Source organism: Mobula hypostoma, chromosome X1, assembly GCF_963921235.1.
Source record: "Mobula hypostoma chromosome X1, sMobHyp1.1, whole genome shotgun sequence".
Taxonomy (NCBI): Eukaryota; Metazoa; Chordata; class Chondrichthyes; order Myliobatiformes; family Myliobatidae; genus Mobula; species Mobula hypostoma.
In genome coordinates, this window is record NC_086128.1 from 53,964,839 (window position 1) to 54,109,017 (window position 144,179).

At 43.5% G+C, this 144,179-nt stretch overlaps 2 protein-coding genes and 1 non-coding gene across 3 annotated transcripts; 1 reads left to right on the top strand and 2 right to left on the bottom strand.

The window, feature by feature from the left end:
* Positions 1-24,675: 24,675 nt before the first annotated feature.
* On the bottom strand, positions 24,676-94,661 carry LOC134340202 (alpha-2,8-sialyltransferase 8F-like). The gene is made up of 8 exons (XM_063037178.1): positions 94,141-94,661; positions 89,550-89,681; positions 74,258-74,347; positions 49,399-49,485; positions 42,100-42,244; positions 27,985-28,097; positions 26,645-26,737; positions 24,676-25,155 (listed from the first exon to the last, which is right to left on the bottom strand). The coding sequence occupies exons 1-8, from the start codon at positions 94,236-94,238 to the stop codon at positions 24,684-24,686; spliced, it is 1,230 nt and encodes a 409-aa protein (XP_062893248.1). The 5' UTR covers positions 94,239-94,661; the 3' UTR covers positions 24,676-24,683.
* Positions 74,371-74,442, top strand: trnac-gca (transfer RNA cysteine (anticodon GCA)). The gene has a single exon. It is a non-coding gene; the product is annotated as a tRNA-Cys (tRNA).
* A 31,454-nt stretch (positions 94,662-126,115) lies between the features above and the next one.
* Positions 126,116-133,584, bottom strand: rpl19 (ribosomal protein L19). The gene is made up of 6 exons (XM_063037262.1): positions 133,535-133,584; positions 131,229-131,335; positions 128,557-128,679; positions 127,953-128,073; positions 127,462-127,572; positions 126,116-126,283 (listed from the first exon to the last, which is right to left on the bottom strand). Exons 1-6 carry the CDS (start codon positions 133,537-133,539, stop codon positions 126,160-126,162), a joined length of 591 nt encoding a protein of 196 aa, XP_062893332.1. The 5' UTR covers positions 133,540-133,584; the 3' UTR covers positions 126,116-126,159.
* Positions 133,585-144,179: the final 10,595 nt, after the last annotated feature.

Here is a 144,179-nt window from a genome sequence, read left to right on the forward strand (position 1 = left end):
TGATGGCCACAGGCAGGAATGAATTCCTATGACGCTCTGTGCTACATCTCGGAGGAATGAGTCTCCGGCTGAATGTACTCCTGTGCCCACCCAGTACATTATGTAGTGGATGGGAGACATTGACCAAGATGGCATGCAACTTAGACAGCATCCTCTTTGCAGACACCACCATCAGAGAGTCCAGTTCCATCCCCACAACATCACTGGCCTTAATGAATGAGTTTGTTGATTCTGTTGGTGTCTGCTACCTTCAGCCTGCTGCCCCAGCACACAACAGCAAACATGATAGCACTGGCCACCACAGACTCGTAGAACATCCTCAGCATCGTCCGGCAGATGTTAAAGGACCTCAGTCTCCTCAGGAAATAGAGATGGCTCTGACCCTTCTTGTAGACAGCCTCAGTGTTCTTAGACCAGTCCAGTTTATTGTCAATTCGTATCCCCAGGTATTTGTAATCCTCCACCATGTCCACACTGACCCCCTGGATGAAAACAGGGGTCACCGGTACCTTAGCTCTCCTCAGGTCTACCACCAGCTCCTTAGTCTTTTTCACATTAAGCTGCAGATAATTCTGCTCACACCATGTGACAAAGTTTCCTACCGTAGACCTGTACTCAACCTCATCTCCCTTGCTGATGCATCCAACTATGGCAGAGTCATCCGAAAACTTCTGAAGATGACAAGACTCTGTGCAGTAGTTGAAGTCCGAGGTGTAAATGGTGAAGAGAAAGGGAGACAAGACAGTCCCCTGTGGAGCCCCAGTGCTGCTGATCACTCTGTTGAACACACAGTGTTGCAAGCACATGTACTGTGGTCTGCCAGTCAGGTAATCAAGACTCCATGATACCAGGGAAGCATCCACCTGCATCAAAATCAAATCCTTAGAAAGAGGTGACATAGGATCAGAAGATGGAGAATCCTTGTAGGTAGAGTTAAGGAACTACAAGGCTAAAAAGTCCTTGATGCAAGTCATATACAGGTCTCCAAACAGTTGTCAGGATGTGGGCTACATGTTACAATGGGAGATATAAAAGGAAAGTAAAAAGGGCAATGCTATGATAGTCCAGGTAGACTTGGAGTCCCTGAATTCTGTTAAAAGAATCACCCCTTGTAATAACGATCAGTGAGGTACAGAGAATCTGTATTTACTGAAAAGTAACTTTTATTGTTTCAACTAAAAAAAGCATGTGGGTTCACAAACCATCTGCCTCTGCGCACCCTTCTAGAATCCCTGACCCTCCACCAACAGTCAATGAAAGGAAAAGGTATTACCTGGGAAAGGAGTCTACGCTGGCCGGGCGTTCCTCGTGATCCTGATCTCCATGTGTCTGTGGGGTCATCCTCATCCACGACTGCTGGAGAGTTATCGCCCCTGCATATTTGGAGCTGCTGAGTCTTATACTGTTCCTCATCAATTGAACCACTGGATCTTCATCCCATTGGCTAAATGTCACCTGACCTACCCGGGTCACCTTCTTGCTGGTCATTGTACAGGGCTACAGCCAACGTTGTTTTACGGTTCTGCACACCCCAGTCTTGTGTATTTGTGTCTTTACACTCTGGTCCAAACCAATTAAGTGAGGCAACCCAGAGTCTAATGAGATTGCCGAGTGTAGGTCTGGCATTTTACATAACAAGTAGCTACTCCTCTCAGAATGCAGATTTATTGCTCTGATTAGATTGTTCCAGAGCAAGAATCAGCTCAGAGTCCATGCCTTTACATAACAAATGGCTACTTGTTTGAGAATGGTCTCAGGTTTAGCAGATCATTACCTGAAGTTTCCTGTTCCACATTCAGTTGCTCTGATTAGATTATCCAAGAATTAGTTCAGAGTTCACAAAATGAGGGTGGGGGCAGAGGGGGAAGAAAGACAGCTGTGTCTCTGCTTCCCCTGTCCTTGATCAGACTAGTTTCTTCTGACCAACGGAACCCTTAGGAGAGGTGATTATAATACAATCGAATTGAAAGTTCAAAGATAATTTTCACAATACAACAGGGACTGACCCGAAACATTGACTGATCGTTTCCATGGATGCTGCCCGACCTGCTGAGTTCCTCCAGCGTGTTGTGAGTGTTGCTTTGACCCCGGCATCTTTGTGTTCAAAGTTAATTTTGTTAAGAGTACATACATGTCACCACATTCAACCCCGAGATTCTTTCTGAATTCACCCTGCAATTTGAGAGGGAGAAGCAAAAGTCAGATGTATCAGTATTACAGTGGAGTAAATGGAATTACAGAGGCATGAGAGAGGAGCTGGGCAAAATTGATTGGAAGAGAACACTACCAGGGATGACTGCAGAGCAGCGATGGCAGGAGTTTCTGGAAGCAATTCAGAAGATACAGTGCCTATAAAAAGTATTAACCACACCCCCCCCCCGCCCCACCAAGTCAGTAGATGCACCTTTGGCAGCAATTGCAGACTCGGGTCTGTGTGGATAGGTCTCTCAGCTTTGCACATCTGGACACTGCAATTTTTCCCAACTCTTCTTTACAAAACTCCTCAATCTCTGTCAGATTGCATGTGACAGTAAGCAAACAGACCTTTTCAAGTGCAGCCACAAATTCTCAATTGGGTTGAGGTTTGGACTCTGACTTGGCCACTCCAGGACATTAACTTTGTCGTTTTTAAGCCGGTCCTGTGCAGCATTTAGATTTACGCTTAGGGTCATGTCTTGCTGGAAAACAAATCTTCTCCCAAGTCACAGTTCTGTACAGACAGCATCAGGTTTTCCTCCAGGATTTCCCTGTATCTTGCTGCATTCATTTTACCCTCTACCTTCACAAGCCTTCCAGGGCCCACTGCAGTGAAGATCCTCACAGCATGATGTAGCCACCACCATGCTTCACAGTAGGGATGGAGTGTTTGTGATTATGCGCAGTATTAGCCTTACACCAAACATAGTGTTTAGTCTGACGGCCAAAAAGCTCAATTTTGGTTTCATCAGACCATAGAACTTTCAAGCTGACTTCAGAGTGTCCCACATGCCTTCTGGCAAACTCTAGCTGAGAGTTCATGTGAGTTTTTTCCAACAGTGACTTTCTCTTTGCCACTCTCAAGTAAAGCTGTGAATGGTGAAGCATCTGGGCAACAGTTGTTGTATGCACAGTCTCTCCCATCTCAGTCACTGAAGTTGTAACTCCTCCAAAGTTATAATAGGTCTCTTGGTGGCCTCCCTCACGAGTCCCCTTCTTGCATGGTCACTCAGTTTTTGACGATGGCCTCCTCTAGGCAAATTTACAGCTGTGCCATATTATTTCTGCCTCCACCACCGCTGCCAGCAGCCCATTCCACGCACTCACCACTCTTTGCGTAAAAAACGTACCCCTGATATCTCCTCTGTACCTACTTCCAAGCACCTTAAACCTGTGCCCTCTTGTGCTAGCCATTTCAGCCCTGGGGAAAAGCCTCTGACTATCCACATGATCAATGCCTCTCATTATCTTGTACACCTCTATCAGGTCACCTCTCATCCTCTGTCGCTCCAAGGAGAAAAGGCCGAGTTCACTCAACCTATTTTCATAAAGCATACTCTCTAGTCCAGGCAACACCCTTGTAAATCTCCTCTGAACCCTTTCTATGGTTTCCATGTCCTTCCTGTAGTGAGGCGACCAGAATTGAGCAAATGGGGTCTGACCAGGGTCCTATATAGCTGCAACATTACCTCTCGGCTCTTAAACTTAATCCCACAATTGATGAAGGCCAATGCACCGTATGCCTTCTTAACCACAGAGTCAACCTGCATAGCAGCTTTGAATGTCCTATGGACTCGGACCCCAAGATCCCTCTGCTCCTCCATTAATCTTACCATTAATACTATATTCTGCCATCATATTTGACCTACCAAAATGAACCAGCTCACCCTTATTTGGGTTGAACTACATCTGCCACTTCTCAGTCCAGTTTTTCATCCTTATCAATGTCCCGCTGTAACCTCTGATAACCTTCCACACTATCCACAACACCTCCAACCTTTGTGTCATCAGCAAATTTACTAACCCATCCCTCCACTTCCTCATCCAGGTCATATATAAAAATCATGGACAGTCGGGGTCCCAGAACAGATCCCTGAGGCACACCACTGGTCACTGGCCTCCATACAGTATATGACCCATCAACAACAGTGGTCCCCAACCTCTGGGCTGTGGACCGATACCGGGCCGCGAAGCATGCAGGGGTGCAGTGGTAGCCGGGACGCACCCAGCATATCTTTAAGAAAAAAGCCGAAATAAACAAGCTAAATTAGCTTGTTTATTTCGGCTTTTTTCTTAAAGATGTGCTGGGTGCATTCTGGCCACCGCTGCATGCTTCACGGCAATGTATTGGTCCGTGGCCCGGAGGTTGGGGACCACTGATCTACAACCACTCTTTGCCTCCTGTGGGCAAGCCAGTTCTGGATCCACAAAGTGATGTCCCCCTGGATCCCATGCCTCCTTTCTCAATAAGCCTTGCATGGGGTATGTTATCAAATGCCTTGCTGAAATCCATATACACTTCATCTACTGCTCTACCTGTGCATACAGAAATAATAGGGTCTTTTAAGAGACTCTTGGATGGCTACGTGGAGCTTAGAAAAATAGAGGGCTATGGGTAAAGACTAGGTAGTTCTAAGGTAGGAACATGTTCGGCACAGCTTTGTGGGCCGAAGGGCCTGTATTGTCCTGTAGGTTTTCTATGTTTCTATGTTTCCATACTGACTCACCAGCAGTTGGACCTTCCAGATACAGTTGTATTTTTAATACAATCAATTGAAACATTTTGACTGCACACAGTTCTCCAAAAATTAGAGGGCATGAACTATAATTGAACGGTTGGACAAACTTGGTTTGTTTTCTCTGGAGCGGCAAAGACTGAGGGGAGATCTGGTAGAGGTTTATAAAATTATGAGAGGCATAGATAGAGTAGAGAAACAGTATCTTTTTCCCAGAGATGTCTAATACCAGAAGGCATGAATTTCAGGTGTAAGAGGATATTTTCAAAGGAGATGAGAGGAGCAATTTTTTTTACACTGGTGTGGGGGTTGCCTGTAATTCGCTACCTGAGCTGGTGATAGAGGCAGTGAATTGAGACGTTTTCAAAAGTCAATAGATTCTGGCATGGTTCCGGAAGACTGGAAGATTGCAAATGTCACTCCGCTAATTTAGAAGGGGGCAAGGAAGCAAAAAGGAAATTATAGACCTGTTAGCTTGACATCAGTGGTTGGGAAGTTGTTGGAGTCGATTGTCAAGGATGAGGTTACAGAGTACCTGAAGGCATATGACAAGATAGGCAGAACTCAGCATGGATTCCTTAAAGGAAAATCCTGCCTGACAAAGCTATTACAATTTTTTGAGGAAATTACCAGTAGGCTAGACAAGGGAGATGCAGTGGATGGTGCATATTTGGATTTTCAGAAGGCCTTTGACAAGGTGCCACACATGAGGCTACTTAACAAGATAAGAGCCCATGGAATTACGGGAAAGTTACATACGTGGATAGAGTGTTGACTGATTGGCAGGAAACAGAGAGTGGGAATAAAGGGATTCTATTCTGGTTGGCTGCCGGTTACCAGTGGTGTTCCACAGGGGTCCGTGTTGGGGCTGCTTCTTTTTACATTGTACATCAACGATTTAGATTATGGAATAGATGGCTTTGTGGCTAAGTTTGCTGATGATACGAAGAGAGGTGGAGGGGCTGGTAGTGCTGAGGAAACAGAGAGTCTGCAGAGAGACTTGGATAGATTGGAAGAATGGGCAGAGAAGTGGCAAATGAAATACAATGTTGGAAAGTGTATGGTTATGCACTTTGGCAGAAATAATAAACGGGCAGACTATTATTTAAATGGGGAAAGAATTCAAAGTTCTGAGATGCAATGGGACTTGGGAGTCCTCGTACAGGATTCCCTTAAAGTTAACCTCCAGGTTGAATCAGTAGTGAAGAAGGCGAATGCAATGTTGGCATTCATTTCTAGAGGAATAGAGTATAGGAGCAGGGATGTGATGTTGAGGCTCTATAAGGCGCTGGTGAGACCTCACTTGGAGTACTGTGGGCAGTTTTGGTCTCCTTATTTAAGAAAGGAGGTGCTGATGTTGGAGAGGGTACAGAGAAGATTCACTAGAATGATTCCGGGAATGAGAGGGTTAACATATGAGGAATGTTTGTCCGCTCTTGGACTGTATTCCTTGGAGTTTAGAAGAATGAGGGGAGACCTCATAGAAACATTTCGAATGTTGAAAGGCATGGACAGAGTGGATGTGGCAAAGTTGTTTCCCATGATGGGGGAGTCTAATATGAGAGGGCATGATTGAAGGGCGCCCTTTCAGAACAGAGGTGCGAAGAAATTTTTTTAGTCAGAGGGTGGTGAATCTATGGAATTTGTTGCCACGGGCAGCAATGGAGGCCAAGTCATTGGGTGTATTTAAGGCAGAGATTGATAGGTATCTGAGTAGCCAGGGCATCAAAGGTTATGGTGAGAAGGCGGGGGAATGGGACTAAATGGGAGAATGGATCAGCTCATGATAAAATGGCGGAGCAGACTCGATGGGCCGAATGGCCGACTTCTGCTCCTTTGTCTTATGGTCTTAAAAGATTAGTTAGCTATTTGATTACTAATTTAATTTAGTGGTCCCCAACTACCGGGCAGCAAAGCATGTGAGGAAACGATATGAGTCAGCTGCACCTTTCCTCATTCCCTGTCACGCACTGTTGAACTTGAACATAGGGTTGCCAACTGTCCCGTATTTGCCGGGACATCCCGTATATTGGGCTAAATTGGTTTGTCCCATATTTCCCCCGCTAAGGTAGAGCGTTCCTATGAAATGGCATGAAGCAAAGAAGCAATTACCATTAATTTATATGGGAAAAATTTTTGAGCATTTCCAGACCCAAAAAATAACCTACCAAATAACACATAAAACCTAAAATAACACTAACATGTAGTAAAAGCAGGAATAGTATGATAAATACACAGCCTATATAAAGTAGAAATAATGTATCTGTAGTATAGTCGGGAAGATTAAGGCAGAACTGATTTGAGGAAAAACAATCAGCACGTACGCGCATGCGTACATCACATGCGCACGTCACGCATGCGCACACAGGTGCCCGCGCAAGGCTTCATGGTCATGGTAGTCTTTCTCGGGGTAAACACAAGTGTCCCGGGATTTGACTGCTACTTTTGTCCCTTATTTGGGAGTGAGAAAGTTGGCAACACGAACTGTAAAAGACATGTTGAAGTGAGTTTAACCCTACTTGAACACACCCTCCCCCCCCTCCCATTGTCAACATTAAACCGGTCCGCGGTGCCAAAAAGGTTGGGGACCCCTGACTTAATTGGTCTGGCACAACATTGTGGGCTGAAGGGCCTGTTCCTTTGCTTTACTGTTCTATGTTCCAGAATGAGGATGAACTGTGATCTGTGACTGACCCTGGAATGATTGTTGGTTTCAGACAGAGTGATTTGAGTATCTCAGAAACTGCTGATGTCCTGAGATTTTCACACTCAGCAGTCTCCATCCAGTGAGTGGCAGTTCTGTGGCGAAAATGCCTTGTTAATGAGAGAGGTCAGAGGAGAATGGCCAGAGTGGTTCAGGCTGACAGGAAGGTGTTGGTAACTCAAATACAATGCGAGGTACAGGAGGTACCTAATGAGGTGGCCACTGAGTTTATTTACTGTTGAAGAAATGAGCTTCCAGGATAACCAAATTTGGGAACTAAAAGGTGTCTGACTGAAATAAAAGGGAAGTGGGTGAAATCATTCAGGATGAGATCATGAAAATTGCTGGTATTATTACTGAGCAGAAGACCTGGAAATGAATAGGAATACTAAGTCAATATGGATTTATGAAAGAAAATTACATTTGACTGTTGAAGTTTGTTGAGGATGTGATGAGAATTGAGAACAGAAACAGTGGAGGAGATGCATTGCATTTTCAAAAGGCTTTTGATAAAGTTCTTTAGAGGAGGCTGGTCAAAAGTATTGCAGCAAAGAGTTTGGGCTAATATATCGGCATGCATTGAGGACTGGATAACTGACATGAGAGTAAACAAATCTTTGTCAAGTTGGCAGGGTGTGACTTATAGGGACCCTGGGAACACACACAAAATGCTGGAGGAACTCAGCAGGCCAGGCAACGTCGATGGAAAAGAGTACAGTTGACGTTTCAGGCCGAAACCCTTCAGAAGGACTAGAGAAAAAAAGCTGAGGAGTAGATTTGAAAGGTGGGGGGAGGAGAGAGAAACACAAGGTGATAAGTGAAACCTGGAGGGGGAGGGATGAAGCAAAGTGGTGGGAAGATAATTGGTGAAAGAGACAGAAGACCATGCAAGAAAGTAAAAAGGGGCAAGGAGCATCAGAGGGAGGTGATGGGCAGGTAAGGTGAGAGAGGGAAAAGGGAATGGGAAATGGTGAAGGAGAAGGGTGTGGGGGGCATTACTGGAAGTATGAGAAATCAACATTCATACCATCAGGCTGCAGGCTTCCCAAATGGAATATAAGATGTTGTTCCTCCAACCTGAGTGTGGCCTCATCACGACAGTGGAGGAGGCTATGGATGGACATATCGGAATGGGAATGGGAATGGGAAGTGCAATTAAAATGGGTGGGAATCAGGAGATCCTGCTTTTTCTGGTGCACGGTGAAGCGGTCTCCCAATCTACGTTGGGACTCACCAATACAAAGGAGACCACACCGGGAGCACCGGACACAGTATATGACCCCACCAGACTCACAGGTGGAGTGTTGCCTCACCTGGAAGGACTGTTTGGGGCACTGAATGGGAGGATGTTCAGGAGCAGGTATAGCACTTGTTCCACTTGTAAAGGTAAGTACCAGGAGGGAGATAAGTGGGGAGGAACGAATGGATAAGGGAGTCACATAGGGAGCAATTCCTGCCAAAAGCAGAAAGTTGGGGGGGGGGGGTGGGTGGAGATGTGCTTGGTGGTGGGATCCCGTTGGAGATGGTGGATGTTTCAGAGAATTGTGTGCTGGATGTAGAGGATTGCAGGGGCCCTGGCAGAAATATTTAAAATGTCGGTGTCTACAGGTGAGGTGCCGGAGGATTGGAGAGTGGTTCATGTTGTTCCATTATTTAAAAAAGGATCAAAAAGTAATCTGGGAAATTATAGGCCGGTAAATTTAATGCTGGTAGTAGGTAAGTTATTGGAGGGAGCACTAAGAGACAGGATCTACAAGCATTTGGATAGACAGGGACTTATGAGGGAGAGTCAACATGGCTTTGTGCGTGGTAGGTCATGTTTGACCAATCTATTGGAGTTTTTCGAGGAGGTTACCAGGAAAGTGGATGAAGGGAAGGCAGTGGATATTGTCTACATGGACTTCAGTAAGGCCTTTGACAAAGTCCCGCATGGGAGGTTAGTTAGGAAAATTCAGTCGCTAGGTATACATGGAGAGGTGGTAAATTGGATTAGACATTGGCTCAATGGAAGAAGCCAAACAGTGGTAGTAGAGAATTGCATCTCCGAGTGGAGGCCTGTGACTAGTGGTGTGCCACAGGGATCAGTGCTGGGTCCATTGTTATCTGTCATCTATATCAATGATCTGGATGATAATGTGGTAAATTAGATAAGCAAATTTGCTGATGATATGAAGATTGGAGGTGTAATAGACAGTGAGGAAGGTTTTCAGAGCCTGCAGAGGGACTTGGACCAGCTGGAAAAATGGGCTGAAAAATGGCAGATGGAGTTTAATACAGGCAAGTGTGAGGTATTGCATGTTGGAAGGACAAACCAAGGTAGAACATGCAGGGTTAATGGTAAGGCACTGAGGAGTGCAGTAGAACAGAGGGATCTGGGAATACAGATACAAAATTCCCTAAAAGTGGCATCACAGGTAGATAGGGTCGTAAAGAGAGCTTTTGGTACATTGGCCTTTATTAATCAAAGTATTGAGTATAAGAGCTGGAATGTTATGATGAGGTTGTATAAGGCATTGGTGAGGCCGAATCTGGAGTATTGTAGGAAGAGGTGCAGTCAACGTTTCAGGCCGAGACCCTTCGTCAGGACTAACTGAAGGAAGAGTGAGTAAGGGATTTGAAAGTTGGAGGGGGAGGGGGAGATCCAAAATGATAGGAGAAGACAGGAGGGGGAGGGATAGAGCCCAGAGCTGGACAGGTGATAGGCAAAAGGGGATACGAGAGGATCATGGGACAGGAGGTCCGGGAAGAAAGACAAGGAGGTGGGGGGGGACCCAGAGGATGGGCAAGAGGTATATTCAGAGGGACAGAGGGAGAAAAAGGAGAGTGAGAGAAAGAATGTGTGCATAAAAATAAGTAACAGATGGGGTACAAGGGGGAGGTGGGGCCTAGCGGAAGTTAGAGAAGTCGATGTTCATGCCATCAGGTTGGAGGCTACCCAGACGGAATATAAGGTGTTGTTCCTCCAACCTGAGTGTGGCTTCATCTTTACAGTAGAGGAGGCCGTGGATAGACATGTCAGAATGGGAATGGGATGTGGAATTAAAATGTGTGGCCACTGGGAGATCCTGCTTTCTCTGGCGGACAGAGTGTAGATGTTCAGCAAACCGCTTTGCTGAACATCTACGCTCTGTCCGCCAGAGAAAGCAGGATCTCCCAGTGGCCACACATTTTAATTACCGCTTTGCTGAACATCTACGCTCTGTCTGCCAGAGAAAGCAGGATCTCCCAGTAGCCACACATTTTAATTACCGCTTTGCTGAACATCTACGCTCTGTCCGCCAGAGAAAGCAGGATCTCCCAGTGGCCACACATTTTAATTACCGCTTTGCTGAACATCTACGCTCTGTCCGCCAGAGAAAGCAGGATCTCCCAGTGGCCACACATTTTAATTACCGCTTTGCTGAACATCTACGCTCTGTCCGCAGAGAAAGCAGGATCTCCCAGTGGCCACACATTTTAATTCCACATCCCATTCCCATTCTGACATGTCTATCCACGGCCTCCTCTACTGTAAAGATGAAGCCACACTCAGGTTGGAGGAACAACACCTTATATTCCGTCTGGGTAGCCTCCAACCTGATGGCATGAACATCGACTTCTCTAACTTCCGCTAGGCCCCACCTCCCCCTCATACCCCATCTGTTACTTATTTTTATGCACACATTCTTTCACTCTCCTTTTTCTCCCTCTGTTCCTCTGAATATACCTCTTGCCCATCCTCTGGGCCCCCCCCCCCGTCTTTCATGGGACCTCCTGTCCCATGATCCTCTCGTATCCCCTTTTGCCTATCACCTGTCCAGCTCTTGGCTCTATCCCTCCCCCTCCTGTCTTCTCCTATCATTTTGGATCTCCCCCTCCCCCTCCAACTTTCAAATCCCTTACTCACTCTTCCTTCAGTTAGTCCTGACGAGGGGTCTCGGCCTGAAACGTCGACTGCACCTCTTCCCACAGATGCTGCTTGGCCTGCTGCATTTACCAGCAAATTTGATGTGTGTTGCTTGAATTTCCAGCATCTGCAGAATTCCTGTTGTCTGGAGTATTGTGTTCAGTTTTGGTCACCAAATTACAGGAAGGATATAAATAAGGTTGAAAGAGTGCAGAGAAGGTTTACAAGGATGTTGCCAGGACTTGAGAAACTCACTTACAGAGAAAGGTTGAATAGGTTAGGACTTTATTCCCTGGAACGTAGAAGAGTGAGGGGAGATTTGATAGAGGTATATAAAATTATGATGGGTATAGATAGAGTGAATGCAAGCAGGCTTTTTCCACTGAGGCAAGGGGAGAAAAAAACCAGAGGACATGGGTTAAGGGTGAGGGGGGAAAAGTTTAAAGGGAACATTGGGGGGGCTTCTTCATACAGAGAGTGGTGGGAGTATGGAATGAGCTGCCAGACGAGGTGGTAAATGCGGGTTCTTTTTTAACATTTAAGAATAAATTGGACAGATACATGGATGGGAGGTGTATGGAGGGATATAGTCCGTGTGCAGGTCAGTGGGACTAGGCAGAAAATGGTTCGGCACAGCCAAGAAGGGCCAAAGGGCCTATTTCTGTGCTGTAGTTTTTCTATGGTTTCTATGATGGTGGGGTGATAGGTGAGGACAAGAACATTTGAATACAGACATGAAGATGTTTTACTGCAATTATGTAGGTCCCTGATGAGTCCACACCTGATCTTCTGTGTACAGTTGTTTACTAACCTAAAATCAGATATATTTGTCACAGAAGTGTACATGTAGTATTCATCACGTCAGTTCGAGGAATGGCGGGCTTGCTGTAGAGCAGAATTTGTATTCTCCAGAGTTAGAAGAAGAGATCTCAATAAAATTTGCAAAGATGGTTCAACAGATTAGATTTGGGAAAGATGTTTCCCCTGGCTGAGGACCCTAGAACATAGAAACATAGAAAATAGGTGCAGGAGTAGGCCATTCGGCCCTTCCAGCCTGCACTGCCATTCAGTATGATCATGGCTGATCATCCAACTCAGAACCCTGTACCTGCCTTCTCTCCATACCCACTGATCCCTTTAGCCACAAGGGCCATATCTAACTCCCACTTCAATATAGCCAATGAATTGGCCTCAACTGTTTCCTGTGGCAGAGAATTCCACAGATTCACCACTCTCTGTGTGAAGAAGTTTTTCCTCATCTCGGTCCTAAAAGGCTTCCCCTTTATCCTCAAACTGTGACCCCTCGTTCTGGACTTCCCCAACATCGGGAACAATTTTCCTACATCTAGCCTGTCCAATCCCTTTAGAATTTTATACGTTTCAATAAGATCCCTCCTCAATCTTCTAAATTCCAGAGAGTATAAGCCTAGTCGATCCAGTCTTTCATCATCTGAAAGTCCTGCCATCCCAGGAATCAATCTGGTGAACCTTCTTTGTACTCCCTCTATGGCAAGGATGTCTTTCCTCAGATTAGGGGACCAAAACTGCACACAATACTCCAGGTGTGGTCTCACCAAGGCCTTGTACAACTGCAGTAGTACCTCCCTGCTCCTGTACTCAAATCCTCTTGCTATGAATGCCAGCATACCATTCACCTTTTTCACAGCCTACTTTACCTGCATGCCAACTTTCAATGACTGGTGTACAATGACACCCAGGTCTCGTTGCACCTCCCCTTTTCCTAATCGGCCACCATTCAGATAATAATCTGTTTTCCTGTTTTTGCCATCAAAGTGGATAACCTCACATTTATCCACATTAAATTGCATCTGCCATGAATTTGCCCACTCACCTAACCTATCCAAGTCACCCTGTATCCTCTTAGCATTCTCCTCACAGCTAACACTGTCGCCCAGCTTTGTGTCATCTGCAGACTTGGAGATGCTGCATTTAATTCCCTTGTCTAAGTCATTAATATATATTGTAAACAACTGGGGTCCCAGCACTGAGCCTTGTGGTACCCCACTAGTCACTGCCTGCCAACATAAAGAAGAAGGGATAGGCTATCTAGGAATGAGATGAGGAGAAGGTTCTTTGCTCAGATGGTGGCAAAGCTCTGTCCTGAAAGGATGCGGAGGCAAAGTCCCTGAGTTAATTCATAACAGAGGTCAATATGTTTTGGGATATTGAGGAAAGCAAGGGGGAAAGTGCAGGAAAATGGAAAATATAACATCAGCCAAGATCTTGATGAATGGTGGAGATGCCTCAAAGGGCTGGGTGGTCCACTCCTGCTCCCATTTCTTACATAACGTTCCAACTACAACATATTTTCTCTGGGAACTTGTCTCCTCATTTTTGCCTGTATCATAGAGTGAAGGCACCTCTGAGATCTGGAATATCAGAAACACAATATGTTGGGCAGAGATTCTGCAAATGTTGGAAATATTGAGGAACACACACAAAATGCTGGAGGAACTCATGAGATCATCTGCATCTATGGACAGGGTCAACATTTCAGGTCAAGACCCTTCATCAGGACAAGAAAAGAAGGGGTCAGAAGCAAGAATAAGAAAGTTGGGGGGAGTGGGGTTGATCGGTGATAGGTGAAGCCAGGTGACAGGGCAAGTGGGTGGGTAGAAGGGGGGTGATAAAGTAAGAAGCTAGAAGGAGATAGATGTAAGAGTGAAAGGGCTGAAGAAGAGGAATTTGATAAGAGAGGACAATGGGAGAAAGAGAAGGAACAGAAGCACCAGAGAAAGGTGATGGGCAGGTGAGAAGAGAAGGGGTGATGGGGAGCCAGAATGAGGAATGGAAAAAGAGAAGGGGAGTTGGGAGACTAAGGATAGCTTTCTAGGCATTTCATTCTGGGTTCAGAATTTGCAGCTGACCCTCTTGTCGAAAAGACACTTCCCACCCTTTTTTGTGAGATTGACTCTGATGTCACCACTAAGCAACTGAACTCTAACAATAATAGCCCCTATTCTTTATCCTACATCCCCTCAATGATACTTACTTACTTCCTGTTATGCTGTTAGTGTTTAGGGCAGCAATGAAGGTGCTCCATCTCCGGCAGCGTTCAGAACTTCCTTCATCATGTCAGTCATGAAGGTCCCAGGTGGAGACTCAGATGTAGAAGGATTCTTCATTGGTGTTTCCATAACAATTTTGTTTTACCAGTCAGGGTTGTAAGCCCTGAGCTGAGCTTCCAAACCTGGAGGACCAGTGGACCACTCTTTGTCTGTCCTCTACCCTTTGACCAGTTTGGCATGGGACCTGTCTACCAAGTGCCAAAGCATAAAGTCCTGACTCCAGCCAACATAGCTCTCTGGGTCATTGAGTCACACAAACCTCCAAACCACAACAAGGTTCTGGTCCTCTTGGAGGCCACTCAATGATAGGTTGGAGATTAAGCAGTGAGGCTCCAGAAGGATGTGGATAGGTTTGGTGATCAGGAAAAGATCTGGCAAATGGAGCATTACATGTCAAACTGTCTCTTTCTGCAGGAAAAATAAGAAAATGAAACACCTTATCTAAATGCTTAGAAATTGCAGTGCTCTGAGGTACAGAGGTATCTGATAATGCACACAAAGTGATGGAGGAACTCAGCAGGGCAGTTAGCATCTGTGGAGGAAAATGAACAGTCAACATTTTGAGCCAAGTCTTGATGAACGGTCTCAGCCCTATAGCATTGGTTGAACTTGGTTTGAAAATTTGACCAACAATAATTCTCAATGTAATATTATCCAACACTGAGGAAGTACTGTTTCAAAATAACCATATTTAATCTTTCTAATTATGGAAAACTGAGCAATCAATGGTAGTAATTGAATAGGTACAAAAATATACATATTTGTCAATCATGTTTAAACTGATGTGCGTGCAGGGTATCAAATTTGTTGTTTGTATATGTAAACGCATAGAACTACAGGTGCTGGAAGGGGAAATAAAACCAGACATGCTGGCTAAACTCAGCCAGTCAGGCAGCATCTGTGGAAAGAGAAACCATTCTGGCTTATGATCTTATGGCTTCTTCCCGCTTCCTTTCCAGTTCTGATGAAGGGTTTCAGCCTAAAACATCAGCTGTTTATACCCCACCATATATGCTGCCTGACCTGCTGAGTTCCTCCAGCACTTTGTGTGTGTTACTCAAGATTTCAAGAATCTGCAGAATTTCATCAGTTTGGGATGTTATATATTAGTGCATAATTCACAACGAAGAGGAATGTAGGTACAACTAAGTAGGAATGCCAACAGTAAGTTCAACGTCGGTACTAGGTAAGTTATTGTAGGGAGTACTAAGAGACAGAATCTACAAGCATTTGGATAGACAGGGACTTATTAGGGAGAGTCAACATGGCTTTGTGAGTGGTAGGTCATGTTTGACCAATCTGTTGGAGTTTTTCGAGGAGGTTACCAGGAAAGTGGATGAAGGGAAGGCAGTGGATATTGTCTACATGGACTTCAGTAAGGCCTTGTGACTAGTGGTGTGCCACAGGGATCAGTGCTGGGTCCATTGTTATTTGTCACCTATATCAATGATCTAGATGATAATGTTGTAAATTGGATCAGCAAGTTTGCTGATGATACAAAGATTGGAGGTGTAGTAGACAGTGAGGAAGGTTTTCATAGCCTGCAGAGGGACTTGGACCAGCTGGAAAAATGGGCTGAAAAATGGCAGATGGCGTTTAATACTGACAAGTGTGAGGTATTGCACGTTGGAAGGACAAACCAACGTAGAACATACAGGGTTTTGAACATACAGAACATACAGGTAAGGCACTGAGGAGTGCAGTGGAACAGAGGGATCTGGGAATACAGATACAAAATTCCCTAAAAGTGGCATCACAGGTAGATAGAGTCGTAAAGAGAGCTTTTGGTACATTGGCCTTTATTAATCAAAGTATTGAGTATAAGAGCTGGAATGTTATGATGAGGTTGTATAAGGCATTGGTGAGGCCGAATCTGGAGTATTGTGTCCAGTTTTGGTCACCAAATTACAGGAAGGATATAAATAAGGTTGAAAGAGTGCAGAGAAGGTTTACAAGGATGTTGCCAAGACTTGAGAAACTCACTTACAGAGAAAGGTTGAATAGGTTAGGACTTTATTCCCCGAAGCGTAGAAGAATGAGGGGAGATTTGATAGATGTATATAAAATTATGATGGGTACAGATAGAGTGAATGCAAGCAGGCTTTTTCCACTGAGGCAAGGGGAGAAAAAAACCAGAGGACATGGGTTAAGGGTGAGGGGGGAAAAGTTTAAAGGGAACATTAAGGGGGGCTTCTTCACACAGAGAGTGGTGGGAGTATGGAATGAGCTGCCAGACGAGGTGGTAAATGTGGGTTCTTTTTTAACATTTAAGAATAAATTGGACAGATACATGGATGGGAGGTGTATGGAGGGATATGGTCCGTGTGCAAGTCAGTGCAACTAGGCAGAAAATGGTTCAGCACAGCCAAGAAGGGCCAAAAGGCCTGTTTCTGTGCTGTAGTTTCTATGGTTCTATGGTTCTATATTACAGTTTATTGCTAGGAAAATTGAATACACAGTAGGGGTGTTATACTTCGTTACATTGCTGAAGCCACATCTTGTGTGCTGAGTAGTTTTAGTCTTTTTATTTAAAGATATTAATTAATTAGAAGCAGCTTAGAGAAGCTTTACTGATACCTAGGATGGGTGGATTGTCCTTTGAGGAAAGGTTGGACAGGCTTGGCTTGTATCTACTGGAGTTCCGAAGAGTGAGAGATGATGACAGAAACTTTCAAGGTCCTGAGGAGTTGCAACAGAGTGGATACAGAGAGAATTTCTCTTTCCCAAAAGGCTACAGTAGCAGGGACAATGAATATTTTAATCCAAGATTGATAGACATTTAATAAGCAAGGTGATGAAAGGTTATCTTGTGTTGAGGCTATAATCAGATTTGTGGCACACTTAAAAAATAGAGTAGTAAGGCAAAAGGGGCCAAGTGGCCTATTCTTGCTCCTAAATCATAACCCCTTTCATAATTAAATCATTTTAGCCCAGGTTTCATTGACATGAATTTTCCACTCAGACCATTGCATTTTTATTTTTGTTTATTCTGTTAACTTTGTTCAGGTTGTTACTGTCTGCATCTGTGTGAAGATACTTTAACAACACCATGGATCTTGCTGTCTAGACAGAAAAGCTGTCTCAACCGTCCAGTCAGAGAAGCAGTGGACAATATTTTCCATAGACAGCTCATTGGTTACAAGTTCAGAAGGTTGTGAGTTACATATCGACCATAAGACCATAAGACAAAGGAGCAGAAGTTGGCCATTCGGCCCATGGAGTCTGCTCCGCCATTTTATCATGAGCTGATCCATTCTCCCATTTAGTCCCACTCCCCTGCCCTCTCACCATAACCTTTGATGCCCTGGCTACTCAGATACCTATCAATCTCTGCCTTAAATACACACAATGACTTGGCTTCCACTGCCACCCATGGCAACGAATTCCATAGATTCACTACCTTCTGACTAAAAAAATTTCTTCGCATCTCTGTTCTGAATGGGCGCCCTTCAATCCTTAAGTCACGCCCTCTCGTACTGGACTCCCCCACCATGGGAAATAACTTTGTCACATCCACTCTGCCCATGCCTTTCAACATTCAAAATGCTTCTATGAGGTCTCCCCTCATTCTTCCAAACTCCAAGAAATACAGTCCAAGAGCAGACAAACGTTCCTCATATGTTAACCCTCTCATTCCCGGAATCATTCTAGTGAATCTTCTCTGTACCCTCTCCAATGTCAGCACATCCATTCTTAAATAAGCAGACCAAAACTGCCCACAGTACTCCAAGTGGAGTAATTGAGTATAGGAGTTAGAATGTAATGTTGAAATTGTATAAAGCATTGGGTAAGGCCAAATTTGGAGTATTGTGTACAGTTCTGGTCACTGAATTATAGGAAGGATGTCAATAAAATTGAGAGAGTACAGAGGAGGTTTATTAAAATGTTGCCTGGGTTTCATCTCCTAAGTTACAGAGAAAGGTTGAACAGATTAGGTCTTTATTCTTTGGAGCGTAGAAGGTTGAGAGGGGACTTGATAGAGGTGTTTAAAATTATGAGGGGGATTGATAGAGTTGACGTGGATAGGCCTTTTCCATTGAGAGTAGGGGAGATTCAAACAAGAGGACATGAGTTGAGAGTTAAGGGGCAAAAGTTTAGGGGTAACGTGGGAGAACTTCTTTACTCAAAGAGTGGTAGCTGTGTGGAACGAGCTTCCAGCAGAAGTGGTTGAGGGAGGTTCGATGTTGTCGTTTAAAGTTAAATTGGATAGGTATATGGACAGGAAAGGAATGGAGCGTTATGGGCTGAGTGCAGGTCGGTGGGACTCAGTGAGAGTAAGAGTTCGGCACGGACTAGAAGGGCTGAGATAGCCTGATTCCGTGCTGTAATTGTTATATGGTTATATGGTTAAGTGAGGTCTCACCAGCACCTTATAGAGCCTCAACATCATATCCCTGCTCCTACACTCTATTCTTCTAGAAATAAATGCCAACATTGCATTCGCCTTCTTCACCACCGACTCAACCTGGAGGTTAACCTTAAGGGTATCCTGTACGAGTACTCCCAAGTCCCGTTGCATCTCAGAACTTTGAATTCTCTCTCCATTTAAATAATAGGCTGCCCGTTTATTTCTTCTGCCAAAGTGCATAACCATACACTTTCCAACATTGTATTTCATTTGCCACTTCTTTGCCCATTCTTCCAATCTATCCAAGTCTCTCTGCAGACTCTCTGTTTCCTCAGCACTACCAGCCCCTCCACCTATCTTTATATCATCAGCAAACTTAGCCACAAAGCCATCTATTCCATAATCCAAATCGTTGATGTACAATGTAAAAAGAAGCGGCCCCAACACGGACCCCTGTGGAACACCACTGGTAACCGGCAGCCAACCAGAATAGGATCCCTTTATTCCCACTCTCTGTTTCCTGCCAACCAGCCAACGCTCTATCCACATATGTAACGTTCCCGTAATTCCATGGGCTCTTATCTTGTTAAGTAGCCTCATGTGTGGCACCTCGTCAAAGGCCTTCTGAAAATCCAAATATACAACATCCACTGCATCTCCCTTGTCTAGCCTACTGGTAATTTTCTCAAAAAATTGTAATAGCTTTGTCAGGCAGGATTTTCCTTTAAGGAATCCATGCTGAGTTCTGCCGATCTTGTCAGATGCCTCCAGGTACTCCGTAACCTCATACTTGACAATCGACTCCAACAACTTCCCAACCACCGATGTCAAGCTAACAGGTCTATAATTTCCTTTTTGCTTCCTTGCCCCCTTCTTAAATAGCGGAGTGACATTTGCAATCTTCCAGTCCTCCAGAACCATGCCAGAATCTATCGACTTTTGAAAGATCATCACTAATGTCTCTGCAATCTCCACAGCTACTTCCTTCAGAACACGAGGGTGCATTCCATATGGTCCAGGAGATCTATCTACCTTTAGACTATTCAGCTTCCTGGGTACTTTCTCTGTCGTAATTGTGACTGCACACACTTCTCTTCCCTGCCACCCTTGAGTGTCCGGTATACTGCTGATGTCTTCCTCAGTGAAGACTGATGCAAAATACTCATTCAGTTCCTCCGCCATCTCCTTATCTCCCATTACCATTTCTCCAGCATCATTTTCTATCGGTCCTATATCTACTCTCACCTGTCTTTTACTCTTTATGTACTTGAAAAAGCTTTTAGTATCCTCTTTGATATTATTCGCCAGCTTCCTTTCATAGTTCATCTTTTCCCTCTTTATGACCTTCTTAGTTTCCTTTTGTAAGCTTGTAAAAACTTCCCAATCCTCTGTCTTCCCACTAATTTTTGCTTCCTTGTATGCCTTCTCCTTTGCTTTAACTTTGGCTTTAACTTCTGTTGTCAGCCACGGTTGATATATTTAGCACTAGTATGAGGTATTAGTAGAAAACGGGGCTGGTACGTCCTACATTTGCCTTCAAGATGTCAAGATGTCCACTCCAATATCCAGCACCTGCCAACCAGTGTCACCCATGTTCAATTTAAGTAGTTGTTCCAGTAGCCAGTTGTTTTCCTGCCCATTGAATCATCTTCAACTTGGGTAGGTATTCCAAGCACAGAACAAAAGCTAATTTGACCAGGAGAAAGGATGCCAGTTCAGAACTTAAAGCTTCAAATTTTGGCTCAGTTGGTAACATACTTGGCAATGGTAAGTTTGTGGGTTGAAGTCCCAGAGGCCTGAAGACAAAAGTCTAAGATGTCACTGGTATGAAGTACTGAGACTTCAAATTGTCAATTCTCTCAGGTAGACTGTAAAATTCCTATGTCTGTAGCGGGAGAAAAGATGTCAAGTATCCCATCAGACTTAGTACACAGAGCTCTGTCCATCAAAGTATTGCTCAAAGAGAAGTTCTGCCTCAGAATCAAGACATGGAGAAGGGAGTGACGGTATCATTAGCAAATCTTCAGAATTATATGAGATGATGAGGAATTAAAGGCCGTTAGAAGGGAACAGATGTGCACAAAGTAAAAGTGACAGACAAATCCCTAAAGGGAATGTGCAATAGTAGAACTGGACAAAAAGAACAAAGGTTGCCATCAGAAAAATAATCGTATAAGAGGGTCATCAAAGATAAGGCAAACAACCACCCCAGAGATCAACCATCACAAAGATGTAAACTCATACGTTGGGAGTCTGCAGAACCTCTTATTGTGACTGAGGCAGGTAAGATCTCAACTTAGCAGTAAACAGTATATGTGCAAATGCATGATAAATAATCAGTAAATGCGAGGCTTAATAAAATAATTAGAAACAAAACTTTGTTGAGTGATTGTTTAGAATCATTGTCACCAAGAGAGTCAGGCAACACACTACTACAGTTATGACTGCCCAAATTTTATTGATCCAGCAAATAATTTGATTCAAAAGTCTTACTTAAATGCACATGTTCATTCCAACAAATGACAAAAGTAGTTTCCTTTTTGCTCCACTTTTGCTTAATTGTTCCGTCAAATCAGTTTTAAGTGCTTTTGATGCAGAAGATACTGGAGGAACTTGGCAGGCCAGCCAGGCAGCATCTATGGGAAAAAATACAGTCGACGGGTCTCAGCCCAATCTGCAGATTTTCTCTTCCACTCTCCACTCCCTCCGCACAAACCCTAACCTTGCTATAGAACCCGCTGATAAGGGGGGCGCAGTTGTAGTCTGGTGGACTGACCTCTACCTTGCCGAGGCACAGCGACAACTCGCTGATACCTCCTCTTATTGACCCCTTGACTATGACCCCACTTGGCACAAGGCCATTGTCTCCCACACCATCACCCACCCTATCAGCTCTGGGGATCTCCCATCCACTGCCACCAACCTCATAGTTCCCACACCCCACACTTCCCGGTTCTACCTCCTACCTAAGATCCACAAACCTGCCTGTCCAGGTAGACCCATTGTTTCAGTTTGCTCCTGCCCCACCAAACTCATTTTTGCATACCTCGACATTGCTTTATCCCCGCTTGTACAATCCCTTCCCACCTATGTTCGTGACACTTCTCACGCCCTGAATCTTTTCAATGATTTTAAGTTCCTTGGCCCCCACCATCTTATTTTCACCATGGATGTCCAGTCCCTATATACCCCCATCCCCCATCAGGAAGGTCTCAAAGCTCTCCGCTTCTTTTTGGATTCCAGACCTAACCAGTTCCCCTCTACCACCCCTCTCCTCCATCTAGCGGAATTAGACCTTACTCTTAATAATTTCTCCTTGGGTACTCTTAATAATTTCTCCTTTGGCTCCTCCCACTTCCTCCAAACCAAAGGTGTAGCCATGGACACCCGTATGGGGCCCAGCTATGCCTGCCTTTTTGTTGGCTATGTGGAACAGTCCATGTTCCAAGCCTATACCGGTATCTGTCCCCCACTTTTCCTTCGCTACATCGACGACTGCATTGGTGCTGCTTCCTGCACGCATGCTGAGCTCGTTGACTTCATTAACTTTGCCTCCAACTTTCACCCTGCCCGGGTCCAACATATAACTCTCTGTAACTTCCCCCACCTTCAACGGGATCCCACCAATAAACACATCTTTCCCTTCCCCCCGCCTCTGCTTTCCACAGGGATTGCTCCCTATGTGACTCCCTTGTCCATTTGTCCCCCCACCCCATCCCTTCCCACAGATTTCCCTCCTGGCACTTATCCTTGTAAGCGGAACAAGTGCCACACATGCCCTTACCCTTCCTCCCTCACCACTAGTCAGGGCCCCAGACAGTCCTTCCAGGTGAGGCGACACTTCACCTGTGAGTCGGCTGGGGTGATATACTGCGTCCGGTGCTCCAGATGTGGCCTTCTATATATTGGTGAGACCCGACGCAGACTGGGAGATCGTTTCTCTGAACACCTACGCTCTGTCCACCAGAGAAACCAGGATCTCCCAGTGGCCACACATTTTAATTCCACATCCCATTTCCATTCTGATATGTCAATCCATGGCCTCCTCTACTGTAAAGATGAAGCCACACTCAGGTTGGAGGAACACCACCTTATGTTCCGTCTGGGTAGCCTTCAACCTGATGGCATGAACATTGATTTCTCTAACTTCAGTTAATGCCCCTCCTCCCCTTCTTGCCCCATCCCCTATTTTATTTATTTATTCATTTATTATTTCCTCCCCCCTTCTTCCTCCCCCCATTTTTTCTCTCTCTTTCCTCTCACAATCACTCCTTGCCTGCTCTCCATCTTCCTCTGGTGCTCCCCTCCACCTTTCTTTCTCCCGTGTCTCCAGCTTTGTTTCCCTTTAGCCAAAATACCTCCCAGCTCTTAGCTTCATCCCTCCTCTTCCTGTCTTCTCCTATCATTTCCAATCTCCCCCTCCCCCTCCCTCTTTCAAATCTCTTACTACTTCTTCTTTCAGTTAGTCCTGACGAAGGGTCTCAGCCCGAAACGTCGACTGTACCTCTTCCTAGAGATGCTGCCTGGCCTGCTGTGTTCCACCAGCATTTTGTGTGTTTTGCTTGAATTTCCAGCATCTGCAGATTTTCTCGTGTTTGGATTTTCTCTTCTTAACTGCTTTTAATGCTATTCATTACAAAACCGTAGGGATGTGATTTCTGAGTGTCTTAAACATGGACAGAAGTGACTTATGGATGACTGTATAAAGGAAATCCGTTTGTTAAGCGAGGATAGCCTATATTCTGAAGAACAGTTAAGAGTGTTATTCCCTTGTCCTTGACAACATTTGTGTCTACAATTGGTTATTATGTTGAAGTTGTATAAGATATTGGTGACGCCAAACTTGGAGTATTGTGTGCAGTTTTGGTCACCTACCTACAGGAAAGATATCAATAAGATTGAAAGAGCGCAGAGAAAATTTACAAGGATGTTGCTGAGACTTGAGGACCTGAGTTATAGGGATACGCTGAACTGATTAGGACTTTATTCACTGGAGCGTAGGAGAATGAGGGGAGATTTAATAGAGGGGTATAGAGAGGGTAAATTCAAGCAAGCTTTTTCCACTAGTTTGTGTGAGACTAGAACTGGAGGTCATGGGTTAAAGGTGAAAGGTAAAATATTTAAGGGGAACCTGAGAGGGAACTACCTCATTTAAAGGGTGATAAGATTGTGGAACAAGCTGCCAGCGGAAGTGGTGGATGTGGGTTCAATTGCAACAGTTTAAGAAAAGTTTGGAATACATGGATGGGAGGGGTACAGAAGGCTATGATCCAGGTGCAGGTTGATGGGACTAGACAGAATAACAATTCAGCATGAACAGGATGGGCTGAAAGAGCTGTATTGCTCTATTATGCTATTATCTCTTTGCTATTTGTGGGAGTTTACTATGGAAAGTTGGGATGCTGGGCTTCCTGTTACAACTCTCCAAAAATAGTTCATTGGGATATGAAGGTACCAGAAGTTGCAAGACTCCTGTTCTTTACCAGTCTGAAGTTTTTTAAAGTGAATCATGAAGAGGTATATCTATGACTAAGGCTCTCAAAATTATAGAAGGGCAAAGAAAAAGCATGGTTATACATCAGGTTCTTTGTGTTCTCCTAACTCGAGATCTTCCTATCGCCTACAAGCCCTGAGCTCCTCACTGGACCACCCTCATCTCCTTTGAAAAACGTGGCCTCACAGCAATGATCCTACATATTGATTGGTTAGTTGTTCATGACCTTATGATAATTTCTCGTTAATGTGCTATGCACAGCCAAAATGTCCAATCATCAGGACTTCCTCCAACTGGGAAAGATCAACAAACACTACACAACCAATCAAATGCAAGCCATCAGAAACTCAAATCCTGAAGGCTCTACTGATTGGAAGTCAAGCTAATTCTTATTTAAGCCCAGTTTTATGGCCAGTAGTCTAATGTTCTACAGACTGAGAGTTAAATTTCTTATGGATCTATCTGGCATGGAGCCATTTGAAGTTTGACAATTCCTTTACTGTGCATCTGCAGAAGCTGTTGATACTCTAATGGCATGGAGTGAATATCAGGCTTGGGGAGCTGATTGTCAAAGTAGTGATGTGAGACAGCCTGCCCATCTACGTTTTCCTTAAAGGGCCAAAACCCATAAATCAGCACTTGTTTACAAAGCTCTAGTGCCATGCTTGTGACCATTATGCCAGTGGAGAGACGGTTTGCTCTTACACCCTTAGAACGCCAGAATTCACTCAGATGTTTTAGGTACACAGGATTGAAGAATACCACTTCCTGTTTGGCCTGAAAATCCTGGAGAGTGTAAAGAGCCCTGAAGGAGAGAATTGTGTTCTTGGTGTAGGAGAAGGCAGGCAAGAGAAGGAGAGCGTCATTATAGATGGTCAAGTTCGTGAAAAACGGCCTCCTCCTATCTTGCAGTTCTCCATACCTGTCAAGAGGAAAACACTCATTATTGCCACATTGCCAATCCAAACCCTTCTCCACACCATGTCGCAATTCACTCAAAGCAATAGTTTTGCCAACATTCCCAAGGTCCTCAATTACTGCAATTGACAAGATGATGGGAAGTGAATGAGAAAAGTCCAATATTCCATCATGGCTGATTTATTATCCATCTCAACCCCATTCTCCTGCTTTCTTCCCATAACCTTGACACCCTGATTAAGCAATCTCCACCTTAAATATACTCTGTAAAAACTGGCCTGCACTATGGCAAAGAATTCCACAGATTCACACCCTCTGGTTGAAGAAATTTTTCCTCATCTCTGTTCTAAATGGACATCCCTCAATTCTGAGGCTGTGACCTCCGATCCTAAATTCTCCCACTATAGGAAACATCACATCCACTCTGTTGAGGCCTTGCAATATTCAATAGTTTTCAATGAGATACCCCTGATTCTTCTAAACTCCAGTGAGTACGGGCCCAGAGCCATCAAATGCTCCTCATATGTTAAGAATTGCATTCTTAGAATCATTCTCGTGAACTTTCCCTGGACCTTCTTCAATGCCAGCACATCTTTTCTGAGATAAGGGGCCCAAAACTGCTCACAATACTCCAAGTGCGGTCTGACCAGTGCCTTATAAAGCTTTATCATTATATCCTTGCGTTTGCATTATAGTCTGCTCCCCCAAGGCTGGTCAGCATTGTCAGGTCTTTCCACGATGGCATGACGGCCAGGGTCATTGAAAACGGCTGCACCTCTGACCCCTTCCTAGTAACTAATGGTGTCAAGCAGGACTGTGGATTCCCAAGCCCCTTTGCACCTCAAACTTTTTAATTTTCTCCCCATTTAGAAAATAGTTCATGCCTTTATTTTTTCTGCCAAAGTGCATTTCCCTGCACTATATCCCATCTGCCACTTCTTTGCCCATTCCCTCAATATGTTTAAGCCCTTCTGCAGACACCCTGCTTCCTCAACACAACCTGCCCCTCCACCTATCTTCGTATCATCCACATTTTGGCCACAAAGCCATCAATTCTTTCATCCAAATCACTGACATATAAAATGAAAAGAAGCAGTCCCAATACTGACTCCAAACGAATCCCACTCATCACCGGCAGCCAACCAGAAAAGGCTCCCTTTATTTCCCTTTTTGCCTCCTGCCAGTCAGCCAATCTTCTATCCATGCTCATACCTTTCCTGTAATACCATGGGCTCTTATCCTGTTAAGCACCCTCATGTGCAGCACCACAATCAAGTAAACCAACACAATAAGATAGTAGTTACTCAAACTCATGAGGACTTCTCTATTTATTTATTTATTTATTTATTTATTTCTAACACCTGAGTTAGTTTTCTAAGAGGAAAAATGGGCTCCTGTTCTTACAATATCATGATGTGTTGTCCAAGCTCTGGAATCCTCTCCTCCTACACCAGAAAGAGAAGGTACCTGAAACCTGGAAGATGGTCTCTCACCTCTCTGTAATGATGCTTGGGTTTGCCGTCACCAAATTGGTTTTCGTTCCGATATCTTGGGGGAAAACTCCACCCATGGGAGGGAGGTTACACCTAAGAGAAACCATCAGCATTCAGTCCAAGAACTCAGAAATGACCTCTTGTTGTTGAAGCACACAGTAGTTATATTGCTTTCAGTGATTACTGTCAGAAACTGTACTCAACACGATGCAGTGTTACTTAGCAAGGGACTATTGGCAAGAAAACCAGAGATAAAAAACAAAAGCCAGTCCACCATTTGCCCTTCATTGATCCTATTGATGAACCTAAGTTTAGAGATATTTTGGAGATGAGTACTTAATTTGAATATAGGGTGGGGTCAACACCAACGATGAGAAAATAAGAGAGACAAGAGACTGAAGGTGTTAGAATCTGCAGCAACAAACAATCTGCTGGAGGAACTCAGTGGATTGAGCAGCATCTATGAGGGAGAAAACACTGAGTTTCTGGAATAATCTCCTCTAATGTATTGAGTTTGATGGTTCTGGGCCTGTACTCTCTAGATTTTAGAAGACTGGGATAGGGGGGAGGTTCTTATTAAAACTACTGAATATTGAAAGGCTTAGTTAGAGTGGACATACAGAAGTTGTTTCCATTATTGGGAGAGTCTACGACAGAGGGTAGTCTCAGAATAGAACGATGTTCTTTAAGAACAAAGATAAGGAAGAATTTATTTAGCTAGAGGGCAGTGCATCTGTGGACAAATGTGGAGGCCAAGTTATTGGGTATATCATCAAAGTTTACAGGGAAAAGGAAAGGGAATGGGGCTGAGAGGGAAAATAAAACAGCCATGATGGAATGGTGGAGCAGATTCGATGGGTTGAATGGCCTAATTCTGTTCCAATATCCTATGGTTTTATATTCTGTCTGGATGGCATGTGCAACAAAAGCTCTTTACTGTCCCTTTGTACATGAGACAATAATAAACCAATTTATTATTGGTTGAATAAATAATCCTTTATTCTTCCACATCATCCTCTGCCACCCAGAAACAGAAAACCTCTCCCAAACAGGTCCTGAGTTTTGAGAATTGGCCTTGATTTTAATACTGAGATTGATTACTCTCAGTCGGAGCTTAATTTTGCTTTGAACAATTTAAGTACACAGACCCTTGTCCCAATTTGGGGTCACAGAGTCAAAGAGCACTACAGAGAACCAGGCCCTTTGGCCTATCAATCCACATCTGGACCATAACCCTCCATGTATTTATCCAAAATACATGAGTTGTCTTGTTTCCTGCTCAGGGAATCTTTCCGTTACCCCTGTGGTCAAAGATTTTTGTTTATTGCTGTGAAACTTACCGGAACACAAAGTCAGCTTTGTTAATTTCAGCCCCACAACTACTGTTGGTTAATATCCCACTATTTCCAACAACTGCACATCGCTTGTACTGTTGACTTCTGAGCGACGAGTCCTGTAAAGCAAGGGTAAGCCAACAGCTTAAAAAGTTCAAAAGTTCAAAGTAAATTTATATGAAATTACATGTATGTTACCATTTTGGCATCTTCCTCTTTTCTTCTCAGTCCTGAAGAAGGGTCTTGGTCCAAAAAGTCAACTGTTTACTCTTTTCCAGAAATGATGCCTGACCTGCTTCACCTATCACATTCCAGCTAGCATCTTTCCCCTCCCTCCACCATTTAATTCTGGCATCTTCCACTTTCCTTCTCAGTCCTGATGAAGGGACTCAGACTGAAGCATCGATTGCTTACTCTTTCCGTAGATCCTGCCTGGTCTCCTGAGTTCCTCCAGCATTTTGTGTGTGTTGTTCTATGTTACCCTGTGATTCATGTTGTTGCAGGCATTTACAAGAAAATAAAGAAATACAATAGAATTTTACAGAGAAACTATACATAAACAGACAAAGGCTAACAACCAATTTGCATTAGAAGACAAACTGTAGAAATTTAAAAAAAACTAAGGACATGAGTTGTATGACATGACATGGTGGGAGGAGCCTAGGAGACAATGGCACCTAACGGCGACTCCTCTGCTTGCATCTTCAGAAACAGCTCTATTTCTATCTTTAATATCTCTTTTCTTCCCTTTCAAGGTTCTTTTGAAGACCCTGACCTGGAGTTGCACACTGACTTTGGTACTTTGTGGAAACGGGATCCATTCTCGGGGCCTCATGACCAGCCACTTTTCAATATGCCAAGACGCAGCCTGGAAGACGAGCGCGCCTTCAGCATGCCGGATTTTCGTGGCTCTGGAGGCAGGCGGATTCAAGGTCAGTGCCGCCGCCTGATGTGTCATGGGAGTACACGGAAGATGGAAAACAGTGAGCTGGCTGCTGGCTGTGTGCCCAGAGATCTGAGTTCTTTGGGCACAGAGCTCGGCAAAAGCGACATAACAGACTTTTAACATCGTGAATCAGCGAGTTGTTTTGTTATGTCTCCCCTCTCGCTGTGAAACGGGGACACCTCTTTTTCCCTTATTAGGGAGAGACAGAACCTGTAGTATGTCGAATTACCAGATGAACGAGTAGTTAAAGGTTTCAAAGATACATTTAACATCAGAGAAATATATACAATATACATCCTGAAATGCTTTGAGGTACTGCAGGTCTGTGTCTTTATTGATGCTTTGCTTCACACTTGAGTGCTCGGTGAGGAGTGCCGATGCTTTTTACTGGTGGAGGAGGGGGGATTGTTGCTTTGTTGCTGCTTATGTGTGGGAGAGGGTATTTGGGGGGGGCTTTGGGGTTCAAATATTTAACTGTTATTTATTCTTTGGGGCACACCTCTGTTTTTGTGGATGTTTGCAAAGAAAAAAAATTTCAGGATGTATGTTGTATACATTTCTCTGATATTATATGTACCTATGGATACCTGTTAAAACCTATTGTAAAGAGTCTTTGAAAGTGTAACTGTTGGTCATAAAATCAGTTCAGAGTTGAGGTGAGTGAAATTATCCAATCTGATTCAGGAGCCTGATGGTTGCATGGTAATAACTGTTCCTGAACCTGGTGATTTGGGAGCTAAGGCTTCTCCTGCTTGATGGTAGTGGTAAGAAGACAGCATGGTCTTGATGGATAAAGAAGACGGACTCACAACGCTCCCTTTCTGAACTAAGGGCCTATGCAGTTCAGTAATCTCAAGGGGAGGTGGGTGAACGTAACTTGGTGACCTGGGTAGCAGAGTTTTAATAAGGTTAGAATGAAAATGTATCTGCAACAACGCACACTTTCTGACCCTATTATGTAAGTAAAGCAAACAATTCAACACCAATTGCAGCGTGAGAGGATATTACAGGTGCTTAGTCAAGGAGGAAGAAGTGTTGTAAAAATGAAAAGGTTTATGAGAAAACTTAAGATCTGAGGATCCTGACCAGTTTCCAGAGATGGAGCAATTAATGCAGGTCAGATTTGGAGGAAACCAGATGTTTCGTAAGGAGGAGCTACAGAAGCTTTAGGCCCCATACCACCATGTTCAGGAACAGTTACTACCCTGGTATCTTGAATGCTATCATGGTTTACAAAGTAAAACCATGTGACAACAATGTTTTGCTCCCAGATGAGCTTGATGTCTTTATGCCCGTTTTGACCAACAAAACATGGAGGCACCTTCACGAACTCCCACAGCCACTGATGACCTTCTGATTTCAATCTCAGACTGACGTGAAAGCATCCTTCAGGAGGGTGAACCCACGGAAAGCATCTGGACCAGACGGTGTACCTGGCTAAGTACTGAAGACCTGTGCTAATCAACTGGATGGAATATTTACTGATATTTTTAACCTCTCACTTTGGCATTCTGCGGTACCCACCCTGCTTCAACTTGGCTTCAATTATATCAGTGCTCAGGAAGATAATGGTATCTTGCTTCAATGACTATCGTCCAGAAGCACTTAGATTCCCAGTGACGAAGTGCTTTGAGAGGTTGGTGATGAAGCATCTCAACTCCTGCAACCTGAATCTGCTCCAGATTGGCTACCATCAGAACAGGTCAACAGCAGATGCTATTTTATTGACTCTTCACTCAACCCTGAACACCTAGGCAGTGAAACTTCTCTTTTTCCAATATTTTTATTATTAATTTTACATATAAGAATACAGAGTACAAGAAAAAAAATCAATACATTATACTAAATCACATATAAAGACCCCTTACCCTATATTCATACAGATTAATTAATTTGTAACATTGAAATATAGTAATTTTATTATATATAAAAAAAATCTAACCCAATACCAAGACTGAAGCTGATTAGTAAAGAAAAAAAGGAAAAAAACTTATTAGTCATCATCTGTGATTTAACAGCAAATCAAAGGTTTTGAAAATAATTCAAAAAAGGCCCCCACAATGTTTGAAAGTCTTGGCTAGATTTAGAGATTGAACAATCGAAACATGACATCACATTATGTAACCATTGGGCGTGAATAGGAGGGGTCACATCTTTCCATTTAAGCAAGAGCGTCCTTCTGGCCATAGGAGAAATAAAAGCCAAAATGAGCAAGTCAGATGACTCCAAAATAATATCCTTTCCTCCAACAATACCAAATAAAGTGGTCAAAGGATTAGGCTTAAAGTTTAATTTAAAAAGTATCGAGAAAGTTTGAAACACTTCTTTACAATATTTTCCAGGACTCGGGCATGTCCAAAACATATGAATGAGTGAAGCTTCTCCATTATTACATTTATCACAATACGGAGACATATCTAAATAAAAACGAGACAACTTATCCTTGGTCATATGGGCTCTATGGACCACTTTAAATTGTAGGAGAGAGTGGCAGGCACATAACGATGAAGTGTTAACTAATTTAAAAATTTGATTTCAAGCTTCCTCAGAAATTGAAGTCTGTAAATCTTGTTCCCAAAGATTTTTAATTTTATCTAAAGGAACACTTCTCATTCCCAGCAGCATATTATAAATATTAGATATAGATCCATTATTTAGAAGGTTTCAAATTAAAAATTACATATAGTAGATTCTTATCAGGACTTTTAGGAAATATACTTATTTGAGACGATAAAAAATATTTGTAGGCATCAAAAAAATGAGTTTTGGGGAAACCATATTTAGTTGACAGTTGTTCAAACGAAAAGAGACTCTACAAACAAGTCCTGAAAGCATTTAATACCTAATCTATCCCATTCTTTAAAAGCCGCATCAATCATAGAGGATTTAAAAAAATTTTTTTTTTAAACGGGACTTGAAAGAGAAAATCTCAATAAGCCAAAGTATTTTTGGAATTGTATCCAAATTCTCATAGTGTGTTTAACTACCAGATTAGCAGTTAATTTACTCAGGGACAAAGGGAGTGAGGATCAAAGAAGAGAAATAATAGAAAATTTATTAACAGAGTTAGCTTCTAAAAAAACCCACATCAGGCAATCCTCACGATCTATGTAATATAACCAGAATGTAAGATTCCTTATATTAATTGCCCAATAATAAAATCTAAACTTTGGTAAGGCTAATCCTCCATTCTTCTTATCTTTCTGAAGATGAATCTTATTTAATCTAGAATGCTTATTCTTCCATATATAAGAAGATATAATAAGAGTCAAGAGAATCAAAGAAAGATTTAGGAATACAAACAGGCAATGCCTGAAAAAGATATATAAATTTAAGTAATATATTCATTTTAATTGAGTTAATTCGGCCAATTAGCAATAATGAAAGAGGTGACCAATTTGATAGTATCCTTTTTACGTGATTCAATAGGATAAGAAAATTTTCTTTAAATAAATGCTTATAGTTTTTAGTAATTGTTACACCAAAGTAGGTTATTTGGTTTCTTACAATTTTAAAAAGAAGATTAGAATTTGTTGGTATCAAATTGTTCAAAGGGAAAAGTTCACTTTTATGTAGGTTTAATTTATAACCTGAAAACTGGCTAAAACAGGAGAGTAAAGAAAGCACATGGGGTAATGAAGTCTCAACATTAGAAGTAAATAGCAGCAGATCATCAGTGTACAGCGAGACTTTATGAATAGTGTCTCTCCTTAAAATACCGGTGATATCATTAGATTCTCGAAAGGCAATGGCTAAGGGTTCTAAAGCCAGATTGAAAAGCAAAGGGCTCAATGGACAGCCTTGTCCAGTGCCATGTTGAAGCTTAAATGGTTTGGAATTATGAGAATTAGTGATAACCCCAGCGGAAGGAGCTAAATAAAGTAATTTAATCCATTGAATGAAAACGGGTCCAAAATTGAATTTTTCTAAAGTTTTAAATAAATAATTCCATTCAACTCTGTCGAAAGCTTTCTCAGCATCTAGGGATACCACATATTCTGATATCATGTTAGAAGGAAAATAAATAACATTTAATAACTGACAAATATTAAAGTAAGAATATCGATTTTTGATAAATCCAGTTTGGTTATTGGAAATGACAGATGGTAAAATATTTTCAATCCCATGGGCCATAACTTTAGATAGGATCTCAGTATCAACAATAAGTAAAGAAATTGGTCTATAAGAAGAGCATTCAGTTGGATCCTTATTCTTTTTAAGGATAAGCGAAATGGAAGCCTCATAAAAAGATTGAGGGAGTCTGCCTGACTTGTATGAATCCGAAGAAACTGAACATAAGTGAGGTATAAGCAGTGAGATAAAGGTCTTGTAAAATTCTCCAGAAAATCCATCTGGACCCAGAGCTTTCCTCAAAGGTAATGAGTGCACGGCCTCGACAATTTCCTCAAAAGAAATACGTTGTTCCAATAACTTTCTGTTGTCGGCAGAAATTGTAGGAATGTTTAGTTGGCCTAAAAAATTGTTCATTACAGTGCTATCCTTAGAAGATTCAGAACTGTAGAGTTTAGAATAAAATTCTCTAGAAGTATCATTTATTTCTAAACAATCAGTTGTCCAATCACCATTAGCTTTGCATATTTCTTTCATCTGCTGTTTAGCTATAAAGGTTTTAATTTGATCAGCCAATAATTTACCTGTTTTATCTCCATGAGTATAAAATTGACTTTTATCTTTTAGGAGTCGGGTTTCAATTGGATAGGTTAAAAGGAGATCACATTTAGTTTTAGTTTCAACACATCTTTTATATAAGGCAGGTTCTGGAGCCAAGGCATACTCTTGGTCTAACTGTTTCAGCTGATTAGCGAAATACTTCTCTCCTTATTAGCTTTTTTCCTAATACTTGCAGTATAAGAAATAATTTGTCCTCTAATATACGCCTTAAAGGCATCCCATCTGATAAGACTAGAAGTCTCCTCTAACGTATCCTCTTCAAAAAAAAAGAGTAATTTGTCTTTCCATAAACTTTAAAAAATCTTTATCAGATAACAAAGTTAAATTAAATCGCCAAAACCTATTTGTTTGAAGAAGACTAGGGAGATTTAAAGATAGGAGCACAGGAGCATCATCTGAGACAGCAATCTCTTTATATTCACAGGATCGAACTGATGGAATCATTTAGCTATCAATGAAAAAAACCTATCCTGGAATATGTATGACGGACATGAGAGAAAAAACAAATATTCCTTGTCTACTGGATGAAAAAAACGCCAAGCATCAACAATACCACATTTCCTTAAAAAAGATTTATAAACACAGCTGATTTATTTGGTATCATTAGTTTAGAAGATGAATGAGCTAAAGCTAGATCTAAGCAACAATTAAATTCTCCACCCATCACCAATGAGTACAGACTTAGATCTGGCAAAAATGAAAAAAAAACACTCAAAGAAACCTGGGTCATCTATATTCGGAGCATACACATTGGCAAATACCATTAGTTTGTTATTTAGTTTCCCTGATACTATAACAAAATGCCCATTAGTATCAGAAATTACTTTATGTTGAACAAAGGGAACTTTGTTATCTCTAAGGATCGAAACTTCTCTGGCTTTGCCTTGAAACAAGGAGTGGAAATGAGATCCTCTCAATCGATTAAAAAGGTGTGAATTGTCACACTTACGTACGTGGGTTTCTTGAAGAAAAACAATTGGTACCTTAAGTTTTTTTAATACAGGCAAAAATCTTATTTCTTTTCACAGAGTGATTTAGCCCTTTTCACATTAAAACTAAGTAAATTAATACTTTGATCCATTTTAAAACTATTTATAAGAAAGGTTAAAGTAGCAATCAGAGGAATGTATATTAAACCCAAATAATAAACCTTGAGATATATTAGCTAAGCAACAGAATTGACTAGATTCCCAGATCAGCTTCAAGAAAGAAGAACTCCCCATCCTCCTCCCTCCTCCCAAAGAGAGAAAATCGGTCAAAGAACAACCGGTATCTACCCCCACTGAAAATATCCCCTTAGAAAGCCTGTTGGAACCGCTCCAAAGAATTCAAGGTTATTTACTGTTCCAACCAAGACTAAATAATATACAGTAAAAAAAACAAGCTTAGACAGGTTTATCAAACAGAAAGAGCAATTATTCATACTGAAAAATATTAAACAGTCATTTTTAATATATAGTATTTGTTTTTGCAAGATTTTTAATCTTATATAATATATGTATACAGTCATTTTTTTGAGTCTAAAAATTCTTGCGCCTGCTCCTTCGTACAAAACTATTTAAATGATCCATCTTCCACTGTAATTCTCAATCAAGCTGGAAAACGAAGAGAAGACTTAAAATTTTGGCTGTATAGCTCCTCCATAACTTTTTTAAACTTAACACGTTCTGCCATAACTTCTGATGAAAAATCTTCAACAATACGAATCTTCTGACCTTGGTAGTCAATCATATCTTTTCCACGGGCACCCTGAATCAGACGATCCTTTATTTGAAATTCACGGAAACATATAATGACTGATATTGGTTTTGATTTTGAAGTTGATCCGTAGATAGGTGATCTGTGAGCACGATCAATCAAAGGCAGAGACTTTATAATATCAGGGAATAATTCCTTCAAAAGGTTTGCAAGGAATTCTTTAGGATTATCTCCTTCCATTTGCTCTTTAAGTCCCAAGATTCGTAAGTTGTTTCTCCTACTTCTGTTTTCCAAATCAATAATCTTCTGCCTCAGTATTTTGTTGGACTTGGATTGTTTTTCATACAGCTTTTGCAAATCATCCATTCTCTTGTCCAGTAAAGTAATAACCTCTTCATGTTCCTTTATCTTCTTATCATGCTTGGTTAGAGTTGCTTGCATACCATCTAATTTCCCACCTATTTGTTTAATTTCAGTGCTGATTTGTTGTGAATCAGCCGATGCTTCTTTTCTGAACTGTTGAAACTCCTCAGTAAGCTTTTGAATTGAGCCCGTAATAGCTTCCAAAGCTGCTTTTGTAGTCACAGTAATATAATAACCCGTCTAACAGTAGTATTTCAAAAGGTTGGAGACAAAAGTAAGTAAGTTAGGAGCACCAGCAGAGAGCTGTTACTCCATCAGTGGCCACCAGGCATATCCCCCAAGAGTGAAATTTATACATAAGGATGATCTTCATTGACAGTAGCTCAGCATTCAATACTATCATCCCCTCAAAACTAATCAACAGCTCCAAGAACTTGGCCTCAACACCTCCTTGTGCAATTAGATCCTTGATTTTCTCACTTGCAAACCCTCAGTCAGTTCAAATTGGCAATAACATCTCCTCCACGATCTTCATCAGCACAGGTGCACCACAAGGCTGTGAGCTTAGTCCCCTGCTCTACTCACTTTATACCTATGACTGTGAGGCTAAGCACAACTCCAATGCCATACTTAAGCTTGCTGATGACATGACTGTCATTGGCTGACTCAAAGGTGGTGACAAATCAGCATATAGGAGGGAGATTGAAAATCTGAGTGAGTGGTGCCATAACACCAACCTCTCACATAAAGTCAGCAAAACCAAGCAGCCAATCATTGACTACAGGAGGAGGAAACTGGAGGTTTCCTCATCAGGGGATCAGAGGTGGAGAGGTGTTGTCATGTAAAAGGATCGGCCATGGGTCCAACACATGCTGTAATTGCAATTACAAAGAAGGTATGGCAGTGCCTCTGCTCTTAGACGTTTGCAAAGATTCGGCATGTCATCTAAAACTTTGACAAACTTCTATAGATGTATGATGGAGATTATACTAACTGGTTGCATCACAGCCTGGTATGGAAACACCAATGCCCTTGAATGGAAAGGCCTACAAAAAGTAGTGGAAAGGCCCAGTCCATCACAGGTAAAGACCTCCCCACCATTGAGCACATCTACAAGGAGCATCGTCGTAGGAAAGCAGCATCCATCATCAAGGGCGCCGCCATCAGGGCCATGCTCACTTCTCGCTATTGCCATCAGAAAGGATGTACAGGACCCTTACGTACCACACCACCAGGTTCAGAAACAGTACCCTTCAACCATCAGGCTCCTGAGCTATCCTGCATAACTTCACTCACCCCAACACTGAGCTGATTCCACAACCTATGGACTGACCTTCCAGGACTCTACAACTCATGCTCTCGGTATTATTTATCTATTTATTTAGTTATTATTATTTTGTTCTTTTTCTTTTTTGTATTTGCACAATTGTCTTCTTTTGAACACTGGTTGTCTTTCTTGTCTTTGGTGTGTGCAGCTTTTCACTGATTATATTCCATTTCTTTGTATTTACTGTGAATGCCCACAACAAAATTAATCTCAGGGTAGTAAATGTTGACATATATGTACTTGGATAATAAACTTTACTTTGAACTTTGAACTTGCCCTACAACCATCAGGCTCCTGAACCAGTGTGGAAAACTGCACTCACTTCAACTCTGAACTAGTTCCACAACCTACAGGCTCACTTTCAAGGAATCTTTACAATTCGTGTTCTCAGTATTATTTTTATTTGCAGTTTGTCTCCCTCTGCACATTGGTGTTTGTCAGTCTTTGTTTACGTATAGTTTTTCATAAAATTCTTTTTATTTTTTCTTGTAAATGCCTGCAAAGAAATGAATTTCAAGGTAGTATATGTATGTACTTTGATTAATAAACTTGCTTTGAACTTTTAACTAGCCAGTGGCATAGTCCGTAGAGCTGCTACCTCAGGAGCGCAGGTTCAATGCTGACCTCAGGTGTTGTCTCTCTGGAGTCTGCCCATTCTCCCTGTAACCACCTGGTTTCTTCCCAAAAACATGTAGGTTTGTTAACTAGCGACCGTAAATTGCCTTGAGTGTATAGGAGAGCGGTAGCGTCTGGAGAGCGGTAGCGTCTGGAGGGACTTCATGGGAATGGGGTGGGGAATAAAATGGGATTGAGAATTAGTGTAAAAATGGGCTTGTTATGGTCAGGAGGTGTGTCAAAGGACATGTTTCCATGCTGTATTTCTAAGCTCTATGGAGTGTAGGGTTGCTGGGGATTACAGAGGTAGAGATGAGATGAGGTCTCAATGGAGAGACCTAGAAAAAATTATGAGAATGGTCAATCAGAAACATTTCTTAACCAGGAGCCTGTACGGGTCAGTAATCCAAAGGGGAGCTGGGTGTTTGCAATGTGGTGACCTGGGCAGCAGAGGTTTGGATAAGGTGAGATTTACAGAGAGTAGGAAATGAAAGGCCACTTAGGAGAACATTGGAATGGTTGAACCCGGAGAGTTTACCAATTTAAACATAAAATAGAAAGAGAAAGAGTTCAATCTAATGCAGATAAATGAACTAAGGAGGTATGGAAAGTAACATGCACACAGAAGGAAAAGAGTGGTTGTAGATGGGTCATATTCTGCATGGAGGTCGGTGACCAGTGGGGTGCCTCAGGGATCTGTTCTGGGACCCTTTCTCTTCATGATTTTTATATATGACCTGGATGAGGAAGTGGAGGGATGGGTCAGTAAATTTGCTGATGACACAAAGGTTGGGGGTGTTGTGGATAGTGTGGAGGGCTATCAGAGGTTACAGTGGGACATTGATAGGATGCAAAACTGGACTGAGAAGTGACAGATGGAGTTCAACCCAGATAAGTGTGAGGTGGTTCATTTTGGTAGGTCAAATATTATGGCAGAATATAGTATTAATGGTAAGAGTCTTGGCAGTGTGGAGGATCAAAGGGATCTTGGGGTCCGAGTCCATTGGACACTCAAAGCTGCTACGCAGGTTGACTCCGTGGTTAAGAAGGCATACGGTGCATTGGCCTTCATCAATTGTGGGATTGAGTTTAAGAGCTGAGAGGTAATGTTGCAGCTACATAGGACCCTGGTCAGACCCCACTTGGAGTACTGTGCTTAGTTCTGGTCGCCTCACTACAGGAAGGACATGGAAACCATAGAAAGGGTGCAGAGGACATTTACAAGGATGTTGCCTGGATTGGGGAGCATGTCTTATGAGAATAGGTTGAGTGAACTCGGCCTTTTCTCCTTGGAGCGACGGAGGATGAGAGGTGACTTGACAGAGGTGTACAAGATAATGAGAGGCATTGATCGTGTTGATAGTCAGAGGCTTTTCCCCAGGACTAAAATTGCTAGCATGAGAGGGCATAGTTTTAAGGTGCTTGGAAGTAAGTACAGAAGAGATGTCAGGGGTAAGTTTTTTACACAGAGAGTAGTGAGAGCGTGGAATGGGCTGCTGGCAACGGTAGTGGAGGCAGAAACGATAGGGTCTTTTAAGAGCCTCCTGGATAGCTACGTGGAGTTTAGAGGGCTATGAGTAAAGCCTAGGTAATTTCTAAGGTAGAGACATGTTTCGGCACAGCTTTGTGGGCCGAAGGGCCTGTATTGTGCTGTAGGTTTTCTATGTTTTCTATAAAAGGAATGAAATCATATAAAGTTAGATCATTTCTGCCTTTTAGCTTATATTAACCCAGCTAATATCATTGGTTAAAGCTAAACATTATCAGTTTGTAGAGCTGCTGTCTCACAGCACCAGAGGTCCAGGTTCATTCCTGATCTCAATGCTGTCTGTGAGGAGTTTTCACATTCTCCTCACAAACATTTGGTCTTCCTCTAGGTGTTCTGGTTCGTTCCTACATCTCAAAGACAGGTAGGTAAATTTTCTACTGTAAATTGAATCTGGAGGGAATTTGCTGAGATTATGGTGGGGTTAATATAGGACAGGAGTAAATGAGTGGTGCGTGGTTGGCACAGACCCGATGCACTTAATGGCATCTTTCCATGCTTTATCTCAAATAGAAATCTGTGCCAAATTAGTGGAGGAAGAGAGGTCACCCTCCATGTCTCCAACTTTCTTTGTCGAGTATTTGTCAGCTGGTGACAAATCAAAGTCAAGTTTATTGTCATATGCATATGTACGCAAAGGTGCTATGAAAAACAAGAGACTTGTTTTATTGTTTTGTAGCTTGTTGTGTTCTGTGTTGTTCTGCCGAGCAACATGGGTATGCTATGTTGGCACCGGAATGTGTTCCGACACTTGCTGGCTGCCCCCAGCCCATTTTTAGGTGTGTTAGTTGTTAATGCAAGTGACGCATTCATTGTATGTTTCAATATGCATGTGATAAATAAACCTGAATCTGAAATTCACTTGTAGCAGCATCACAGGCACATAGCATACCAGACACAAGAAAACCAAATTAAATCTAAATTACATACAAAGACATATCGATTAGGGTTAACGCAAACACGAGAAAATCTGCAGATGCTGGAAATTCAAGCAACACACACAAATGCTGATAGAACGCAGCAGGCCAGGCAGCATCTATAGGAAGAAGTACAGTTGACGTTTTGGGTCGAAATCCTTCGTCGGGACTTACAGGCAGGTTTGTGGATCTTGGGTAGGAGGTAGAAACGGGAGGTGCGGGGTGAGGGAACTATGAGGTTGGTGGCAGTGGATGGGAGATCCCCAGAGCTGACAAGGTCAGTGATGGTGTGGGAGACAATGGCCTGGTGCTCCTTAGTGGGGTCACGATCGAGGGGTAAATAAGAGGAGGTATCGGCGAGTTGTCACTGTGCCTCGGCAAGGTAGAGGTCAGTACACCAGACTACAACAGCACCCCCCTTATCGGCGGGTTTAATAATAAGGTTAGGATTAATGCGGAGGGAGTGGAGAGCAGAGCGTTCCGAAGGAGTGAGGTTGGAATGGGGACAAGGTGCAGTGAAGTCGAGACGGTTGATGTCCCGTCGGCAGTTAGCGAAAAAGAGATCCAGAGCAGGCAGAAGACCAGAGCGGGGTGTCCATGAAGAGGAGGAGGGTTGAAGACGGGAGAAGGTGTCATCGGTGGGGGTGGGAGAGTCCTTGCCGAAGAGGTAGGCTCGGAGACGGAGCCAGCGGAAGAACAGTTCAACGTCATAGCGAACACGGAACTTGCTGGGGCGTGGGTGAAGGGAGACAAAAGTGAGGCCCTTACTGAGGACAGAGCACTCTGCCTCAGAGAGTGGAGGGATGGAGGGGATGGTGAAGACCCAACACAGATGAGAGCTGGGATCAGAGGGTAGAGGGGGAGGGAGGCTGGGGGTGTCAGTGGAGAGGGGAAGGTTGGGGTGAGAGGAAGATGGAGCCTCTGAGTACCCAGGAGCTGACGATGGGGTCTGAGGGAGACGGGACTGCAGAGTGGTGGTGGGGGAAGGGGAGACGGGAGTTCCAATAGCAGCATGTGAAGACCCGGCCCGGAGTTCAAGGCTGGAGTCACAGTTGGAGGTTGCGCAATTGCTTTAAAGGTGTCCATGGTCGTTGAATCCTGCATGGATGGTGGTGGAGTCTGAGTTTCGAATTTGCTCTGGGTCAGTAGAGCCGCTGAGATCGATGGTGGGGGCCGTGGTCCAAAGTTTACACCTGCTAGCGTTGGAGACAGCAGACACTGGGGTCTGCAGACGGACAACCTTCCGATCCTTGCAGGACGTGACAAAGTCGAAGAAATGAAGTCAAATTCCTGACAAAGGGTCTTGACCCGAAACGCCGACTGTACTTCTTCCTATAGCTGCTGCCTTCCACCAGCATTTTGTGTGTGTTGCTCAATTAGGGTTAGTAAGTTGTGGACATGCTATGTTGGCGACAGAAGCATGGCAATACTTGCACATCACCAGACTCTGTTGGTCTTTTGATGTAAACAATGCATTTTTCTGTAAGTTTTGAAATACATGGGACAAATAAAGCTATTTATAGTCATAGTCATACTTTATTGATCCCGGGGGAAATTGGATTTTCGTTACAGTTGCTCCATAAATAATAAATAGTAATAAAACCATAAATCGTTAAATAGTAATATGTCAATTATGCCAGGAAATAAGTCCAGGAGCAGCCTATTGGCCTATTGAAAGAACCAAAAAAACAGTCCATTGTACTGGAAAGTTGTTATAGTGTCACTATACAGAGATGGTGATTGGGGTTGCTTCACAAGCCAAATCGTTGAAGGGGAGTAGCTGTTATTGAACTTGGTGCTGTGGGACCTTAGCTCCCTGTGGAACACAGCTTAAGATGTTTGCACATGGACCTTAAAACCTATGTAGCTGGGAAAACCGTGACCACAGTTGTTTTACCTGCTGCACCAGAGCCAAGCTGAGAGTCATTCATTGCAGAATTACAGTGTGTGACATACCAAGAGCATGATCGAGCTTACTGTAAAAGGTTAACATCCCCAGCTGAAGAGGCACACTCACCTTAGGAAAAATAGCAAAGATCTGGTGATGGATTTTTATCTTCTTCTTGGGTTCTGCCTCATAAGTTAACTCTGTCCCGACAGGCGTATTCTTCTGCGTGACCAGGCAATTGTATGCAGCATGGCAGCACCTCTTGAGCTCCAGTCTGAAAGGGCAGGTAACTTTCAATCATTCATCAATACTCATTCAGCAAAATTGAAGGAGCTCTGTGGCTGAGATCAACTTTGTACACTTGAGTGGAAAGGTAGATCTGAGTCAAGACAGAACTGAAAGGAGAACGTGGCCTCTTCGTTCTCCACCCATCACCCCCTTCCCAACCTGATCTTAGAGCACCCCCATACTCATGGAACAGCAGCTTTTCTGTTGATTGATCCTTCTAGACTTTTGAATATGTCAGGTTAATTTTCCCAGGTCTAGTTAGTGGATGAGCATCAGTAGTGTAGCAATTAGCGTAACAGTATACAGCAGCCAGCTGTAAGTTCAATTCCCACAGCTATCTGTAAGGAGTTTGTACATTCTCTCCATAACCAGGTGCTCTAGTTTCCTCCCACATTCCAAAGATGTAGGGGTTAAGGTTAGTCAGTCGTGGACATGCAACGGGCTGCCCAGCACATCCTCACTGATTTGACTTGAAGTGAACAACACATTTCACTGTATATTTCAATATACATGTGACAAATAAAGCTAATCTTTCTTTCTAAATCATTGCAGTAATAATAATATGATTCAAACTCTACCACAGAAGTTTAGAATTTGAATCTAATTAATTAAATCTAGAATCTTTTCCCAAAGAAGTCACTAATTAGTAATTCATTCATTCATTCATTCATTAATCAGTAACCTTACCATGTTCCGAAATTCCTGATCCAGTTTGGTGTGCGACTGACCACAGGCTCACAATCATTCAAACTTCCACTTCCCAGCTTTTGTTTCATTTATTTAGAGATACACCACGGTAATAGACCCTTCCAGCCCAACAAACCCATAGCACCCAATTCAAGTTTAAATTTAGTTGTCACATGAATACCCATGGATACAGCAAAATAAAGCAGCGTTCCTCCAGGGCCAAGGTATAAAAGACAGTACCAACAGTTTAAAAAAAAAATCAAGCCCAAATCCCAGAGTGTCATGTCCTATGGTTGATGTCATCAGCAAGAACAAGCCCATAGCAGTCCGATCATTACATCACATGTGCCCCCAACGCATCCTCACTGCTTTGATTTGACACAAACAATGCAATTCACTGCATTTTTCAATGTACATGTGACAAATAAAGCTCATCGTTAACCCATATGTCTTTGGAATGTGGGAAGAAACCAGACCACCTGGAGGACACTCACACTGTCATGAGGAGACCGTATACAAACTCCTTACAGACAGCAACAGAATTAAACCTGGGTCGTTGGAGTTCTAATAGCATTATGCTAACTGCTTTGCTACCGTGCTGCATTTCGAGAGAGATGGATAGGGTTTAGGATGGTGGTGAATTGAGGCGTTTGAAGTTGGTGTGTTCGCGAGCTTGGCAATTAGCTTGCAGACATTTCATCACCAGTCAAGGTGACATTCTCAGTGCACAGTTGCTGGTGTTTCTCTCTGGGAGTACTTGCTGGCGTAGTTCTTGTTGGTCTCCACAGGTGATCCTGTGAGATCTGGCAAGAGAAACTGTGAAAGAACTACTAATGGAAGCCAAGCGTACAGCATAGACACTGAAATCCAGCAGCATAGGTCTGTCAACATATTTGAAATTTGAAAGGCAGATTTATATTGGGATCACTGATATCCAGTTTCATTGCTGAGGTCATTATACAAAGACTAGAAAAGATAGCACTTCCAGTCCTTAAACCCAAACTCTGGGTACTGTACATAGATAGAAACATAGAAAACCTACAGCACAATACAGGCACTTCGGCCCACAAAGTTATGCCGAAACATGTCTCTACCTTAGAAATTACTAGGCTTACCCATAGCCCTCTATTTTTCTAAGCTCCATGTACCCATTGAAAAAGACCCTATCGTATCCACCTCCACCACCGTTGCCGGCATCCCATCCCATGCACTCGCCACTCTCTGCGTAAAAAACTTACCCCTGACATCTCCTCTGTACCTACTCCCTATCACCTTAAACCTGTGCCCACTTGTGGCAACCACTTCAGCCCTGGGAAAAAGCCTCTGACGTCAGTGGTCTGCAAACTATTGGAAAGGACTCTTAACAATAGGATCTATGAACACTTGGAGAAGTACTGTCTACTCAAGGATAGTCAACATGGCTTTGTGAAGGGAGGGTCATGCCTCACAAGCCTAATTGAGTTTTTTGAAGAGCTAACAAAAGAAATTGATGAGGGTAGGGCGGTAGATGTGGTCTACATGGATTTCAGCAAGGAATTTGACAAGGTCCCCCACGAATACTTTTATTGAGTATAAGAGCTGGAATGTTATGATGAGGTTGTATAAGGCATTGGTGAGGCCGAATCTGGAGTATTGTGTTCAGTTTTGGTCACCAAATTACAGGAAGGATATTAATAAGGTTGAAAGAGTGCAGAGAAGGTTTACAAGGATGTTGCCGGGACTTGAGAAACTCACTTACAGAGTAAGGTTGAATAGGTTAGGACTTCATTCCCTGGAGCGTAGAAGAATGAGGGGAGATTTGATAGAGGTATATAAAATTATGATGGGTATAGATAGAGTGAATGCAAGCAGGCTTTTTCCACTGAGGCAAGGGGAGAAAACAACCAGAGGACATGGGTTAAGGGTGAGGGGGGAAAAGTTTAAAGGGAACATTGGGGGGGCTTCCTCACACAGAGAGTGGTGGGAGTATGGAATGAGCTGCCAGACGAGGTGGTAAATGCGGGTTCTTTTTTAACATTTAAGAATAAATTGGACAGATACATGGATGGGAGGTATATGGAGGGATATGGTCCGTGTGCAGGTCAGTGGGACTAGGCAGAAAATGGTTCGGCACAGCCAAGAAGGGCCAAAAGGCCTGCTTCTGTGCTGTAGTTTCTATGGTTTCTATGAAAGACTCATCCAGAAAGTCATGAGACATGGGATCAGTGGAAACTTGGCTGTTTGGATAAAAAATTGGCTTAAAGGAAGAAAGCAGAGGGTAGTAGTGGAAGGAACGTATTCTGCCTGGAGGTCGGTGACTAGTGGAGTGCCGCAAAGATCTGTCCTGGGACCCCTGCTCTTTGTGACTTTTATAAATGACCTGGAAGAGGAGGCGGAAGGTTGGGTGAGTAAGTTTGCGGACGACACAAAGATTGGAGGAGTTGTGGATGGAGCTGTAGGTTGTTGAAAGTTACAAGAGGATATTGACAGGATGCAGAGTTGGGCAGAAAAGTGGCAGGTGGAGTTCGATCCGGATAAGTGTGAGGTGATACATTTTGGAAGTACAAACCAGAAGGCTGAGTACAGGGTTAATGGTCGGTTACTTAAGAGTGTGGATGAACAGAGGGACCTTGGGGTTCAAATCCATACATCCCTCAAGGTCGCTGCAAAGGTTGATAGGATAGTTAAGAAGGCCTATGGGATGCTAGGCTTCATTAATAGGGGGATTGAGTTCAAGAGTAGAGAGGTCATGTTGCAACTCTACAAATCTCTGGTGAGACCACACTTAAAAGAGTACTGTGTTCAGTTCTGGTCACCTCATTATAGGAAGGATGTGGAAGCTATGGAGAGGGTGCAGAGGAGATTTACCAGGATGTTGCGTGGATTGGAAAACAAGTCTTATGAGGCACGGTTAGCAGAGCTGGGACTTTTCTCTTTGGAGTGTAGAAGGATGAGAGGGGACTTGATAGAGGTCTACAAGATTATGAGAGGCATAGATAGGGTGGATAGCCAGTACCTGTTTCCCAGGGCACGAATAGCAAACACCAGAGGGCGTATGTACAAAGTTAAGGGAGGGAAGTTGAGGGGAGACATCAGGGGTAAGTTCTTTACACAGAGGGTTGTGGGTGCCTGGAATGACTTGCTAGGGATGCTGGTGGAGGCTAAAACATTAGGGGTACTTAAGAGCCTCTTGGACAGGCACATGGATGAAAGAAAAATAGAGGGTTATGGGGTAGTGTGGGTTTAGTACATTTTTTTAAGGAATATATGGGTCGGCACAACACCGAGAGCCGAAGGGCCTGTACTGTGCTGTAGTATTCTAGTGTCTAGTGTTTGTCATACTCAAACAAAATAAAATAGAAGGTTTAACCAAATCTATAACATATTCAGCAACATCAAGTTTATAATGGAAAGAGAAAGAAAGAACCAACTTGCATTCCTGGATGTCCTTGTCGTGAGAAGGACAGACAGTACATTAGAGACATCTGTCTACTGGAAGGGTACACACATGGACTAAGTATTGAACTACCATAGCAACGACCCAGCCGCCACAGCAAAAGCTGCATTTGCACCTTACTTAAGAGAGCACAAACACACTGCAGCACCTGAACTTCAGGCCAGGGAACAGAAGCACTTATTCAAATTGCCCCAGAGCAATGGTTACCTACAGAATTTCATCAGGAGATGCTTACTAAGGACAGAAAGTCACGCTGTCCCTGCTCAACATGCACTGAAACTCACCTTGCCCTACATCAGGAATATCCCAGAAATAACAGCTCAATAGCTTGAAACTCACGGCATTACAGTCGCTCATAAACCAACGGTAACTTTAAGGAAGCTTGTCTCAAGAACCAAGGTACCAGTACAGACAACTGACAAAAGCAATGTGACGTACAGGATCACCTGTAGAGACTGCAACAAGAACTACACAGGCCAGACAGAACGTAAACTCTCAACTTGTTTATGGGAACACAAACTGACGGTACGGAGACATGATCCACTGTCGCTGATCTCGGTACATGAGGACGAAAAAGGACATCACTTTAACTGGGACACCACAGAGGCTCTGGTACAGGCAAACATGAAGCAGGCACAAGAATTTTTAGAAGTGTGGTTCTCTTCTGATAACTCTGTAAACAAACATATCAAAGTAGATGTCATTTACGAACCCTAAGGGCCGCAGAAACGCGAGCCAATCGAATTCAAAGGTCAACTGAAGGGGTAGCCAATCAGGACTGAGGCATGCAAACAGGGGCCTATATAAACACGAGCACCCCCAGAGAGAAACACCTACAAGTGCACACTAAGGATATCACCTCGACTGATCTTGAAACATCTGTCAGCTAATTACCAAGCTCGGCGAACACCGTAACATCAGATAAATAGGGTTCCCCATAGATAGAAACATTTCCCTATAGCAGGTGGCATTGACACTAGAAGGTATGGGGTAAGACTTTTACAGGAGATCAAAGAAAGATTTTTTTTCATCAAGAGGGTGGCTGGAATCAGGATCACACTGCCTAGGAGGGTGGGGGAGGCAGAGACTCTCACAATATCGAAGAGATATTGTGTCATCAAGAGACAGACAACAACAGACCAAGTGAGTGATTTGGATGGATATTACTTCAGAATCAAAATTGGGTTTATTATCACTGATATATGTCTTGGAATTGTTATTTTGCAGCAGCAGTATAGTTCAATGTGTAAAATTTACTATAGGTTACAACAAATAAATAAATAATGCTAAAGAGGGAAAATGAAATGGTTTTCATGGGTGTGTGGACCATTCAGAAGTCTGAAGTCGGAGTGGAAGAAGTTGTTTCCAAAACATTGAATATGGATCTTCTGGCTCTGTACCTCCTCCCTAATGATAGTAATGAGAAGATGGCATTTCTTGGATGGTGAGGGTCCTTAATGATGGATGACACTACTTGAAGATGTCCTCGGTGGTGGGGAGGGTTGTGCCTGTGATGGAGCTGGCTGTATCTGCAATCTCCATGTGTCTATCTAAGAGTCTCTTAAATGTCCCTAATGTATCTGACCCTACCAACACACCCAGAAGCCTGTTCCAGGCAATTAACACACTCTATGTAAAAAACAAAATACTACCTCTGACATCCCCCTATACTTTCCACCAATCACCTCAAGCTCCAGGGCCATGACTGGAGCAAGTGGCATAGATGCATAGATGCATAAAATAGGCAGACATGGAAGGGAGCTTGTGTGAAGCGTAAACATCAACATGATCCTGACTTGAATGTTAAGTTCAAATTTATTGTCATGGGCATGCATACCCAGAGTATAAGTGCCATGAAAATTTGCTTTTTGCAGCAGCGGCACAGTACGTTACAAACAAAACAAGCATAAATTATGTAAACTTAAATTAACATTAATTATACAATAAACACAAGAAATTCTGCAGATACTGTAAATCTAGAGAAACACACAAAATACTGGAGGAACTCAGCAGGTCAGGCAGCATCTATGGGAATGAGTAAACAATTGACATTTTGGGCTGATACCCTTCTTCAAGACTGGAAAGGATGGGGGAAGACACCAGGAGGGAAAGAAGGATAGCTAGAAGGTGATAAGTGAAGCCAGATGGGTAGGAAAGGTAAAGGGCTGGAAGGGAAGGAACCTGTCACAGAAGAGGAGAGTGGACCACAGGAGAAAGGGAAGGAGGAGGGGGTCCAGGAGGAGCTGATAGGCAGGTGAGAGGCCAGAATGGGGAATAGAAGAGGGGAGGGGGAGGGAAATTTTTTTTACTGGAAGGAGAAATCGATGTTCATGCCATCAGGTTGGAGACGGAATATAAGGTGTTGCTCCTCTACCTTGAGGGTGGCCTCAGCATGGCACAAGAGGAGGCCGTGGACTGACATGTCATAACAGGGATGAGAACGGAATTAAAATGTTTGGCCACCAGGAAGTTCCGCTTTTGGCAGATGGAGCAGAGGTGCTCGACCAAGCAGTCCCCCAACTTATGACAGGTCTCACCAATGTCGAGGAGGCCACGTTGGGAGCACCGGACATGATAGACAACTGCAAAAGGTTTGCAGGTGAAGTGTTGCCTCACCTGGAAGGACTGTTTGGGGTTCTGAATGGAGGTGAGTGAGCAGGTGTTGCACTTTGGCCACTTGCGGGGGTAAGTGCCAGGAGGGAGATTATTGGGGAGGGACGAATGGACAAGGGAATCACGGAGGACGCAATCCCTGTGGAGAGCAGAAGGGCGGGGGAGGTAAAGATAGGTTTGGTGGTGGGATCCCTTTGCAGATGGCGGAAGTTACGGAGAATGATGTGTTAATTATACAATATAAATTACATGCATAAATTACATGGCAGAATAAATATAAACGACATTGAGGCAAGTTGAGGCAAATATAGTCTGAGGGGGAATTTGGGTTTTCCTTCTCTGAATTAGGGTTTGTAAAAGCACTGCAGAAAATTACACTTGCACTCCCTCCTTTCGAGCTGTACCTGAATTCTGTGGCCGCTGCTCCCTGGTGGTGCCATGGACAGTGCTGAATCTGTGAAGCCATTTTGATAATATCATCTTCCGTCTGCCTGCAGCCAGATCCAGGAGAGAAGGTCAAAGAAGGAGAAAACAAATATTGTTTTATAAAGACCATTAGACATACAGTAAGTGTAGATTTAGACTATTTTGCCTTTTGAGTCTTCCCTGCTACTCCATCATGGCCGATTTATTATCTATCTCATCTCTATTCTCCTGCCCTCTGCTCGTAACTTTTGATGCCCTGATGATTAATCTCCACTTTAAATACACCCAATGATTTGGCTTCCACGCCAAAGACTTCCACAGACTCACTACCCTCTGGCTAAATAAATCCCGCTTCATTTCTGTTCTAAAGGAACATCCCTCTATTCTGAGGTTGTAGCTTCTAGTCCTAGACTCCTTCACTATAGGAAACATCCTCTTCACGTCTGCTCTGTCTAGGCAATTAAAATGCACAATGACACCAGCAGGTCAATTGATTTAGAACCTCAGCACTGAATGAGAAACATGAGTCTACGTGTATATGCCCCCATCGACACCAAAATCAGAACCACTTCTTCCTTTTATTTTCCTTCGGTATATAATGAATAAACTCCCTGTCCATTGAGACGGACATGCCTACAGTAAAAAAGAAAACTTTCTGATTTAATACAACACACAAGCTGCTGGAAGAACTCAGCAAGACAGACAACATCTGTCGAGGGGAATGAACGTCAACATTTTGGGCTGAGGCCTTTCAATAGTTCTCAGCCCGAAATGTCAACTGTTTATACCTCCATTGATGCTGCCTGACCTGCTGAGTTCCTCCAGCAGCTTGTGTGTGTTGCCTTGGATTTCCAGCATCTGCAGGATCTCTTGTGTACCCAGGTTATAATAGAGTTCCATTCCTGAGAACTGTTTAAAAACAACAGGGTGTGGGAGAGGTTCATAATAATAGCGGTGACGGCAGACGAAGCAGGCGTGAGATAAGCGGCCTTGCTAACTCTGACTTAGTGAGTGCGTCTGTTCAGTACTCCCAGCTCTTGTCAGCTCAGTCCAGCTCCCAAATGTTGTTGCTCTTTGACGGAGAGAGATGGCACATGGAAATGCCCAGTTCCCACCTGGTAGAAGATACCTACAGCCCATTCATCCTGCCAGTCTCCCAAACACTCACTTGTATACACAGTGGCGATGGGCGTTCATAAACCAGAGAGGACCTATGTGGGAAATTGGGGATAAATAAAGGGTCAGTGCTAATGCAAGTCTCAGTGGTGGTAACCATAATACTGCCAGATTGTCATAAGATCCTATCTACAGCGGAGGAACCTGCCACCCTTAACCAGCCTGCTGCATGTGACTCCAGGCCCAGCAAAGCAGTTAACCATCCAGCAGGAGGTACAGAAGCCTGTAGTCCCACATCACTTGATTCAGGAACAGCTACTTCCCTTCAACCACTCAGTTCTTGGAACCACTGGCACAACCCTAATCATGAGAGTTTACCAACACCAGGACCACTTTGCACGAAAGTGGATATTTTCTTTTGTTCTAATTATGTTCTTTCCAGTAAAAAAATGTGTTTTATTTATGTTTAGCTTATGTTTTTCTTGTGGATGTCAAGGCCAGGGCCTGGGCCAGAAGTAGACGTTGGAGGCCTGGATGTGGCCTATCCTGAGGTTGGAGGACTGACTGTGAGTGTGGGAAAGGGGTTTGTTTTGTTGGTGTTGTCTTCTTTCATTGTATGTTATATGATGGCTGCATTTTGTTCTGCTGAATACTATGGGCATGTTATTTTGGTGCCAGAATGTGAGGCGATACTTGCTGGCTGCCCCCAGCACATACTCAGATTGTGTTGCTTAACACAAATGACAAATTTCACTGTATGTTTCTATGTACATGTGATACATCTAATCTAATCTAAACTAACGTTGTGTATCTGATGTTCTGTGCCTGTGATACTGCTGCAAGTTTATCAATGCACCTGTGTGCACACATCCTTGTGCAGGTGACAATGAACTAGACTTCCACAGCTTCCTCAGTCAGGAGCTATAAATACTGGTTTTGTCAGTGACAGCCACATCTGTAAGTGAATAAATGTTTAAAAATGCACAATATGCTAATAGGTGTACATTGTCAATGTTAGCTTCACAAGCCGAGCCAGCATTTAATTGCCCAATTCTAGCTGTCCTTGAGAAGGTGACAGTGAGCTGCCTTCTTGAAGCACTGCAGTCCCTGAGGTATGAGTACACATGGGAAACAGGATAAAGACTCAAAGATCACCGTGCCTTAATTAAAAAAATGTATTGGGTCAAATGATTAAATGAGGGGGATATGAGATGTATGTGAAAAGGATAAATGAAAGTTTGGAACAGCAGGATCTGAGCATGCTGGTATCAGCCAGCATTTATTACCCAACCCTGACACATCACAGTATCTTACAGATGACTTCTATGTTACAGGGGATGTTGCATTCCTAAAAAATCAGTCTGTTTCACGATATTCTGTAACATGAGACTGCGTAATCTATGTATGTGTCAAGAAATGCCAAGTTGAAACAAGAAATTATGTTTATTTATTTATTTTTCATTTCATATAAATTCTATAAGGGCGAATTTTATTCCACATCTCAGATTTATGAATTCAGTAAAGAGGAATTGTGAATTTCCTTGACCCAAATAGCCATAACATAGGTTACTTGTATCTAACAAAAAGGGGCTGGGATGTTCTGTGTCCAGTGTATGGCCAACCCCTCCCATTTCTCCTTATAAATGAAGCATCCCATCACAGGCAATATCCTGGTGAATCTACCCCATACGCTAACCAGTACAACCATATCCTTCCTAAGTATGGTGACCAGAACTACACTCAGTATTCCAGTCACAAACCAGAGAAAATCTGCAGAGGCTGGAACTCAGGTCCTGCTGAACGGCCTCAGCCTGAAACTCTTCCACAGATGCTGCCTGGCCTGCTGAGTTCCCCCAGCATTTTGTGTGTGTTGCTCAGTGTTCCAGCTGTGACCTAACCAATGCTTCACATAGTTTATTTTTTATTTATCAAGATACAGCATAGACCTTCTAGCCCTTAGAGCCGCACTGCCCAGCAATCCCCTGCTTTAATCCTACCCTTATCACAGGAAGATTTACAATGACCTCCCAACTGGTACGTCTTTGGACTGTGGGGGAAAACTGGAGCACCCAGAGGAAACCCATGTGGTCATGGGGAGAATGTACATACTCCTTACAAGTAGCGGCGGGAATTGAATTTACATCACCTGTACTGTAAAGCATTGTGCTAACCACTACACCACTGTGCTGCCCCCATTTGAACGTTTGTTTGATTTTGCATCTTAATTTGTTTGCAAGCATTTCCTCAATGCGGAGAGATTAAAAAGGTTTGCAACATCCAGATTCTCCTGATAACACCAGCAGCAAGTTCTATGAAGGACTAACAGTGCAGAAATGGTGGGTTTTTTTGATGATCAATGATAAACAGGCAGGTAAACTCTTCCACACACAGACTGTGTCACTCACAGCAGGTTTCCCAGTGGCTACCTATTTCAATTTGACCTCCCATTCTGATTCTGATATGTCTGTCCACGCACTTCTCTGCTGCCAAATTTCATGACGTATGTCAGTGATAATAAACCTGGTTCTGATTCTTGGTTTCAATAACTGAGGCACTGAGAATAAGAGTAAGGAAGTCTTGTTGCAGCTATACAAAACTTTGGTTAGGCCACACTTCTGATCACCCCTTTACAGGAAGGATGCAGACACTTTGGAAAGAGTACACAAGTGGTTTACCAGGATACTGCCTCAATTAGAGGGAATGAGTTTTCAGAAGTTGGGGGAACTTGGGTTGTTTTCTCTGGAGCAGCAGAGGTTGAGGAGAGACCTGACAAAAGCTTATACAATTATGAGAAGCATAGATGTGCAGGTAGAAGGGTGGGTTGGCAAGTTTGCAGACGACACAAAGGTTGGTGGTGTTGTAGATAGTGTAGAGCATTGTCAAAGATTGCAGAGAGACATTGATAGGATGCAGAAGTGGGCTGAGAAGTGGCAGATGGAGTTCAACCCGGAGAAGTGTGAGGTGGTACACTTTGGAAGGACAAACTCCAAGGCAGAGTACAAAGTAAATGGCAGAATACTTGGTAGTGTGGAGGAGCAGAGGGATCTGGGGGTACATGTCCACAGATCCCTGAAAGTTGCCTCACAGGTGGATAGGGTAGTTGTGAAAGCTAACATCCCATAAGCTTTCTTAAGTCGAGGGATAGAGTTTAAGAGTTGCGATGTAATGATGCAGCTCTATAAAACTCTGGTTAGGCCACACTTGGAGTACTGTGTCCAGCTCTGGTTTCCTCACTATAGGAAGGATGAGGAAGCATTGGAAAGGGTACAGAGGAGATTTACCAGGATGCTGCCTAGTCTAGAGAGTATGCATTATGATCAGAGATTAAGGGAGCTAGGGCTTTACTCTTTGGAAAGAAGGAGGATGAGAGGAGACATGATAGAGGTGTACAAGATAATAAGAGGAATAGATAGAGTGGATAGCCAGCGCCTCTTCCCCAGGGCACCACTGCTCAATACAAGAGGACATGGCTTCAAGGTAAGGGGTGGGAAGTTCAAGGGGGATATTACAGGAAGGTTTTTCACTCAGGTTGGTGCATGGAATGCACTGCCTGAGTCAGTGGTGGAGGCAGGTACACCAGTGAAGTTTAAGAGACTACTAGACAGGTATATGGAGGAATTTAAGGTGGGGGCTTATATGGGAGGCAGGGTTTGAGGGTCGGCACAACATTGTGGGCCGAAGGGCCTGTACTGTGCTGTACTATTCTATGTTCTATTCCATAATGGCAGACAATTGGAAAATTTTTCCCAGGGTTGAAGTGTCAAGTACAAGAGGACATGTATTTTAGGGTGAGGCAGAAAGTTTAAGAGAGATGCGCAGGGAAAGTTCCTATTTTTATATAAACACAGAGTGGTGGGTGCCTGGAATTGGCTGCTGCAGATACGATACTGGCACTTAAGAGGACATAGAGGGAAATGGATCATGTGCAGGCAAATAAGTTTGAGTTCAGTGTAGCATTGTGAGCAAAAGGGCCTGTTTCTGTGTTGTACAGTTCTATGCTCTATTTTCACTGCATCACAACCTGGATGACAGAAGCAAAGTAACCCATTTCCCATAGTCCATGATGCATAAAGTGCATGGCTTTAAAACACAACTAATAGCTCGCCTATTCATTTCAGATTTTCAAATTGTGAAGTCAATGAGCCACAACAAATATAGATAAGGTGAGGGGAATAAGAGATCTATATGGAAAGGACAAATGGAAATTTGGTACTAAATAAGGATGGACATGACAAAGGCCATATGTATTCATTTATCAGGGTCTGAACATTATTGCCAAGGCCAGCATTTATTGCCCATCCCTGTAACTCTTGAACTAGGTCGTCTCTGAGATAACCACATTGATGCATCTTGAATCATCCAAGAGAGGATGGCAGATTTGAATCATTAAGACCAAATAATGTGTCATTTTCTGGTCATCTTTTTTGTCGTCTATTTTCATTGGAAAATTTTCCAACTAAACATTTAGAACATAGAACACTACCACACCGTATAGGCCTTTCAGTCCACAATGTTGTGCCTACCCTTTAACCCACAATCTACCTAACTCTTCTCTCCCACATAGAGCAGTTCTCCATTTTCCTTTTATCCATGCGCCTATTTAAGAGTCTCTTAAATCTCCCTCATGTATCTGCCTCCACCACTACCCCTGGCAGTGTGTACACACACACCCATCACTCTGGGTAAAAAAAAAACTGCCAGTGATATCCCCCCTATACTTTCCTCTAATTATTTCAATTTATTGTGATACAGCATGGAATAGGCCCTTCTGGCCCTTCAAGCTACGCTGCAAGAAATCCCCAATTTGATCCTAGCCTGATCACAGGACAATTTACAAAGACAAATTCACCTACCAACCAGTACGTCTTTGGACTGTGGGAGGAAACCAGAGCACTTTAAGGAAACCCACGTGGTCAGGGGGAGAACATACAAATTCCATACAGGCAGCATTGGGAATTGAACGCCGGTCGCTGTTACTGTAAAGCATTGTGCTAACCACTACGGTACCATGCTGTCCCATTTTTATAATGATTAAATTATACCTCCTTATATTAGCTATTTCAGCCCTGAGAAAAAGTCTCTGGCTAGCCACTCCATCTATGCCTCTTATCATCTTATACACCTCTATCAAGTCACTTCTCATCCTCCTTCACTTCAAAGAGAAAAGCCATTACTTACTCATCTGATCCTCACAAGAAATGGTCTTTAATCCAGGCAGTATCCTAATAAATCTCATCTGCACCCTGTCCAAAGCTTACATGTCCTTCCTATAATGAAGCAACCTGAACTGAATAAAATTCTCCAAGTGTGGTCTAACCAGAGTTTTATAAATCTACAACATTACTTCACAGCTCAGAACTCAATCCCATGACTAACATACCATCTGAGGTTCAAAGTAAATTTATTAATAAAGTACATATAATATATGTCACCATTTACTTCCCAGAGACTCATTTTCTTGTGGGCAATCGCAATAAATAGGAAGAAACACTATATACTCCGGAAAGCCATTAAGGCGCCAAAAGGCAATATCGAGCCAAGTTGGAAGCCCAGGCTAACCAGAGGGATGCCAGTAGACTATGGCAGGGTCTAAATGAGATCACTTGGTGCAGAGAAAAGGCTGGGAATATCAATAACTGTAGTGCTTCTCTTTCTGACGAACTTAACGTATTCTACGCAAGATTCGAACAGAAGAGGAGCGTCCCACTCCCTCCGGATGAACCGGACCTGGTGGCATCAAGATTCATCATCACCGAGGAGGACGTTAGAAGGGCCTTCCTGAAGATAAATCCAAGGAAGGTGATGGGCCCAGATGGCGTCCCGGGACGGGTTCTCCAGGCCTGTGCAAGCGAGCTAGCTGGAGTGTTTGCTGACATCTTCAACTGCTCCTTGCTTCAGTCTAAGATCCCCTTGTGTTTTAAGAAGACAACGATAATCCCAGTGCTGAAGAAGAGCAAGGTGGCATGCCTGAATGACTATCGACCTGTGGCTCTGACATCAATTGCTATGAAGTGCTTCGAGAGATTGGTTATGGCACACATCAACCACAGCCTACCAGTCAACCTTGACGCTTTGCAATTCGCCTACCGGAGCAACAGGTCAACGGCAGATGCCATCTCTCTGGCCCTACATTCCTCCTTAGAACACCTGGAGAATAAAGACTCATACGAAAGGCTCCTTTTCATTGACTACAGCTCTGCCTTTAATACCATCTGTTACGTACCCCGTAACTGGGTTGCCAAACCAGCAGAAATGGACCACTCAGTTGGAGTCTGGATTACTGGAACAAAGAAAGTTTTATTAAAGAAATAAGCAACACAGTACTCTAATAGTAAGGATATAAATGCAACAGGTTAGCAATAAATAAACACACATGTACACAGAACTAGGATAATAGGGTCAATCAGCTCTATCGCAGTCTAGGGGTAAAATGTTCAATCACAAGTGACAGAGTTCAGTTTAGTTCAGTTCGCAGTAATCGCCGTCGTGCCGTTGGAGAGAGAGAGAGAACGAATGAATATGCAAATCGGATTCCAAACAGACCTTCGATATTCCTCGCAGTTAGCTTTCGGGCAAGCCCTTTGTAATGTCTTCTGAGGTCACCGACTGTGACCCCTCCGTTCCAGACACGATCGTTCTTCAGCGGTGAACCCGGCACCCAGGCAAGGGCGGACACACACCAGGTTCCCGCCGACCGTATCTTTCCACCCTGTGCGTCTATGGCTGGTCCCGCGACCAGACCTCCAAAACTCCCACCGACTTGTGGGGGCGCACCGCTTCCAGGGTCTCGTTACCTCGTGGTGTCGTGTGTGGTGTCTTAGCGAACCTGCCCCTTTTTATCCCCCTGCTGGGGTATTGCCTGTCCATCACACTTCAAACAGTTCAGGGTTCAAAAGTAGCCGGTGTTGACAATATTCAGACCGGCGTCTCCTTCCGTTAAACTCTCTCATCTCTTCATTAACATTTCCAAATGCTGCTCCATTGTCTTCCTTATCTCTCTCTCTCCTGAAGACAGGTGGCAGATCAACTGTTGATCCCACTGGTGCTAGCACAGGACAGTTAACATCTTAGTCTATGTGTACTTTTGTAACCCTCTTTCGTCACACATCATTCCAAATAAACTGATTCCTAAGCTCCAGAACCTGGGCCTTAGCACTCAGATCTGCAGCTGGATCTTCAACTTCCTCACAGACAGGACCCAGGCTGTAAAAATAGGGGTCAAGCTCTCCTCTACAATCACTCAGAACAGTGGTGCCCCACAAGGCTGTGTACTCAGCCCCCTGCTGTACTCACTGTACACCCATGATTCTGTAGCCAAGTTTCCAACGAACTCAATATATAAGTTTGCTGATGACACAACTGTAGGCTGTATCTTGGGTAATGATGAGTTTGAGTACAGAGAGGAAATTAAGAACCTGGTGGCATGGTGCAAAGACAATAACCCATCCCTCAACGTCAGCAAGACGAAAGAATTGGTTGCTGACTTCAAAAGGAGTAGCAGACCCAATTTACATCGGTGGTGCGCAAGTGGAACAGGTCAAAAGCTTTAAGTTCCTCGGGATCAATATCACAAATGACTTGACTTGGTCCAACCAAGCAGAGTCCACTGCCAAGAAGGCCCACCAGCGCCTTTACTTCCTGAGGAAACTGAAGAAATTTGACCTGTCCCCTAAAATCTTCACTAATTTTTATAGATGCACCGTAGAAAGCATTCTTCTAGGGTGCATCACAACCTGGTATGGAAGTTGTCCTGTCCAAGACCAGAAGAAGCTGCAGAAGATCGTGAACACAGCACAGCACATCACACAAACCAATCTTCCGTCCTTGAACTCACTTTATACTGCACACTGTCGGAGCAGTGCTGTCAGGATAATCAAGGACACGACCCACCCAGCCAACACACTTTTCGTTCTCTTCCCTCCGGGAGAAGGCTCAGGAGCTTGAAGACTCGTACGGCCAGATTTGGGAACAGCTTCTTTCCAATTGTGATAAGACTGCTGAACGGACCCTGACCCAGATCTGGGCCATACCCTCCAAATATCCAGACCTGCCTCTCGGTTTTTTTGCATTACCTTACTCTTCATTTTTCTATTTTCTATTTATGATTTATAATTTAATTTTTAATATTTACTATCAATTTGTAATCCAGGGAGCGGGAAGCGCAGAATCAAATATTGCTGTGATGATTGTATGTTCGAATATCAGTTGTTTGGTAACAATAAAGTATAAAGTATATTCAAAGAAAAATACACACAAAGACAAATAAGCAGTGTGCAAAAGAAAACAAATTGTGCAAATACAAAAGAGAAAAAACAAAATAACAAAAGATAAATAAGATTGAGAACAGGAATTGTAGAATCCTTGAAAGTGAGTCCACAGGTTGTGGAATCATTTGAGGTAAGTGAAGCTTTCCACTCTGGATGAGGATCCTGATGGTTAAGGTGTAACAACCGTTGTTGAACCTCGTGGTGCTGGACCTAAGGTTCCTGTACCTCCTTCCTGATGGCAGCAGCGAGAAAAATGCACGGCCCAGATGGTAGTGGCCTTGATGATGGATGCTGCTTTCCTATGACAGTGCTCCTTGTAGATGTGTTCAAAGGTGGGGAGGGCTTTAACTGTGATGGGCTGGGCCGTGTCCACAATCTATTATAGGCTTTTCCATTCAAAAGGCATTGGTGTTTCTATATCAGGCCGTGATGCAACCAGTCAGGAAACTCTCCATTGAGCATCTATAGAGTTTCAATTGACATGCTGAATCTTCACAAATTTCTAAGAAAGTCGAGGCGCTGCTGTGCTTTCTTTGAATTGAATTGACTTTATTACTTACAACCTTCAAATACATGAGTAAAAATCTTTACGTTACATCTCCATTCAAATGTGTAATGTGCAATTATAGTAACTTATAATAAATATTACCTACAACAGGATTGTCAATATAACATAGAAATACATTAGCATCGCATGAATTCATCAGTCTGAAGGCCTGGTGGAAGAAGCTGTCCCGGAGCCTGTTGGTCCTGCCTTTTATACTGTGGTACCATTTCCCGGATGGTAGCAGCTGGAACAGTTTGTGGTTGGGGTGACTCAGTTCCCCAATGATCCTTTTTACACACCTGTCTTTGTAAATGTCCTGAATAGTGGGAAGTTCACAACTACAGATGTGCTGGGCTGTCTGCACCACTCTGCAAAATCCTGCGATTGAGGGAAGTACAGTTCCCATACCAGGCAGTGATGCAGCCAGTCAGGATGCTCTCAGTTGTGCCCCTGTAGGAAGTTCTTAGGATTTGGAGGCCCTGACCAAACTTCTTCAACCATCTGAGGTGAAAGAGGCGCTGTTGTGCCTTTTTCACCACACTGCTGGTATGTACAGACCACCTGAGATCCTCAGTAATGTTTATGCCGAGGGACTTAATGCTGTTCACCCTCTCAACCCCAGATTCATTGATGTCAATAGGGGTTAGCCCGTCTCCATTCCTCCTGTAGTCCACAACCAGCTCCTCTGTCTTTGCGACATTGTGGGAGAGGTTGTTTTCTTGACACCACTGTGTCACGGTGATGACTTCCTCTCTGTCGTCTGCCTCATTATTATTTGAGATTAGGCCAATCAGTGTAGTGTCATCAGCAAATTTAATTAGCTGATTGGAGCTGTGGGTTGTGATACAGTCATGGGTATACAGAGAGTAAAAGAGGGGGCTTAGTACCCAGCCCTGAGGGGCACCTGTGCTGAGGGTCAGAGGCAGAGGTGAGGGAGCCCACTCGTACCGCCTGGTGATGGCAATTACAGTACATGCTGGACCCACGGCAGATCCATTGAAATGACACCTCTCCACCTCTGATCCCTTGATGAGGACTGGTGCATACACCTCCTATTTCCTCCTCCTGTAGTCAATAATCAGCTCTCTGGTTTTGCTGACATTGAGTGAGAGGTTGCAGTTGTGGCACCGCTCAGCCAAATTTTCAATCTCTCTCCTATATGCCGATTCATCACCACACTTGATCCAGACTATCACAGCAGTATTGTCGGCAAACTTAAATATGGTATAGGAGCTATATTTAGCCTTACAGTATAACGTGAGTACAGCAGTAGACTAAGTACATGGCCTTATGGTGCACCTGTGCTGATGGTTGAGATGTTATTGCTGGACTGGGATCAGAAAGTGAGGAAATCGAGGATCCAATTGCACAGAGAAGTATTGAGACCAAGGTCTTGAAGCTTATTGATTAGTTTTGTGTGGAAGATGGTGTTGAATGCAGAGCTGGAGCCAATAAATAGCATCCTGATATATGTACCTTCACTGTCCATATGTTTCAGGGTTGAGTGAAGAGCCAATGAAATGGCACCTGCAGTGGACCTGTTGCTCCGGTAGGCAAATTGGAGCAGATCCAAGTTGCTCCTTTGGCAGGAGTTGATATGTCTCATCACCAACCTTCAAAGGACTTCATCACAGTGGATGTAAGTGCTACTGAACAACAGTCACTAAGGCAGGTTATCACGTTCTTCTTGGACACTGGTATAATTGAAGCCTGCTTGAAGCAGGTGGGTACTTCAGATTGCCAAAGCGAGAGGTTAATGATATTTGTAAGCACTCCAACCAGATGATTAGCAGAAGTCTTCAGTACTTGACAAGGTACAATATCTGGGCTTTCTGTGGCAGCCCTCCTGAAGACTGCTCAAATTTTGACCTCAGAGCCTGAAATCACAGGACCATCGGTGGTTGTGGGAGTTTATGAAGATACCTCATGTTCTGTGGGTCAAAGCGAACATAAGCGGCATTGAGTTCATTGGGGGAGCGAAACCTTGTTGCATGCAAGACCATAAGATATAGGAGCAGAATTAGACCATTTGACCTATCAAGTCTGCTCTGCCATTTCATGACTGATCCAATTTTCCTCTCAGCCCCAATCTTCTGCATTCTCCCCACATCCCTTCATGCCCTGACTAATCAAGAATTTATCAATCTCTGCCTTAAATATACATAAAGGCTTGGCCTCCACAGCCGCCTGTGGCAAAGAATTCCACAGATTCACCACTCTGGCTGAAGAAATTCCTCCTCATCTCCATTCTATGTCACTTGGCTTTATTTTGAAGGAGGTGATAGCATTCAAGCCCTGCTACAGCTATCGAACATCCTTCAGTGATTCAAGTTAGGTCTGGAATTGACACATTGCATGTGAGATGGCTTTCTGGAGATTATACCTGGATGTCTTGCACTTCCCTTGATCGCCATACCTGAATGCTACTGATCTGTCCTCAGCAGATTGCAGTTTTCATAGTTCATCCAGGGCTTCTGGTTGGGGAAGATTCTGAATGATTTTGTGAGGACACACTTGTCCACAAGCATCTTTATAAAGCCCATGACAACCGTGGCATATTATTCACATCCGCTGATGAGTTTTGAAAATGGGCCAGTCCCACAGATTCTCCTCTGCCTCCTGTGACCACTTCTTTGTTGTCCTAACCTCTGGTACCTTGCTCCTTAGCCTCTGCCTGCATGCTGGAAGGAAGAGGACAGCCGGATGATCAGATTTCCTGAAATGCGGTCTAGGGATGGAAGGGTAGGCATTTCTAAACACAGTGTAACAGTGGTCGAGTGAATTGGGACCTCTGGGTGCTGCGGGTGATATGTTGATGATGATTGGGCAGAGTTTTCTTCAAGCACTTCATTGAGGTCCCAGCAATGATTTGAAAGGCGTCAGGCTATTTCCTGTTTGCTAATCTGGGCACTCAATATATCAAGTGCTAGCTTAATATCAGCCTTTGGTAGTATGTAAACTGCAGCCAGGGTCACAGCAGATAACTCTCTTGGTAAGTAGAACAGATGGCACTTAAATATTAGATGTTCCACGTCAGGAGAACAAGAGTATAAGCAAGAGCTGGACGTGGAGCTGAGTCGGGTGGTACGTAAGGACAAGAGGAACCCTATCCCTGGTAAGGTGGCGGGAGGATGGGTTAAGAGCAGACATGCGTGAAATGATGCGGTTGAAGGCAGCGTTGATGATGGAGGAAGGGAAGCCACCACATCCAGCACATAATTCTCCAAAACTTCCACCCCTCCAACTGGATCCCACCACCAACACATCTTTCCCTTCCCCCCCACATCCCTCCCCCCCACTTTCTGCTTTCTGCAGGGATCGCTCCCTACGCGACTCCCTTGTCCATTCGTCTCTCCCCACTGATCTCCTTCCTGGCAGTTACCCTTGCAAGCGGAACAAGTGCTACACCTGCTCCTGCCCCTCCTCCTTCACTACCATTCAGGGCCCTAAACCGTCCTTCCAAATGAGGCAACACTTCACCTATGAGTCTGTTGGGGTCATATACTGTGTTCAGTGCTCCCAGTGTGCTCTCCTGTGTATTGGTGAGACCCGATGTAGATTGGGAGATTGCTTCACCAAGCATCTGCGCTCCATCTGCCAGAGAAAGCAGGATCTCCCAGTGGCCACACATTTTAATTCCACTTCCCATTCCCATTCTAATATGTCCATCCATGGCCTCCTCCACTGGCGTGATAAGACTTAGGTTGGAGGAACAACACCTTATATTCCATTTGAGTAGCCTCCAACCTGATGGTATGAACATCGATTTCTCAAACTTTCCAGTAATGCCTCCACCACCCACCCCCCTCACCATTTCACATCCCCTTTTCCCTCTCATATTATTTCTTTGCCCACCCATCGCCTCCCTCTGGTGCTTTCACCACCCCCCCCCCCGCTTTTTTCCTTTCTTCCATGGCCTTCTGTCTCTTTCACCAATCGACTTCCCAGCTCTTTGCTTCATCCCTCCTCCTGCAAGTTTCACCTATTGCCTGGTGTTTCTCTCTCCCCTCCCCCACCTTTCAAATCTACTCCTCAGCTTTTTTTCTCCAGTCCTGTCGAAGGGTCTCGGCCTGAAACGTCAACTGTGCTTTTTTCCATAGAAGCTGCCTGGCCTGCTGAGTTCCTCCAGCATTTTGTACGTGTTGCTTGGATTTTCAGCATCTGCAGATTTTCTCTTGTTTGTGATCACAAATTACTAGTTTGTTTAGATGGTTCAAAGCACAGTTCTTAAAGGGAAATTACAGGCTGCAGAGTGCAGCAATAGTAGTTCAGAAAAAGTATATTTAGAAGTTTTGTGAGCTGCCTGCAAAACATTGCTGTGTATCGTCAGTGCCATCTGCCTTTTTAAACCACCTTATCAACTTGGACTGCAACTTGAGAAATCTATGGATGTGGAACCTAAGATCCCTTTATTCCTCCAAACTGTTAAGAATCCTGCCATTAATCCTGTATTTTACCTTTGAGTTCACTCTTCCAAAGTAAATCACTTCACACTTTTCTAGATTGAACTCCATCTGCCACCTCTTAGCCTAGCTCTGCATCCTGTTAATGTTCCATTGTAACCTATGACAACCTTCTATATTATCCACAACACTACCAACCTTTGTGTCAATTGACAAATAAGTTATGTGGTGGGGTTTGAACTTTGTTCTCTGGATTACAAGTCAACTGACGTGGGCGTGAACAATATTTACTTGGACAGGTATATGATGTAGAAGAAAGATCAGCAAAAGGGTTAATGAACTAACTTGCTAAGTAGCTAACTTGCATTTTTCTATTTGAACATAGTAACCCAATATCCTAAGCCAAGACCTGCAGACAGTAGTCTTTCATAATCAGGATGCAGCACAGTGCAGACGGCCGAAAAGAGGAACAAGCACATGCACATGATTTAGTCACTTTTTTGTTCTATGATTAAAAATACCTTGTGCTATAGATATACTGACTTATTTATCTGCTTATGTAACTTGTATGCCAGTAGTCACGCATGTTTGCCTGTTTAGAAGTATAAATATATATCAATATTGTTCTGTAGCTTAGAACCTTGCACATTTCTGTAAGCTCTCCATGATATCATGCTGAACAAAGGTGTCACTGCTTGAAGTCTGGTCTCTAAAGTCATTTTTATTCCACAGATTGGTGTAGTCAGTGGGATGCCTAGTTAACAGGATCGAACTAAATTGGCTAGCTGAGGGTCTAAAAACTGTTTGAGCCACCCCGATCCTGCTCTTTAGGAGTGGGAGAGACAGGATTGGCAAGATAAAGCAGGAAAAACCAGAACAAGACCCAAGAAGCTGCCAACTGAATAAGTAAAAAAAAATAGATTGAGACTTCTAGGGGTGAACAGAACAAGTCTCTGTTCAATAGCATTCTTTAACTAAAACATTAAATTGCAAGACAAGGGGAAGTAGAGAATGGAAAGCAGTAGCAGCAAAGCTAAGAATAAAGAAGGGAAGGAATTCCCTATCAAGCTGACAAGAAAGAAAGAGAAGAAAGAGGCAGGAACAACATGTGTGGATGAAAAGATGCTGGGAGAGACTTTAGTTCACCACACTCCCCAGCTGATAAGGTATGATTGGAAACAGGAGATAGCGGGTATGTGATTCCTTTTACTAGTGATTTATACAGGTGGTTGCAAGGGCAATGGCCCTATGGAGGATTGTTTGATTTGATTAAAATAGAGTTTTGGAAAGAAACTCAAAGTGGGGGAGGAAATCCAGCATGAGATTACGGTTGTATGATAACCATATTTTAATAAATGGCTGGAGGTGGCTAAGCGACATCAACCAACACCCTCCCACCATTGCCAAACAAAAGAATTTTGGAGAAGCGCCAACCCAACCCTTGGCACCTCAGCCAAAATCAGCACCTCATATTGCAGCAAAGCCACTCACTACCCCCAAATTGCTTGGACCTATAGTAAAGGCTTTGCAAGCTAAAAAAAACAACATACAGCACGTTCCCCTATGTGCCAGGTTCCGGGATATTTCTGATCGTGTCCAAGATATCCTGAAGTGGGAGGGTGAGGAGCCAGAGGTCGTGGTACATATAGGTACCAATGACGTAGGTAGGAAAAGGGATGAGGTCCTGAAAGGAGAATATAGGGAGCTAGGAAGGGAGTTGAGAAAAAGGACCGCAAAGGTAGTAATCTCGGGATTACTGCCTGTGCCACGCGACAGTGAGAGTAGGAATGCGATGAGGTGGAGGATAAATGCGTGGCTGAGGGATTGGAGCAGGGGGCAGGGATTCAAGTTTTTGGATCATTGGGACCTCTTTTGGCGCAGGCGTGACCTGTACAAAAAGGACGGGTTACACTTGAATCCCAGGGGGACCAATATCCTGGCAGGGAGATTAGCGAGGGCTACTGAGGTGACTTTAAACTAGAATGGTTGGGGGGTGGGAATCAAATTAAAGAGGCTAGGAGTGAGGAAGTTAGTTCACAACAGGGGGATGGGAACCAGTGCAGAGAGACAGAGGGGTGTAAAGTGATGGTAGAAGCAAAAAGTAGTAAGGTGAAAAGTAAAAGTGGCAGGCCGACAAATCCAGGGCAAGCATTAAAAAGGGCCACTTTTCAACATAATTGTATAAGGGCTAAGAGAGTTGTAAAAGAGCGCCTGAAGGCTTTGTGTGTCAATGCAAGGAGCATTCATAATAAGGTGCATGAATTGAAAGTGCAGATTGTTATTAATGATTATGATATAATTGGGATCACAGAGACATGGCTCCAGGGTGACCAAGGATGGGAGCTCAACGTTCAGGGGTATACAATATTCATGAGGGATAGACATGAAGGAAGGGAAGGTGGGGTGGCGTTGCTGGTTAAAGAAGAGATTAACGCAATAGAAAGGAAGGACATAAGCCGGGAAGATGTGGAATCGATATGGGTAGAGCTGCGTAACACAAAGGGGCAGAAGACACTGGTGGGAGTTGTGTACAGGCCACCTAACAGTAGTAGTGAGGTCGGAGATGGTATCAAACAGGAAATTAGAAATGTGTGCAATAAAGGAACAGCAGTTATAATGGGTGACTTCAATCTACATGTAGATTGGGTGAACCAAATTGGTAAAGGTGCTGAGGAAGAGGATTTCTTGGAATGTATGCGGGATGGTTTTTTGAGCCAACCTGTCGAGGAACCAACCAGAGAGCAGGCTATTCTGGACTGGGTTTTGAGCAATGAGGAAGGGTTAATTAGCAATCTTGTCGTGAGAGGCCCCTTGGGTAAGAATGACCATAATATGGTGGAATTCTTCATTAAGATGGAGAGTGACATAGTTAATTCAGAAACAAAGGTTCTGAACTTAAAGAGGGGTAACTTTGAAGGTATGAGACGTGAATTAGCTAAGATAGACTGGCAAATGACACTTAAAGGATTGACGGTGGATATGCAATGGCAAGCATTTCAAGGTTGCATGGATGAACTACAACAATTGTTCATCCCAGTTTGGCAAAAGAATAAATCAAGGAAGGTAGTGCACCCGTGGCTGACAAGAGAAATTAGGGATAGTATCAATTCCAAAGAAGAAGCATACAAATTAGCCAGAGAAAGTGGCTCACCTGAGGACTGGGAGAAATTCAGAGTTCAGCAGAGGAGGACAAAGGGCTTAATTAGGAAGGGGAAAAAAGATTATGAGAGAAAACTGGCAGGGAACATAAAAACTGACTGTAAAAGCTTTTATAGATATGTAAAAAGGAAAAGACTGGTAAAGACAAATGTAGGTCCCCTACAGACAGAAACAGGTGAATTGATTATGGGGAGCAAGGACATGGCTGACCAATTGAATAATTACTTTGGTTCTGTCTTCACTAAGGAGGACATAAATAATCTTCCAGAAATAGTAGGGGATAGAGGGTCCAGTGAGATGGAGGAACTGAGCGAAATACATGTTAGTAGGGAAGTGGTGTTAGGTAAATTGAAGGGATTGAAGGCAGATAAATCCCCAGGGCCAGATGGTCTGCATCCCAGAGTGCTTAAGGAAGTAGCCCAAGAAATAGTGGATGCATTAGTGATAATTTTTCAAAACTCGTTAGAGCACACGGTATTGGGGGTAAGGTATTGATGTGGATGGAGAATTGGTTAGCAGACAGGAAGCAAAGAGTGGGAATAAACGGGACCTTTTCAGAATGGCAGGCGGTGACTAGTGGGGTACCGCAAGGCTCAGTGCTGGGACCCCAGTTGTTTACAATATATATTAATGACTTGGATGAGGGAATTAAATGCAGCATCTCCAAGTTTGCGGATGACACAAAGCTGGGTGGCAGTGTTAGCTGTGAGGAGGATGCTAAGAGGATGCAGAGTGACTTGGATAGGTTGGGTGAGTGGGCAAATTCATGGCAGATGCAATTTAATGTGGATAAATGTGAAGTTATCCACTTTGGTGGCAAAAATAGGAAAACAGATTATTATCTGAATGCTGGCCGATTAGGAAAAGGGGAGGTGCAACGAGACCTGGGTGTCATTATACACCAGTCATTGAAAGTGGGCATGCAGGTACAGCAGGCGGTGAAAAAGGCGAATGGTATGCTGGCATTTATAGCGAGAGGATTCGAGTACAGGAGCAGGGAGGTACTACTGCAGTTGTACAAGGCCTTGGTGAGACCACACCTGGAGTATTGTGTGCAGTTTTGGTCCCCTAATCTGAGGAAAGACATCTTTGCCATGGAGGGAGTACAAAGAAGGTTCACCAGATTGATTCCTGGGATGGCAGGACTTTCATATGAAGAAAGACTGGATGAACTGGGCTTGTACTCATTGGAATTTAGAAGATTGAGGGGGGATCTGATTGAAACGTATAAAATCCTAAAGGGATTGGACAGGCTAGATGCAGGAAGATTGTTCCCGATGTTAGGGAAGTCCAGAACAAGGGGTCACAGTTTGAGGATAAAGGGGAAGCCTTTTAGGACCGAGATTAGGAAAAACTTCTTCACACAGAGAGTGGTGAATCTGTGGAATTCTCTGCCACAGGAAACAGTTGAGGCCAGTTCATTGGCTATATTTAAGAGGGAGTTAGATATGGCCCTTGTGGCTAAAGGGATCAGGGGGTATGGAGGGAAGGCTGGGGCGGGGTTCTGAGTTGGATGATCAGTCATGATCATAATAAATGGCGGTGCAGGCTCAAAGGGCCGAATGGCCTACTCCTGCACCTATTTTCTATGTTTCTATGTAATGGTAATATGATTTACAGCGCTTTTCTGACCAGACAGGATGCTTGTTTGCAGCCCATTTTCTAGTCTAGCTTAATTATTATACTGTATTTATACTCCTCCTCCTTCCCCAGAATACTTAATTCCACTTTCATTACTGTGGTACCTTCTTCCCTCTGGGCATCGCATAGGAATCATGTTGGCCTTGTTTACTCCACCCCACTGCATAAAGTTAATCTGAAAAATAATGCGGTATTACCATTCATAAGACAACATAATTGTCACCCAAGGCTGTGGAAGGCAGTAGGCCAGTTATAGAAGGCCTCTTACAACAAGGAGTTCTGGTCACTACCAGTAGCCTCTGTAACACCCCTATATTACCAATCCCCAAACCAGGAATGAATAATGAACAGAGATTTGTGCAGGATCTCCAAGCCATTTATAAGATAGTTGTTTCTCTTTCCCCTGTGGTTCTGGATATCAGTGTTATCCTTTCCGGCTTGTGCCCTCTCTGAATGCTATTCTGTAATAGACAACTGTTCTGCATTCTTCTTTATTCCCCTATATGAAGAGAGACAGTATTTGTCTGCATTTACATACAGTGGCAGATAGTGGCTGCCCCAAGGCTACACTGCGAGCCCCTCAGTTTATGCCACTGCAGTGAGGCAACATTTCAGTACACTCCAGCAAACCAGGAAGCAGCAATGTGCAGATGATTTGTTCATTGCATCCCCCACAATTATTGATATGAAAAAGACACTGTTGACACACCTGGCCAAAAAAGGACATAAAGTGTCCTTAAGCAAGTTGCAGCTTTGCCAATCTATAGTGCAGTATTTGGGGCACATACTTTCACAAGGGATTTGGAAATTAGGCCAGGACAGGATTGTGGGCACCACGAACACAAATTGAAAAGTTATCCTTTTTGTGCATGGTTAATTATTGCAGACATTGGGTCCCTGAATATCAAATGATGGCTAAGCCTCATTGCCAAGTGTGCCTAATGAAATACAATGCAAATGAGAAATGCAGACCACTTTCACTGATCTGAAAACAGCTCTATCTACTGCTTCTGCATTGGGCATACCAAACTATTCAATACCTTTTCAGTCCTTTGTAAATGAAAAACAGGGCTGTGCAAGCAGCACATTGACTCAAAAGCATGGGGACCTCAGGAGACCTATTGTCTATTATTCTGTACAATTACCATCAGTTGTAAAGGGTAGGCCTGGATGACTAGGATCTGTTGCTGCTGCTGTAATTATGGTAGAAAAATCAAATCCTAGTGTGCTAGATCACTCTTGTACCATTTTGGCTCCTAAAATCAGCTGCCACACAGCATTTTATGGCTACTAGAAGAACAGGATATAAGATCATGTTACTACCTAAACCCAATCTTTCTTTCCAGAGAACCCCTGACTTAAATCCCGACTCCTTTAAGCCCCTTACAGACCCTGATGGTATTTCTATTTATGATTGTGTAGTTATAATAGAGGCTACAACGCTGCCTATATGTTCAGGATATCCCTTTAGATAGCCCTGACTTGATACTATTTACTGATCAGTCCTCCTTCTATCTGTCAGATGCTCATCTCCTTTCTGGTTATGCTATTGCATCTTCATTTGAAACTTTGAGAGTTTATGTGCTCCCTCCTGGGGCATCTGCAAAAGGCCGCAGAGCTTTTTTGCACTTACATGGGCTTGTATTTTAGGTACTGGGAAATCGGTCACTATTTATGCATTTGGGGCAACCCATGATTTTGGTACCCTTTGGAAATAGAGGTTTTATCACCTCTTCCAGAAAACCCATTCAGCTCTCCCAATTGATGATTAACCTGTTACAGGCTATTCTCCTGCCCTCTCGCCTTGCTATTGTCAAATGCAAAGCACACGCAGGAGAAAAGGATGAAATCTCCTGTGGCAATGCAGTGACAGACCCTGCTGCTAAACAAGCAAAATTGGCTCAGGTGGCAGTAGTTAAAATTATGACCCAACAGAAGCAGCAGTCACTTGCCCCTCCATTTGTTGATATCTGTGCAGCCCAGGCCTGGGCAGACGCCGCAGAACGCAGCCATTGGAATTCTCGTGGCTGCGAACAAAGGAAGTCCAAGTTATGGACACCCCAGACGGAAGTGTCATATGCCTTATGGAGTTCCTGTATGCCCTCGCTAAGTTGGCACATGGGCATGGCCATGCAGGTAAAAAAAAATGGGATCACATGTCATCGCACAACAATGGTTTGTCCCGAGAATGCCAGCGGCTGCCCAGGTGTGTGAAACTTGTAGGATTAGTTTTCAGAACAATAGAGGAAAAACACCAGTGAAGTCTGACCACTTATCCATGCCTGAGGGGCCTTTTACTGGTTTTCAAATCGATTATGTGCACACGCCTGCAATGAAGTGGGTATGCTGGTAATTGTAGACATGTTTTCCAGATAGGTTGAGGCACTTACTGCTAGAAAGAACGATGCCAGCACTGTACTAAAATGCGTTACAAGAGATATCCCTGGAGTTGGAGTCCCCAATAATACCAAAAGTGATAGGGGAACTCATTTCAGCCCAAGTCATTAAAGCACTTGGTCAGGCATTAGGATTCAATTGGCAATTACATATCCCATACTAACCTCAGTCTTGTGGTTTGGAGGGATGCGTGGAAAACACAATTGCAAAGGTCTGCTAGGAGATGGCCTGCTACATTGTCTATACCCTGTGAAATCAAATTAAACGCACAACTAAGCTGACTCCTTTTGAAATATTGATGGGAAGACCTAAGCCAACAGGAGCACAGCCCATGTTGGCACCCACTCAGAGTGGTCTCATCTGGACTGATGGAGAATACATTGCAGTATGCCCAAGCTCTTTGTGAGACACTACAGGCAAGTCATGGGATGGTGGTATAGGTGCTACCCAGGCCAGGGGGAAGTAATAATCACCCCTTTAAACCAGGAGATTATGTGTTAAATCACTAGGAAAAAGACTCTTTCTCCTTGGTGGAAAGATCCTTACCAAGTGCTGTTGACCACCAGAATGGTGCTGAAGGTGGCTGGTAAATCTGACTAGGTTCACATAACTCTGTACAAACTGGAAATACCGCTCTCCCTGAAGATTGAACAGGAAAGCAAAAAGAAAAAAAGCTGCAGGACAAAGAATTTAGTGACTGTTGTGATGGGACTAATCCTTATGCTCACTTTAGGGAGAAAAGTGAAACAAACAAATACATTCTTGAAAATGGCTTATGAGTATGCTAATCGCACGAATATGCCCAGTTGCTGGATATGCTTAGACATTCTCCATCATGAAAAAGCAGGATTCCCTTTGAGGACCATACAAATTTACCTGCTGGAGATACCTTACACACCCAGGGTCAGTTACAAATGAAACAGTGCTAAGAAGTAAATATTTTATTGGATGGTATTTCCCCAGTTACAACAATTACAACTCAATTAGTTCCAAATTGGAAGTTAGAGGGCAATTAGGTAGAGTCCTGAATGTTGGGGAAGAATTAGAATTGATGGAAAAGGGACCCCTGTAGGACAGAGCATCTATGATCAGATGTTAACTTCAAGATGGGATAAAGGAAAAAATAAAGCCACCCTCAATGGTACTTTCTGGATTTGCAGGAACTGGGCCTACTGGTGGTTGCCAAAAGATTGGACTGGGGATTGGGGTACGTCATACCATTTATGGATCATACTTACAAATGAGCCTTACTGCAAAAGGAAACGGACAATTACAGAAAACGAGAGACTTTAGACAATAGCCAATGTCCAGGGTGGGACAATTAAAGAGAGAATTGATTATTATGGATTACGCATTAGAGAAATTAGCAAATGAAACATCATGTGCTTTTGGTCAAACTAGAGAGGCCTTTTCAGAACTATCTACCAAGTTAGTAGCAGAAATAACTGTAGCATTACAAAACAGAATGGCCCTAGACTTTGTGTTGTCTGAACAAGGAGGCACTTGTGCCGTAATAGGACAAGAATGTTGCACTTATGGCCCCGATGAATCAAAAAATAGAACTCATTTAACTGATCACATTAGACAGGCTGCTGGGAAAAAATCAAGAAAGTAGGGGATCAGTTTCATAATTACAATCCTGCGGGAGGACAGCGGCCATTTGGAAGCTTGAGTGGGTGGTGGGTTACATTGGTTCACTATGGTATAATACTGGGTGCAATAATTATAGTTGTATTCCTACTGCAATGCACATGTAGCACCTGGGGAAGGAATCAACCTCTTATTCCTGTATATTATAGAGAAAGGAGAGCTCCAGCAGATGAGGGAAACAAGGAGGATCATTTAGCTATGAGATCTTTACCCTGGGGAATGAAGTCCCTTTTGCTGACACTGATCTTTAAGGTTGATCTTACGATCAAAAAGGAGGGAACTGTGGGTCAGCAAAAGGGTTAATGAACTAAGTAGCTAACTTGCATTTTTCTGTTTGAACCTTGCAACTCAATATCCTAAGACAAGACCTGTAGACAGCAGACAGTCTTTCATAATCAGGATGCAGCACTGAGTGCAGACAGCCGAAAAGAGGAACAAGCACATGCACATGATTTAGCCACTTGTCTGTTCTATGATTAAAAATACCTTGTGCTACAGATATACTGACTTACTTATCTGCTTATGTAACTTGTATGCCAGTAGTCACGTATGTTCACCTGTTTAGAAGTATAAATATATAATTGATATTGTTCTGTAACTTAAAGCTTTGCTCATTTCTGCAAGCTCTCCATGCTGAATAAAGGTGTCACCACTTGAAGTCTAGTCTCTAAAGTTGTTTTTCTTCAACAATGGAAAAGAAAAACTGAGAGGAATATGGGTGAAACACAGGCACTATCTTGGATGGGGATCTTGGTCTGTGTATACCAGTTGGACTGAAGGAACTGTTTACATGCTGTATGACTATGTCTCAGTCACAGCACCATAACTGCAGGTCCAAAGAAAAGTGGTTAACACATGCAGTCTATACTTACTTCCCATGCTTCTCTGGGATGTCCTCAGTTAGTAATCACAACATGGAAGTTGTCCAACACAAGAAATTCTGCAATTACTGGAAATCCAGAGTAACACACAAAATGCTGGAGGAACTCAGCAGGTCAGATAGCATCTATGGATGGGAATAAACAGTTGATGTTTTGGGCTGAGATCCTTCATTAGGACTCAAGGTTTCCTTTCCTTCATGAACTCAATCCCCCAACGTACTGATGAAAGGTCTTGGCCTGAAATGTCGACAGTAAATTACTTTCCATAGTGCTGCCTAACCTGCAGAGCTCCTCTAGCATTTTGTAGGCATCTGACAACTTAAGCTTCAGCTGTAGGCTGTCATTGGATGCAAAAAAGAGGCTATCTCTGTTGGAAATTAGGAAAGTAGCAGTGGAGAAAGAAAAAGAAAACCTTGCATTTTCCACTGTTAGTCTAATCAGCTCCTGGATTATTAAAGAATCTTTCCAAGTATCTTTGAGAAAACCTCCCAAACTCACAATCACCACCCCCAAGAAAGGGCAGGGCTATACACAATAAGAACAACACTAACTGGTTTCCGTTCCAATCTGATTGGGAATATATTATGGTTCCTTCACTATATCTGGGTCTAGCACCATTTTGGAAGCACCTTCATCGGAAGGACAAGCTTGTTCAAACAAACAGCTCACCATAGCCTTCTCCAGGAAACCATGGATGGGCCATAAAAGCTGGCTCTTTGACTCTGATAACAATAGCAAAAAGGTTTCTGGTAAGGAAGGAAGAAAGGAAGGCTTACCATTGAACGGGAGAAGTTGCAATCCACTTGTAAGTCTTCTCACAGTCTGTAGAATTCCATTCCTCAGCAGACCAGAAGTTCAGCTGCTGACTAAACAAAAATGCTGTATTAATGGGGGTATAGCACAGTGGTAGAGCATTTGACTGCAGATCAAGAGATCCGTGGTTCAAATCCAGGTGCCCCCTCTTTTTATACATAATGGGGGTATAGCTCAGTGGTAGAGCATTGGACTACAGATCAAATGGTCCCTGGTTCAATCTTTTGTCGGTAGCACAGCAGCATAGCTGAATGATGTGTTGGACTAAAGCTGATGGAGAAAGAGGAAAGAGGAAAAAGGGGATGATGGGCTGGGGATGGGGGGGGTGGGGAATAGAGGTTTAGGTGTACCAAAGGAATGATGGTCAAATGAACTGGGTGGGGGTTTCTGGGAGAGTGGGGGATGGAGGGTAATAGGAGGAAACAGATGGAGATAGGGTATGATGGGCCATTGGCACAAGGTGGGGGAGAGTTCAGGAACGGTGAACAAAACCTATGTGGAGAGATGACTATACATGGAAGGAGAATACAGGAGGTGTAGGATGCCTGAAATTTGGAAAATTCAACTCATATTTTTGGGATGTAAACTACCCAAGCAGAATATGTGATGTCCTTCCAATTTCTGTTTTGCCTCTCCCACAGCAATGGAAATGACCAAGGACAGACAGATCAGCAAGGGCAAAGGAAGAAAATATAAAAAGACATACAACCAGATCTTGAATTATTCTGGTTGCATGTCATTATAATCATTGAGTCATATGACACAGCACCATGCCTTTTCGTATATCGGGTCCACGTCAACCATCAACTAGACATCTATACTAATTTCATTTTACTCTCTCTTTGCTTCCATCAACTATCCCCAGATTCCATCACTCACAGAGTAGGCAACTTACAAGGTCTAATTAACCTATCAACCTGGACATCTTAAGGATGTGGGAGGAAACCACAGCACCGGAATAAAACCCATACAGTTACAGGAAGATCAAGTAAATTTCACATAGACAGAACCCGAGGTCCAGAGTGAACCCAAGTCACGACAGCAGCCCTACCAGTGTGCCACTGTGTCAAGTGAAGAATCTCAGGATGAGTCAAGCGTTTAGTACTTGGGTGAGGAGAAATTTTCTGAGCAGACAAGTTTGAGGTTTCGTATTTTGTGAGCACAAACCATGGTGTGACTTACACAGTGAACAGCAGGGCACTGAGGAGTGTGATAAAACAGTGATCTGGGAATACAGATCCATAATTTCTTGAATGTGGCATCACCTGTAAATGGGATATTATGCTGAAGTTGTATAAGACATTGGTGGGGCCTAATTTGGAGTATCGTGGCCACCTATCAATAAGAATGAAATCGTACAGAGAAAATGTATAAGGACATTGCTGGGACTTGAAGACCTGAATTTTAGGGAAAGGTTGAATAGGTTAGTACTTTATTCCCCAGAGCATAGGAGGATGAGGGGAGATTTAATAGGGATACACAAAATTATGAGGGGTATGGAGAGGGTTAATGCAAACTGGCCTTTTCCACCAAGGGTAGGTGAGACTAGAACTAGAGGCCATAGATTAAGGGTGAAAGGTGAAATATTTAAGGGGAACCTGAAGGGTAACTACTTCACTCCATGACTCTAAATTGCCAAAGGATTGTACTGTAAGATTTTACAGATCTCAGGAGTTGAGGGCCACAGATATTGGTTACAAGCCTTTTTTCTGCACCAAGTCCCACTGAATTTCTGACTTGTGCATTTTATTGGCTGGGAAGACCTTGGCGTATGAGGCACTAAGTAACCGACTGCACAATATCCACCCTCTGACCTACTCTGCAAAGACAAATATTTATCTGGTTGGTGAGATGAGCTTCTGGTCAATATATTGATGGAGATTCAATGATGGTGGTGGTAATATCCCTGCTGGAAGTAGTCAATGCCTTGTACTTCTACGGCACAGCTGATATTGCCATTTATCATCCCAAGCCTAATGTTGTCCATATCTTGGTGCTCGCAGTCTTGAACTGCTTCATTTACATAGAACATAGAACAGTACAGCAAAGTACAGGCCCTTCAGCCCACAATGTTGTGCCGACCGCTTAACCTACTCTAAGATCAATCAAACCCTTCCCTGCCACTTAGTCCTCTACTTTCCATTTATCCACGTGTCTATATAAGAGTCATCTGCCTCTACCACAACCCTTGGCAGGGCATTCCATGCACCCACCACTCTCTGTGTAAAAAAAAACTATCTCTAATATCTCCCACATACTTCCATCCAATCAGAATCAGGTTTATTATCACCGGCATGTGTCATGAAATTTGTTAACTTAGCAGCAGCAGTTCAATGCAATACATGATAGTGTAGAAAGAAAAAATAATATAAAATAAATCAATTACAGTAAGTATGTATATGTATATTGAATAAATTAAAATAGTGCAAAAACAGAAATAATACATTTTTTTTAAAAAGTGAGGTAGTGTTCATGGGTTCAATGTCCATTTAGGAATCAGATGGCAGAGGGGAAGAAGCTGTTCCTGAATCGCTGAGTGTGTGCCTTCAGGCTTCTGTACCTCCTTCCTGATGGTAACAGCGAGAAAAGGGCATGCCCTGGGTGATGGGGGTCATAAATAATGGATGCCGCCTTTCTGAGGCATCACTCCTTGAAGGTATTTTGGATAATACAGAGGCTAGTATCCAAGATAGAGCTGACTAATTTTACAACTTTTTGTAGCTTCTTTTGGTCCTGTGCAGTAGCCCCACTATACCAACCAGTGATGCAGCCTGTCAGAATGCTCTCCACGGTACATCTATAGAAGCTTTCAAGTGTTTTAGGTGACAAAACAAATCTCTTCAAATTCCTAATGAAATATAGCTGCTGTCTTACCTTCTTTATAGCTGCATCGATACGTTGGGAGCAGGTTAGATCCTCAGAGTCCAGGAACTTGAAATTGCTCACTCTCTCCACTCCTGATCCCTCTATGAGGATTGGTTCATATTCCCTCATCTTACCCTTCCTTAAGTCCACAATCAGCTCTTTGGTCTTATTGACATTGAGTGCCAGGTTGTTTCTGTGACACCATTTAACTAGCTGGTATATCTCGCTCCATTTGAGATTCTGCCAACCATGGTTGTATCATCAGCAAATTTATAGGTGGTATTTGAGCTATGCCTAGCCACACAGTCATGGGTATAGAGGGAGTAGAGCAGTAGGCTAAGCACACACCCCTGAGGTGTGCCAGTGTTGTTCACCTTAAAATAATGCCCTCTTGCTGTCCACTCTATCTATGCCTGTTATCATCCGGTACACCTCTATCAAGTCACCTTTCATCCTCCTTCATTCCAAAGAGAAAATCCCTAGCTTGCTCAACCAAAAGACATGGTCTCTTGTTACAACATGCACCCAACCACACCAACTTCTGAGGTTTAAACTTTGGAATATGGCTATCTGGCATGGCCTCCTTAAGGGTTCAGGTCCATCCCACCCATTGGTAATCATGCTTTGGGCACCAAGAATTGAGTATTTAAAGAGCATCTGAACTGAGCCTCAGTGCTCAATCGTAAGCCGAACTAGAGATATCATCTAGCATTTTGTTTTTGCTCAGTTCTTGATCCAGCTTTATATCGTGTCTCGATTCCAACTTCGAATACTACAGTATTTGGGTCCTAGCCATCTTCATCAAGGTCTCTTGTCTCAGTACAATTGAGCCAATATGGATCCAGTGTAGTATTAGAGCCCCTCGGCCAGTGTGGCCAGACACAGTGAGAGGATTTCCAGACAGAACCTGGAGATACACAACCTCCAGACCGCCGTGGACCAGCTATTGCAAGGAGGATCCCAGGGTCACTCGGGTGACGCTGTCGGTCTCTCTGCGGAATCCAGAGAGATTTGACGGAGACCCAGGTGCTTGCTGTGGCTTCCTCTTCCAATGTTCATTGGTGCTCGAACTCCAGCCGTCCTAGTTCCCCTTGGAGCACAGAAAAGTGGCTTTCACAGTCTCTCTCCTGATCTCTCTGCATTGGCAATAAAAGTTGGAGATTTGCATGGATTTGGAGGAATTCATGACCACCATGAGAAATGTATTTTATCATTCCGCCGGCGCAAACAGAGCCTCAGATGTTCTGATGAAGCTGCATCAGGGAATTCGGTCAGTAGCTAATACGCTATAGCATTCCAAACTTTGGCGCAACAGAGTGGTTGGAACGGGGAAGCCCTGGCCACTCTGTATCCCCGCGGACACAGGGACGAACTAATGGAAGCCCTCGCCTCGGGAGAGCCAAGAGATTCTTATCGACCAGATCTATTTGCCTTGAGAATCGTCTGGCAGAGCGCAAGATGGACTACATTACGAGGCCAAAGAGGGCAAGCCCGAGCCCGGCCTCAATCCATTGTGGTTCCACCCCACCCCTCGGATCATGACCTGCTCGGGTCATCGGCAAGCCTGTGCAGATCGGTTACACCAGGCTCTCCGCCCATGAGAGGACCCTACGTCAGAATCAAGGCTGATGCTATTACTGCAGGGTAGCATGTCACCTGCGGGTTGAATATCTGAAGATGCAGACACCTGGAGAACTGCTAAAATCATCCAGTATCAGGAGGACTGTGACGGTAGCAGCCACAACTCCCAGTCCCACAGATTCTGGTCTCGTGCTGAAGGTGGAGTTCACCATGGGTAAGAACTTGAAGCAGGTAAAGGATTTTGTGGGCTCTGGGACAGCAGGTAATTTCCTGGACTTAGCAACTGCCTGTTGGCACGACATACTGCTGTAAGAATTAAGTCGGTCCATGCCCGCAATTGTCTTAGACGGCCACCCACTAGGTTCTGGGCAGATCCAGCGACAGACTGTGGTCTTGCAGGACGGGGGACCATGTGGAAGACATTGGTTTCTACATTATTGACTCTCCACTCATACCCCTGATCCTCCAGTACCCTCGGCTGTCCCAGCATAACCCATATTTGTGGACTGGAGGGAGGGGAGAATCATTGCTTGGTCCAGTCATTGTAAAAGGGTATGTTGGTGTTCCGACACCCAGACTCTCCCGAGACCAATGACCAGCAAAGGGGCAGACTTCAGTGGGAGGTAACCTGATTCCCAACGAATCCAGCTGCCAGGTCCTGACTAAAGGGAAGATTCCTAAATGCAGACCCTTGGAGCCTGCTCCCTGGGCACAAGGACCATCTGTAACACCTCATTGCCATTACCTGAGGATACGACAGAGTTCAGTGAACCCAGGGAGAAGACTCGGAGGTTGGTCAAACCACCCCACCACCTAAGAGGCCTCAGGAGTCATCCTTGAAGGAGGGTTCAGAAAAACTTGCAACACCCAGGCCAGTCATAGTTCCTTCCATGTACATGGACTTTGAAGAGGTCTTGAGCAGGAGAAAGGCCTCCACATTAGCCCTATGACTGTGCTATAGACTTCAGCCTGGTACTTGTCCACAGGGGTCCGTGTTGGGGCCGCTTCTTTTTACGTTGTACATCAACGATTTGGATTATGGAATACAGGTTTCCCCCGCCATCCGAAGGTAGAGCGTTCCTATGAAACAGTTCATAAGTGTTCCTATGAAACGGTTCATAAGCCGGAATGTCGTAAAGCGAAGAAGCAATTACTATTTATTTATATGGGGAAATTTTGTGAGCGTTTGCAGACCCAAAAATAACCTACCAAATCATGCCAAATAACACATAAAACCTAAAATAACAGTAACATATAGTAAAAGCAGGAATGATATGATAAATACACAGCCTATATAAAGTAGAAATACTTCCCTACCACGATTGCCTGCACAGATCTTCGTAGCGAAAATCTCACACAAGCGCCGTTGGCAGAAAATCTCACGCAAGCGCTGTTGGCAAAACACTTACTCCAATAACCTTTAAGCTATGAAGCTGCCAAATCATACCAAATAACACGTAAAAATAAACAGCCTATATAAAGTAGAAATAATGTCTGTACAGTGTAGTATCACTTACCGGAATTGGGACAGTGCAGAGTACACTGATGATGGTGTGTTAGCCTGAATCGTCACAGGTTGGGGTGGTGCAGTGGCCCCCACCCTCCGGGCCACCGACCGATCCGCGAAGAACGCAGCGGTGCAGCGGTAGCCGGGAGGCACACAGCACATCTTTAAGAAAAAAGCCGAAATAAACATGCTAATTAATTAGGTGCCGCCCGGCACGTAATTGTCGGCCCAGATCAGAGGCGATACAATCGGCAGTCACCTCTGATCTGGGCCGACAATTACGTGCCAGGCGGCACCTAATTAATTAGCATGTTTATTTCGGCTTTTTTCTTAAAGATGTGCTGTGTGCCTCCTGGCTACCGCTGAATTCTCCGCGAATCGGTATCTGTCCGCGGCCTGGGGGTTGGGGTGGTGGGACACTGGGGTGTCATCTGTTTCCATTAGGGCAGGCAGCTCATCTTCTCCTATGACTGCCTGCCTCGATGTCGAAGGTCGAGGTTCGTCGTCTGCTGTGGCTGATGCAGAAGGCTTGCTTGACTGCTGAGCCTCGCACATTTTTCTATCATACAGTTCTTTGTAAGCACTCAAACCATCCTGCAAATATCCCCTAAACCGACGTATCCTTTCAAAATTAAAGTCATACTTTATTATTGCAGCGAAAATCTCACGCAGTTGCTTCACTATCATTACTGCATTTGGTTTTGATTGTTATCCTTTCCTCTTCCAATTGCATCAGCTCTTCATCTATCAGTTCTTGGTCATGAGATGCCAAAACCTCTTCAACACCATCTTCGTCAGCTTCCACAAGCCAAACTCACTTTGTCCTTACTTCGTTCACCACGATCGAAACGCTTCATTATGTCTAGTTTTGCGCTAAGTGTAACACCTTTACGAGCCCTTTCAGGCTTTTCCGACACCTTAGAACTCATCTTGCTAACGGCTGCTCACAGGCATGTGTTTAAGCAATGCCAGCGAGAATGCCGTTCCGAATCCGGGGGAGAGCGGCTGCTTGGGGCGCGCGTTGCCTTTTATCGTGCGCTGATTTTTTCATGCGCTGATTTTTTTTGTAACAGTGAAAACACCTTCTGTTAGTGAAAACAGGGTACTAATGTAGGTCTTTTTTAACAGTGAGGTTTCGTAAAGCGAACGTTCGAAAAGCCGGGGACACCTGTAGATGGCTTTGTGGCTAAGTTTGCTGATGATATGAAGATAGGTGGAGGGGCCGGTAGTGCTGAGGAAACAGAGAGTCTGCAGAGAGACTTGGATAAATTGGAAGAACAGACAAAGAAGTGGCAAATGAAATACAATGTTGGAAATTGTATGGTTATGCACTTTGGCAGAAGAAATAAACGAGCAGACTATTATTTAAATGAGGAGAGAACTCAAAGTTCTGAGATGCAAGGGGACTTGGGAGTCCTCGTGCAGGTTAACCTCCAGGTTGAGTCAGTAGTGAAGAAGGCGAATGCAATGTTGGCATTCATTTCTAGAGGAATAGAGTATAGGAGCAGGGATGTGATGTTGAGGCTCTATAAGGCGCTGGAAGACCTCACTTGGAGTACTGTGGGCAGTTTTGGTCTCCTTATTTAAGAAAGGATGCGCTAACGTTGGAGAGGGTACAGAGAAGATTCACTAGAATGATTCTGGGAATGAGAGGGTTAACATATGAGGAAATTTTGTCCGCTCTTTGACTGTATTCCTTAGAGTTTAGAAGAATGAAGGGGGACCTCATAGAAACATTTCAAATGTTGAAAGGCATGGACAGAGTGGATGTGGCAAAGTTGTTTCCCATGATGGGGGAGTCTAGTACGAGAGGGCATGACTTAAGGATTGAAGGGCGCCCATTCAAAACAGAGATGCGAAGGAATTTTTTTTACCCAGAGGGTGGTGAATCTATGGAATTTGTTGCAACGGCGGCAGTGGAGGCCAAGTCATTGGGTGTATTTAAGGCAGAGATTGATAGGTATCTGAGTAGCCAGGGCATCAAAGGTTGCGTGAGAAGGCGGGGGAATGGGACTAAATGGGAGAATGGATCAGCTCATGATAAAATGGCGGAGCAGACTTGATGGGCCGAATGGCCGACTTCTGCTCCTTTGTCTTATGGTCTTATCCTCCACATGATCAATTATACACACTCTCAGTCCCAGAGAGAAGCACAATGGAGGAGTATATAAGGGAAGCTCCTGCCATGGGGGTTCATTCAGTCCTCCACCTCACCCACTGGTGCAGACTTCTTCTTCGAACAAAAGGAGGATGGGAGTCTGTGGCCATGCATTGATTATAGGGGATTAAACCACATAATGGACAAGAATCATTACCCCCTTCCATTCAAATACTGCCTTTGAGATTCTCCAAGAGGCAAGAGTATTCACTAAGCTAGACCTCTGGAGTGCATACAATCTGGTCCGTACATAGGAAGGTGATGAGTGGAAGACAGCATTCAATACACCGATGGGGCACTGAATGCTCCAGCAGTTTTTCAGGCCTTTAGAAATGACATGCTCTAGGAGGTAGATGTCTTGGGTACCTAGTGGCTGCAGTGTTGTCTCAACGGTCACCCCAGACGGTAAACTGCACCCATGTGCATTCTTCTCCAGGCAGCTATCCCTGGCAGAGAGAAACTATGACAGAAGTATGCCTTCATCTACTTGGATGATATCCTAACCTTCTCAAGGTCCATGGAGGAGAATGTCACTCACTTCAGGGACATTTTAAAGAGGCTTCTAGACCATGGACTTTATGTCAAGTTAGAGAAGTCCGAATTTAATGTAACAACTGTTTCATTTTTGGGTTTCATCATCTCCAATGTGATCTCAAGATGGACCATACGAAGACCCAAGCAGTCAGAGACTGGCCACCACCATCCAGTATCAAACAAGTCCATCAATTCCTGGGGTTTCCTACTTTTGCTGGAAGTTCATCGGAAAGTTCAGCTCAGTGGCAGCTCTGGTGATGGCTCTAACTAAGAGATCCACAGACCCTTTTGTCTGAACGACTGAAGCAGAGGCTGTTTTTGCAGAGCTTAAACAGTGGTTCACAACAGCTCCCATCTTGGTTTCACCTAACCCGGACCTTCCTTTCATCATGGAGGTGGACACCTCAGACATCAGAGTAGGTGCAGCGTTCTCGCAACAGTCACCTTCAGACGGTAAACTGCTCCCATGTGTGGTCTTCTCCAGGCTGCTATCCCTGGCAGAGCGAAACTATGACATCGGGAATTGGGAGCTTCTTGCAGTTAAGTTAGCTTTAGAGGAATGGCATCACTGGCTTGGGGGGCCAAGCACCCTTTTATCATTTGGACAGACCACAAGAACCTGGCTTATATTTAGGAGGCCAAGAGACTGAATTCCAGGCAGGCCAGGTGGTCCTTTTCCTTCAACCATTTTAACTTTGTCCTGACCTATTGACCAGGGTCAAAGAATCGAAAACCAGGTGCATTGTCGTGTCAGTTCAACTGACCACTACTTTGCCCCAAGTGAAGGTGCTGGCACCAATCTGTTAGGGAATCGACGAGCTTGTTCTCAGGGCCCAGGAACAAGGGGAGACTCCTAAGGACAGTCCTCCGGGTTGACTGCTTGTCCCAAGCTCCATCAGGTCACAATAATCCAGTGGAGACATTCATTGAGAATGACTGCTCACCTAGGGATTGCCAGGAGTCTCGAGTTCATCAAGAGAAGGGATTGGTGGCCTGGAAGGGTGAGTGAAATCTGACAATACCTGCAGGCATGTGAGGTGTCAAGATCAAGAAGCCCCATACTCAACTTCAAGGACTCCTGCATCCACTACCTGTTCCAGACAGACCATGGGCACACATCTCCATGGACTTTGTTACAGGTCTTCCACCTTCCAGGGGGAAGATCACCATCATGGTAATGTCAATTGATTTTCAAAGGCCTGCAGATTCATTGCCTTGGACAAGTTATCATCTGCAATAGAAACAGCTGAAATTGTCCTGGACCAGGTCTTCAAATTCCATGGTTTTCTGCTGGACATAGTCACGGACCACATTCCACAATCCGCAACACATTTCTGGAGGATATTTTGCAAGCCGACTGGGGCGACAGCGAGTTTTTCTTCTGGGTTTCACAGCCAGATGGAGCAGGTGAACCAAGATATGGATGCCTGGCCTCTGAAAGACCAGACAAGTGAAACGACCATTTGATGGGGGCAGAGGTCACACACAACACTTTACAGCATTGGGCGCATGGAATGTCCCCTTTCGAGTACCACTTTGGGTATTCTCCACCACTCTTCCCTGAGCAGAAGGCTGAGGTTGGGGTTCCTGTGGCTGAAGATCTCATCCAATGCTGCAAGGAGAAATGGACTAAGGCAAGGGAGATTTTGTTAGCCTCTATTCGGAAAACTGAAATAAAGGCTAACTACAAGAGAGGACAGGGACCAGTTTTGTAGCCTGGGCAATGGGTCTGGCTGTCGACTCAGGATTTGCCTCTCTGGGTGAAGTCTAGGACAGGGGTCCCCAACCTTTTTTGCATTGCGGACCAGTTTCATATTGACCATATTCTTGCAGACCGGCCAACCGGCGGGGGAGCAGGGGGTAGGGTTGCCAATGGACAAGAGTAGCAGTCAAATATGTTGTGTTTACCCCGAGAAAGACTACAATGACCATGAAGCCTTGCGCGGGCACCAGTGCGCATGCGTGTACGCGCCGATTTTTTTCTACAAGTCGTTTTTGGCAATTCTGTTCGGGGGGGGGAGGGGGATTGTTAATCACGACCGGAATATAGGTGATAAGTGGCTAATACACCCAACTTCGTTTCTAAAAGGGTTTATCTAACAAATTTAATATTAAACACACAGCGCATATTTTCCTCGCATGAATATAGTGATAAGTCAATTATCAGGGGAGGACAGGGGAGCTTGAAGTAAGTGTTGAACAAACTTCCAGTATAAGTGGTAGAGGCAGGTTCGATATTATCATTTAAAGAAAAATTGGATAGGTATATGGACAGGAAAGGAACGGAGGGTTATGGGCTGAGTGCAGGTCAGTGGGACTAGGTAAGAGTAGCATTCAGCACGGACTAGAAGGGCCGAGTTGGCCTGTTTCCGTGCTGTAATTGTTATATGGTTATATAAGTAAGTCAAAGGCATCATAACATTTTAAGTAACGCTTGGATATTAAACACACAGCACATATTTTCCCCGTATGAACATATAAAATCATTGCAACACACCAATATCGCTGAATCAGTGGGAGCCCTGGGCTTGTTTCCCTGCAACAAGACGGTCCTATCGAGGGGTGATGGGAGACAGCAATACTCGAAGGAGGTTCCTTATGTCCAGTCTATTCTGCAATTTAGTTTTCATTGCATTCATTGCAGAGATATGTTGGAAATGGAAGCAACGTTTTCAGTGCTTTCGTGGCTATCTCAGGATACTTAACCTTGACTTTGATCCAGAATGCCGGCAGAGATGTTATGTCAAACATGCTTTTCAGCCCACCGTCATTTGCAAGCTCGAGGAGTTGATCTCCTTCCCGCGCTGACATGGATGACGCGTGGGTAATGACCTCGTGTGCGTTCAAGCTCAACAGGGGGCGTAACAGGGAATGAGGAAAGGTGCAGCTGACTCATATCGTTTCCTCGCGGCCCGGTAGCACATGCTTTGCGGACCGGTGGTTGGGGACCGCTGGTCTAGGAAATTGGTGCCCAAGTTCATTGGACTCTTCAGGATTCTCAGGAAAGTAAACCCAATGGCTTCCACCTTGCAGCTCCCCAAGACCCTCAAGATCAATCCCACTTTCCACTTTTCGAAATTAAAACATGTGAACACCAGCTCATTAGCCCCACCAGCTCATTAGCCCCACCACCATCAGAACCACCAACACCCAGATTTGTTAATGGGGAACTGATTTTCACTATAAAAAGAATTCTGGATTCACAAATTGTATGGGGTGTTTGACAGTTCCTCATGGAGTAGGAACAATTTGGACCTAAAGAACGGTGCTGGATTCCTGAAAGGGACATTGTAGATCTGGAACTCAACCATGACTACCATCATTGTCTCTCCAAGCAGCCAGGGCTGTCAGAAGTCGGCTGTAAGGGAGGGGGTCCTGTTACGGCGTTTAGACGCGCTCATTCTTTGGAATATAGCTATCTTAAAGGGTTCAGGACTGTTGGCCATAAAGAATGATAGTTTACAAATCACTGAATTCAAATGAATCAAGGACAGTGGAAGCAGGCAGTCCTTGTTCTTGTTGCATGCTTGGGATGGAGGCTGCCATTTTGCAAAGACACTCTATTCTCCATTTTGTGAGCTTGACATGCTGGGCTTGATCAGTGTTTTAAAGAAGACACAATGATACTTCAGGTAATCTGCTGGACTGGAGATCATTCCCAAATAAGAAGTTATTTGGGAGACGTTCTTTGGTTGGATATTATATGCAGATTTGTGAATGTTGGGGTCTGCGACTGGCCTGGAGTGATTCCAGCTGGTTACTGATTGAGAACAAAGAGCTATAAATTATCGACTGTCACTTGATGGGAAGAGGGTAATAAATGGATGCTGGCTTGGAGCAGAGCCAATAACAAGGTGTTAAAGGACAGACACATGGCCTGTGCCAATGACACTGGAATGCAATATTGGAATTGATAAGGAATGGATAGAGAAGTGAATGTTTCGTGTGTGCTGGCAGCAGTAACCTTAAAGAATAACTATTGCAGATACAGGCATGAGTGACCCTACATGAAACATGTGGCGAGTTAATCGGGAACATGAGGAATGCCTGGCCAACATAAACTCTTTTGCCTGGTCAATACCTTTGCTATTCTTTGACTATTCAAGAGAGTCAGGGATACCTAGTAAGTGTAGACATAAGGTATTTAGTGTTTGAATTAACATACCTGTTAGTTTAAACAATAAAAGTATTTGTCAATAAATACAGATCTCTCTGTGCCTCACTAATCATTGTTGTAAGAGGTATTTTTTTACACAACAAGGACCATCTCGCTAATTGGCAATCATGTTTTGGGCACCAAGAGTTGAGTATTTAAAGAGCACCTGAACTGAGGTTTGGTGTTCAATCCTAAGCCTAACTAGAGATATCGTCTAGCATTTTGTTTTTACTCAGTTCTCATTGCATGTTTATACTGTGTCTCGATTCCAGCCTCAGATACTCCAGTAGTTGGGTCCTAACCAGCCCCATCAAGGTTTCCCATCACAGTCTCTAATTTGCTAAGGAATTGCAAATGGAATTGAGCATAGTGCAACCATCGGTGAATGTTGCTACTTCTGATTTTCTGATGGAAGGAAAGTCTTTGATGAAGCAAACGAAGATTGTTGAGCCTAGGGCACTGCCCCAAGGAACTCCTGCAGTAATCTCCAGGGATGATGGCTCTCTGACATTATCTTTCTTCTTGCAAGATAGGACTCTAATCACTGGAAGTATTTTCCCTTTCATGTCTATTAGCTATGATTTTACCAAGACCCTTTGATCCCACAGTTGGTCAAATACTGCAATGACATCAAGGTCAGTCATTCTCACACCATCTTACAATTCAGCTCTTTGGTCCATTTCAGACCAAGGCCTGTGATCAGTTCAGGAGCCTAGTGAAACCATAACTAGGTATCAGTGCAGTTTATTACTAAGTGCCACTCGATGGTACACTTTACATTGGCTGTGGGAGGCTTCTGATCAACAGATATGGTGTCAGAATTTTCTCTTCTTCTAATCCTATGCCCACTAGCTTCTGAGAGCCCTCATCCACCCCCAGCCTCTGAGCCCTAATTCTTTAATGGACCAGTTTCCAAACCCAAACTTCCCAAACCTCAATTCTTCCACCAACCAAATCCATGTTTCATCTTTTCTGCACTCAGCATACACCCACCTTCCCAAAACCCGTCCTGGACAGCTGGATCCCTGCCCTCTGGCCTTCCAATTAATTCTGCTTCTTGTACCGCTCTAGCCAACCAAGCATTTCACTTGCCTCCAAATCTTCCATCATTTGGGCTTCTAATCACTTCCCTACTTACCCCACTGGATTCTATTCCCTTCCTATTACACCCTGCCAGCACCTACACAAGGACGGTGCATGCATACAAAGACGATGCTCTGTCTACCCTTCTCATTGCCTCAGTAAAGCCAGCATAATCAAAGACTCCACCCACCCCAGATATTCTTTCTTCTCCCCACATCCACGGGTAGAAGATACAAAAGTCTGAAAGCACAAACCACCAGTCTCAAGGAGAGCTTCTATCCTACTGTTACCAGACTTCTGAATAGATAAGATGGATTCTTAATCTCACAAACTACCTTGTTATGATTTGCAACTTTAGTGTAGGGTTCAATTCTCCCTGCTGTCTGTAAGGAGTTTGTACGTTCTCCCATGACCATGTGGGTTTCCTCCAGATATTCTGGTTTCCTGCCACATTCCAAAAATGTATGGGTTAGGATTAGTGAATTGTGGGCATGCTAGTTTGCACAGGAAGTGTGGCAACACAGGCGGGCTACCCCAAAAACGATTGTTGATCATTGAGCAAAATGACACATTTCACTGTATGTTTCGATGTTTCATTGTGCATGTGACAAATAAAGCTAATCTTTAATTTTTATACTCACTTTCTCTGTAACTGTTACACCTTATTTTGCATTGTTATTGTTTTACATTGTTCTATCTCAATGCACTATGTAATGATTTGATCACTCTCATCCTAGCTATTCTGCATTGACTTCCTGTATCTTTCAGAATTGACTTTAAAGTTTTCTTACTTGTTTTTAAATCTCTTACTGGTACATCACAGATTTGTTTTCATTTCATAATCCTGCTCAAACTCTCAGGTCTTCTTCTGGCAGTCTCTCAAATTAAAACAATCTCTCTCAAATGGTAATCATCAGATCAGCTTTTTTGGACTATGCTCCTAAACTGTGGAATTCAATACCTAAAGCTATAAGGGATGCAGACTCAGTTGACACTTTTAAACACCAGTTCTAAAACTATTTAACCTTGCTCTTAACTGACAACTTTTTATCTTTTATTTTCGTGTTCATTTTTATTTTTTATTTTATTTTCATGTTTGCACATTATCCCATTGTAAAGCAGTGTGAACTGTATCATCTATATAAAAAGTGCTCAAAAATATGTTCTCATTAATATTATGTGCGGACCATTTCGGTATTGGAGAATTTCACCTGAGATTAAATGATACCAACAATCCCTCCACTCTGCCACAGTGAGTTGATGTCATTTATGGAAATTCTCCAGAGTAAATTCTCAGGTCATGATGAATAACAGAGAGAAATCCCCAACCCACTCTCCTCCCTGTGGAAATTCAAGCCCCTTGATCCTTACCTGGAAGTACACATTTCACACTCTCCGTCATCCCTGTCACTCTCATTTTGACTCTTCTCTTCACTGTCATTGACTTGTAAAATTGGACTGAACACGTTGCTAAATTTCAGTTTAGACAGCCGGCCCATATACCTGCAAGAAAAAATAACTGAACAGCTAAAAGGGCAACAGAAATAAACTATTTCAGTGACAGTGCACAAGAGAGAAACTAAAGACAGTGTTAAATTCAAAGAAATACACACAGCATAACAGTAAAAATATGAACCAGGGCATTACATAAAGCTACCAGAAAAAAAAACAATAGGCCTGATTGGGAACAGATTAGAGCTCAACAAAAGAAGTCATGAAAATAGACTGACGACAATAAGATCATAAAGTTCATAGATCATAGAGTTCAGGGTAATATATTGACACAATTGAGGATGCTGGGGAGAATGAGGGGTACAAAAGAGTGAATCAATGGGGTTAGGGTGCTGGGGGAGTGAGGGGTGAAGTGATGGGGGTAGAATCATGGGAGTGGTAAAGGGCAAATGTGGGTGATTGAGTGATAGGGGGAGGGGCTGAAGTTATGGGGAAAGAGTAGCTGGAATGGGGAGGGATGTGAGTCGGTAGATGCTGAGGGGAGTGAGACAATGATGAGGGAGGGTGGCAGGACACAACAGTCCTGTACAGACCAATCCCCATGAATACTGTACCCCAGTGTTATACAGTGACAGACCAATCCCCACCGGTACAGTACCCCAGTGTTATACAGTGACAGATCAATCCGCAGCGGTACAGTACCCCAGTGTTATAGGGTGACAACCCAACCCCCCACTGGTCCTGTACCCATTTTATACAGTGACAGACCAATCCCCACCGGTACTGTGCTCATTTTATACAGTGACATACCAATCCCCACCTGTCCCATCCCCAGTGGTCTACAGTGACTAACCAATCCCCACTGGTACTGTACCCAATTTATACAATGACATACCAATCCCCACTGGTACTGTACCCATTTTATACAGTGACATACCAATCCCCACCGGTCCCGAACCCAGTGTTATACAGTGACAGACCAATCCCCACCGGTACAGTACCCCAGTGTTATACACTGACATACCAATCCCCACCGGTACTGTACCCATTTTATACAGTGACATACCAATCTCCACCAGTACTGTACCCATTTTATACAGTGACACACCAATCCCCACCAGTACTGTACCCCAGTGTTATACCATGACAACCCAACCCCCCACTGGTCCTGTACCCATTTTATACAGTGACAGACCAATCCCCACTGGTCCTGTCCCTGGTGTTATACAGTGACAGACCTGTTGTTACCAGTACTGAACCCCAGTGTTAGACAGTGATTAACCAATTCCCCACGTCCTGTACCCCATTACTATACAGTGACAGACCTGTTGTTACCAGTACTGAACCCCAGTGTTAGACAGTGATTAACCAATTCCCCACGTCCTGTACCCCATTACTATACAGTGACAGACCAATCCCCACTGGTCCTGTACCTAGTGTTATACAGTGACAGACCTGTCATCACCAGTACTGAACCCCAGTGTTAGACAGTGACTGACCTGTTGTCACTAGTACTGAACTCTAGTGTTAGACAGTGACTATCCAATCCCCACCAGTCCTGTACCCCATTGCTATACAGTGACAGACCAATCCCCACTGGTCCTGTCCCTGGTGTTATACAGTGACAGACCTGTTGTTACCAGTACTGAACCCCAGTGTTAGACAGTGATTAACCAATTCCCCACGTCCTGTACCCCATTACTATACAGTGACAGACCAATCCCCACTGGTCCTGTCCCTGGTGTTATACAGTGACAGACCTGTTGTTACCAGTACTGAACCCCAGTGTTAGACAGTGATTAACCAATTCCCCACGTCCTGTACCCCATTACTATACAGTGACAGACCTGTTGTTACCAGTACTGAACCCCAGTGTTAGACAGTGATTAACCAATTCCCCACGTCCTGTACCCCATTACTATACAGTGACAGACCAATCCCCACTGGTCCTGTACCTAGTGTTATACAGTGACAGACCTGTCATCACCAGTACTGAACCCCAGTGTTAGACAGTGACTGACCTGTTGTCACTAGTACTGAACTCTAGTGTTAGACAGTGACTATCCAATCCCCACCAGTCCTGTACCCCATTGCTATACAGTGACAGACCAATCCCCACTGGTCCTGTCCCTGGTGTTATACAGTGACAGACCTGTTGTTACCAGTACTAAACCCCAGTGTTAGACAGTGATTAACCAATTCCCCACATCCTGTACCCCATTGCTATACAGTGACAGACCAATCCCCGTTGGTCCTGTACCCATTTTATACAGTGACACACCAATCCCCACCAGTCCAGTACCCCAGTGTTTTACAGTGACAGATCCATACCCACCAGTACTGTACCCCAGTATTTTATAGTGACACACATATCCCCACTGTTACTGGTACCCAGGTGTTATATAGTTGACAGACCAATCCACACTACTACTGTACCCCAGTGTTATACATTAACAGACAAATCCCTACCGGTCCAGTACCACAGTGTTATAGACACAGACCAATTCCCACCTGACCTGTACCCCAGTGTTTTACAGTGACACAGTGACAGACTAATCACCACCAGTCCAGTACTCCAGTGTTATACAGTGACAGACCAATTCCCACCAGTACCATACCCAGTGTTATACACTGACAAAACAATGCCACCAGTACTGTACCCCTATGTTAAACAGTGACAAACCAATCCCCACCAGTCCAGTATTCCAGTGTTATACTGTGACAGAACCATCATCACCAGTATTGTTTGCCCATGTTATACAGTGACAGACCCAACCCCACCAGTACCAAGCCCCAGTGTTATAAAGTGGCAGACCATTTCCCACCCCAGTGTTACATAGTGACAGTCTCATCCCCACTGTGACTGTATTGAAATGTTAAGCATTGACAGACCTGTCCCCAATGGAGCCAGACCTGAGCAAACACCTATCTAAAATTGTTCTGAGTGGAAGGAATTACGCTAGACAGAAAATAAATCAAGAGAAATCAAGAATGTGGGATTAGTTGGTCAGCTCCTTCAAAGAGCCCGTGCAGGTCTGACTACAATGGGCCAACAGCTTCCCTGGGTGCTGCATCATTCTGCAGTCAGTAAGTCTGCTACTAAAAATCACATGCGCTGTATATACCCTGGTGATGACAGGTTCTGTAATTCTTAATTTATAGACGGAAATCTTTTACACATTTTGCAATGTAATGCGTGACCTCTGAAAGTTCTCTGCCTACCCCAATAGAAAAATAATTGAATGTCATTATAATATGGCAACATGCTATCATGAAAATGTATACTTGTGTTAATTAGCAACCAGTCTGTCAACAGGGACTCTGCATTTAGACTCTTGTCTCATTTTGGTATCTACCGGTTATTCATACCGAGCAACTTACTTTAAATCTGTTCAAAGTACACAATAATTCATCTCACCTTTATGTCTTTTAGATGTTAGTAATATGACATAGCACCTAGCTGACTTATTCCCAGTGCCTGCATCAATGCTGCTCCTTAACTTGATAGACTGCACAGTAAAAATCCCAGAAGACATTTTGCCCATCTTTTAGCCCTGACAGGAACCTTCTGTTCTAATAGGCCTATCCCAATAATAGAGGCAAGGTTCAGATCCTCGCCCGAGACAATTCAGTCAGTTAGTCCTCTTTGAGGAACCAGTTCCCACAACCTTACCCGAATCAAAACGACTTGCAGAAAAATTCCAAAACTTAGATGCATGAAATAAACCAACGTTTGAGATTATTTATGCAGAACGGTAGGAGGGAAAACTTTTGAGCGCTCATATCTGGAATGTATTTTTGAGAGTACGTATAGGTATACAAAATAATGAAGTGTATGGATCGAGTAAATGTAAGCAGATTGAAACAAGATCATGGGTTAAGAGTGAAAGGTGAATATTTAAGGGGAACATCAGAGGGAACGTCTTCATTCTACAGCAACCGCTATAAAAAGTCCGAAGAACTTCTTCATTCAGAGGGTGGTGAGAACGTGGGACGAACTGCCAGCAGAAGAGGTGGATGTGGGTTCGACTGCAACACTTAAGAGAAATGTGGATAGGTCCGTAGATGAGGGAGGTATGCAGGGCTCTGATCCGCATGCAGCTCGATGGGACTAGTCAAATTAATAGTTCGGTACGTACTAGACGGGTCGAAGGGCCTGTGTTTTTTTTTCTCTGTAGTACTCTATGACTCTGCAAGTCGAGGTGGCTTGAATTGTCGCATTCAAAATAGAATTGAAGAGGGAAACAGTTCGCAGGAAATGGGGAGAGGAGGGGTAGTGCGGCTGCATGGATTTCTCTTGCACATAGCCAGCACAGACTCGACGGCTGGATCTCCCCTCTACACTATAATCACTCTGGTGCGGAGGACGTTCAAACCAAAACTTCGCTCAAAATGGACAAAGCCCGCAACTCAGACCACATATTGTAGTAGACGCGGTGTGATTCCGACCACAACCAGCTAACTCCAATTCTGTGAAAAAAGACCTTTATGCTTTTTTTTTGCTACGTACCTGTAATCGAATGAGTATTCAAAATGTATTATCCCAAGCAGAAAAATGCAAATCGCACAGCTTAACAACAGGGTCCTGAAGGAACACATTGCGGCCATATCAGCCACGAAGCTACGGTCAGACTTACACCGACTCCCTATTCATTTGGAAGTAACTTGTTTCCCCTAAAGCTGGTCAGAGATTGCAAATGTAATTCCTCGGGCACGTTCCAACATGTGCACCTGATGTGTTGAAAGCGCCGGCAGTAAGGGGCGGGCAGATCGTCTTTCCATTCCTACCGCATCTCGGCACCTTGCCACCGACCCTGCCATGCCTCAGTTAAAATCTACCAAATGACCTGCCACTCACTCGCACCATACCCTCCACTCCACCCCTGTCCCTTAACATCGTCGCCTAGGGAGCGCTTCCGTGCTTCTAAAAGTCAATCTATAAATTTCAGGAGTGGTGCAGTGGAGAATTCTTGGATTTTCCTTCTCTTGCAACTAACGACGCCGTCGAAGACGAGCTCAGAAATGAATCGCTCCTAGAGCACGTTCATTCTCAGTTATCTATTTCCACTTGAATTATTTGCCAAGGTCAGGTTCAGTGACAGACATTTGCAGAAAGCCAATCATTGGCACGGTTTCTGGATCTGCTCGCGCACTTCAGCCAATAGCTTTGTTGAAGGCGGGACTTCCTATCCCCACTGTAAATCCGAACGGAATTTTCTATTCCAAGTTTAGAGGCTGTGATCTTATTTACCATGCTCAGTCCACCGTTCCTGACCATCAGGTTGAATTCTAAGCAGTATCATGTCAAATTAGAAGGACGTCCCTCTAGAACAGAGATTAGGAGGAATTTCTTTAGCCAGAGGTTGGTGAATCTGTGTAATTCATTGCTAGAGATGGCTGTGGAGACCAAATCATTGGGTATATTTAAAGCGAAGGTTGATAGATTCTTGATTGGTAAGGGCGTCAAAGGTTATAGAGAGAAGGCGGGAGAATGGGGTTGAGAGGGATAATGAATCAGCCATGGTACTCCAGACTTGATGAGCCAAAGGCTTAACTCTGCTCTATGTCTTATGTACCTTATAGTCTTTGCAATATTGGCCCTTCCGCCACAGAAACAGGCCCTTAAACTGCTTAAACTAACCGACAACTACTAATCAATACATGTTTGAAATGTGGGTGGAAACAGAACACCCTGAGGAAACCCACGCAGTCACATCAAGAACATACAAACTGCTTAAAGACAGTGACAGGAACTGAAGCCCAATCTTACAGCTGGCACTGTAAAGCATAATACTAACTGCTATGTATCCAGGCCACTCCAAGACTCCAAAAGAACTCATGGGCATATAAATACAAAAAAAGGGGTGGTATATGGATAAGTTGCCCAAGTAACAGACAACAGGGGATCATGGTGAATGGTGGTTTATTGAACTGGAAGATGGAGAAGTGGTCTCCATCCCCAGGAGTCAGTGTTCATGCTGTTGATTTTTTTGCTCTGTGTTGATGACTCTCACTTGGAGGTTCAAACCAAGATTTCTAAATTTACAGATGACACAAAAGTATTGTGAAGTTGAAAGAGGGAAGTGATAGATTCAGTGGGATGTCAACAAGCTGGGGGAGTGGGCTGTGTGGGGCATCTGAAGCTTAATATGGAATAATATGAAGTATTGTGTTGTGGTAGGAAGAATAAGGAGTGACAATTTAGATCAAAGGAAAACATAAACACAGGACATTCTGCAGATGCTGGAAATCCAGAGTAACACACAGAATGCTGGAAGAACTCAGCAGGTCAGACAGCCTCTGTAGAAAGAAATAAAGAGTTGACATTTCGGGCCAAGACCCTTCATCAATCCTGTTTTCTGTGAAGGGTTGATATGTGTCCAATGCATCAAGATAGGATGCTTTCTTTGGTGCATTGATTAAAAATTGGTGAGGTTCAACGGAGACATAACATATTTCTTTAGCCTCCTGAGGAAGAAGAGTCCCACACATAGGTAACAGATCAGCCACACTCTTACTGAAGGGCTAAGCAAACCATGTTACCCATAATTTTCTTTCCATCAAGCAGCAACATGTTCTTTATTCTTTTGAATCGTTTTATAAATATAAAAGCTTTTATCAAGTTACATAGAGTCATAGTTATAAAATACTACAGGACAGAAACAGGCCTTTGGCCCATCTAATCTGTGCCTAGTCCCATCGACCTGCATCAGGAACATAGCCCTCCATACTCCTCCCTTCCATGTACTTATCAAAATTTCTGGTAAGTGTTGCAATCGAATCCACATCCTACACTTCTGCTGGCAGCTCATTCCACATTCTCAGCACCCTCTGAGTGAAGTTGTTCCCCTTCGGTTCCCCATACAAACAGAAATCCTAATTTTACAAATCTGCAACTTCCCCATTGACCTTCAGAAGCATTCAACCTCATAACTGTCATCTGAGTGAAATTCACATCTTTCCTCATCAAAACACTTCCAGTAGTTATGAGCAGGTGGCTTACAAAAAATAAACTGAAAAATGATAGTTTGGTACAGAGATGCCTACTGAGGTAATGATAATTTTATTACTGTTGTGTCAAAGGGCCGAATGGCCTACTCCTGCACCTATTTTCTATGTTTCTATGTTTCTAATCTGTTGCTATTATAAATATAAAAGCATTGATAATGAGTAGATTATTTATTCTTTGCTGATATGCATACCTGTATTTCAAGTTGCCACATTATATTACAATAATCTTAACTAGCACTCTGATCCCTCCCTCTTTCTCTCTCCTGATCCCTCCCCTTCTCTCACCCTTCCTCCCTCTCTTTCACCCTTCTGTTCTCTCTCTCCCTACCTCCCTTCACCTCTCTTACTCCCCTCCTCCCTCTTTCTTTCTCTAACCCCTCTCTCCATAACTGTACCTCTCCCTCCCCTTTCTCTCTCTCCCTCTTAATCTCTTCCTCACTCCGTCTCCCCCATCTCTTCTCCCTTCCTCTCTCCCTTCCTCTCTCCCTCTCTATGTTTTGAGTTGAGTCTCACATATTAACAGCTGTAAATTTCCTCTGACTACACACCCTGTCTTCACCTCAACCAATCTGGGAGCTCATGTGAGCCTTTGTGTTAATAACAGCTACAAATTGCATGGAGTACATTAAATTATCCCTATATCTGCCAATCTTTCTGCATAAAGCCATCTATTTCCATCTGTTTCCTGTTTGCTTATAGAAAGCATTCTGTCTTGATGCATAATGGTTTGGTATGGCAACTGCTCTGCACATGACTGCAAGAAACTGCAGAGAGCTGTGAACACAAATCTGCAACTTCCCCATTGACCTTCAGAAGTATTCAACCTCGAAGCATATTACAGGATTCAGCCTCCCCTCTATAGACTCTGTCAATACTTCTCACTGGCTCAGTAAAGCAGCCATCATAATCAAATTCCCCACCCACCCTGGATATTCTCTCTTCTCCCATCAGGTAGAAGATACAAAAACCTGAAAGCACATACCACCAGGCTCAAGGACAGTTTCTATCCCACTGTTGCCAGACTCTGGAATGGACCTCCTGTACAATAAAATGGACTCTTGGTCACACAATCAATCTTGAAATTTTATCATTTGCCTGTACTGTACTTCTGCACTGCATCATTATTGTTTTACCTCATTCTATCTCAATGCTCTGTGAATGGTTTAATTTGTAGAAACATTATGCAAGACAAGCTTTTCACTGTATCTTGGTATAGAAACATAGAAACATAGAAAATAGGTGCAGGAGTAGGCCATTCGGCCCTTCGAGCCTGCACCGCCATTTATTATGATCATGGCTGATCATCCAACTCAGAACCCAGCCTTCCCTCCATACCCCCTGACCCCTGTAGCCACAAGGGCCATATCTAACTTCCTTTTAAACATAGCTAATGAACTGGCCTCAACAGTTTGCTGTGGCAGAGAATTCCACAGATTCACCACTCTCTGTGTGAAGAAGTTTTTCCTAACCTCGGTCCTAAAAGGCTTCCCCTCTATCCTCAAACTGTGACCCCTCGTTCTAGACCTCCCCAACATCGGGAACAATCTTCCCGCATCTAGCCTGTCCAATCCCTTTAGGATCTTATACGTTTCAATCAGATCCCCCCTCAATCTTCTAAATTCCAACGAGTACAAGCCCAGTTCATCCAGTCTTTCTTCATATGAAAGACCTGCCATCCCAGGAATCAATCTGGTGAACCTTCTTTGTACTCCCTCTATGGCAAAGATGTCTTTCCTCAGATTAGGGGACCAAAACTGCACACAATACTCCAGGTGTGGTCTCACCAAGGCCTTGTACAACTGCAGTAGTACCTCCCTGCTCCTGTACTCGAATCCTCTCGAATATGCCTCTTATGTGAGGCATCTGCTGCTACAGAACAAGAATCAATATGTACTGTCAATGGTGGACACATATTCTGGGTCCTGGCGGCAGTGCGATTTGGCCATGCTGACCAGGAAAGCACAATAAAAGGTTTGTGGCACTTGTCATTCATGTATGGGATTCCCTGGGAGATCGAGTTGGTCAGTGGCTCATATTTCACAAGGGCCAAAGTCCAGGGGTGGGCTGTGGAGTCCGGAATTCTATGGGTGTTCCACATTTCCTACTACCCACAGGCGGCAGGGCTAATCGAGCGCACATATGGGCTGTTCAAACAGCAGATTAAATTATTGATCCACCCACCCACCCACCCACGTCTTTCAGGGGTGGCAGAATAGGCTTCAACCGGTGGTGGACAACCCAAACACCCGGCCAGGGGGGCCCAGAAGGGTCTCTTATGTCCTGGCATTTGGCAGTGTCGCATCCTCCAAAGATGGAAGAGGTAGTTGGAGGAAAAATCAGGGATGGTTTGGGTGAAGTGCTCACAGAGGCCACTAGGGCATGGAAAAATTGTAGCTCATGGACTGGGGAATACAGAATGGGCGGCATTACCAGGGGAAAAGCAGATCGTCTGTCCAGCGACTATCCCAGAGGGAGGGAGTTTGTGACTCCTTACATTACAGAATGGCAAAGTTGTGGATGCTGATGACAGCAGCAACCATGGTGGTCAGTGTGAGAACTTCAACACATTCCTACGGATGGCATATGAATATGTGACCCACACCGACACATCAGACTGTTGGGTCTGCATGAGGTCGCTATCTCACGCCACAGAAGGGATGTTGCTGGTACTGATCCCCTTTAACAAAGAAGAACAGGACTGTCGGAGGAATTTGTTCAGCTTCTCTGGTTTTGGCATTCTGTTCTGGGGGAAGCCAGTAATAAGTAGTCCATTCCAGCCAACCTCACCCCATAGTATGGGAGTAGCCTTAAACAACTTGAGTCTCAGTTGCCCCAGTAAAGTAAGTATTTTAAGGGCTGGTACTTCCCCACTTATGATTTGTCTAATTTCAAGGACCCAACATGGAGAATAATCCTTCCGCCAACAGGGGAGAGAAAGGAATGTTGGTGCAGGTGCTACAGTTATGTTTGTGGTACTGGCAAGCTGAGTGGCTGTGAACAAGACACGAGAGATGGAGAGGTAAGGGACAAACATGCAGATGTTTATTTCGCTTGCAAGTCATCTACCCAGGATGCCTTCTCACATTACATTCAGTAACCCATAAAGGTCAAAATATATAAGGATGCAAAGCATATACAGTACCTCCCCGCTTATATTAAAGATTTCTCCCCCTTCCCATACACAGACCAGCTGCCAAATTATTAACGTTCAATGGTGTAATCATCAAATTCAACCAACAACAAAAAACATTTCTTTTTCCTAAACTAAGGAAAGAGGGTAGACTGCCTCTATTCCCAGACACAATTCTTAGGATTATTCTGCCCCGTGTGCTGAGGGTTAGTCACTAATTAGAGATTCAATATCTGGAGGTCACCTATTCCTGTGAATGACCTGGGATGACACCAACATCATTTTATCCCTTGGTGGTGTATGTATAGATCTTAGCTTGGGGTTTTTTCATCAGTGCAGTGGCCGGAGCCATTTTGGTGCTATAAAGTGTGTTGTGTTATGTAAGCAAGAAAGTGCTAAGACACTGGTTGAGGAATCCACTTCTCACTGAAGTCTTGAAGGTTTGTTTCATTGTTTGTATGAATTGTTCAGCAAGGCCATTAGTGGCTGGATGATATGGTGCTGACTTGATGTGCAGAATAACGTTTGCTTCCATAAATGCCTTGAACTATTCAGACAGGAGTTGTGGGCCATTTTCACTGACAAGCTGTTGAGAAAGCTTAAGAGATGGAATATAGCTTCTCAATGCATTTTTCAGATGTAGTGTTCTTCATGATGGCATCCTCAGGCAATTTGTTGTATGCATCCACTACGACCAAGAACATGTAGGTTCTGCAAAATCTATGTGATTCCTCTGCCATTGCTCTTCAGGCCATTTCATGCCTGAACAGGTTGAGAAACATTTCTCACTCACTGACAATGTCAGCATGCTTTGGCCTTCTTTTCAATGGTTACATCGAGTCCTGGCCACCAGAAATAGCTGCATGCGAGTTCTTTCATATGTACTATGCCACAGTGTCCTGCGCGTCAAGCACTTGCTTTCTTAATGGTGGAGGAATGACAACACGGTAGCACCCCCCCCCCCCGCCCCCCACAGTAGTAAACATCCAGTTTGGACTGTGAGCTCTTTCCATCGAACCACCACTTTAGATAGAACAAGGTCAGTACGGGCAAGGAGATCAACTGTTTGGCGTGCTCGAACTTCGATAGTCCAAAAGTCTGCAATGACCGGTATTTATCGTGTTCAGGCGGGGTTTTCTAGTAAATTCACCACTCTTGCAGCCATGGAGTTACTGAGTGATGCTACCACATAGAAATGTTTGGGTCATTGCCAGAGATTTCTCACAGTGTGAATTGGGCCTCAGCTTGTATAAACCAAGCAACGGCATCTGGCTCCCAAAACTCCAGCAGTTTCAAAGTGACTGCATTGGCCGACATGTTCAATAACTCTACCATCATCCTAGAGCATCGGGGTCACCAATGTAGGTTATCGCAATTAGAAACGGCAGAGGGATTTTATGTTTTAAAAAACTGTAACAACTCTTTTATTGCACTCCAGACACAGAACACAAAGCATGATAACCAAACTTCACATAGTTACATAATGTCAGACCAGCCTCTTAAAGTGAACTCCAACTCAATATTGATGGTTGTGAATTATGTACGTTTCCATCAATTAAATTACCCTACAAAACATGCAAAGCTTCTTCAACCACAGAAAGTCACTCAGTCCATTCTCAGTATCTTCCATCTTGTTCACATTTCTTTTCTGTTTTTCCAGAAGTTATTTTTCTTTATTAAAGTGTTTATAGTTGACAGTGTCTTATTACTTTTACAGGCATGCTCAATATGTCACAGCTTTGGCAAACTAAATCCTTATATCAGCACTCTTTTGCTGAATGCCCAGTTTTGCCACAATAGTGAAGTTGCCAATAAGTGTCTTATTCTTAAAGCCAGTAGAAATTTTATGAACTTGGGAAGAAGCACTTAATAGCAAGCAGTGCTTCTTTGGCTGCCATCTCAGATATATGTGCTAATCTCAATTGACTTCTGTAATGTTAGTTTGTCTCTGTAAGCAAACATTTCTGAATTGCCTCAGTATACAGACCACTTACGAATCTAACAGCGACTCCCAAAATCAGTTTTCTGACAATTGCTTCAGCACTGCCACAAGATGTGAAATTGACTTGCCTTCCTCTTGATTCCTTTTATGAAATTCCATACCTCTCAGCAATAATCAGAGGTTTAGCTGAATAGTGATCCTTTAAAACTTTAACTATGTCCTCATAACGTTCACTGTCAGATTTAGCAGGTTGCATGAGACTGCATAATAAATTAAGCATTTTTTCAACCATGACAGTCAGAAAAGTTGAAACAAGATCATCTGAAATTTGATTCGCCAGTGCAAAATATTCAACTCTTTCAGTATATGAGCTCCATTGCTCTGTCATTTCATCATACAGCCCCATACTTCAAAACAAAGTCACCATTTTGAAGCACAATCACATTCCAGAAAAGTTAACTAGACTTATCTGTATCTCTCTCCCTCTCTTATTTATTTTATTTATCCGTCCCTGTAACGATCTTCAGACGAGTGGAACCAGGTGAGGAGTAAGCTCAGGACTCAGCAGTAGAAATTAATGATGAAGATTTATCCTTGTCTGGTGGAGGGACAGTCAACATGGGAGCTGTGTAGCCTCAGTTGTAGTGAGAAATAGGCCTCAAGCCTTGGGATTGCATGCTGCGCAGACCAAGTGAGAGACGCAAAAGCACTACAGCACGATTAAAATCAAATCACAAACAAGAGAAAATTTGCAGATGCTGGAAATCCGAGCAAAACACACAAAATGCTGGAGGAACTCAGCAGGCCAGGCAGCATCTATGGAAAAAAGTACAGTTAACGTTTTGGGCCAAACTCAGCTGGGGCCTGGACTTGCCCGTCAGTGCTGCCCTTATGTGTTTGAGCAGTGGAATGACAGGCTGGATTGTACACTGCCAGGAGACTGCTGATGGCTGGACATTGCCACTCAGGGTCTGACTATATATGTCTATTTTTCGTGAATATGCTTCTTTGCTCGATACTTTGAATTAAGTTGCTCACTATTTTTGAATGTTTGCTTGCTATTTTGAATGTTTTACACCTTGGCTCTAGAGGAACGCTGTCTCATTCATGTATCTATGTGTGGTTTGAATGATAATTAAATTTTATTTTATTTTTATTTGTAGAATAATGTAAGGAATAATAAAACTAAGAACTTACTCGGGACCTGAGCACACAGAATTTGAATCCAGGACTCAGTGATGAGTGCTGGTCCAGAATAACCTTAAATAGAACATAAAACACAGGAAACCTGTGCAGGTCAAAATCAAAAAATTAATCTCTTAAGAATGAGAGGCATAAGGAAACCGTATTTACATAATAAGCATAATGAAAAACACAGTGACAGCTTAATGATAAAAGCAGTCATTAAACAACTCTAATAAACTCAAATAAATGATGTTCAGGTGTGTCAAGACCTGTCTCTACCCAGCGCCCCTCTCTGGTCTGAAGCATTCATGACAGAATTTCCCCTTCTCTTCTCCCCATGGCCAGCACCTCATGGCCCAGAGCAATCAGGATACCTGTTATGAAAGTCCATGATTAATTGAGTGTCCAGAATGTCAAGAGGGAACCCAGCATTTTTCCTCTGGGCTATAGTCTTCCCAGTCTGTAAGATATTTTATCTTGCCACAAACTCAAGAGTCCAGTTTGTTTGTTGTCCATTGACAAAATGAGTAGGGTCAGGAGCCTTGGGAGTAGGGGCCAAGGGATTGGAAAGTACAGGCCCAAGGTGAGAGACGTGAAAGGTGGGATGGATACACAAGGCTCTGGGTAAGCAATATGTCACGGGATTGGTTGTTCAGACAGCCTTAAAAAGGCTGATATTTGGGAGCCTATTTCCAAGATTCCACCCACACGGGAGGGTCCCGAGTGGAAAGCCAAACCCATTGGCCTGGACAGAACAAAGAACCTAATCACCTTCAACAATTAGCTTGTTGCAGCTGGAGTTGCAGCTGGCCACTAGAGTCAATCTTGCCTTAGTCTATGTCTGCCAGTATCTCTCAACCAATTCATCAGCAGTACGGACGCCCACCTCAGACTCCTGCCAAACTGTAGACTGTAGCCAAACTGATATTCCAAAGGGAACAGCCCAATGCAAAAGGTTATTGTGCACAAATTCTGCACAAATAATATGGTCACTCCTTGTAGTCAGATTTCCCAAGAACAGACATCTTAATGATCTTTCCAAATTCCTGATTCACTCTTTCTGTCCAACCATTAGGTTGTGGGTGGAATCCTGGAGATAACTAACAGGTGCCCCAATGAGAAAACAAAAGCCACTCCAGAATTTGGAAGTGAATTGCAGGCCATAGTCCGAGATGCTATCTCGGGGGAAGCTATGAATCCAGAAAATACCTTACATCATCAGTTCAGCTGTCTCTGCAGACTTGGATAGGTTGGGGAGAGGAACAAAGTGACAAACCTTCAAGAACTAGTCCACCACAACCAGAATGACAATATTCTCTTGGGACGAAGGAAGACCAGTAATAAAATCCACTGAAATATGCAACTGAGGATAAGTGGGAATAGGTAGAGGCTGTAAAAGCCCTTGGAGCAGTACTCTGGGTTCTTCATTCTGCGCACACGCATTGCATGCTGCAACATAGTCTTCGACATCTTTGGTTAGTCCTGGCCACCAGAACCACTTCTTTATAAACTCCAGAGTATGTGAAACTCCCAGGTGACGATGTTGGGAGCATGCTTTCAATTCAATACCTTCATGCAGACCACCTCAGAGACATAAGTGGCTCAGGCAGCCCATTGCTGGGATCGGCCTCCTTGTTCCTGGGTCCTCTGCACTGTGGAATTGACCCCCACCTACCCCATCTACTGGGAGCCCCCAACCTTGAATTGGGGAGAATGGTCTCTGGGACTTCCTACTTATCTAGTGTTTCAAACTGTCTAGAAAGAGTGTCCAATTTCTAATTCTTGGAACCAGGTCTGTATTTAATGATAAAATTGAACCTATTGAAGAACAATGACCAGCATACCTGTCGAGAATTCAGTCCCTTAACATCCCAGATGAAAGCTAGGTTGCTATGATTGGTGCAAACCAAAATGGATGTTTGGCTTCCTCCAGCCAATGCCTCCATTCTTTAAGTACCAACTTGATGGCAAGCAACTCTCTTTTGCTGATATCATTGTTTATCTCAGCAGAAGAGAGATGTTTGGAAAAGAAGGCACGTGGGTGTAGCACTAACAAGAGAAGATCTGCAGATGCTGGAAATCAAAGAAGTACATAAAAAATGCTGGAGGAACTCATCAGGACCCTTCATCTGTCCTGATGAAGGGTCTCAGCTCAAAACATCATCCGTTTACTCTTTTCCATAGATGCTGCCTGGCCTGTTGAGTTCCTCCAGCATTTTGTATGTGTTGCTTAGATGTAGTTTCTGGTCTGAGATGGTTCGTCGAGATAGCACACCTCCAACTCTGATGTTTGCAGTGTCAATCTTCACTACGAAAGGTAGGTGTTGATCGGGAGAAACAAGTACAGGTGTTGTGGTAACTTTGTTCTTGGAATCACAGAAAGTGACTTCTGCCTCTGCAGTGCAATGGAAAGGCCCTGCAGACCTTTAAGTGGAGCTGCTGAAATTGCAAATGAAGCACCAATAGAAATTGGCAAACCTAAAAAACATTGGAGCTGTTTGACTGATGTAGGTTATGGCCAATTTCATACTAGAATCAGAATTTGAATCAAGTTTATTATCACCGGCATGTGACGTGAAATTTGTTAACTTAGCAGCAGCAGTTCAATGCAATACTTGGGTCTTCTCAGGGTCCATCTGTAAATTCCCATTAGAAATAACAAAACTCAGAAAAGAAACTTTGGAGACATGACATCCACTCTTTTCAAGTTTAACAAAAGTTGTTTCTCTAGTAGGCATTTAAGAAAACTCCGTTCATCATGGACATGTTCCTGAAGCAACCAAGCAAAGCATAAGAATATCATCCAAATAAACAAAGACAAAGTGGTTAAGCATCTCCCAGAGTGTGGCATTAATGAAGTTCTGAAAGATTGCTGGATCATTAACTGAACTAAATGTCATCACCAGGTACTCAAACAAAAAAAGGTTCAAAGGTTCATTTATTATCAAAGCATGTACAACTCTGAAGTTCATCTTCTCCAAATAGCCAAGAAACAAAGAAAGAACATGAAAGTCATTCAGAGAGAAACATCAAACCCACCCTCCTGCACAAAAAAACGGCATCCTGATAATCAACCCCCAAACCCCACTTCCCCTGCACAAAATAGAACAAGAACATTGACCCCAAAAATAACCCCTCCCCACACAAAAATACTTTCAGAATATCAATCCCCAAACCCCCTCCCCTCACACAACAGAAAAGGAAAGGAACAGGTGATAAAAAACACAGAATATAAAAAGCATAAGTCTAAAAAAGTCCAGTTCATAAATGCAATAGACCAATCTATAAACACAGAACCATGTTACCATCCTCCGATATCACTGACATTCATTAAAACAGAGGGACCCCACATGAGCACAGAGGCCTACCTGCCTGCTACAGCAAGCCACACAGCAATAGGCCACTCACAAACTTCTCTGCAGTGATCAAAAGGCAGACATTTGGCACTGAACTCTTACTCACCTTCCGCATTCGCCTTGATGACTCAATCTGCCTCAACGTTTTAATCAACGATTAATGGATGCTTTAATCAGTGAAATGGAGTTGAACATCGGCTGGTGCCCTGTTTTGCAGTTTTTTCACATCGAGGCTGTCTGAGTATGTGCTCACTTCCTCGAATCTTCTTGGAGACAGCGAAGTGCTGGATCACTCAAATGATCTCCAGACTGTAAATCGTAGGCTCTAACATTCTCAGAAACATATTTTAAGATGAAAAAGACATAAATGTAAAAGAAATAAAATAGACATTCTGGAAGATGTTAACTGATGGAGTGTTGTACGCTGGAGCTATCTTGACCAGCCAGATCTAGATCAGGTTGTAGGCATTCAAGAGGTCTAGTTTAGTGAAAACCGTGGCTCCTCGCAATAATTCAACAGCCATGTTCATTAGAGGAAGTGGGTACCAGTTCCAAATAGTAATTCTATTTAGACCTCTGTAATTGATACATGGTCTCAGTCTGCCAACCTTCTTGGACATGATAAAAAAAAGCCCTGCTGCAGCAGTCAAGGTGGATGGGCGGATAAACCCAGATGTCAAAGCTTCTGTAATGTAATCCTCTATAGCTTGCCTCTCAGGGGTGGATAAGGCATAAAGCCTTCCCTGGGGAGGACATGTACCAGGTTTTAAATTGATGGCACAGTCTTGTCCCTATGTGGGGGCAGTGTTGTGATTGTCCTCTTGCTGAACACCTCCAACAAATCCAAATATGCTGAAGGCAGTCTAGACGACTCCATTGAGTTCAAGTCTGATCTCGGGAAGGCACTTATTTCCAGCATTGAATCAACCAAGCCTGAATGGTCCCAGAAGACCCATTAATCCAAGGATTATGAAGATGTAACCACAGATAACCAAGGAATAGGGGATGTCTGGAGAACGAATAAAATGGAAACGAATCGTTTCCTTTGGCCTCCAGTAGTCAACTTGAGAGCGATGGAAAGATAAAAGATTTGTCTAGGTTCCATCCAAGGCCATAGCAGAAATAGGCTGGTTGAGGTGACCCTTTGGAATTTGGTCTGACTCTGCCAGTTTGAGTTCCAAACAATTCCCTGCCGAACCAGAGTCTACCAAGGCTGTCACAGAATGTTGATGTCTCCCTCAAGATAATAGGGATGGTAAAACGACTCTGAGACTCGACAAAACAGAAGAGAGACTTGAAACTGTTACAGTTCTCGCCTCAGTGGACGGAGCTGGGTGTTTCCTGACAACTCAGGACAAGTGACTTGGAAGTGGCCAGCCTTACCACAGTATAAGCAATACATCTGCATCGTACGTCTCTTTCACTCTGCTGTGGAGACCCAGGTTCTTCCAGAGATGATTGCGGAATCTGCATTATTGAATTGAGCAATTGGGGTGTGCTACGGGTAGTTCAGGGAATCGGCCCTCAAGTGAACTCGCCACATCTCTCCCTCCTCCTTTCAGAAATAAGGTTGACGATTCTTATGGCCATGTCCATAAGTTCTTTCTAAACCTCAATCTGCTGTCTGGTCGTAAGATGATCATTAAGACCATAAAACATAGGAGCAGAATTAGACCATCTGGTCCATCCAGTCTGCTCCACCAATCACAGCTGATCCTTTTTTATTCTCCTCAACCCCAGTTCCTGGCCTTCTCCCCATAACCTTTGATGCCATGTCCAATCGAAAACCTATCAATCTCTGCCTTAAATACACCCAAAGACCTAACCTCCACAGCTGCATGTGGTAACAAGTTCCACAAATTTACCACCCTCTGGCTAAAGAAATTTCTCCACATCTCTGTTTTGAAAGGGCACCCCTCTATCCTGAGGCTGTGCCCTCTTGTCCTAGATTCTCCCACCATGAGAAACATTCTTTCCACATCTACTCTGTCTAGGCCTTTTAACATTCAAAAGGTTTCAATGAGATCCCCCCTCATCCTTCTGAATTCCAGCGAGTACAGACCCAGAGGCATCAAATATTCCTCGTGTGATAACCCTTTCATTCCTAGAATCATCCTTGTGAACCTCCTCTGGACCCTCTCCAATGCCAGCCCATCTCTTCTAAGATGAGGGGCCCAAATCTGTTCACAATACTCAAGGTGAGGCCTTATAAAGCCTCAGCATCACATCCTTGCTCTTGTATTCTAGAACTCTTGAAATGGATGCTAACATGGCATTTGCCTTCCTCACCACTGACTTAACCTGCAAGTTAACCTTTAGGGTGTTCTGCTCAAGGACTCCCAAGTCCCTTTGCATCTCAGATTTTTGGATATTCTCCCTGTTTAGAAAATAGTCTACACATTTATTTCTACTACCAAAGTGCATGACCATGCATTTTCCAACACTGTATTTCACTTAACACTTTCTTGCCCATTCTCCTAATCTGTCTAAGTCCTTCTGCATCCTACCTGTTTCCTCAACACTACCTGCCCCACCACCAATCTTCGTATCATATGCAAACTTGGCAACAAAGCCATCTATTCCATCATCTAAATCACTTATATACAGCATAAAAAGAAGCATTCCCAACACCGACCCCTGCGGAACACCACTAGTCACTAGCCAACCAGAAAAGGATCCTTTTATTCCCACTCGCTGCCTTCTACCAATCAGCCAATGCTCTAACCATGTTAGTAACTTTCCTGTAATACCATGGGCTCTTAACTTGGTAAGCAGCCTCGTGTGTGGCACCTTGTCAAAGGCCTTCTGAAAGTCCAAATATACAACATCCACTGCATCCCCTTTTCTATCCTACTTGTAATCTCCTCAAAGAATTCCAACAGGTTCATCAGGCAGGATTTTCCCTGAAGGAAACCATGCTGTCTTTGTCCTATCTTGCCCTGCGTCACCAAGTACTCTATCACCTCATCCTTAACAATTGACTCCAACATCTTCCCAACCACTGAGGTCAGGCTAACTGGTCTATAATTTCCTTTCTGCTGCCTTCCTCCTTTCTTAAAGAGTGAAGTGACATTTGCAATTTTCCAGTCTTCTGGCACCATACCAGAGTCCAATGAGTTTTGAAAGATCATTTCTAATGCCACCACAATCTCTAACATTACCTCTTTCAGCACCCTAGGGTGCAGTTCATCTGGTCCAGGTGACTTATGTACTTTTAGGTCTTTCAGCTTTTTGAGCACCTTCTCCTTTGTAATAGTAACATCTCTTCCTTTGCACAGTACAACATTTGGCACACTGCTAGTGTCTTCCACAGTGAAGTCTGATGCAAAATACTCATTTAGTTCATCTGCCATCTCCCTGTCTTCAGTTATTATTTTTCTAGCAGTCCTATATCCACTCTCATTTCTCTTTTATTTTTAACATACTTGAAAAAGCTTTAACTATCTATTTCGATATTATTTGCTAGCTTGCTTTCATATTTCACCTTTTCCCTACAAATAAAGGCCATCAACGTCCTTTTACCCTTGCAGTTTCTTAACACAACCCACAAGGATTCAACATCTTTTGATCCTATGTCACATCTTTCTACTGATTTGATGCCATTCTTTACCAGTAGAGCCACACCATCCTCTCTGCCTACCTTCCTATCCCTCCAATATAATGTATAACCTTGGACATTCTCCTCCCAACTACAACTGTCCTTCAGCCTCGATTCAGTGATGGCCACAACATCATACCTGACAATCTGTAATATTACAAGATTATCCACCTTATTTCTTATACTACATGCATTTAGAAACAACACCTTGAGTATCGTATTTGCTGTCCCTTCTGATTCTGCATCCGTAATGTTTTGATACCTGCCTATCCTTCCTGCAATCTGACTTCATGCTATCTTTACTTTTTTACCATCCGTCCTATCCTGAGTCCCCATCATTCCGGGTCCCACCCCGCCCTGCCAAATTAGTTTAAACCCTCCCTAACAGCTCTAAAAAAAAGCTGCCCACAAGAATATTGGTCCCCCTCAGGTTCAAGTGCAACCCGTCACTTTTGAACAGGTTATACCTCCCCTAGAAGAGATCTCAATTATCCAAGAACCTGAAGCCCTGCCCCCTGCACCAGCTACTCAGTCACGCATTTACCTGCCAAGTCATCCTGTTTCTAACCTCACTGGCACGTGGCACAGGCAGCAATCCAGAAATTACTACCCGGAAGGTCCTGCTTCTCAGCTTTCTACCTAGCTCTCTAAATTTTCTTTTCAGGACCTCTTTGCTTTTCCTTCCTATGTCGTTGGTATCAATATGTACCAAGACATCTGGCTGGCCTCCCTCCCTCTCCAAAATGTTGTGGACGCGATCTGAGACGTCCCTGACCCTGGCACCTGGGATGCAACATGCTATCCTGGTGTCCAGTTCACATCCACAGAATCTCCCCTGTCTGTTCCCCTATTGCTACCACTCACTTCTGCACCATGGACTCTTGCTCAGTGCCTGTAATCCGATCGCCGTGGCATTCTCCCGGGAGGTCATCCCCCCCACAAAAGTATCCAAAACAGTATACTTGTTTTTGAGGGGAATGGCCACAGGGGTGCTCTACAGTATTTCCATTTCTCCTGACAGTCACCCAGCTACTCGCCTCCTGCAACTTCAGGGTGATTATGTCCCTATAACTTTGATCAATTATCTCCTCACTCTTCCGTACAAGCCAAAGGTCATCCAGCTGCTACTCCAGATCCCTAACATGGTCTTCAAAGAGCTGCAGCCCGATGCACTTCATGCCGATGCAATTCCCTGGGAGACTCTGGGTCTCCCAGTTCTCCAACATCTGGCATTAAGAACACACCACAGCCATTTAAATGGTACAGTAAGAGAAAAAAAACAAGGAAACATTAACAGATGCTCTTCACAGAGTCGGATCCTCTTTTGGGCCAAAGGCTGTCGCTTTTACTCTTGTCGTTGGCCTACTCCCACCAGTGGCTGCTCTGCTTATCCCTTCTGTACTTCTATTTAGTTTGTAGAGCTCTGTTGACACCACTGAATGGACTACAATGGACAAATGCCCACAAAGCTCCATTTTTAAATAATTGCCACCAACCTACAAGAAGCACCTCTTTGTAGAGCTCTGTTGACGCAGCTGATAGGCCCTGTACAATGATCATTTAAACCCTGAATAAACAGAACAACCAAAACCTCATTGTTCCACCTTCTCTCTGCTGCTAGGGTACAGAAATCAATGGAATAGTTGGCTATGGATCGCAATGTCTGAAAGAGCTGGTGGAGTTTGCTGGCTGCCTCTAAGGCCCTGGCAGGATGAAAGAATACCCAACTCACCATACTTTGAAATAATTTTATATGAGAACACATGGGAGTGTCCTTCTCCCATAAAGCCATGGCCCATGAAAGTGCCCTGCCTGAGAGGAGGGAAATTATGTGCAGGTGACTCCAAAGAATTGATTGAGGACTTTAGGAAGATCCCTTATTAAGGGATCAGAAGTGGAAAGAGTGAGCAGTTTCAAGTTCCTAGTTGTCAACATCTCTGAAGATCTATCCTAGTGGCTATTAGTAGTTTGAGGAGACTTGGTATGTCACCAAAGACTCTTGAAAGTTCCTACAGATGTACAGTAGAGAGCATTCTAACTGGTTGCATCGATGTCTGGTATGGTGGGGCCATTGGACAGGAGTGAAAAAAGCTGCAGAAATTTGCAAACTCAGCCAGCTTCATCATGAGCACTAACCTCCATAGGATACCTTCAAAGGGTGATGCCTCAAAAAGGCGGCATCCATCAAGGACCCCATCACCCAGGACATGCCCTCTTCTCATTGCTACCATCAAGGAGGAGGTAATACAGAAGCCTGAAGACACACATTGAAAATTTTAGAAACAGCTTCTTCCATCTGCCATCTGATTTCTGATTCTGAAGTAGGGGACCAGCCTTGTTCACAATATTTCAGATTTGTTCCTATTAGAATCCTGACTATTTAGACCCAGCTCGCTTTACTTTTATACAAAATCCTCCTGCAATAAAAAACTTCATACTTTTTGCCTTTCTAGTTCCTTGCTGTATCTGTTAGATTTGTGTCAAAGATACCAAAGTCCCTCTGAACACCAGTTACTATTGAACCTCTTATTTAAAATACACACAGTGGCCATATTTATTAGGTACACCTGTACACCTGCTTGTTAATGCAAATATCTAATCAGCCAATCATGTGGCAGCAACACAATGCGTAAAAGCATGTGACATTGTTAGGCATATTCTGGAGTTAGGGTATGTAGCAAATATTAATTTCACCGGCAACCGATCTTCAGATTTGAATATGGACTGCAGTCGAATTTAAAAGCAGCTCTGAACAAAAGTCTCCCTGGAGCTGCAGATTGGGGTTGATTACAGACCAGGAAACACCCATTCACTTGACATCTGCATATGCATGAATCTAGACAGTGTCAGCGGGAATTAACATTCATTTTTTGGTGTCTGGAGTGTGGGTGCGAAGAAGGATGTATTTGAAAACTATATGTAATAATGTCATGAAATATTGGGTCAAGCAGGCCTCTTCTTACAAGACTGTTTCAATATGATGTCTGTTGCTTGTTTTTGCTGAATAAAACACTTCGGTATCCACTAGCCTCAGTGTCTCTCGAGTGACTTTGTTCACGTCACAGCAACATGGTCAAGAGGTTCAGTTGTTGTACAGACCAAACATCAGAATGAAGAAGTGTGATCTAAGTGACTTTGACCATGGAATGATTGTTGGTGGCAGATGGGGTGGTTTGAGTAGCTCTGAAAATGCTGATCTCTTGGGATTTTCACACACAACAGTCTCTAGCGTTTACAGAGAATGGTGTGAAAAACAAAAAAAACATCCAGTGAGCGGCAGTTCTGTGGGCAAAAGTGCCTTGTTAATGAGAGAGGTCAGCGGAGAATGGCAAGACTGATTCAAGCTGACAGGAAGGTGGTAGTAACTCAGATAACCATACGTTACAACAGTGCTTTTGCAGAAGAGCATCTCTGAACGCACAACACATCAAACCTTGAAGTGGAAGCAGACCATGAACATACACTCAGTGGTTACTTTATTAGGTACAGGAGGGACCCAATAAAGGGCCACTATATGTATACCCTTTTTATTTTTTCTCTACTAAACAGGACAACCTCACATTTTTCCACATTATATTCCATCTGCTATGTCCTTCATTCATTTAATCTATCAATATCCTCAATCTTATTCTGCCTGGGAATGTAAAAAGCTTTTACATTTTATCAAGTCCTATCATTAACTTCTCTTGATAGTCATTGCTGAACCACGTTTCCTGCTTCCTTTATCTTAATGGTTTGCATATATTTGTAAATTATTTATTAATGCTTTGCAAGTCTTTTTCTTTAAGTGCAGGCTCCATTTCTACCAGAGCCAACTCATGCCTTGTGGCTTGTGGTTTACTTTATTCGGAATTGAGATGCAGGCTTCAATTTGAACTCAATTATATTTATAGAAAATTTCTATTTAGCACCATTCCCTAAAGGATATTTTTGACCAGATCAATTAACTTTACTCATTATATGTTACACGATCTAAAATAGGCTGTTCCCTTGTTGTTTCTGAACAAGAAAACCATGTATTATACACTCCTCTGTATTTTTAATGTATTTAGAGATACAGCGTGGAATAGGTCCTTCTGGACCTCTGAACTGCGTTGTCCAGTAACACCCAACAACTCGAACCTACTCATGGAACAATTTAAAACCAATTAATGACCAATTAACATAACCGTTACGTTTTTGGACTGTGGGAAGAAACTGGAGTACCCAGAGAAAACCCACGCTTTCCACAGGGAGGAGACTGGGATTGAACTCCAAATTCCAATGCCCTCAGCTGTTATAGCAACGTGCTAACCACTATGTTACCATGACACCCCGGTACCAATCACTTTGTTTTTTTCAGTCAATGTATCGATTAAAGTCCCCCGTGATAGTTGTCACTTGTGTTCGAGGGCCTATATGCAACCTTCATCAATACCTTTTGCCCCTTGATCTACACAAGTGGATTCTGCTTTGACCGTAAGACACAGGAACAGAATTAGCCCATCGATTCTGCTCTCCTGTTCCATCATGGCTGATTTATTTTCTCTCTCAACCCCATTCTCCTGCCTTCTCCACGTAATCTTTGATGCCCTTACTAATCAAGAACCCCAGAACCTTTGTTTTAAATATACCCATGACTAGGCCTCCACAGCTGCCTGTGGCCATGAATTCACTAGGTTTCAATTCCAGGGAGTTCAGTGCAGTCTCAGTTTTCAAAGCTCTTCCTCTCAGCTGCTTTTACGCCATTCTCTAATAACAGGCATCTTTGTCTCTCTTTCTACTTTCCTATTTCTTCAAAAACATAAGTCACCAGCAAGATTTAATTCTGCAGCCACATCTCTGCAATGGCTAATTAAATGTTTCCATATATTTCTATCTGAACTATTAATTCACCTACGCTGTTAATAATTGTTGCATGCATTCAAATAAAGAGCTTTGCCCTTGTACCATTTTTCATTACTCTGATTGGACATATATATCTGTGTGTGCTCTCCCTCCCTGACAGAATCTAGTTATCATTCCCCTTTTTGCTGCCCCCTGCATGGTTTTTTTCACTTTGACATTCTCTATTTCCCTTCACCCTCATTATCTATACTCTGAATACCGCATTCAGAGAACTCTGTAAAAAAGATTGCAGATGCTGGAATATGAGGCAAAAGACTGTTAGTTGGATGAACTAGTTTATCACAAGCTCCATCATGGAAGCAAACCTCCCCACTATCAAGAACGTCTTCGAAAGGCAGTGTCTCAGAAGGCAGTGTCTATCATTAAGGATCCTCACCATCATCTGGAACATGCTGTCCTCATTACTGCCCTCAGGGAGGAGTTACAGGAGCCTGAAGACCTATACTCATTGATTCTTGAACTGCTTCTTCCCCTCCATTATTACATTTCTGAATAGTCCATGAACACTAAATTTTGCAATTTATAGTAATTTGATGTCTTTGCACCATAATACTGCTACAAAATTCATGTCATACAAGACAGTAATAATAAACCCGATCCCCAAGTAGCTAATTTTGAGCCTCCTAAGCAACTAAGAAATCAACGCAGAAGTGAGTATCCCAGCATCTTCTGCCTGCTGTATCATCCAATAAGATGTTGCCTCATCTTTACCTCAGACTCACCTATACTCGGTAACTGTGTGTCCATGTCATCTTAGTTGGGACTTCCATAGATTCACCATTATCTGGGTATAGAAACCTCTTCTCATTCTGAAGCAGAATCAGAATCAGGTTTATTAACACCGGCATGTGATGTGAAATTTGTTAACTTAGCAGCAGCAGTTCAATGCAATACATAATATAGAGGAAAAAAAAACAAAATAAAATAATAATGATAATAAATAAATCAATTACAGTATATGTATATTGAATAGATTAAAAATCATGCAAAATACAGAAATAATGCATATTAAAAAAGTGAGGTAGTGTCCAAGGGTTCAATGTCCATTCAGGAATCAGATGGCAGAGGGAAAGAAGCTGTTCCTGAATTGCTGAGTGTGTGCCTTCAGGCTTCTGTATCTCCTACCTGATGGTAACAGTGAGAAAAGGGCATGCCCTGGGTGCTAGAGGGCCTTAATAATGTACGCTGCCTTTCTGAGAGACCGCTCCTTGAAGATGACTAAATTCACGACCCTCTGCAGCTTCTTTCAGTCCTGTGCAGTAGCCACCACCCCACCCCATATCAGACAGTGATGCAGCCTGTCAGAATGCTCTCCACTATACACCTATAGAAGTTTTTGAGTGTATTTGTTGACATATCAAAGCTCTTCAAACTCCTAATGAAGTATAGACACTGTCTTGCCTTCTTTATAACTGCATCAATATGTTGGGACCAGGTTAGATCCTCAGAGATCTTGACACCCAGGAACTTGAAGCTGCTCACTCTCTCCACTTCTGATCCCTCTATGAGGATTGTTACGTGCTCCTTCGTCCTACCCTTTCGGAAGTCCACAATCAGCTCTTTCGTGTTACTAATGTTGAGTGCCAGGTTGTTGCTGCAACACCACTCCACTAGTTGGTATATCTCACTCCTGTACACCCTCTCATCACCATCTGAGATTCTACCAACAATAGTTGTATCATCAGCAAATTTATAAATCATATTTGAGCTATGCCTAGCCACACAGTCATGGGTATAGACAGAGTAGAGCAGTGAGCTAAGCACACACCCCTGAGGTGCACCAGTGTTAATCGTCAGCAAGGAGGAGATGTTATCACCAACCTGCACAGATTGTGGCCTTCTGGTTAGGAAATCAAGGATGCAATTTCAGAGGGAGGTACAGAGGCCCAGGTTCTGTAATTTATCAATCAGGATTGTGGGAGTGATGGTATTAAATGCTGAGCTATAGTGGATGAACAGCATCCTGACATAGGTGTTTGTGTTGTCCGGGTGATCTAAAGTCGTGTGAAGAGCCATTGAGATTGCATCTGCCATTGACTTATTGTGGTGATAGGCAAATTCAGTCCTGAATGACTGAACTCCTTATTTAGATTGTCTGGACTTTTATTCTGGCCTCCCAGCAATCTCCTCATGTTGCAAATTTGTCATCCCAGAAATCAATCTGCTCGACCTTCTATTGCAAGTAATCCTGCACAGGTAAGGAGATGAGACCGTATGTTATACTCCAGATGTAGAGTCACTGGGGATTTTATAATTGGAGCAAGGCTCTTATACACATGTCTCCTGGCAAGTGAAGACTAAAACACCATCTGCTTTCTTAATTGCCTGTTAACCCTGCAAGAACTTTCAATGATTCATGTACATGCACATCCTGGTCCCTCTGAGCATTAACTGCTTTCAATCACTTACCAGTTAAAAAGTACTCTGTCTTTCTATTTCTTCTATCAATTAGCCTGTCCATATCCCCTGAAAACCTCAGGGACAACTTGAGCTAGTCCTTAACCTAAAAGATTAAAGATTGGCATTAATCTTTTAGACAAAACAAGTACATCGAATCATGCAGTGAAGTGTGTCATTTGCATCAAATCAAATCAACAAGGATTGTTCTGGGGGCATCCGGCAAGAGTTGTCACACTTCTGATGCCAACATAGCATGCCCACAACTCACAAACCCTAATCTGTGCATCTTTGGAATGTGGGAGGAAACTGGAGCACCCGGAGGAAACCCACATGGTCATGGGAAGAATATACAATCTCCTTAGAGACAGTGATGGGAATTGAACCCTGATCTTACAGCTGGTGTTGTAACAATATTGAGCTAACTGCTATATGACGGTGCTGGACTCCCCCTGAGAACACCCTTCCTCCTTTAGCAGATCTTCCTTTTCAATTTGTCATCCTGTGTTTGTAATTGCATTTTCATAACTTCACAGGATCTTACAACTATAATGTAGGAAATGCAAAGACCAAGTTATTCAGAGAAAAGTCCCACAAACTGCAATTAGATGAAAGATCAGATCATGTTTTAAAATAATTGAAGCAAGACTCTTGCATTTAAATCCTCCTGCAATAAAAGCTTACCTTCCCAATTGATGTTAACTTTCAATGTTTTATGTATAAGAATACCTAGTACCCTCTATGTTCTGATGAAGGTCTTTGTCCTGAAATGTTGATTCTTCTCTCTTTCTTCAGATGCTACTTGTTCTGCTGAGTGTTTCCAGCAGTTCCTAAATTGGCTTCAGATTTCCAGCATCTGTACATCTCACCTTCAAGTTTTGTTTGCTTGACTCAGAACAGTACATTTCCTCTTTAAGGAAGGGGGCAGAAGCCAGAATAAGGTGGTGGGGGGAAGGGAGAGGAATAAAAACTGGGAGGTGATAAGTGAGATCAGGTGAGGAGGTTCACCTGGGAGACTGCCAGGTCATTTGTTGCATCCAGTGCTCCCAGTGTGGTCTCCTTTATAATCAGTGAGAGCCAACACAGATTGGGGACCACTTCATTGAGTACCTTCCCTCTTCCATAAAAGGCAGGATCTCCCTGTGGCCAACCATTTCAATTCAACTTCCTATTGCCACACCAATATGTCTGTCCATGGCCTCCTCTACTGCCACAGTGAAGCCAAATACAGGTTGGAGAAATAACACCACATATTCTGTCTGGATAACCTCTAATCTGATGGCATGAACATTGATTTCGCTAACTGCCAAAATTACTCCCCTTTGTTTCCCCCTTTTTTTGTTTCTCCTCCATTCTGGTGGCCCTCTCACTCCTCTTCTCCTTCCCCACCCTCATGACCTGCCTATTTTCTTTATTCCACTGTCTTGTCCTATGAGATTCCTCTTCTTCAGTCTCCTACCTCTTCCACCTATCACCATCCAGCTTCTTACTTCATCTACCCTCCCCCATCCACACACCTTCCCCCCTGCTGGTCTCACCTATCACCTGCCAACTTGCAGTCCTCCCTTCTTTTTCTGGCTTCTACCCGCTTCTTTTCCAGTCCTGTTGAAAGGTCTTAGCCCAAAATGTCAACTGTTTATTTCCCTCCATAGATGCTGCCTGTCTTGCTGAGTTCTTCCAGCACTTTAGGTGTGTTGTTCAAGATTTTCAACATCTGCAGAATCCCTTGTGTTCACTGACGTCATTAACGTCTTGCTCTGGCAATCTGAGGTAGCCACCTGCTTCAAGCAGGCTTCAGTTATACTGGTGCCCAAGAAAAATTAGGTAACCTACCTCAGTGATTGTCGTCCAGTGGCATTTACATCCACTGTGATGACGTGCTTTGAGAGGTTGGTGATGAAACATATCAACTGCTGCCAGAGAAGTGACTAGGATATGCCCCAATTTGCCTACTGGAGCAACAGGTCCACAGCAGGTGCCATCTCATTGGCTCTTCACTCAACCCTGGAACATAGAGACAGCAAAGATGCTCTTTATCAATTACAGTTCTGTATTCAATACTGTCATCCTCTCAAAACTAATCAATAAGCTTCAAGACCTTGGCCTCAATACCTCCTTCTGCAACTAGATCCTCAATTTCCTCACTTGCAGATCCCAGTCAATTCAGATTGGCAACATCTCCTCCATCAACATAGGTGAACCACAAGACTGTGTGCTTAGCCCCTGCTCTACTCACTTCATACTTATGACTGTGAGGCTAAGTACAGAGTGGTGATCTTGAGGCTTTAACTCTTCGAGACTTTAGTAAAGAGAAGCTTCACTCAGAGAAAGCAAACCAAAGAAAAGCTCACTTTTTCCATTCACTTCTTTATATCTGCTCAGCTGGGTAGAGATGACAGGCGGGATAGTGCAATCCTCTTCTTGCAGGTCTTGCAGGAGGTTCTGTGGGCAAGAATGAGGTTCCCGGAAGGTATTTTGTCTCTCGGGTGCCAGGGTCCAGAATATCTCGGATGGAGTCCTCTGCATAATTAAGTAGAGGGTGAACTCTAGGTTAATTCCTGGGATGTCCGGACTGTCTTACGCAGACAGGTTAGAGACTGGGCTTGTACACGCTGGAATTAAGGAGATTGAGGGGGGATCTGATTGAGACATATAAGATTATTAAGGGATTGGACAAGATAGAGGCAGAAAATATGTTCCAGATGCTGGGAGAGCCCAGTACCAGAGGGCATGGTTTAAGAATAAGGGGAAGGTCACTTAGGACAGAGTTGAGGAGGAACTTCTTCTCCCAGAGAGTTGTGGAGGTGTGGAACACGCTGCCTCAGAAGGCAGTGGAGGCCAATTCTCTGGATGCTTTCAAGAAGGAGCTAGATAGGTATCTTATGGATAGGGGAATCAAGGGTTATGGGGACAAGGCAGGAACCGGGTATTGATAGTAGATGATCAGCCATGATCTCAGAATGGCAGTGCAGGCTCAAAGGGCCGAATGGTCTACTTCTGCACCTATTGTCTATTGAACAGCCGGAAGTCATGGTCCATGTAGTTACCAGGACGAGTGATGAGGTTTTGTAGAGGGAGTTCAGGGTGTTAGGTATTAAGTTAAAAGTGCAGAACCTCCAGGATTGTGATCTCACGATTACTACCCGTGCCACGTGTGAGAGAGGCTAGAACTAGAAAGATTATACAATTTAATATGTAGCTAAGGAGTTGGTGTAGGAGGGAGGGCATCAATTTTTGGATCATTAGGCTCTCTTCCAGGGAATGTGGGACCTGTACAGAAGGGATGGTGTGCACCTGAACTGGAGGGGATTAATATCCTAGCGGGAAAGTTTATTAATACCGCACAGTGGGGTTTAAACTGCAGGGTGATGGGAACCAGAGTGCCAGAACAGTTGTGTAGAGGCTGTGGAGGTAGATGTTGTTAAGACCTCAGACAAAGCTAGTAAGCGAAAGGTTGAGTATGGTGCAGCAAAATTTTAAAGGGTGAATACAGGACGAAAGGTGTTATATCTGAATGCACACAGTATACGGAATAAGGTAGATGAACTTTCAGCACAGTTGCAGACTGACAGGTATGATGTTGTAGACATCACGGAATCATGGCTGAAAGATTAAAGCTGGGAGCTTAATGTCCAGGGGAACACATTATATCGAAAGGATAGGCAGGATGGCAGAGAGATGGCAGATTAAAAAATGAAATAAGATTATTAGAAAGAGGTGACAGAGTCGGAAAGTGTTGAATCTTTGTGGATAGAGCTAAGGAACTGCAAGGGTAAAAAGACCCTGATACAGACCTCCAAACAGTAGTAATGAAGTGGCTTACAAATTACAATGGGAGATAGAAAATGAGTGCCAAAAGGACAATGTTACAATCGTCATGTTAGATTGGGAAAATCAGGTTGGTACTGGATTACAGGAGGGGGAGTTTCTAGAGTGCCTACAAGATGGCTTTTGACAGCAGCTTGTGGTTGAGCCCACTAGAGGATCAGCTATTCTGGATTGGGTGTTGTGCAATGAACCAGAATTGATTAGAGAGTTTAAGGTAGAAGAACCCTTAGGATCAAATGATCATTTGAGAAGGAGAAGCTAAAGTCAGATGTATCAGTGTTACAGTGGAGTAAAGGGAATTACAGAGGCGTGAGAGGGGAGTTGGTAAAAGAACACTGGCAGGGATGATGGCAGAGCAGCAATGGCTGGAATTTCTGAAAGCAATTCCGAAGGCACAGGATATTTGCATCCCAAAGGGAAAGAAGTAGTCTAAAGGCAAGATGACACAACCATGGCTAACAAGAGAAGTCAAAGCCAATGTAAATGCCAAAGAGAGGGCATAAAATAGTGCAAAAATTAATGGTTAAGTTAGAAGATTGGGAAGCTTTTAAAAACCAACACAAGGCAACTAAAAAAGTCATTAAAGTGAAGATGGAATACGAAAGTAAGCTAGCTAATAATATTAAAGAGGATACCACGTTTCTTCGGATACACAAAGTGCAAAAGACGGGAGATTGGAAATCAGACCATGGGAAAATGATGTTGGAGAGTTAGTAATGGGGGACAAAGAAATAGCAGATGAATGGAATAAGTATTTTGCATCAGTCTTCACTGTGGAAGACACTAGCAGGATGGTGGAAGTTCCAGGTGTCAGGGGGCATTGGAGTGTGTGCAGTTACCATAACTAGAGAGTAAGTTCCTGGGAAACTGAAAGGTCTGAAGGTAGATAAGTCACCTGGACCAGATGGTTTACAGCCCAGAGTTCTGAAAGAGCTGGCTGAAGGGATCATTGAGGGATTAGTAATGATCTTTTAAGAATTACTAGGTTCTGGAAGACTGGAAAATTGCAAGTGTCACTCTACTTTTCAAGGAGAGAGGCAGAGAGAAAGGAAACTAGAGGCCAGTTAGTCTGACCTCAGTGGTTGGGAATATGTTGGAGTCAATCATTAAGGAAGAGGTCTCAGGGTACTTGGAGGATCATGATAAAATAGGCCGTAGTCAGCATGGTTTTCTCAAGGGAAAATCTTGTCCGACAAATCTGTTGGAATTCTTCGAAGAAATAACAAGCAGGATAGACAAAGGAGAATTGGTTGATGTTATGTACTTGGATTTTCAGAAGGCCTTTGACAAGGTTCCACATTAAGCTGCTTAACAAGCTACATTATATTACATAATATTACAGGAAAGATTCTAGAATGGATAAAGCAGTAACAAGAGAAAATCTGCAGATGCTGTAAATCCAAGCAGCACATACAAAATGTGTGGAACGAGCTTCCAGTAGAAGTGGTAGAGACAGGTTCAATTTTGTCATTTAAAAAAAATTGGATAGGTATATGAAACCGATGTTCATGCTCTCAGGTTGGAGGCTACTCATCACAACATTGGAGAAGGCCATGGATGGACATATTGGAATGGGAATAGGAAGTGGATGGCCACTGGGAGATCCTGCTTTTTCTGGCAGGTGGAGAGTAGGTGCTCAGCGAAGTTGTCTCCCAATCTACGTTGGTTCTCACCTCTATGTTGGAGGCCACATTGGGAGCACTGAATATAACACCAATAGACTCATAGGTAAAGTGTCGCCTCACCTGGAAGGACTGTTTAGGGTCCTGAATGGTAGTGAGGGAGGAGGTGTAGCACTTGTTCTGCTTGCAAATATACATGCCAGGATGGACAAAGGAGTCGCATAGAGAACAATCCCTGTGGAAAGCAGAAAGTGGGGGGGGGGGGGGGAGAGATGAGCTTGGTGGTGGGATCCCACTGGAGGTGAAGAAGCTTCAGAGAATTATGTGCTGGACGCAGAGGCTGGTGGGGTGGTAGGTGAGGACAAGAGGAACCTTATCCCTGGTAGGGTGGCAGGAGGATGGGGTAAGAGCAGACATAGATGAAATGGAAGAGATGTGGTTGAGTGCAGTGCTGATGCTTTCTTTGAAAAAGGACATCTCCTTCCTTCTAGAATGAAAAGCCTCATCCTGAGAGCAGATGCGGCAGAGACAGAGGAAGTGAGAGAAAGGGGTGGCATTTTTATAAGTAACAGGGCAGGTCAAGGTATTGTCCAGGTCACCGTGAGATTAAGAAAGGGGAGGGAGGTGTTGGAAATGGAGCAGGTAAATTTGAGGGCAGGGTGGAAGTTGGAGGCAAAGTGGGTGAAGTTAACAAGTTCAGCATGGGTGCAGGAAGCAGCACCAATGCAATCGTCGACGTAGCGTAAGAAAAGTGTGGAACAGTCACTGGTGTGGGCTTGGAACACACAGCCGACAAACAGGCAGGCATAGCTTGGACCCATGAGAGTACTCATGGCTACACCCTTTGTTTGAAGGAAGTGGGAGGAGAAATTATTGAATGAGGACAAGTTCTGCTAGGAAGAGGAGAGTGGAGGGGAACTGATTGGGTCTGGTGTCCAGAAAAAAAAGAGCTTTGTGGCCTTCCTGGTGGGGGATGGAGGTGTATAGGGACTGGACATCCATAGTAAAAATAAAATGATGGGGGCCAGGGAACCTTAAATCATTGAAAAGATCCAGAGCCTGTTAGATGTCATGGACGTAGGTAGAAAGGGACTGAACTAGGGGTAATAAAAGTGTCAAGGTATGTAGATAGTTGGGCAGAAATACGCTGAAACAATGGGTCTATCTGGACAAGCAGGTTTGTGGATCTTGGGTTGGAGATAGAAAGAGCTGGTGTGGGGTCTTGGAATTGAGGCTGGTGGCAGTGAATGGGAGATCCCCAGTCAATAAGGTTGGTGATGGTGCGGGAGACAACGACCTGGTGTTCCTTAGTAGGGTCCTGATCGAAGGGCAAGTTGAAAGGTGCCTGAGTTCAACATTTTTCATCTCCTTTTCCACTTCTCACCTTATCTCCTTACCCGTCCATCACCTCCCTCTGGTGCTCCTCTCCCTTTCTTCTTCAGCTTTCCATGTCTTTCACCAAATTACATTCATTGCTTCAGGAACAGCTTCTCCACTGCCAAAAGGTTGAGGAAAGGTCCACAAGCCCATGAACACTACCTCATTATTCCTCTTCTGCACTATGTACATTTGTAACTTGCAGCTATTGTTGGCTTACCTTGCACTGACAAGTTTCCTAATAAAGTGGTAACAAACCTGATTCTGATTAAAGACATTAGCATAGGGCCTTTAAAAATTTTAAGCTCATCTAAGTCATTGTGGCATAATGAAAGGAAAACAATTGTCCTATTTACTGATTCTTTTCTGAAGTAGTAACATGCATTATAGCTTTAAAACATGCTGTAGGTCATGGGTATGGGTAGAATGCATGCAGCCAGCCACAAAATACTTTTTTCAATAGGCGGCAAGATGTAACGTGCTAGGGATCACAAACATGAGAAAATCCGAAGCCACACGCAGAATGCTGGAACTCAGACCAGGCAGGATCTATGGAAAACAGTAAACACACATTTGAGGCAGATATCCCTCATTAAACCTGAGAAAAAATGGGTGGGTGAGACTGAGGTGAGGCTCCCCATCCCACTGTAGCACCATCGAAGTGTCCTGACCAGCTATATCATCTCCAATGAAGATTTCAAGGCAACAGACAGCAAGACCCTGCAAGACTGAGGATCGCTGAGAATCATTGGGTTCTATCCACCTCCCATCCATACCACCATCTGTGACCTCCCACTGTCAGAACAGACTGTTAAGGCTAGGTGACAGTTTCTTCCCTAAGGCTGACACCCTGCTACCACCCAATACACATTATCTATGACACAACCAGCAGTGGTAACTGTCGGTGTATTTAACTAATTGTCACAAACGCACTTTATGTCAACTTGTACATGTACAGAATACTTAGTGACATTTTGTTGTATGCAATTTAGTTACTGTGTTTTGCACCTTGGTCCTCGAGGAACATTGTTTCCTTTAGCTGTATACATGTGTATGGTTGAATGGCAATAAACTTTAACTTATATAGGGTGACCTAATGTATGAATCACAAAAGCCTATACTGTACAGAATGAACAAAATATGCTTTGTAACACAGGGCATTTCACACCACACCTGGATTACCATTCAAGGATGTTAATACATAGGAAGCATTTCAGAGGAACTAGACTAAAAGAGAATGGATAAATGACCTCAAGGACTAGGCTTGTTCAGATTGAGGCCATGATGCTGAGTCAATACTATTGCAGCTAACATAATGGATATTGCCAATGGCCCATGTTCAATTCTGCCACTGTCCGTAAGGAGTTTGTACATTCTCCATGTGATTGTGCAGGTTTCCTCCCATATTCCAAAGACAGGGGTTAGTAGATTAATTGACCAGGTGAGTGCAAATGGTCAGCGTGGACTCATTAGCCCAGAAGGGCACACTACAGTGCTGCATCTCTGATAAATTTAAACAATTAAGGTTCCAAGGGGTCTTGATAAGATTTGATGTAGGACATTTCTATAGTATTTAGAACGTGGAAGTTGGTGCGTGGCCAAGTGGATAAGGCATCGGTCTAGTGATCTGAAGGTTGCTACTTCGAGCCTTGGCTGAAGCAGCATGCGTGTCCTTGAGCAAGGCACTTAACCACACATTGCTCTGCAATGACACCGGTGCCAAGCTGTATAGGTCCTAATGCCCTTCCCTTGGACAACATTGGTGGTGTGGAGAGGGAAAACTTGCAGCATGGGCAACTGCTGGTCTTCCATACAACCTTGCCCAGGCCTGCACCCTGGAAACTTTCCAAGGTGCAAATCCATGGTCTCACGAGACTAACGGATGCCTAAGAAGATGAACATGGAGTTATGATTTAATATCTAAGCCACCAGTTTAAGGTATTTGAGATTTTCTCTGAGGATCAACGTCTTAAACTTTTCATCAAAGGATGATGGAAGCAGACTTTATATATTTTAAAGATTGATAGATTTCTGAATAAGGGTGAAAAAGGTTATCAGATAGACAGGAATGCAGAGTAGTGGTTAGTCACATCAGCAAAGATCTGAATGGCTGAGCTTACTGCTAATTCACAAGTAAAAACAATTCAATAGCTCAATGATGAGTGTTTATTACTCTACTAATCTGTACAAGAAAATCTATTTTTTAGATTCTTCTTCCTTAGAGAGCGTCTTAATGATCTCTTCCTTCTTGGCCTGCAGACGCTCTTCACGGCGCTTCCGGGCTTCTTTAGTCCGGTTTCTGCGAGCTTCAGCTTGGTCACTACAAAACAATGAACTCTGGTCAGCACCATGGCAAGGCAGATATAATTTCCAAGGGTTGAGCTTTGCCAACAGTAATGCATATAAATGCCATGGGATTAGTTAGGATAGCAACTGATCAAGTACGACACAATCACCATGAGCACAGAAATACCAAGACCATCAAAACCACAGTCACTCAAGATACAAGACAGATAGCCAAAAAACACTCAAAACTAGGTTGTTAATCAGCTTAAATGGGACTGCACAAGACACTGCAGATGGTCACAGCCACACAAGATGCTGGAGAAACTCAGCAAGCCAGGCAATATCTATGAAGGGAAATAAAATCCAAGTTTCAGGCTGAGACCCTTCACCAGACACTAGAAGGGGAACAAACTGCTGGAGGAACTCAAGACCACCTTACATTCCTCTTTTCCACCATTTTTGTAAATTTTGACTTGCACCGAATTGGTGCCACAAAACAAATTTCACAACATAATAAACCTAATTCTGACCTGCATCCATATTGGGTCTCAGTCCTAAACCTAGACTGTCCATGACACCGCTCAGGTACTGTCTGACCCAGTGAATTATTTCAACAGCTCAGATTTTGATAGTAAATTCTGTTTGCCCAGGTTAGAGCTTAGAGCCTTAGAAGCTAACAGCACGGAAATAAAAGTAGAGCAACTACACCAAGGATAAGCATGCAACCTCTAATGGGTATTAAAATGTCAGAGGGTGGTTAGATACAGAAAAGGCACTATAATGCCACTGAATTGAGAATAAATAAGCAAGCATGGGAGAGTAGGACTGTGCTATGATCAGGAAACGACAAGTATTCTCAAGTTTAGAGTAACAAAGAAAGAGGACCCAAGTTAGCTATGGAATTAAGTTTTCAAGGCATAAAATCTTCCGAAATTAAACCACTGTAGGGCAAGATTGGAGCAGAAATAGAAAATGGGAAGTATAAAACTGAAAATTCATTTTTAAATCAAGGTCCAAAGGTGAGAGATTCAATTACAAAATTATTTAAATATGCATTGAAGCCTCCACCCCCATCCCCCCCGCCCCAGGGACATACAATTATTAAGCATGTAGTTCCATCAATCCCAAGGGGCAATCACACTCATACAAATTCTAAAATTTAACACCAACTTTAAATCTAAAACACTTCTTGCAGATCTATGCAACACTTACGCCAGAAGCTTCTTGCGAGCCTTGTCTGCCTTCAGCTTGTGAATGTGCTCCATCAAGATGCGCTTATTTTTGAACACATTACCCTTCACCTTCAGATACAGACTGTGATACCTGCAAGGGTAGTGTCAAAGAAACAAAGTTCTTATCTATTCAGACTGCTGCAAGCCACTGGCATTCCTTCAAAATATACTCCAGGATCATTTCATAATGATACTGTTCAAGCCAAGTGCAATTATAGAATCAAGTACAGATTTAACATCTGGACCCAAGAATATTCATCTTAAGACTTCCAAAATGAATTTTTAAAAAAAAAAATCAGAGCTACATTGGGGGATGGGATGGAAAGGTCAACTAGCAACAATCTAATTGAATATTCTAATTTTCCTATGCTGGCAACTGAGGTTTCTCATGTGGCCATCTGGGCTTCATACACCAGCCACGCCAAACCTCACACAAATCCTCAACCTTCAAACACAACAATGAAATCTTACATGTGGCGATCAATCTTCTTAGACTCCCTGTATCGGCGAAGCAGGCGCCTCAGAATTCTCATTCTCCTCATCCAGGACAGTTTCTCAGGCATACGGGCATTGGCTGTACCCTTTCGCTTACCTGTTCAGAATGCAAAGGAACAAAATCCAACAAAGCTCAGTAATCACAGCCAAATTAAATATGCCCAAGGGAATTTCCTACAAAACAGCCAGTATTCTACTCAGCTGGAGTATTTTGTGATAAGTGAAAGCAGTGAAAATAAAGGGTTGATAAAACTTGAGAAAACAAGAGATGGAAGTTTTCAGTCCTTCAAGGAGTCACCCAAAGTGCCAGTTAGATTAACCCAAATAATGGTACTGGAACACAACTTCTACGCAAGAATGAAAAAAGCCTACCCTCTTCTCAAGCAGCCCATCGATTTAATGCTCTTTACAAAGATGCCTAGTACTGTATGTACTAATTGGTGCCCAGTTTTGACCACTAAATAATTTATTAATGTCAAAACACTAATATATCCAAGGCCAATGTAATATATTTTTCAATTGCACAAAATTCAGATTTCTACGACATTTTTAACATTTGTAGTGAAGGAGGAACACTTACCTATACCCATATGTCGGCCTTTCCTGCGTGCAAGAGTGTTTTTCCTGCATCGAGCACGTGAATGCACCGTAACAGGTTTGCGAATAATCAGGCCATCTTTAACCAATTTTCTGATCTGTTGACCTGCAGAAGGAAAAGGAACTCTGCATTTGGTACCATGTGTTTCTTCCTATCCCTTACACATATCTGGTGGTCCTCACTGCAGTTGTAACTACTCTGCAAGCCCATCACAATTCTCAATACTATTCAATAAAGTCCAGTCCCATTGGTGGAGGTGAAGTTTGCAAGAATAAACCGCAAGAACGGCAAAGAATAGAAGAACACAGAATAATGGAAGATCCATAATTTGCCAAAGTGGTAAAGGAAAAAGGTTTTGTTTAGGTATAGAGCTTTGATCATTTTGGTTGGAGTGAGGATGGGGAGTCACATATGTCTGCCACTGCTAGAACCTACGGTCAACTTGAAGTACGTATGTTGGCTGGTTGCTACTACAGTTGGAAATAACTTGGAAAATGTGTAGCTCAGGTAGTTGATGGTTCGGTTGGACTAGGCAATCCTGAACTGCCAACAATGGAGAACTCAACTATTACTAGTTTTTGGAGCCGACAAGCAGTTATCTGTCAAATTTATTTTATTAATTCTTTGGGTAGATTAGTGTTATTTCGGATCAAATAAATAGCTTTTGGACAACTTGGGAGAGAATGAATGAAACTTCTCAAGCTTGGCACACATAACAGCTTTTAACAAGGACATTTCTAGTAATGAAGGTGTAAGATACAGCCTTGACCAAGATGTCCCAGTAGGGGGAACAGCACTGGATATTTTACGATCGACTGGATAAGAATGATTAGCAAGAGAATAACTAGCAAGCATGGCAGGGCATTTGCTTGGACGTGAAAGATATGGTGAACGTTCTTAATGAATACCTTACATCAGTATTTACCAAAGAGAAAAACATGGAGGATATGGAAATCAGTGGCGAGCGCATTGACATGCTCAGGCATTGAGGGAAAACAAGGTGGCAGTTGGGTCTCAAAACATTAAGGTGGACAAGTCTCCAGGGCCTGATGGAATATACCCAGTTTACCGGGAAAGGGAAAAAGGTGATTGGGCCTTGACCAATACCTTCATGTCCTTTCTAGACACAGGCAAGGTCCCGGAGGACTAGTGAGTACCTAATGTTCCATTATTCATGAAGGAAACCAAGTACAATCCTGGAAACTATAGATTGACAAGTCTCACATCAGTGCTGGTGAAGTTACTAGAGAGAACTCTCAGGGATAGGATGAGAGCATTGAAAAAGCATGGCCTAATTAGGGAGAGCCAGCATGGCTTTCTGAGGGGCAAGTTATGTCTTACTAGTATTTCTTGAAATGGGTGATTCTACATGGATTTCAGTAAGGCGTTTGACAAGATTCCGCATGCGAGACTCATCCAGAAGATTATGGCACATGGGCTCCATGGTGAATTGGCCGTTTAGATTCAGAACTGGTTTGCCCTTAGATGATAGAGGTTGAAGGGACTAGCTGAAGGTCTGATATTCCACAGGAATCCATACTGGGACCTCTGCTGTTTGTGATGTATATAAATGACCTGGATGAAAATGTAGATGGGTGGGTTAGCAAGTTTACTGACAATATAAAGATTGGTGGTGTTGTGCATAGTGTATATGATTGGCAAATAACACAGCGAGACATAGATCAGTTGCAGACATGGGTGGAAAAATGGCAGACAGGAGTTTAATCTGGCCAAATGCAAAGTGCTGCACCTTGGTAGGTCAAATGTAAGGAGAGAGTACACTGTTAGGCAAGATCTGTAACAGTGTTGATGAGCAGAGAGATCTTGGGGTCATAGCTCCCTGAAGTAGCTAAACAGGCCGATAAGGTGGTGAACAAGGCTTATGACATCAGTAGAGGTATTGAGTTCAAAAATCAGTAAGTTATGTTGCAGCTTTATATAACTCTAAGTTAGGCCGCATTTGGAACATTGCACAAAGTTCTGGTCACCCCGCTATAGGAAGGATGTTGAAGCTTTGGAGAGGGTGCAGAAGAGCTTTACCAGGATGTTGCCTGATTTAGACAGTACGTGCTATCATGAAAGGCTGGATAAACTCAGGTTGTTTTCTCTGGAGCAACAGAAACTTGGGGGACATCTGATAGGGGTTTACAATATTATGAGAGGTATAAATAGACAGCATCTTTTCCCCCAGGGTTGAAATGTCTAACACCAGACAGCATGCATTTAAGGTGAGAGGGTGTAATTTCAAAGGAGATGTGAAGGGCAAGTGTTTCTTTTATATATAGTGTAGCGAGTGTCTGAAATTCACTGCCTGGGATGGTGGTAGTGGCAGCGACATTAGGGAGTTTTAAGAGACGTTTGAATAGGCACATGAACGCGAGGAAGTTGGAAGGATAGGGACATCGCGTCAGCAGAAGGGGTTAATTTAGTTGGCCATTTGATTACAAATGTAACTGGTTCAACAAAACATTGTTGAGTGAAGGGCCTGTTCCTGTGCTGTACTGTTACGTCACTGAAAAACAAATCTTCGAACACAATTCCCTCATTCCTCAGGCTAATCCAGTTTATGTGGAGAGCAAAAATACGAATAAGGCCTAACAATAGAGCAAAGGCACAATAATGTCAGTCAAAATTAGATTAAGGGTCATACTTACGAGAATTGGCATTGGCAATCTCATTAGTTTCATTGGGATCCAACCATACCTTCTTTTTCCCACAACGCAGAACGCTGGAGGCAAGCCTCTTTTGAAGCCTGAGCATACTATATGAACAAAAGAACAAGATGAGTTTGTTAAATATCAAAATAGATTAATGCAGCATTCCTGGTTTTTCAGAACTCTGATGGGGGTTGACTTAAGCAATCTATATACTACTAAAACTCTCATGCTCTGTCTGTTTGTGACCTCCAATTAGCGCAAGCGGTGCATTACAGTGGCACTTTTTTTTGGCTAAATCAAATTAAAATGCGCTAACTTACAGGGTGTACTTCGAGACACCCATAAAACCCTTTGCTGCAGTCAAAGGACAGCGGTGACTATATCACGTCCATTTAGGAGAGCGCCAACCACATCATCAGAATAATCAGCATCCTTTGGTGTTAGTGCTTCATATCTTCTATCCAGCATTCGGGTAAAAAAAAATGGTCAGGCTAATTATGCCGTGTGGAAAGGGAAGGGGGACATTATGGTCAGGAGATGACGCCAACGTTGTCGGGAAGCAGCAAGGAGAGGGAGAGAACAAGAATCGGATAAGGCCAGGGCCGCACGACTCCAGGATCAGAGACAAACAATAAACAGCAGAAGAGCTGAAGAGACGGGGGATGAAAGGGCTGCACGTCTCCAGAATGACAACGAGAGGCACAAGGCTGGCAGATAAACCAGAAATGATGCCATCAAAAGTGTCCTTCGTTAAATGAGGAGCTATGTTTGCTTTGCTACTCGTCGTTCTTTAATAAACTGAGGTTTTCTACTTCAGTTTCCAAAGCAAAGCGATACCAATAGCATTCAGAAAAAATTAATGTTCATTCTGGTCACATCAGACTGTACTACCCTTCTCTCAAAGGGTGCCCCAACAGGTCACCCCCTTGTCTAGTTGCCCTTAAAATTCACCTGAGCAATGTCAAAACTAAAATGAAAATTAACAGTTAAATGCAAAAATTTTATTTCCCCAGATACACATTAGGTGCGATCTAGCAATGATATACTGATGATTTTCCCTGCAAAGTAAACTAGAATTAACAGACACTGATTCCAAGTAACAAGAGGCTCTTTTAAGAGATTTGGAATAATTTATTCATGGATTTACAAAGCTCTGCATGCTAAATCATTGAGTATACTCAAGGCTAGACATTTTTAGTCCACTAACGTCAAGTTGGAACAGACAGAAAAAAAGTCAAAGCTAAGATCTGACTGAATGAATTTAGTGAATGGTGGAATGGTATCATGCAGTATGTACCTATTATTGTTCCTACTTTATAAAACACCAAGTTCAAAGATGTACATTGTGAATGGAATGTAAAGATTGATACTTCAATTAATCAGATCATGAAAACATATTTGGAGATTGTTGGTTCCAGAAAAATGCACTCAAAAACATGCTGTTGATAATAGGTTAGAGCCTACATGTTGTTACTTATGAAGGGTTTTTCCAGTTGTGGGAGTCATACTCCATTATTTCCCAACAAAACAAAAGCTATGCATAACTATAAAGAAATTTAGAATCTTGGAAAAGAATACAAAAGAATACAATAGTGTGCTTAAAGTACAACTAACCCATTGAAATTAGCAAAAAACCATGTTTGGTCAGAAATATACAATTTTATATCCTGCATTCTGGAGACAAGAGAATGCAGATGCTGGATCTTGAGGATAAATTCCTGGAGGAACTCACGGAGTGCCGAGAAGTGGAGGTACATGTGGTCCTGGTGCAGAATCCCAACCTGAAACGTCAACTATTCCCCCCACCCCTCCCCCCGCCAATTTTTCTCGACCTCTTCCTCCAGTTCGTTTTTTTAAATATCTCATGTAGCCTCATAAAGTGCCATTCGGCTAACCAAATCCATTTTCCCATTAATTTGTCAGCACTCATCTCTCCTTCGCTGCACCATTCATCTCCCTCTCTCACCTCCCCAGGCCGCTTGGGTCGATGAAAAAGAACCCTCACCATGCAGTAGGAATAGGAAAATGAGCAACATCGGTTCAAACACAACAGGCCTCTCTCCCCACTGGGACAATGGTTATGAAGCCTCCCCAGAGTAGAGTTGGGGGGGTAGGAGGAAGAAAGGGCACTGGGCCCGAAGCTTCACTAGGCCCCTGTCCGACCCGCCGAGGGAGCAGCCCATGAGCCACACTGCCCGGGGCGCTCCCACTCCAATACTAGGAACCCATGTTATTCTCCCTTATTCAATCCTCGCGCTCCCTTCTCGACTCTTTCAATCTCTCCCGCTCCCTCAACCACTCACCTCATGGCGGCTCAATGGCGCTGGCCGGAAAAGAACGAGCATGCGCAGACCCGGCGCTCTACCCTCCAGCTCTGGGGATACCAACTATTCCAAAAGAGGGGTTCGCAATTAGTCTCCTTATCTATAGGAATTCTTACGCCACTCACATCACTACAACAATACGATAATCATATATTATTTACATATTATTATATATCTCTATAAATAAGTTCGTTGTGTATATAACAAACTTCAAAATGTATACAACAAGTCTGGAATAACCCCTAGGTTAGAATAGTACAGCCCAATCGCGTTTTACGAAATGACGTTTTGGAAGCTCAGTCTCCCCCTCGACGTTTCAGAAGGAGTTGCGCGTTGACGTCGGAACAGCGGACACGTCGTCGCACTGAAATCCGTAACGTGATGACGCCATGTTTACGATGCGGAGAGTTAGTTACTTTCGTGCCCTGTGCGCGGTTTGTGTTGATTTGGCTCTGCACCCCTTCGTATATCGAATGATACAGTACAGGTTCAGACCCTTCGGCCCAAATCCTTCATACTTGCTTAGCGAGCTAGTCCCGTCTGTCAGCATTTAGCATATAGTCCTCTAAATGTCCACTATCCATGATATTTTTAAACGTTGCTAATGTGCCCGCCTCGACCACTATTTCTGACAGCTCATTCCAAATAGGCACCACTCTCTGCATGAAGAAACTGCCCCAATGTCCCGTTTAAGTTTCTTATTTTCTTTCGACTATAAGATGATGACATAGGAGCAAAATTAGGCCATTTGGACCATTGAGTCCATTCAATCACAGCTGATCCTCTTTTCTCCTCAGCCTGCTCCCTGGCCTTCTCCCATGAACATTGATGCTGTGTCCAATCAAAAACCTATCACTCTCTGCCTTAAATGAATGCAATGACCTGGCCTCCACAGCTGCACATGGCAACAAAATTTACAAATTTACCGTCCTCTGGCTAAAGAAATTTCTCCGCATTCCTGTTTTAAATGGGCTCTAGCCTGTGGCTGTGCCCTCTTGTCCTAGACTCTCCCACCATGGGAAACAGCCTTTCCACATCTTTACCAGGCCTTTCAACATTTGAAAGGGTTCAATGAGAAGCCCCCTCGTCCTTCTAAATTCCAGCAAGTACAGACCCAGAGCAATCAAACGTTCCTCATATGATAACCCTTTCATTCCTGGAATTATCCTTGTAACCTGCCTCTGGACCCTCTCCAATGCCAGCATATCTTTTGTTAGATGAGGAGCCAAAACTGTTCACAATTCTCAAGGAGAGGCCTCACCAGTGCCTTATAAAGCCTCAGTATCACAACCCTTCTCTTGTATTCTAGACCTCTTGAAATGAATGCTAATATTGCTTTTGCCTTCCTCACCACCGACTCGGCCTGCAAGTTAACCTTTAAGGTGTTCTGCACAAAGACTCCCAAGTCCCTTTGCATCTCAGATTTTTGGATTTTCTCCCAGTTTAGAAAATAGCCTGCCCATTTATTTCTACTACCAAAGAACATGACCATGTACTTTCCAATGTTGTATTTCATTTGCCACTTTCTTGCCCATTCTTCTAATTTGTCTAAGTCCTTCTGCAGCCAACCTGTTTCCTCAACACTACCTGCCCCTCCACCAATCTTTGTATCGTCTGCAATCTTGATAACAAAGCCATCAATTCCATCATCTAAATCATTAATATACAGCATAAAAAGAAGTGGTCCCAACACCAACCCCTGTGGAACACCACTGGTCACTGGCAGCCAACCAGAAAAGGATCTTTCTATTCTCATTCGCTGTCTTCTACCAATCAGTCAATGCTCTAACCATGCCAGTAATTGTGTGATTGCAAGACCCTACTGGACATTGATCTGCAAACCTGGTGGTGAGGTAGCAGTGTTGCCTCAGTTGTAGTGAGGACTAGGCCTCAAACCACAGGCTTGCATTGTAGTGTGGTGTCTGGGCTCAGCTGGGGGTGGCCTTTCCTGTTAGTGCTGTCCTCCAGTGTTGGATTGGTGGAAGTACAGTTTGGACTGCTGGGAACCATCAATTTGTTGGACATGGTGCTCAGGGTCTTGGACTTAAATTGTGTTTTCTTACTGAAACACTCTTGTTCCATCGGCTGTGTAAGTCTAGGGAAGACAATCTCTGGCCCCACCAAATGTGTGACATCGAGGCGCAAGTCCACCCCAAAACCCCGTTTGCATGGATACTGCATGATTTGTTACCTTGTTACAAATAAGTATCACGAAATAACAGACAGTACACTGCATAGAATTAAAAGATTTAGCTTTATAATTCTTAATTGGACTAAAGGGTTAGTAAAGAAAGAACAAAGAAAAGAAAAGGGCCCATTTTAATGAAACGGTCTAATGTGCACAAGTTGGAGCCCATGGTTTCCCCTTTGGCAATCTTCCTTCGATCTCATCCTGGGCTTCGTTGAATCACGGCCCTGCTCTGGTTCAAATCCTACGACCCCTTCTCTCCAGCGTCTTCTGTCTTCATCTCCCTAACAAAAACCCAAGCCTAACCTTAAGTGTCCCTCACCAGAGAAACCTCCCTTTAATCCAGCCATCCTAAAGGGATGGCACACAATTCTCCTATCTCTTATCTTCAACAGTAATGACGGGAGGAGAAGATGGCGGCGCACCTGCGCGTGCGCCGCCCTCCAGTGAAAAATGATATCGTATCTGTTAAATAGGGGCCATGGACAATTCTGATTTGATGGAGAATGGACGTGAAAGCACAGAGGAACATCTGGAGAAATTTCTGAAACGCTCATTTCGCTGCTGTCGTTACTGCGTGGTCGGGAATCTTTCAGAGGGTAGGCCTCAAAATCCCCGGCCTTGCCTGCTTTTGGCGACCAAGAAGGAGGTCGAATCGTTCGGACAGAGATGGCGCTCAGTACTCGGTGTCGGAGAGCTGATCAGAGCTCGAAGTTTCCGGATGACTCAGAGTCGGATTGTGGTCAGCATGGCAGGGAGAGTTTTTCTTCCTTCTCCCGTCTGCGTGAGATGTGGGATATTTGAGAGACTTTGAACTTTACTGTGCTCATGGACTTCTTCATCAAGTTATGGTATTGTGCACTGTTGTAACTGTATGTTATAATTATGTGGTTTTGTCATTTTTTTTTAGTCTTGATCTGTCCTGTGTTTTGTGATATCACACTGGAGGAAATATTGTATTATTTCTTAATGCATGAATTACTAGATGACAATAAAAGAGGACTGAGTGTCTTCATAATCTAAACCAAACAAGCAACTTGCAGAGAATCCAGTACAGAACAGCATAACGGTAAAAAACTATCAACCATGGCATTTCATTACGTTCTTTTTTCTAAGTTCTTTTTTTCCTTTCTTGCTATTTTGAATGCGCGTGTATGTTTTTGCACCTCGGCCCCAGAGGAACAGTGTCTTATTTGGCTATATCCAAGTATGGTTTGAATGACAATTAAACTTGATTTGATTTGAAGATCCCCCTGTAATTTTCCATAACCTATCTATCTAACACTATCTATTACAACATCAATATATGTTAGTATCATCCACAGACTTACCAACCTTGCCTTATAAATTCACACTCAAATTGTTTGTATAAGTTGCAAACAACAAAAGTCCCAGCACCAACCTCTCTGGAACACCACTAGGAATAGGCCAGCAGTCTGAGAAACAACCCTCAACCATCACCGTCTGCTTCCTACTCCTGAGTTGATTAGGAATCCAATCTGCGATGTCCGCCTGGATCCCATGCAATCTCACATTTCAGGCAAGCCTGCCATAACAGACCATGCCAAAGTCCATTGCCCTACCCTCGTCTAATTTATTGAATGCGTAGGAACATATAAAAATAAATAAATAATGCAAAAATAGTGAGGACGCGTTCATTGGTTCACGAACCGTTCAGAAATCTGCTGGCAAAGGGGTTGAAGTGTGCACCTTCAGTGTCCTGTTCCTCCTCCATGATGATAGGAATGAGAAGAGAGCATATTCTGGATTTTGAGGGTCCTTCATGATGGATGCTGCCTTCTTGAGGCATCATCTTATGAAAATATCCTTGAGGCCAGTACTTATGATGAAGGTGGCTGAGCTACTCCATTATCTTTATCCACTCACTAACCTATCTGTATCCCTTTGTAACCTCTTTGCATCCTCTACACTTGTCCCATCTACGTGCCATCAGCAGATATAGCAACCATACCTATGTATCTATATATATGATGGCCCAATTAACTGGAACCCACTATATATGTACAGTATATCATATAGTACAGGTATATAACAGATATAAGCTATATATCATATAGTGAGTAAAATTAATGGTGTGCACAAAGCAGAACATTGCCTCATTAATATAGTTCACATCACAATGACCCCTGGGGCCTTGTTAATGTCAGAGAAACTGAAATGAAAGAATGATTTCCCAGTCTTGCAATTCCTAGGGATGTAGCAATAAGAGTTTTGGAACATCAACAGGTGAGGTTGATACAAGATACCATTCCTTATTGGAGAATTCAACTCCTTGGAGAGAAAGTAAGGCTGAGCAGCTGTGTAAATGTGAGCAACATTGGTCTGTTTAATATCAATAAGGGTGGCAGAGTAGTGTAGCAGTTAGTGCAACACATTGCAGCTGTAAGATGGGTACAGTATTCGATTCCTGCCCACGATATGTACGTTCTCCCCGTGACCGTATGGGCCTCCTCCGGGTGCTCCGGTTTCCTACAACAGTCCAAAGTTGTACAGGTTAGGGTCAGAGGCGTATGTATGGAAAATAGCGCCTACGTCAAGCACTAAAATTGCGTCTCTGTCCAAACATCTGACATCCATCTTTTAGATAACTTTACCATAGTATCAGCTCAAAAATACAAGTCAAGCTCGTTAATCTTTTAATTCACAAATTATGGCACGACATGAAAATTATAACTGCATCTTGATAGCAACGTTCTGCAATCCAAAATTTCTTCATATAGCTGCTGTCCATCAACATCAGAGCTGTACAATTCACCCAAATTTTTGCACTTCTTCTTTAAGTCATTATTGTCAGCACCGTGACACAGTCCCTCAACATCGAGAAGGAACCCAAACTCGGCGTCAGTGTCGTGCAAACAAGTGAACCTTTTGTCCATTTCTCTGTGAAGACAGTCGAGTGTTCCCTTCATGACTCTTTCCATTTCCTCCGTAGCTGTCTCTCGAGTTCTCATCAGCCATTCGTTTCTTTTGTCTCTGACGTCTTTCAGCTCCACTTTCCTTCTTCTTCGTTAAGAAACGTTTCATGGTCTTCTTACACAATGCTCTGAAATGAGGCCATCCTCGTGCTTCTCACCCATGATAATCAAAGACAGATCATACATCTGAAGAAAATTCTTCTTTCACTATCCGATTATAGCTTGTCTGACCTTAATAGAAACTGCTCAGTGGCGCCCCCCCCCTTCAAGTGGCACCCAGGGCACGTACCATACCTGCCATATCTTAGATACACCACTGGTTAGGGTTAGTGAGTTGTGGGCATGTTATATTGGCACCAGAAGTATGGTCCAGCACAATCCCCGCTAATATGATTTGACACAAATGATGCATTTCACTATATGGTTCAATGTACATGTGACAAATAAAGCTAATCTCTTTCATCTTTAATCTTTACATGATGACTTGGAGCTTTGGAAGTAAACATGTGGGCCTAAGGTGATGCATGAAGGCCCCAGCTCATCATGATATCTATATTCGCTTGATGAGGGCATCAATGCTCTCTGTAAGCCATGCTAGCTTTAAGTAATTTGCTTTGAAGACATGATTTAGCACACAGTAATTATCTTGGTAATAAATCTTGCAAGGACAGCAGATGGCATCATTACAGCAGGTTTACAGAGGACATGTGATATTTCACCAGCTGCTTTTGTGATGCTGAGTAAGCGACCTCCACAATTTCCATCAGCATAGGCACACCACAGGCTGTGACGTCTACTCACTTTACACATATAACTGTATGTCTCAGCGCAGCACACTGCTGTAGACTGAATCAGCATATAGGAGAGAGATCAAAAATCTGGCTGAGCAGTGCCACAACAATAACATCTCACAACACACATCAAAGTTGCTGGTGAACGCAGCAGGCCAGGCAGCATCTCTAGGAAGAGGTACAGTCGACGTATCAGGCCGACACCCTTCGTCAGGACTAACTGAAGGAAGAGTTAGTAAGAGATTTGAAAGTGGGAGGGGGAGGGGAAGATCCAAAATGATAGGAAAAGCCAGGAGCGGGAGGGATGGAGCCAAGAGCTGGACAGGTGATTGGCAAAGGAGATATGAGAGGATCATGGGACAAGAGGTCCGGGGAGAAAGACAAGGAGTGGGGGAACCCAGAGGATGGGCAAGGGGTATAGTCAGAGGGACAGAGGGAGAAAAAGGAGAGAGAGAGAAAGAATGTATGTATATAAATAAATAACGGATAGGGTACGAGGGGGAGGTGGGGCATTAGCGGAAGGTGGGGCATTAGTGGGGCATTATCCGCTAATGCCCCACCTCCCCCTCGTACCCTATCCGTTATTTATTTATATACATACATTCTTTCTCTCTCTCTCCTTTTTCTCCCTCTGTCCCTCTGACTATACCCCTTGCCCATCCTCTGGGTTTTTCCCCCCCTCCCCCTTTTCCTTCTCCCTGGGCCTCCTGTCCCATGATCCTCTCATATCCCTTTTGCCTATCACCTGTCCAGCTCTTGGCTCCATCCCTCCCGCTCCTGTCTTCTCCTATCATTTTGGATCTCCCCCTCTCCCTCCCACTTTCAAATCCCTTACTCACTCTTCCTTCAGTTAGTCCTGACGAAGGGTCTCGGCCTGAAACTTCGACTGTACCTCTTCCTAGAGATGCTGCCTGGCCTGCTGCATTCACCAGCATCTTTGATGTGTGTTGCTTGAATTTCCATCATCTGCAGATTTCCTGTTGTTAACAACATCTCACATAGGAGGAGGAAACCAGAGGTCCATGAGCTAGTCCTTATTTGGGAATCAGAGCTAGAGAGGGTCAGCAACTTTAAATTCCTTGGTGTTATCTGGGCCCAGCACGTAAATGCCATTACAAAGAAAGCACGGCAGCACCTATACTTCCTTAGAAGTTTGCAAAGATTCGGCATATCATCTAAAACTTTGATAAACTTCTGTAGATGTGTAGTGGACAGTATATTGACTGGCTGCGTCACAGCCTGGTTTGGAAACACCAATATCTGTGAATGGAAATTCCTATTAAAAAGTAGTGGATATGGCCCAGTCTCACCCCCTTCCCACCATTGAGCACATCTGCATGGACTACTATCGCAGGAAAGCAGCATCTATTATCAGGGACCCCACCACCCAGGACATGCTCTCTTCTCACTGCTGCCATCAAGAAGAAGGTACAGGAGCCTCAGGACTTACACCACTAGGTTCAGGAACAGTTATTGTCCCTCAAACTTCAGGCTCCTGAACCAAAGGGGATAACTTCACTCAACTTCACTTGTCCCATCATTGTTCCCACGACCTATGGACTCAATTTCAAGGACTCTCCATCTCACGTTCTTGATATTTATTGTTTTTTAAAATTATTTCTTTCTTGTATTTGCACAGTTTATTGTCTTTTGTGCACTGGTTGTCACCCAGTTGGTGCAGTCTTTCATTGATTCTATTACAGTTATTGGAGTTACTGAGTATGCCTGGAAGAAAACTAATCTCCTTGTATATGGTGACATATTTGTATTTTGATAATAAGTTCATTTTGAACTTTGAAGTTTGAATTAAAGACACAAGAATGATTCTGTAAAAGTAAAAGACTTGTGTTAATATCGATTTATAATTCTGTTTTCATCATTGTTGGCCAGAACAATGTATCCCAGGAATTTTCCTTCATTATTTATTTCTATTTCATTTTATCTTGGGACAGGAACAGAGTCATTCATGAATTAGGGAGGATTCTTAAAGATTGGGTAAGATTTGAGAGATTGAGAGAGCTAAAGCTTTTCTCTTGAGGAACAGAGGGATCTTGGGGTCCACATCCACAGATGCCTCAAAGTTCCCATGCAAGTTGATAGAGTGGTTAAAAATGTGTATACTATGCTGGCCTTCATTGTCAGGGGATTGAGTGCACAAGCCACGAGGTAATGTTGCAGCTCTATAAAACCATGGTTAGACCCCCACTTGGAATGTTGTGTTCAGTTCTGGTTGCCTCATTATAGGAAGGATGTACATAGATGCTTTAGAGAGGGTGCAGCGGAAATTTACCAGGATGCTGCCTGGATTAGAGAGCATGTCTTGTGCGGATAGATTGAGCGAGCTAGGGTTTTTCTCTTTGGAGTTAAGGAGGAAGTGAAGTGACTTGATGGAGGAGTATAAAATGATAAGCAGCATAAATAGAGCAGACAGACTGTGGCTTTTTCCTGGAGCAAAAATGGCTAATACAATAGGACATAATTTTAAAGTGATTGGAGAAAAGTATATAGGCTATCAGAGGTAGGCATTTTACACAGAGAGTGGTAAGAGGTAGTGGTAGAAGAAGATACATTAAGGATACTTAAGAGACTCTTATTCATATGGATGAATAAAATATGGAAAGCCATGTAGGAGGGAATGATAAGATTGATCTTGGAGGAGGTTGAATTGTCAGCACAGCATCAAAACATATGACATGCATCGTTTGTGTTAACAGCCAACACATCCAAATAACACATACTTCTGCTCCTATATCTTATGGTCTCTATAAGTGCTAGGGGAAGCCCATGTGTGTCGCCACACATTTCAGCTCCAATATAGCATGTCCACAATGTTCAGCAGAGTAACACAAGCAACATTTAGCAACAACAACGGCAGAACAACAGCAAAACAAGCCCTTTCCTCCTCACACATACAGACAAGCCTCCAAACCCCAGGACAGGCCACCTTCAGGCGTTCAACATCCAATTAACTCACAAACATTGGGCCTCTGACACACCTCCAGTCGACTCATAGAACTTGGGCTTTGACAATTGGGTCCTAACGTTTGAGCTTCGATCTTTATATTGCACTACTTGACCCATTTACTGCGCCCACTAAACCCATTCCACCTTAATTACTTGTCACTGTAGGAATCTATATTCAATACCCTGCAAAATGTTTAATTAAATAATTATTTTCTGTTTTCTATCAGTGTGAATTCTTCTACAGGGTCTATTTGAACTGACACCTGAAAGTGATGGCATCATAACATAGAACATAGAATAGTACTGCGCAGTACAGGCCCTTCGGCCCACAATGTTGTGCCGACCCTTAAACCCTGCCTCCCATACAACCCCCCACCTTAAATTCCTCCATCTACCTGTCCAGTAGTCTCTTGAATTTCACTGGTAAACAGGGGAGGTAATTGCACGAGGGCGTTCTAACCCTACAAGAGACTTCCATCTGGGAATAAGGGGCCCCATAATTCCTGCCACATGACTTTGGGGTGACTGTGTAAAATAGTATTTAGACTGGATAGTGGATGCAGTATGTTTTACCTCTGAATGCACTGCAGTTACTCACACAGATTTCTATGCCATCACCTCCTAAACCCACAGTTTTCACCACCTAGAATGGCTAGGGCACCAGGCAAATGGGAACACCAACACTTGCAGGTTCTCCTGCATGATTCTGAACTTGGGAATAAACCCCTGGTACTTCATCTCCACTGAATCCAAATCCTGGAACTCCCAACCCGACTCTGCGGTTGGAAATCTTCGGCAGAAGGGCTGCATCAGTTCAGGAAGCCAGTTTATCATCATCTTCTCAAGGGCAAAAAATGTTGGTCTTGTCACTACTTCCCAGATCTGAACACAAAGGTTAGAAGAAAATTCTTAATGCTTGTCAGAATTCATATTATATATATTAAATTTGACAGATAAAATCAATATTTGTTTTTAAGCGTTAACTTTGATTTTAATGCATTAGGATTTTCAAGGTTAATTAAAATTAGGGACATGCACCAGAAAATATCAATGATTGTTCACCATTAAAAGCTTTACATAATCCTCTTGATGAAATATATGAACTAGAATTACATAAATCAATAAACCTGAGCTACCCTAATTATTAGCGTTCATTTAATCATAATGTTACATTTGCACTAAGTATCTTTTCTTGCAATTACTGAAGTGAATAATTTAATGCCCCAAAGATGTGTTGGTTGGTGTGTTAATTGGCTACTGCAAATTTTCCCCAGTAAGCCTACAAATAGTGGTGCAAACCTACAGAAAGTGCTGGATACATCCCAGTCCATCACAGTTTAAGCCCTATACATCAAAGTTGCTGGTGAACGCAGCAGGCCAAGCAGCATCTGTAGGAAGAGGTGCAGTCGATGTTTCAGGCCGAGACCCTTCGTCAGACGAAGGGTCTCGGCCTGAAACGTCGACTGCACCTCTTCCTACAGACGCTGCTTGGCCTGCTGCGTTCACCAGCAACTTTGATGTATAGGGCTTGAATTTCCAGCATCTGCAGAATTCCTGTTGTTTACAGTTTAAGCCCTCCTCATCATTGAGTACACTTACATGGAGCGCTGCCACAAGAAACCAGCATCAATCATCAAAAATCCCTGTCATCCAGGCCATGCTGTCTTCTCGCTGCTACCATCAGGAAGAGATACAGGAGCCTTAAGGCCCCACACTACTTCAACTATCAGGCTCCTGAACCATCG

Excerpts from the sequence above, each read along its gene's own strand:
- LOC134340202 (XM_063037178.1), bottom strand. The coding sequence starts at position 94,238 with ATGGCCGCAATGTGTTCCTTCAGGACCCTGTTGTTAAGCTGTGCGATT. Across the intron at positions 42,245-49,398 it reads GCAGCGGCCACAGAATTCAG|ACTGGAGCTCAAGAGGTGCT; the intron begins GTACAGCTCGAA and ends CTGCCCTTTCAG. Across the intron at positions 26,738-27,984 it reads AAAGCTGACTTTGTGTTCCG|GTGTAACCTCCCTCCCATGG; the intron begins GTAAGTTTCACA and ends GGTTTCTCTTAG.
- rpl19 (XM_063037262.1), bottom strand. Across the intron at positions 128,680-131,228 it reads GATTGCCAATGCCAATTCTC|GTCAACAGATCAGAAAATTG; the intron begins GTAAGTATGACC and ends TTCCTTCTGCAG. Across the intron at positions 127,573-127,952 it reads AAGAAGATTGATCGCCACAT|GTATCACAGTCTGTATCTGA; the intron begins GTAAGATTTCAT and ends CTACCCTTGCAG.